This window comes from Ammospiza nelsoni, chromosome 4 (genome assembly GCF_027579445.1).
Source record: "Ammospiza nelsoni isolate bAmmNel1 chromosome 4, bAmmNel1.pri, whole genome shotgun sequence".
In the NCBI taxonomy this organism is placed as follows: domain Eukaryota; kingdom Metazoa; phylum Chordata; class Aves; order Passeriformes; family Passerellidae; genus Ammospiza; species Ammospiza nelsoni.
The window spans coordinates 25,848,442-25,986,511 of NC_080636.1; the positions used below are offsets into that span (position 1 = coordinate 25,848,442).

A 138,070-nucleotide genomic window follows, 5' to 3' on the forward strand; every position below is an offset into this window, starting at 1 on the left:
CACATGTGTGTGGATAGTATTTATTTTCTGAGGATCTTGAAAGCAATTATTTGAATTTGTATAAAAAGTATTATGATCATTATCATCCTGGAATGGGAAGCTCAGGATTTCAGGTGTCTAAATCAGGAATTATAAGGGCATAGCAAGCTCCAGTTCCAGTGCAACTCTTACCATGTTGGAGCAGTGCAGTTGTGCAGGTTTGGTTCACAATTTACCTGCATTAATTCTCCCCTATACACAGTCTGAGCACTACACTGAGCTGCACATCCTTTCCTATACATTGCAAGGTAAGGGGAAGTGTGGTAGGGGAAGATACTGTATCCATACTGCTTGCAGAGATGTTTTTGAATATTGCATGCCACTAACCACATCCTCTGGATTATGCATGTCTCCTGTTCTCCCTACCCTTTTGCACGATTGAATGTTATACACTGATTTCAGATCAGGCTCACTCTCTTTTCACTAATGTTACGTTCCCATTTCTAAGTTCTCTTAGAAAATGGGTCTTTAGCTCATTTGACTATGTGATATGCACATTTCTAAAACAAAAAATAAGGTCAATCAAGGTCACAATGACTAATGGAGCCTATTCTAAAATTATATAGCCCAGATGTGATTTCTTTTTCTTTTTTAATCAAATGTAGGACAAGAGTAAAGAGTACTTGAATTGACACATTAATATAGGAAGACTATGTGAAGAAGGAATTAGAGTTATAATCAAAGCCTGCTGCATAAGAGCAAATTGCTTCAGCTATGTTCAGAGTGGAGTATAATTTGATCTGTCTATCCATTTTGATTTCTTTATTGCTTTGTTACTGAAGACTTGTATTTCTATACACATACATTCAAGCTGTAAGCAAGAGATCATAGTTACTGTTGGCAAGGAAACAAGTTACTGGGTGCTGAAAGTCACATTTCAAATTAAAATTATATTAGTATTTGAGCCAATTCATACTTCTAATTGTTATTGAGTTTTTATTGGTATATACTGAGAGCAGGAAGTCATTAATTGACTTGAATATATTTGAAGGATATAAAATATATTTGAAATATATTTGAAGGAAAATTATTTATTCCACTAGTGTTCAGGGAGAGATACAAGAAATAAATTGCTAAAGAATGTGTGGCCATCCCTGCACAAAAATCAAATACATAAAATTGCAATAATGTGCTTCCCACAGCTCTCAGTAAGTTTCAAGGAACCAAGAAGTCAAAACCCAGCATTTTTTTGTTCGTTTCTGTTAAATGACTTCTATAGACTGCACCTGAATTATCTGCCTTCCCACAGTTGCTCTCCAGAAAGAAAACAACTGTCATTTCCCTTTCTCCTATTCATGCTCATGTTATATTCACATGCAGCCTTCCTCACACCCCTCTGTTGGAGTCCCTTCATATTTTGTGCAGCTGTTCCAAGCAATTCAGCACTTCTATTTCTCCTTACATTTTAAGACAAGCAAGAAAAAAGCCTGGAAATATTCACTGGACCAAGGTTGTACACACCTACCAGCAAAAGTGAAAGAAAATGTTTACCCTTTATGGCTCTTCTGAGGGCTTCAAAAGGAGCCAGGAAGGGATGTACTTGTGTACTATACACCACAAGGATACAGACAGCATTTTCCTGGTAGGAATTGTTTGTTACCCGAACAAAGTCCAACTACATGGCCATTAAACAAATTTCATTTTTCCTAGATGTAAAGACTTGAACCTGAATCTAAGCATAGTGCTACACCAGCTCTTTCTGAAGTAACATTTTTTTTCTTCCATATAGCAATTAAAAAGATTCAGTAGGTATTACTGAAAATGTTACCAGCTTATGCGAAAATATAAAGTGTGGCAGTTCAAGTGATAAGTGGAACAAGTCAGCATTTTAAGTTTTTCACATATAAATCAGTTTGTCACATGTACCTTATTAAGATATTATAATTGAATAATTCACTTCCCTTTCTGTTCTCATGGTAAAGCTGGTAGAGTCTGGGAATGTATCATCCCTGCTTGAATTACTTCTGGGAGTTACATGCATACTGTATAATGAGAATAAAACTTCATGTCATATTTTGAAAATGGCATTTATGGTCTATTTATGGCTTCATAGTTCAAGGTCATTTATAGGGATCATTATCTCCACTTATTCTGCCAATTCTTCCAATAGTTTGACATAGTCACTAGCAAGATTTCTGAAAGTATTAAAGCACAAGTTGCCTTAGTTTAAAATAGTTGACAACTTGGATACATTGTGAAACTTCAAATTAGAAAAAAGCACATGATATATAATTTATAGACACAGAATCACAGAATCTGCTGTGTTGGAAGGGACACACAAGGGTCATCAATTCAATCTCCTGGCCCTGCACAGAACCATCCCCAAGAGTCACACCATGTGCCTGGGAGCATTGTCCAAACATTTATTGAACTCTGTCACCCTTGGTGCTATGACCACTTTTCTGGGTGGCCACAGCACTAAGACTGACAGAGTTGGTTCCTGTACCCAACCACTGTCTGGACCTTTTCCTAACATTCAACCTAAACCTTCCTTGACTCAGCTTCATGCTATTTCCTTGAATCTTGTCACTTATCATGGGTGAAGAGAACAGTTCCTGCCCTCATCTTCTTTTCATGAGAAAGTTGCAGACTGCAATGAGATATCTCCTCCGCCTTCTCTTCTTCAGGCTGAAGAAACCAGGTGACCTCAGCTACTCTTCATAAGGCTTTCCCTCCAGACCCTCCCACCATCCTTGTTGCCCTTCTTTGGATGCTCCCGAATAGCTTAATGTCTTTCTCACACTGCGGCACCCAAAACTGCATGCAGTATTCAAGGTGAGGCTGCCCCAGTGCAGAGCACAGCAGGACAATCCCCTCCCTTGCCTGCCTGGTGATGTTGTGACTGATGCACCCAGGACACACCCATAGCCCTCCTGGCTGTCAGGGTACTGCTGGCTCATGATCACTTGTCCTTGACCAGGACCCCCAGGTCCCTTTCTGTGGCACTACTCTCAAACCTCCCATTCCCCAGTCTGTACACACAGCCAGGGTTGCTCCATCCCGGGTGCAGAATCCAGCACTTGACCTTGTTAAGCTTCACAAGGTTGGTGATTGCCCATGTCTCTAATGTGTCCAGGTTTCTCTGCAGGGCCCCTGTGCCCTTGAGAAAGTGAACAGTGCTTTCCAATTTAGTGTCATCAGCAAACTTACTTGGTATTCCTTTGAGTCCTATGTACAAGTTGTCAATGAAGATGTTGAGGAGTGTCAGGCCGAGGATGGAGCCCTGTGGAACCCCACTGGTGACCAGACACCAGCTGATGTCACCCCATTCCCTGCAACTCTCTGTACCAGACCCTTGAGCCAGTTGCTCACCCAGTGCCTAACACAGTTATTCCGCTGTGGGATGGACATTCTGTCCACAAGGACACTGTGAGACACAGAATTAACAGCTTTGCTGAAATTCAAAAAGATTCTATCTACTGGAGTTCCTAGATCAGCTAGGTGGGTTACCCTGTCATAGAAGGAAATAAGGTTGGACAAGCAGAACTTGCCCCTCATGAAGCCCTGTAGGCTGTGACAAATGACTGCTTTGTCCTAGGCATTTTTTCAATACCTCTCTGAATAATTTTTTTCATGATTTCACTGGGCTCTGAATTGAGACTGACAGGCCTGTAGTTTCTGGCCTTCTTTTCTTTCCCTTATTGAAAATCAGGATGTTAGTCAGTTATATTATTAAATACAAGAGCATATAATTAACTAAGAAATTTTAAGCAGTTTTTGGGTAAAGATTCATACATTCCTGGAATAATTATTAAATTCTGTATGGAAAATGGCTCTTCTAACTTTATGTCTTTATGCATAAAAAAATTCTTTATAATTTTAACCTCAAATACAATTTTTTTTTTTTTTTTTTGTTAAAAATAGCAGATTTTGGAAATAATGAACAAGAAAAAGATGCTTAGAAACAAGCTATTAAATCCTACTACATGTGGGAAGATGGTTCTAAATCTCTTGGACATTTTTCAGCCAGCAATATGTCACAGACTTATTTTATTAAGAGCTTTATTTCATCTGAATAGAAGGAAAATTCTTACTGATTTAACTTCATTAACTATGTATAACCATCAGCAAATTTAAATAATAGAATTATTAGAGAGTTTTCCTGTTCTCTCTAGGGAGAAATTTTCCATCTCTTTTCAGAAAGCTGTGCAGAGCTGCCCTACTACAAGCATTAACCTCTTAGAAAAATGTATCATTACTGTAGATACTTTCTCCTCTCCTAATAAAAATAATTCAGGTGTTGAGTACTTTAATTATTACTTCTTAGTACTAATGGCTCTTTATGCAAGTGGATCTAACAGCACTGAATTATCAGTACTAATATACTCCCATAACTCCAACAATGAAACTACCTGGCATCAGGTCCTGTGCAATGCTGTGAATCTTATTACTTTTAACTTCATATGTCTACAAAAAAAACCCTTATTTGCCTACAGATGATGAAAAAAAACAAGTTCTTTAGAGATATAAATTTTTTTAGTAAGCACCAGCAAGTAAGACATACAAAGCCAAAAAATATTTGTATTTGAATGTAAATACAGACACTAGCTACACCAGACTTAAACTTTGCCATGTGAGCTTAGAAAATCTCAGTTTAAGTTTTGTGTGGATCCTTACTGCAGTTGTTAAAGGTGCCTCACAACCCAATGATGATGGATTTATCATAGTCATATTCTCAAGGGACTGGAAAGCACTGAACACATCAATTTAAATAAGAAATGCTTGGTTCTTTCAGAAATACCCATAATATTTTTCTGGCTACATTTATCGCAGAGTCCCAGTGCTTTGTAAACACTACTGAACATAGCACAGCACTTTGTTAGTGCATGGAGGTGTAGACAAATGAACCAAACCCATCGCAGAGGGATTATTCTAGCCAGAAGACTGGTGTTGCTATAGGCAACACAGGAATAACTGTGTTAGGCACTGGGTGAGCAACTGGCTCAAGGGTCTGGTACAGAGAGTTGCAGGGAATGGGGTGACATCAGCTGGTGTCTGGTCACCAGTGGGGTTCCACAGGGCTCCATCCTCAGCCTGACACTCCTCAACATCTTCATTGACAACTTGTACATAGGACTCAAAGGAATACCAAGTAAGTTTGCTGATGACACTAAATTAAACAGAAAGTCTCCTTTCTGTTGGATTTCTCTTTAAGCAGGTTTCAAAAGCAGGATCCAGAGCCACATGTTCAGCACCCATATGGGAAAGTGGAGCATGTTCAACCCTAATGTGCTTGGGAGCCATGGGCAGAAGTGTGGCTGCCTGAATAAGCTAAGGAAAAGAGGCTCTCGCTGACTCTCCAGTCTTCAATGACAGTGTGGGATTTTGTGCTATTGGTGAGAAATCAAGCAGCAGGAAGCCAAAGTGCTTTCTAGAAGAGCTAAAATGTTTTCCAGCCCTGAAGGTACGCTTTGTTTTCTCCTTGCTTTGAATGCTTTTCCTGATCCTCCTGAAATTTCCCTTTCTTCTCTGGTGTTTGTCTCACACTGCTTTCACCACACTTCTCACAGTAACCAGTTGCTCTACTTGTGAAAGACAATGTCATGCTATGCTGGTACATCTAGGAGAAATGATGCTAGACAGAAAGCTATAGAAGCTGTTGCTAGGTGTGGTTTCGGGGAGACCTGTGCACTTCAGTACATGTATGTGCACAGTGTTTTCCTCTCTCCTCTCAACCAACCTCAAACCAGAAGTGAACGTTTCTGAGAAAAAAAAATCCAAAAGTCTATAAAATAATTTAAAACCAAAGCCATCTGGATGCCCAAATTATAAACAACAACACCAGCAACTACTGTTACTGACTCTGCAGTGGGTATTTCAAGGGAGTCAAGGAGAGACGGCTCTCTCTGGGCTAATAACCACTGAAGCTGAGCCACTTTTTTCTATAGCTGAAGTACTCCTAGAGAAGTTTAAAAGAGCAACACAAACTTCTGCTTTTCATCCACTTTAAAAATATCTATATTGTCACCTGTTTAGAGCCTTTCAGAGCATTTTTCTGCTTTCTAACCCAATTTTGGTCATTTGATATCATATACACAACAAGGCATATGTCATTCTTGCAACAGATCTCCTCGCCTTTCCACTCCTTTTAGGTTACGTACAAGAAAATAATCATTAAAAAAAAAGAAATCCAAATAAAATATGATATTGGGAAAAAAAAAACAAAAAGGACTTTGTTTAGAGTCAGAAACAGTTCCCAATATATGAAGAGAATTTCTGAAATCACAGTGGAAGTTCTCTCCTCCAGAGCCTAGGTGTACTTTCACACATTCCCTGAGTGATTCATGGTATAGTCACTAAGTTGATGAAATAGCTCTAAAGGATTTAAATAGATTATACCAATTAAGTTAAACATTGGCAACACATTAAATCATCAAAATTATTACACACTTCAGAAAACAAAGTTATTTAAGTAGAATATAGATTGTGGGTTCTGTTGCAATGTAGTATATTAAGAAACAGCTGATACCTTTCTTTCTTTCCAATAAGCCCTGGGTTGAAAATCTGTTCTTTGCCCATCCAGTTTGTCTGTACATTTTCTCTCAACAACAATAATCCTGCTCTCAGCAGCGTGTGTTTTCCTTAATGCAGAGTCTCATTGAGAAGCAATGCACCGATGTCTTTGGTGGAATTTGGTGCTCAGCATATGCAGCACTCAGATGTGCTATGAATAGCGTACATACAAATCACCTCTAAATTTGTTCATTCCAGTAATGTAAATTAGCAACATTCTGAACACATTTTTCAAAGCATTCATCACAGAAAAAAAAAATTTAGATCTTCTGTGAATGCTAGTTCTGCTTCAGTATCAGAGCAATACAAATCCCTGTCTTCTTAAACTTATGGGAACATGCTCTTCATCCTATCACAAACAAGACTAACCTTAAAAGTTAGCACTTTTTTTTATTATTTACTTCCCTAAAGCAGTGCTCTAACTCCACTAGTGCTCGAAGTACAGCCAGTCAGCCAGCTGTATGTCTGTTCAGCAACACAGAATCTTCTAAACCTAAACCACTAAAATCTGTTTAAAGACGTGTCGGACTATCCCGCGGTGAACAGAATTCTGAACAGGAGATGCTGTTTGCTGGTTAATGATAAACAAGAGATAGTTTCCTACCCATGAAAACAGTTAATCTTTAGGACTTGCACTGTCGTTATTAATGCCTCCTATTAATTTGCAGTGCACAGCACTGCATGAAAAAAGACTTACATAGAAAAGACATAACTGAATTCCATAGGCTTTTTTCCAGGCAAAAGCCATTACTCAATTAAAGAGTGCAGAATTTAGTGCACAGACCTTGACCATTTGTCTCACACACAACAATGTATGGTTTTCTAAAATAAGAAAATTTGACACTAATCAATTTTATTTCATCTTCCCATCTGACAGACAGCAGAAATATGAATGTTTATATCCCTTCTATAATTCCCACTTCTAGTACAACTGTAAATACTGTGAAGAGATACATAAAATTTTAAGACTTTTCAGGTTCTTGTTTGCCATCTGTCTGCAATGGTATCTTGGGGCAATACAAGATAGAGTTTAATTATGCACTGCAAAAAAAATCATAAGTGTTTTTTACTTAGCTTCATGTTGAACTGATTGAATGTTCCCTTGCTGTCAGCATCTAGGAACTGTGAACATGAAGAACTAAAAGAGACCCCAGGAAATGATCTAGATCAATCTCCTCTCAGAAGAAAATTAATTCCACTTACTGTCAGCTAGAAGGATGCTCTAGTCTATGACTAGTCAGTTGTAAGTTGTATAAGATGGACAAACATCACCTGATTCTTTTTCTCTGAAAACATATGCAAGTCTTTTCTTATATTCAGTAAGGATTAATTATTGCCTATTAAGTTTAAATTGCAAAAGGGGGCCACTACAGAAAACAGCCAATTTCACTTATCTTTACAATATCAACCATGCCATTCCATGATTTCTAAGTAGAATTTAGAGTAATTTCAGCTTCTAGATTTGTTATCTTTAAAGTAATTACTACAGTTCCTCCCAAGGGACAAATTCCTGCTATTTATTAAGACACACAGAAATTTTTGCTGTCTTTCCTACAAAAGAATGCACAATGGACATGACTGACTTCAAGAGCAGTAAGAAAAATTTCCAGAAAAATCTCTGGTGGGAAAGCAGATAAGGCAATAAGACTATGAATTTAAGCATAGCCCAAATTCAATATTCAAATGGCTTTTAGATCCAAGATAATTTGCTGGGTCAGAGCCCATTCAACTTCAGGGGAAGTGCTAAATTTTCTTGCTCATCTAACAAGATGAAAAAGCCCTGAGGTATCTGGAAAGGTTTAGCTGACTTCTCTATACATTTGTACTGAAGCAACTTCCGCAGGAGCAAATTTCACAGTATGGAGCCATTTAATAAGTCAGCACTGATACAACATACCTAGGACTTTATCCACATGATGGATAGCTTCATCACTCAGAGCATTTCCAGCCTTTCACTGCCAAATCTGATCTGCCCTCTAACTCCCTCTCTGAGCAATGTATGCAGCAGAAAAAATTGTGCACAGCAGTCCCCTCTGGCTCAATTAATTGCTGCCTAGTTTCTGATGATGTATATGCATTCTTATATTTCATTCTCAAGTTTTCCAGTGAATCTATGAATTCACTTTGTACCTTTAGCCGTAACTAAAATGTTGGATTTTACACAAGGATGAAGAGAATATAATAATCTAAATGCTTTCGTCAAAGTTTGGAAACACTGCTGTAACTTTTCCAGGAAAAGGTGTGTGCTTCATTCTTTAGTTGTCCTTTTTAGGTCAGTCTGGGGAAAGTATCTATTTTCATACAAAAGTCCTGTTTATTCAAAAAATACTTCTGCAGTGAGCATGCTCAAGTGCAATTTTCCATCAACCAGAATACCAGCACAACAGCAGAGGTTAAAATTTAAATTCCTGTTAACAGACTATAAAAGTGAACATGCTCTTTCTCATTCTACTCTCTAAACCTCTTATAGTTGAAAGGATGTGTCTCAAGAACACAGCTAATGCAGGAGAGCATAATGTAGGAACCATTTACAGTCAAGGCTAAACCAGTCCTTACCTCATTAAAGTTATGATTTGTCAGCTGTTACAGTCTATCAGGAAAGCAACCTTGCAAACTAAACAGAGTAAAATAACTCAGCACAAAAATAAGGATTGTTCGGTCCTACCTCTGCATCTTACCATTTTAATCAGACTCCTGATGCTAGTTTAGCATATTTCTTTCTCTGGATTCCCTTTTTGGTGTTTAAAAGGACAGAGATCGAATAAACATTTATAACAGATATTTTATTTAAAATTAAGTGCGCTGGTGAAAAGAACCAGGCAGACTTCTCATGAAACTCAGTACAGCAAAGCTCCAATTTTCCCCAAAGTGCAGCAGAGTTTCACAGGAGTAATCATTTTTCCTAATGTGAGGTCTCTTCATGAAAACATTCACTTTTCAGAAAGGGCTCTGCACATCTAGGAGTGCCAAAACCAAATTCATACCACTAATGTCATTGTTTCAAGACTTCAATCATACAGGCTTCTAAATCAAACATTCTGACCTTGTACTGTGATACCACAATGGTATCCTTCCCCTCAAAATCACAGCCTCTACGACTAGTTAAATTACCACCAGTAATACTGGTGTCATAAAAGATGACTATGTGTAATATCTAAAAATAAATACATAAGTAAGTAGTTAAAGCAAAATACTATTTATTACCCAAGCCACTGAAGAACCAAGTATGCTGTATGTTTCACAAAAAAGCCCTAGCTTCCCTCCTTTCTTAGGTTTCTTCCAAAATTACTGAAAAATTTCTTTTTTTGTCTCCTATTTAAGGATACACCTTTATGAAGGGTCACCAGCCCCTTGCACATTGTCTGTACACCTGACAGCTCCAGCCACACAGTGAGGCCACCAGAAGGTGGAACTTGTTGTCACAACATGTTTTAGATTTTCAGACTCAAATTAGGCAGGACTTTTGCGTTTAGTAATTAACTGCCCCTGGTCAGTGATCCAGGAACATAAATACATACATCAATAAGTTGAAGTTTATATCTTCAAGCTTTTATCTTTAGCTGTACCTAAATTAAAATATATATGAATAGGCATGAAAGGTAAAGAAGCTTATATACAATTGGCAGACTTATTTTTACAAAACACTTAATCACCCCACCCAAAGATCAGTTCCATAATTTAATAGGTCAAATATCACCTTCAACAGAAAAACAAATCATAAATTCAACATACTTCACTGAGTCTTGAAAATGATAAGAACAGACAATATTTTGCTATAATGACAAGCCCATTTCTTTCTTAAGTGTAGCAATAGCAGTAATTAATGGGAAGTCATTCTGGGATAACTTTCTATTCTGCATCAAATGACATGCACAGACACTCATGAAATGTTTCCACACATTTTTCAAGCTGTAGTATTTTACCTAGAATACTGTCACTCAGAAGCAGTTTGTCCAAAAACTAACAATAAGACTGTCTGGTTGCTCTTACTTCATGCTAGATTGAGGAAAAGAAAAACCAAGCCACTATGATTCATGTTTTCTACTCATGACTAGATCACCACTTCTACTTTTTCTTTTCTCTCAGGCAATAAATGTCTCCATGAGTCTTCCCTCAGACACTCTACAGTTAAGACTAAGCCCTTAAGATCACAGATGACTCAATACTTTTTTTTTCTAAAAAATGCAAAAAAGAAAGAAATTCTTTTACAGAAGTCACTTTGCTCTCTAAAAATAATAGCAGGAGTATTTGAAAGAATGCCCGTCCTTACAAAGTGCAATTTCAGTCTAGTTATCTATGAAGCAATCTCTTATAATGGTGAGCAGGGTAATAAAGAATAATGAAATAGGGGTAGAAAGCAGCCAGCTCATAAAAATGTAAGTGACTAAACAAAAGACAGAAAGAAAGCTCCAATTTCATGCCATGTTTACAGAGCTTAAACAAAGAGAAAGGCACTACATTACCTACATTCATCTGTCTGGCCTTCCTATCACTGCTGATCTACAGCTTACTAAACAGCTAAGTGCACACATTCTTCATTTCTTTATAACTTGCATGGAGGATACAAGTAAATCTAATGCTTCACAATGATGTATGAGAGTTTAAGACTTGGTAACCACTGTCATGGATCATTGTAATTTCCTGCAGACACACCTAGACAGAGCCCCATCAGTTGATTTATACTGAAGTTTTACACTTCTTACATGAATAAATAAACTGATTTTTTACAGACCCCTTCTGAAATACTGAATTATCCTTATATGAAGGTGCCTGCTGATTTAAAACTGGAGGTTTCTAACTTCAGCTTACAGCTCCTGGGTTTTGATGGAGATAGGAGTGGACCAGGAAAGGCTTTCTGATTTGGTGCCTCACTGGTGAAGATTGGTATCATACTCTCAGCCACTGTATGTTTTGCTTTCTTCTTGATCAGGTCACAGGTGTTATTGAATGCTGTGTTTGGGAGGGAGAGGGGTTTTTGTTTGGTGGGGTGTTTTTTTAATATCACCCAGATGTACTGTGTCAACATCCTCATTTTATTCCTCAGATATATCAAAGAATGTCAGCATGATTTTTAGCCAAAGTAGTTGTTGTCCTCTTATTGCAAAGGTTCCCATACCTTCTTGGTGATTTCTCATGGGGACCTCCTTGCAGCACTGACTTCTGCACAGCACAGCAAACAAACTCCATCTCTCTCCTCACCACCAGCTACCCCACTCTTTTGTCACATCTTCTTACTGGACACAGCTGTGGCCTGTTAAGGGCAGGCCTGTTCCTAATCTTTGGTGTTTAGTGCAGCTGCAAATCCTCAGGTGTGAGACTGCCTTCTGCACTATCTTTATTTTCTTACATTCTATTCCTCCACAAGTACTCATAGATATTTGATGATTCCTTTGCACAATTTCATCAGCCATGTCTATGATTAACACTTACAATATATTTGATTGCATTTATGCAATATAAATACTTACCTCTCCTTTAAGTAGAATGGTTTATTACTTAATGTGATGTCCCATTGTGCAACTCCTTCCAAGATTTTAAAAGTGCCTCAGAGCTGTGTTTTTCTCAGACTGCTTTGGATTAGTCTCTGTAAGGAAGCTTCATGCAGTATCATAACTTGGGTTTTCCCCATTTTTCCCAGAGACAAACCAAAAAATATACACACACAAACTCCAAAAGTGTTGGTGTCACCTGGTGTGAAGCAGAAGCAGCTTCTTCCAGCACGAGGCAACCAGAGAATTCTAAGCCCTCTTGGGTGCTTAATTTCACCTCAACACAAATGAGAGGCAGGATAAGAATAGCAACCACCTCTGTACCTCCTTCACTCAAAATTTACCAACAAAGCACAGTTCCTCTGACACACTGCTGTTCTGCTAATCCATAGAACACTCATCAAGGCAGCATGACTGTAGGAGATAAAGGAAAGGATACATACAATTAATCCTTATAATCAGAGAGGATATCAAGAACATTTGTCTTAATTTGCTCTCAGACTTCTGGGGCACTTTACAGCTCTTGTCTGGCCAACATACTTGCTTTGAAATCACTGGGACAAATCTGACTCTTGTATACTCTACCAAAGCAACTCTGTTAGCATAAATAACTGCAAGGGAAGAAAAACCTTCAAATTAACTTTAGCAGTGAATTATTTGGCCATTTAAAATTGCCATATTCAATCTCTTCTGTTACCTTACTTAGGTTTTCTAACTGCAGCAATGAAAGGAAGCATTACCAAAAATCAACTGAAATAAAAAGATTTCTGAACACCAATGCAGCTTGAAAACGCAGGCATTTTTTATTCAGCCAGATGCACAAGGGGATATCTCCTCCAAAAATCCTGCATGCTTAGTAGAGAAAAAGCTCTTATTCATGTACTGCACATTACATACATGTTCATTGATTCTCTCAGAATAAACATATAGATGACAATTATTTATCCAAAATTATTAAACAATTCCCCTTTACACATCCAGTCTTCTGTGCTGGGAGACTCTTTGGTAGTCCCTGGTGCTCAATGAGCCCAAAGTCATCCCTGACTGCCTGGTGAATTGGTGAAAGTCGGCACAACTGGGTTGGCTGCGTTCCAGTTCTTCCGACAGAATAAGCATTGTGCAGTTTCATAGGCCAGTGGTTTTTGAGGAATGAGCATTTCATTAGTCCGTGAGATGCCATAAAGAGAAGTATTACCAGGTAGAGAAACAGCTCAGTTTAAAGCACGTGACAAAATACTTCATTTTGTGGCATGTGTGCTGCAAAGACATAGCATGTGAAAACAAGATTTTTGGTGCTGTTGCCTGCCAAGATCTCATCTCAGGTAACTGCAAGTGCAGGTATCACATGTGCCTGCAGCTAATGGTTATAGCTCCCACAGAGCCCAGCACCTCTGTGTCTTCCTGCCATTGCCTTTCCCTGGCAGGCATCTGATTTTGGAGAGATGCTTACCAGGCATGTAAAGATACAGGTCTTAGCACTAAGCATTGGTGTTTGCAGAAGACAAAAAACATCCAAACTCCAACAAAAACATCCAAGCTGAGTAGAAAGCAACTTTGGGAACACTGTAAAAAAATGTGCATTTTATGAGCAACAAAATCCAGTGGGCAAGCCACTTTATTTGTAAAGTCACATTTAATAGTCCTGCTAAATTATGTCAAAGTGACATAATACTATTTAGGAAACATTTCAGAGTCTTTACATCAATTTTAAGGTACTCACAAGCAATGAAACCAGAAATTAAAAGTATATCTGTTTTTGTGATGATAAACATAATTTTACAACCCCCTCACGAATAGATTCTGTGTTGTCTGTGGACTTTGAACAGATGCATAATAACCCTAAAATAATTCAGATAGCCTCTCTGAGACATACCACCCTCTTAATCTTATGCTTTTGGTTTGCTGTAGAAGTCAAGCACACACACAGAATAAGAAAAAGCTATGAGGAAAAAGATATATAAATCAGACTTTCCTGAGGTAAATTAATTAAAATTTAATTAAATAAAATTTTGCCTTGAATTTTTATAGGTGACAGTATTTATCCCATTTTTCATATTCTGTATAGGTGATAAATAGCAATCAAGGAGTCAGTAGTAAACAAAAAATGTTTTATTTTCTTGAAGTATCAATCAACAGACTTCAATATTGATAGCAAAACTGATTATTATATATCAGTTTCATATAATTCCCATTATTTTGATCCTAATTTTGCCCTAACATTCTGTTGTGAGAAACTTTCCAGTGAATTTCATGCCCTTAACACTCAAAGAGCAATTTCTCAAGTGTTTATATTTTGATTGTTTTCTTGGTGACACAAAATACTTAAACAAGTTAAGGAAATCCATATGCAATCTCTTTTTTAGTAACAGAAGCCAAAGGGAAGCCACCCTCTCAGCTCTGAACCCAGGAACACTCAATCTAAAGGAATGCAGGTGATTCTAGGGTTTGTAAATTTTGTATTGTTTCACATCCTGTGCTTTTTTAAACTAGGTTTTTAAATAAACACAAGAGTGTATACAATGTGCCACTATGAATCATATTAAGTATGGAACAATGGGTAGAAGCTTGATTTTAACCATTCTAAAAATGGCCCCAAATCTAAAAACTCTTTGGTCAAAACACAAACAATACAACAAGAATGTGTTCTTGCTATACAGGACACGTCACTCCTGTAGGGGAAGCAGCAACTTACAGAGGTAACTTGCCAAAAATAGCAATTTTTTGTTGTTGTTGTTGCTACTACATCAAATATCCTCACTTATTTTACAACTTTACCTGGAAATATATTTACTCTAAAAAGCAAGCCTTCAAGCTTTCATACTATTGCATGCAACTTTGGCCATACACTGGTAAAATGCTGTATATAATGGTGTAATATGCTATAATTTATTGAAAGGCTGGTCTTAAAGTTACAGACTGCTCAAGAATCATCTCTGTTTTGAAAAGTAGATAGTCTGACAGATGACTTTTTCTAAAAAAATAAATCAGAAGTAAAACTGGAATTATGTACAGTGAGTGAAGGTCATCCACACATTTGGGATAAATTCACACCTAGAAATATTTTTTTTAAGATAATTTAATTGAAAAAGTCTAAGAATAATTAAAAATGCTAAATAATCAAAATGGAGTACTTCCCGTTAGATTTCAAGAATTTGTCACACAGGAAGTATTTTATTCTCTCATTTTTTTGCAAAATTCTGTTCCAAAAAATTTTAATCTATTTGCCTGCTCCTACTCTATGTTGTGGCAACTGAAGAGAGGAAAATAAAGATACTTCTTCACTCTGATAAATAGGTAAAATAGATCCCTAAAAACAATGGCATAAGAATTAACATTCAAAAGATGCCCCAAGAGCTTTCATATTCCTGAGGTGAAAGCAGTTACACCTCCACTACACTAGCAACACTGAGTATGCATTTTTATCACTTTTCCTCTGCTGCTCTCTGCACTGACTTCAGATAAAATTCAACTGGTACAAAGTAGTTCTTATCTGAAATAGCCTGTTACACAGCACTGATCACCCCCTCCATATTTCAGGGATTTATGGAAGATGAAATAACCAGTGTGTGAGTGTGAGCTACATGGAAACGGTAATGATTAATGAGGATCAAATCAAAAACCTGAACACACACACACAGAATGTCAAACACTGCTTCTCACATCTAAGGCACTTCCAATTAGTTCATAGATAAAATTTCTGGTCCAGTAGCTCTCAGAGATTCCAGTGTTGTGGATCTGTGATGCTTGTATGGTCAGGCAGTCAAGGCCATCAAAAGCAATCAGAAGTTTCTGAAAATGCAGGAGAGAACACATAGCACCAGGGCAGTACCACCCTCTGATACCTTGAAAAAATACTATATGTTTATAAGATTTGCTCAACACTTAAGACTGACAGGAAAATGCTGAGAAGTAACATCAATAACAAAAACAAAAGCCAAACTAAACAAATACATAGCACAAAATGCAGTAATTTACAAAACAGGCATCCAAACACCAATAGAAACTCTCTAGATCTGAGGAACTTGCTCCACTCTGACAAGCCATTGCAATGGATGGTTACTTTTTACTAAGAAGATTCATTTATTTAAAGTTTAAATATTTCTTCTTTCACAAGTCAGATACTGAACATCTCTTATCAAAGTTTGTTCTCACTGTTATAAATAGATTTTTCAGCACTTAAATTGCTCCTTGATAAGTTAAACAGACTGAAAATCTTTAGGAACTATTTAAAGGCCTATTTTCTACTTGCTCCCCCATCCTTTTTTTTTCTTTTCTGAATCTTCTCCAATACTTTTTTTGTTTCCATTATATTACAAAAGCTTCATATTGCTGTCTCCTTAGTGCATGAGTTTCATACCTCCTTGATGTTTCTCATAGGCATTTCCTCCAAGCAGTGACTTTCTTCTTCTCACAGCAGCCAGCTGACTCCAGTTCCCCTCAACCAACCAATCCACTCTTTTATAACACTCTTCTGATTGGCTACAGCTGCAGCCTGGTAAAGTCAGGCCTGCTCCTAATCTTTAATAATTAACCCAGCTGCAACTCCTTAAGGGGTAGGATTACTTTCTATACTACTTTTATTTACTTATATTCTATCCCCCTACACTTTTTTTGTTTGTAAATTATAGACTTCAGAACTGAATGTAGCATTCTTTCAGTAGCCTCATCAACATCAAAGGGAATACAGGTATTAGCAAGAACATATAATTCCAGCATTAAACATTATTGTCTTGATATTGTTCCTTAAGCTCATTAATAGATTCTCAGTGGAAAAATGAAAAAACCAATTTGACATTCTCCCCATGACATTTATTTTGCAAAGCCTCTCCATAGGTCTCAGTTCTCTTGGCACAACCTTCCCATTCTGTTGTTCTCCACAAAATGGATTCCAACCCTTCGAGTTGTCATTGACATCCCCTAGAGCACATTTTTTGAAAAACACATGCTCTTTTTTATTTCTTTCATTCTTTCTCCATGCTTTCCAGAAAAAGTTCAACTGTGGGAAGGAGCTTAAGTGAGAGTTTAAGTGAAAAGACTGATGAAAAAGCAGTCTTAAAGTTTTGATTTCTCTTAATTACTCTAGAGTAGATGCTCTCTCTGATTTGAATCAAATGGACCCAAGTGAAATGCTTTGTGAGTTAACTTACCTGAACAAGGAGCTATGAAACTGGGGAGGCAGATGGTAAAGGTGACACTGAGAATGGGCAGTGAGAGGCAGATCAGCAAGAGGGATTTACTCCTGCTAGGCCTGGAATGCCAGCAAGAAAGGAGAACCTTGCTCATTTCACCAGGTGTTTCCCAGGACACATCATGCCTACACAGCGTGTTGGAACAGGAGAGTGGGCCAGACCCCAGCAGTCTGGGCTGGCATGGGGAGGATGCAGTGTGAGGGCAGCCCGTGAACAAGGAGCTGAGGCATTTGGCAGAGCAGCCACAAAGCCTGGCCATCTCTGAGGGGTGCAAACTGCTCCCTCCCACCCACACCAAGGAGCACTCACACATTTGTACGAGGGAGCACTCACATTTGTACCAGGGAGCACTCACACATTTGTACCAGGGAGCACTCACACATTGCATGAGGGAGCACTCACACATTGTATGAGGGAGCACTCACACATTTGTACCAGGGAGCACTCACACATTGCATGAGGGAGCACTCACACATTGTATGAGGGAGCACTCACACATTTGTATGAGGGAGCACTCACACATTTGTATGAGGGAGCACTCACACATTTGTACCAGGGAGCACTCACACATTTGTATGAGGGAGCACTCACACATTGCATGAGGGAGCACTCACACATTTAAGGGAGCACTCACACATTGTACCAGGGAGCACTCACACATTTGTATGAGGGAGCACTCACACATTTGTACAGCAGCAGCAGTGGCTCAGAGGTTGTGCTTGTTCTGCTGGCCAGCAGGTCTGGTGCTGGGGCTCTGTGGGGTGGGGCAGACACACAGACACACAGACCCACAGACACACCATGAGCATCGGCAGCTATGTCTGGCCAAGTGCTGTCTTCAGCAGCTGGCTTGGTTCAATGGAGCAGTTATGAGTGTCCTGAGGAAAAAATCACAGCCTTTGAGGAATCAATTGTATGATCCTAAGCAGACAATATTACTCTTATCTATTAATTATATTTTACTAGAAATAAAGTTTGGGTTCTTTCTGAGAAAGATATTTTTTCCTACATGCATTCTACTTTGATAGTAAACACAACACAAAGATAATCTGTGCAATATCTAATGTTGCTTTACCCCTATGACCTCTGAAAAACTGAAAATAGCATTGAGATGCTACCTTTCCAGATGTAGACTGCAGTTGCTGAGGATCTTTTAATTATGTTTAATTACACTAATAACATTAAAAATATATATTTAAAACCTCTGTAAGAGAAAACCACACTTGGCTCAAGTACACCTCAGTGTGTTGGTTTTAGATTAATTTTTAAAGGTAGAGTTTTTCCTTTCATCTATTCCATATTATCTTTCTAATTTTAGAATTTTCATATGAATATTAAGTTAACAGCAAGCAACTCACATATAATGTCTGTATAACATCTTATTTAGTTATAACATCTTTCAAACATTTAGGCTGGTGGCACTTTACTCTTAGCAGGTGTTTGTGAGCAAAGATAGTAAGGATAATATATCTCTTGATTCCTTCTACTCAAAGGAGAAACAGCTCATAGCCATACCCTGAAACGTATGGAAAAATGACAGAAACCTCCTGCAGGCAGGATATTCCTGTGTATGAAAGTCGTATGAAAAAAAAAAGCCATATGGAAACAAAACTGAGATAAATTCAGGGAATTAAACACCAACAACCACAAAGGTGTTTGCACAAAAAGGAAAACACACAGGCAACAACAAAACAAAACAGCTCAGGCATTCTGAGTCGTTTGCCTCAGTTTTCCCACCCACTGATATGAACACCCAGTATTGAAGACCTCTGGTCCCTTGCAGTTTTCACAGCCACCCTGCATGCTATCCATGGTCAGTGAAGCTATAGAACTTGTCTTACACACCCTTACACATTGTCACACATCCTTACACATTTTTACACAACCTTACACATCTTTACACACCTTTACACATCCTTACACACCCTTACACACTCTTACACACCCTTACACAGCCCCAGTTCAGCCCCCATGTGCCGTCAGGAGGATGCTCCTGTCACGGTGTCCTGCTCTCCTCTTGGCTCTCCCCGAGTGAGCCTTCGTGGTCCTCTGCCTTTCATACAGCCCTGGAAAGGAATTGCTGTGCATCCAAACTGTCCAACAATTATTGCTTTACAAGTGTTATGATCTCTGTGTCGGTTCTTTTAACCTTCACTGTGAAATCCACTCTGGCAAAGCCCCAGAGGCCCTTCTCCCTTCTCTCTGAGGCTCTGAACCCCCACAGGCCGTGACCCGGGGCTGGGACTGGGTTATGCAGAAGCCTCGCTCACCCTGCATCAAACTGGAACCGTGTTCTGCTTGTTCAATTCCTGAGAACAATCTCACCTCGTTACCTCTGCAAGCAGAGTTTGGGAGCTGACGGCTCCCGACCTTCCGCCCTGCTATCAATAGATGGCAGCAAGCAGCTCCTGCTTCCCCGGCTCCCGGCGGGATCAGGGAGCGGCTTCCCCGCAGGCCTCGCGCGCCCGGGTTAACAGCCTGGCCTCAGAGCAGGGGAACGGAGCCGTCCCTTCAGTAAAACCTCCCGACATGTTTGCAGTGCACTTACAGCAGGTCAATAGCTGGAACTAAAATACACTTTACGCTTGAGCTTACTTGGGTCTTTACTGTGTGGGTGGAAGTCCTAAAACGGTGTATGCGAATGAGAGAAGGCAATAGTCAAACCAGGTCAGGATGCCACTTGCACCAATTTAAACCACAAGTTTTAACTCACATTGGGGTGAAACTTTGGTACAGCCCCGCTGCACAATTTGATCGGTTTGTGTGTTTAGAAGATGCAACTTGTATTACATGAAAATTTGAATGTGTATTAAAAATAACTTTTCCCTAGCAAAGATTAGTCCTTCAGGAGTGTCTCAAAGCTACTGCATCCTCCTTCTTTGCACTCAATGTGACTCTTTTTTGTCTGGACCAAATTTACAACTTCCTGTTTTGCCACTTTGTCTCTTCAAAATAATACTTTTTCTGTTCACAGAATGTCTCTCTAATCACAAATAACTTTTCCTCACACCTCACACTCTCCCCCCCACCCCCACATATTGCTTCTGAGCATCTCATCCTGTCTGTCCCTCCTTTTCACCATTTCTTGTGCTCTTAGAGTGAAAAATCTCCACATCAAACCATCTCTTTGCTGTCTGTCCCATGTGTTGTAAATTCACTGAGTTGGACACGTTATCTAAACTGGCCAAGTGATCTGGTGACCTCTGAAGGATGCATGAAATGGGAATGAATATGGCTGAGTCTTGCTGCTGCCATACAAATGGAGACACTGTGTTGGGACTGCTTGGGAGACAGATTTTACTATGATATTTGATATATCTGCTCATAAATGTAAATTTTTAAGCTACAAAACTGTTAAAGCAAATCATTAATAACTTTTTTCCACACAAAGGATGTCTCAATATAATATCCTGAACAGATAAATCCAGTAAAAAAAGGAAAATACACCTTCTTCAAAGCATTTCAATTAAGAAAATTGAATTTCATGGTTCAATTTCAGTATTAAAAGGACTCAGAACATTGACTTCAAAACCTTTAATTTCCTGCACCTTACGATATACTTCTAGGAACTACTTTGCAAAGAAAGAAAAATATTTTGCTATTCTTTTCAGTAGCCAACCTAGTATTTCTGCTTAAGGCTTCCCAAGTTCTGGAGCAATTAGCAGTTTCTTGTGCAGATTTTGACTGAGTTAAAATGCAAAGACACAGTCTCAGTGTCCTGCATGTCTACAGCAGAAAGTGATGTGAGTGTCAATGGCAGCTAAAATGACATTAAATTCTGGCTTCTTTGTCAGCAGTGTCACAGTATGCTTGATAGGTGGTATGGTTAGTTGAGCTGGAAAGAGATGGCTAGACTTGTGGAGGGATCTAACACTTTCATTTTGTAGCCAAATAGTTGGCTAAGTTGACTAGTTGGGGAATAGTTGAATAGTTGGGGAATATATGTACTGGACAAGCTGGAAGTGCCTCAGCACATCACAGACCTCTCCCAGCAAGTTTAAGAACTCTTTTCTCTTTTTTCTTTTTTTTTTTTTCTTTTTTTTTTTTTTTTTTTTTTTTTTTTTTTTTTTTTTTTTTGTTTGGTTTTGGTTTGGTTTGGTTTTTGGGCGTTTTTGTTGTTGTTGTTATTGGGTTTTTTTGGTGGTTTTTGTTTGGTTGCTTGGGTTTTTTGTTGGTTTTGGGTTTTTTACCTCTTTATCCCTTCCATCAGAAAGTCTTGTTGTTTGGAATTCACAAAGACAAACCGAGTTCACCATGGATTGAAGCCTTTATCATCCACCTGTTTTTATGGGCTCTTCTGGCTTCACTGGTCACAATCTCTCTGAGAATTCCTTTGGGGATTTTGAGCAAAATCATGTAGTTAATATCACTTTGTCTTTAAATTTTAGCTAGCTGACATCAGGCTTGTTTTCTTGAAGCTTTTTTTTGTTCCAGTTTTTTATTCAAAAGCCAAATATTCAGACTTACCACAGAAGTCTTTCCTTGTTTTTTTTTTATGCTGTCAGAATAACACTCAAGTATTTCCACAGACATCTCCAAGCATGTTTAAGCTTCAGGTTGGGGAGGACTTTCTGCCAAGATTAAAAGAGGCAAAGGAGAGTCATGAGCTTAAGTGGAAAAGATTTCCTCAGAAGGGTGAAAACCAACAGTTTTCCTGTGAAGTTCTGATAACAGGGAGATAGCCCAGGGCTGCAATCAGAGGTAAAACCCCTCGTGCTTGTTAATTTATTCTCCTTTTCTAAGCAACAGAGATCACTGCAGAAAGGTATAACTGAAGAGACGTGGATTGCTGTAGATAATTTATGGTATGCAATTCTATTTCAACTTATCAAAAATGTGCAGAGGAGGGAAGTGACACCTACACTTGCAGCCAGAGGGTGGCCATGGATTTATTTCTGCTGCACTGGAAGCTGCATCCCCCTCTTCTGTCACGATTATTTGCACATCCAGTACCCAGTCAAAGTGCAGTCACATCCTTGCTGTGTGGCAGCATCAGTCATGGGACTGTGGAGTGGGGGAGCAGGCAGAACAGCTAGCTCCTCTGTTCATCCTTGCAGGTCATGGATGTTGCAGGATGCACATCTGGCACGTGTCAAGAAGAAGCATTGCTTTTCACACAGTGGGTGTGTGATTGGTCACGGCAGGGAAACTGCTGCAGAGACCTGGAAAGCTGCCAGCAGAAAGGACCTTGGGGTGCTGGCTGACAGTCGCAAGCAGGAGCCAGCATGTCACAGTTAAGACAAGAAGGCCAATGACATCCTGGCCTGTGTCAGCAATAGTGTGGCCAACAGGACCAGGGCAGGGATTGTGCCCCTGTACCCAGCACTGGTGAGGTCACGCCTCAAATCCTGTGTTCAGTTCTGGGCCTCTCAGTACAAGAAGGAGATTGAGGTGCTGCAGAGAGTCCAGAGAAAGGCAATGGTGGTGAAGGGTCTGGAGCACAAGTCCTGTGAGGAGTGGCTGAGGAAGCTGGGGGTGTTTAGCCTGGAGAAAAGGAGGCTCAGGGATGTTATCACTCTCTACAAGTGCTTGATTGCAGGTTGTAGCCAAGTGGGAGTCAGTCTCTTCTCCCAAGTAAAAAGTGACAGAAGAGCAAGCAGCCTCAAGTTGTTCCAGGGGAGGTTTAGACTTACTGTTAGGGAAAATTCCTTCCCAAAATGTTGTCAAGCATTGGAACAGGATGGCCAGGGAAAAGGTTGAATCACTGTCCCTAGAGGTATTTAAAAGACATAGATGTGAAACTCAGGGACATAGTTTTGTGATGGACTTCACAGTGCTAGGTTTGCAGTTGGAGTAGGAGATCTTGAAGGTCTTTTCCAACCATAACAGTTCTGTAATTCTGTGAAATGAGAGCAGCTTCTGATCAACACCACATTATTTTGGCTCTGTGACCCCTTCCCAGACACAAAAATAGCAGACAGTTCTTATTATAAAGTACATCTGGCACATGGACCACATCTCAACTAATACTGCTTTGATGAGAAAAACTTATGATAATTATCTATCATTATTAACAGGTTATATCACTAAAGGAAAGCAGAGTAGTGGCAATGAATAACACAATGCACAGTCTTCACTGAAAGCTAATCCACTAAGCAACAGGCAATCTATACCCTCCGGGAAAATATTTTCTGTCATGGAGAATCTTTTCTACGAGAGTTAAGATGCTATTCTGCAAGCCAGTAAGAAGTTCTGCTCTGTACTGCGCACAATTAGGAATTGTTACACAGGTGAAACCCTGTTTTGTCATGCTTTACAAATGGACATCAGTGAACTAGTCTTTTACTGCTTAATCAAGATAAAAATTACATTTCGTTACCTAAAAAATTCCATTCATGCAGTGATCTCAAAGTAAAGGATGAATATTTTAGATGTTTTTATTAATCAGATCTTGTACCACACAGACCAATTTCAGTATGATTCCCCTGACATTGTTTCTGCAAACTGCGTGTCACCTCAGGGTATTGAAGACAACAATTGTACCAGATTCCCACTGCTTGTTTCATCTTCTTGCAGCTGTTTGCAGTATTGCAGTCATACATGACAATTTAAGGGGAGACTGCCTTAAGTGGAAGTGGACTGCCTTCCCTGTGCCATTTTTACAAGGCTTATTCCCATCTCTCCATCTCCTTTCACCAGCAGCACAGTGAACTCTGTGACCAGAAACCAGTTGGAAGGTAAGCAGCAGCACCTGCCACCTTCCCTTGCGGAACACGTTTGAGGTACCGTAGTCCCCTCACTAATTTACTGTGGGTCAGGCTGGTGATACCTTCTGGTCTCTTTCTCTAATTCTGCTACCACCAACCATCTGTCTTCTGCAGAGATTTCAAATGCTTTTCAAAGCTTTTAGAAATAAGGGATTTTATGTCTGAATAATATTCTGTGATCTTATTTTCAATATGTATTGTGCCCTGTGTTTGTTGTCTGGGAGTTTTTTACTTTTTTTATTTTTTTTTTTAATTTAGAACCATGGACATTGTTGGATCATGGCCACCTTTTCAATTCTTTAACCAGGCTTTTCAATGAGAAGGGGGTAGCTTGAATTTTTAAACTAGTTCCTCCTACTCTTTACTCTTTCTTGTTTGTTTTTTCAAAAAGGATGGGTTTAGGCATCACAGCAGGTTGTGTGATATACTTCAGTTTTCATCAGTTTCTTGTCTTGAGACAGCATGAACAGTTAATTTGCAGTTTTACATACTGGGCAGATATAAGAGCCTTTGTAAGTCATCAAGCTTCATTCAGTCCTCACTTCAGAGAGTTCCAAATAGCATTAGCATCACATCTTGTTTTCTTCATTATTACTTAAGGCTCTTTCTGCGATGTCATAATTTTTTTTCTGCAAGGGGGCCAGAAAAAGAAGGATGCTATTGGAGGCAGTAGACAGAAGCTGCCTTCTCAGAAACATGGCAGAGGTGGTAGGAGAGAATTGAGTTAGCCCTCAAAAAAATCGAGAAATGGAAATAAGTTTGTGTTACTGTACTTGGGAAAGGCAGAAACAGTGAAGCAGGATGGAGAGGAAAACACCTTTGGATCTATGAAGAAGGAATGTGTGCTTTGTAACATTCTCTGAAGTAGCATGGAAAGGATATATTTACTAGGTCCAAACAACTATGTGATACTTTTTGAAGAAAACAACTTTAGTGTGCAGAGTGAAAGATGAGAATTTAGATGTCAAGGTGGCATTTTCTTTTGTTTTATGGAGTTCTCTTGACACTGTATAGAAATCCATTAGCTACCCTGCTTACGGCTCTAATACCTAAATTTCTCCATTCCATTTAATATTAATGGTGAGACCTGCAGCATTTCTTATTCTGAAGGTCTTGAGATATTTCCAAGATGCATTATTTCATTGTTAGTTTTTGTACCCTTTAAAAAGAAGTGTGCAGTGTCAATCCTGTTACCATTATTTCATTGTGTGCACAGTCAAGGTAAATGTAGTCATTATAAACTTATTTTCCCTGTAACTTTGCTCAGAATGCTAAGAAAGTATTAGCACTTTTTCTTTATTTCTTTAACTTAGAATAAGGACAAATGTAAAACAGCACAATTGACCTATGTAAGGCTTTTGGAAGACCAAGATTACAACAATTACCCTTGCTTGTTGTGGGCCCACACAACCTGTTTTATGACCCTTCAAAAAATTTAAGGTGGGTGGGAGAGAGAAAGAGAGAAAAAAGAGATGGAAGGAAGGAAGAAGAGTGAAAGAGAGAGAGAAAGAAAGGGAAAGAAAGGGAAAGAAAGGGAAAGAAAGGAAAGAAAGAAAGGGAAAGAAAGAAAGGGAAAGAAAGAAAGGGGAAAGAAAGAAAGGGAAAGAAAGAAAGGGAAAGAAAGAAAGGGAAAGAAAGAAAGGGAAAGAAAGAAAGGGAAAGAAAGAAAGGGAAAGAAAGAAAGGGAAAGAAAGAAAGGGAAAGAAAGAAAGGGAAAGAAAGAAAGGGAAAGAAAGAAAGGGAAAGAAAGAAAGGGAAAGAAAGAAAGGGAAAGAAAGGGGAAAGAAAGAAAGGGAAAGAAAGAAAGAAAGAAAGAAAGAAAGAAGAAAGAAAGAAAGAAAGAAAGAAAGAAAGAAAGAAAGAAAAGAAAGAAAGAAAGAAAGAAAGAAAGAAAGAAAGAAAGAAAGAAAGAAAGAAAGAAAGAAAGAAGAAAGAAAGAAAGAAAGAAAGAAAGAAAGAAGAAGAAAGAAAGAAAGAAAGAAAGAAAGAAAGAAAGAAAGAAAGAAAGAAAGAAGAAAGAAAGAAAGAAAGAAAGAAAGAAAGAAAGAAAGAAAGAAAGAAAGAAAGAAAGAAAGAAAGAAAGAAAGAAAGAAAGAAAGAAAGAAAGAAAGAAAGAAAGAAAGAAAGAAAGAAAAGAAAGAAAGAAAGAAAGAAAGAAAGAAAGAAAGAAAGAAAGCTCAGTGACTTCACATTACCCCCTCCCTGTCTGGAAACCATAGAAACCAAACCGAAAGTACAGCCAAGAAGTTCGTCATTTGGCTATCTCTGGCTGATCTCCATGGAAACATTTCACTTTTTGTTGAAAGGAAAGATTTTCAAATCAGACAAATGGCCACAGTCTGACGGGTTATGACATCTTTGGGAAGAATTAAAAGAACAAAAACAGTGACAAATATTTCTGCTTTACATATTTGTATTACACTTCTATTTTTCACCATTCATGCCTATTTTATTTAATTACAATTGCAGCCTTTCTTTCAGTTTTGTTAGCAAATCAGACATTACATATGGGGAAAAAGGTAACACTCTGCCAACAAACCAGAGTCTATTCACTCTAGCGTCCAATTTAGATGCTATTTGCTGTAAACTATATAGATCACCCAATACAGTTTTTTGTGTGCTTTGCCTGGAAGACTGAATAGAGGTGTTGAATGTGTCATAACAACTAAAACTGAGACTTAAGAAAATGTTCAACACTGGCAAGTCACATGTCTCAGAGTTATTCTTTCAGGAGCCCTACAGAGCCAGGAAGGTACTTCTGCCTGTTTCCCAGCCCCTTACCTTTTGAATTTGCAATTAAAATAAGCACTGGATGATCACAGAAAAAAACTACCAGATAAAACAACTTATTATGAAAGGCACTTCCGTACAACTCAAGGCTTTTGTTGATCCTATTTAAGTCTTCTGGTGCTTAGAGTTCATGTCTGTGAGGGTGCTTTTGTTGGAGGTGGAGAGGTGGAGTGACCTGAGGATCTCACAGAAGCTTCAGAGTATGATTGGTACCCAGCTGCTCAGCCACATCAGCTGCAAGGCTGCTCAGGGCACAACAGAAAGAGAAGGTTCTGGAGGACTCCTCCTTTACAACTGTATTTTGTTGCATTTAGGTACCATCTACACTGTATGCACCACCTACACTGCTAAGATACGTCTAAGCAGTAGAGATACTCTGCTGAACTATGAATTCTGAAAATTAAAAAGTCTTGTTACAAAATGGTCTGAGGTACTAAAGCCCAATTCATTTGTCCTTAGGCAATTCCAAGTTACTACTTCAACCATTCTGCTTCTCTAAATTTTTATTTGCTTCTTTTACTGGTAGTATACATAGCATAGATGAGAAGAGGGTAAATGTTTCTGCTAACTTAAACACACAGAGAAACTCCACTGCCAGAAAGCTCTTAACCAACAAAGGAAGGAAAAATACTGATGCCATCTTACCTTAAAGAGAAAAAAGAAAATAATCCACAGTCACCCTAACACTATTAAATAATGATTCTGTTTATCACTGTATACACCTCAACAAACTACAATGCATATGGGATATGACTTACAGACTTAGAAAAGCCTCTAGATATCTCTGATTCATCAAGCAGTGAATATTATTTCCATCATTAGATTATTGCATTATGACTTAGCTAATGCCTGATGGTGGCAGTTTATTACAGTGCTCCTAGCAGTGGCCTACCTGCTAAGAAATAGTGACAACAGAAATGAATGTAACAAATATTAACAGCAATGAAGAAACATCATCTGACTTCAGCCGAAGACAAACTGTCACTGAACAAAAAGAGGGAAAATATGCTGATGCTTCCTAAAATTTGAAAGATTGTCAAAAAGACTGCAATGAATTATAGAGACAGAAGTAAACAGAGCAGGAAACTCAAGGAAGTAATGAAAGAACATTCACAAAGAGAAAGTGACAGGCAAAATATGGCTCTGCTGAATGTTTTATCAAACATTCAAAGTAAAATAATAGTCCAGAGACAAAAGCAAGAAAAAAGGTCACATCTATTAAGTTAGAAGGTACTTTACTAACATACAGATGAAGATTTGTACGAAAAAGATAACAGAGTTTAGTTCGGAATATTCAAATCTGCTTAAGAAATATTCTAAATATTTTGACCACATCTGGCTTCTCTGTGCAGTTCAACAGTTAGAAGATTAGTCAGAAGATGCCCTTTGCAATAAAACCCCTCTAAGAATATAGTAAAACAGAATGTAATAAAACAGTTGTGCAGGAGCAAACTGTACAGGATTTAAGTTAGGTTTGCTCAATGATCTTAAAGCTCTTTTCTAACCTAAATAATTTTATGCTAAAGGTGGTTAATAGTGGTATAGTTATTGCTTTCACTGCCCATAATTATGGTATGGATATGTCAGTTCTGTAGAGTACTTGATCTGTAAACATGTGGGAAGGCAGGGTGTATAATTTAACTGCACAGGTATAACAGACTGACATTTTCCAGCTTGATTCCACTGAAGTTTGGGTGACATTTTTAATCAATTCTTGAAATTCAAAATCAATCTTGAGAAATTTTTGAAATTATTTGGGTTTTTTTTTTTGGGGGGGGGGGGGGGGAAGTACTTTCTATTTGTTCTTACATGGGATGAGCTGCCCAAACACAAGAAGAAAGTCTATTGACCTAGTAATTAAGTACCCAACAATATCAGTCTAGGAGCTGTCTTTGTGTCCTGATACATATATAGAGAAAAGGGGCTGTAGGCAAGGCATCCAACTTGCTCTGTTCAGCACTACTGCTTCCCACAGAGTATCAATTTCAAGAAATCCATGGATCAGCTGGAGAGAACCTAGAGGAAGACAAGAAAAATAATCATGAGGGCTACAAAATATCCTATAGGGAATGATTGAATTAATTGCAGCTACTTAGTTTGAAGAGAAAAAAGCTAGAGGGAGACTGAGCATCCTTCTGATATGCAAAATCTTGTAAGGAGAGTAGATCAGTCTGTTTCTCTGTCCATTGAAGGAAGGTTAAGGAAAAACAGACTTATGCTGCACGTGGGGGATTTGGTCTGGAGATCAAGAGAGATGTATTTCTAGCCTTAAACATTGTGATCTTTTTCCTAAGTTAGTCATCCTAGAAATAGAGATATCTCCATCACTAGCAGTCTTTGAGATCACATCACACAAACATCTGTCAGGAACTATTTATACATTATTGGTACTTCTTGGGCCAGAAGAACTGCATAAATCAGAGTTTCCCTGCTTTACCCTGGAGGCCAGAGCCACAGGCCCCTTCCGCAGCAACTGAGACACAGGGCATACTCCATTCCCTTTTTTAACCTGGATAGCCAAAGGGGAGCTCATCATTTAGTTGTAAAGCACTGGCCAGGTTATTTCAGCTGTGCCAGACTAGACAGCCTCCCCAGGTCCTTAGACCTTGTTTCCCATAAGTTACCTTTTTGTAGGACAAAGAAAGGATATAACAGCATCTCCCCACCCCTCCTCTGCCAGGCCTTTCCCTTTTGCCTCCAGTGGGACAGAAGCCTGCACAGGTTCCCAGGACACTGCCAATCTTTGAAGGCAATAAATCTTCTTTCAGGCAGGCAGTAGTGAGATAAGGCAACTAATAATTACTGTGCAACCTGGATAAAGCACCCTTCAAATGTGCATCACCACAGCGTAGTTTTAGACTAGAATTTCCTGTGTTTCTATACTTAATAATTACATTTCTATTGTTCTTTCCTCAAGTGAAACTATTTTGTGGCTACTAAGATCACCCCATCATGAACAGCTTCTTTTCTTTCACACAAAAATATGAAATTTTCCCCTTGACTTTTCTTGCTGCAGCTTGTAATAGAACTGCATCTGGAAACACTGTACCATATTCTTATACTACTTTTACAGCAGGAACTGCTAAGTACTTTGGCTTGCTTACAAATTCCTCAATTCACTGAGATATAATTGTGCTGTGATTCATGCCTTTGCTAAATCTATGCAAGTTGTGGGCATGATTATTAACATCACATTAAACCCTAGAACTAAAGAGATTAGCAAACAGATTTTTTTCCTGGACATTGGCACTTGGGAGATAAATTACACTGTCAAAATGTTTAAGGAAAACAAAGCACAATTATGACAGAAATGGTTTTATTTTACAGATTGCTCTGTTTTGAAAGAGTTCAGCTATTGTTATATGGCAAAATATAGCATGATTTGAGCATTTGTTTATCCATAGAACAGCACAAGCACAGCATAAAACAACCTTAAGTGTTCAATTCAGGAACCCTTGGTATTATTTCTTAATTTCAATAGAATTTCACACTCAGAAGGTTATAAGTCTCTGTAGTGACATACAGTAGCATAAATAGGCCACTATATGTCACCTTGTAATTGCTGTGAAGACTTTGAACTGCAACTGTTGGGCCACAAATGGCCTCACTGATTTCATTTCAAATTTAAATTTTGCTCAGTTTCAAATTTAAACTACTGACTTTTGTAATGAGTTTTTCTGCTGACTGGTATCCCTTCCCAGCACATGTATGCATCAGCTATGATCAAATGATCATTCAAAACACTACACTAAAAATCATGGCCTCTTACTTTTCATTTCTAGACAGATTTTTTTCCACGTCCTCTAAATGTTTCACTCAGCAGATTTTTTTTTCCTAGGATATTGCTGATTATCCAAGGAGGGAAAAGGGTAAAGTAGGAAACTGTAAGCCAGGGTAGAGGGGTGAACTAAATCAGTAACACACATTGATTTTAGAAAACTCTAAAGTGTATTAAACAGGAATTATACAGTGGCTGCAGAATATTACCACTGCAGCTTCTCAGGAATTTCTCATGTAAATTTCCAGAGGAAATTTCCAGGAATTCCAATGGAGAAGGGAAGTCTGGCAAAAAATAACAGCTTTCACTTTTTTAATGCAAATTTGATGATGAAGATGTCTTGCCAGGCCAGTTGATGGTGGCAGAGATCATCTTCTTAAATAGTTTTAACATTTTTTTACATCCTTTCTCAACAAGATCAGTGCAGAGAGCTGTGCTAAAAAAATCATGGTTAGGGATGTGTTATGCTATATGCATCATCCATCACTAGGAATCTCTGTTAGTATAATGATACAAATAACCTAAGATAAACATAGAGATTCTGATGCATTTATCATCATTTATTTTGTCACATGTATAAAACAAATAGATGAATAAAAATATTTATCTCTAAATCCATTAAGGAAATTTGCCTAATTAATAGTGCCTTGAAGTTTATAATAAATGCTATGTTAGTCTTACCCCTTTTACAAGTAAACCCTATTAATTACAAAATAAATAATTGAAAGCTCATCAGCACCTCTAGTCACTTATCACTCATGTCTAAGAGCTTTCTCGTGGCAATTGATTGTCTTGGTAGAATATTTTCAGATAAAATTACTTAAATGCTTTCGGCAAAGAACAAAGGAGATGAAAATGCTTTTCTTTTGGTTTTGCCAGAAAATTGTAACATCAAGATTTTCAGTGTCTGATAATAGGAACAGATCAAGGCTCACTCCTAATAAGGTAAAATATTATATTCAGATGTTCAGCATACTGAATGCACACACATGCACGAGACAGACTTGCAGAGATTTTGGTGCTACCTTGTGCAGGAATGCAATTCACTTGGGAGAAGCTGTGAGACAAGAGGAGTAGCTCAGCACACCAAGCCAGGAATGGCAAGAGCAGTCTGCAGATGGGAGAGTGCTTTCAGAGTGCCCACCTGGGCAGCCAGGTATCATCCCCCTGCCTGAGGGATGGGAGGGGGAACCGTGCCCACAGTGTCCACGGGCTTGGGGACAGGTCCTGGGCTTGGGTCCAGGCCTGGCCAGGGCAGAGCAGGAGGCACAGGGACTGGCATTAAGCAGTTGTTGCTGTCATTGTTAAGGATGGGGGACACGGCATCACAAGTTGACTGCTGACACAGCAAACCTAAAAATCACCCCTGTGGTTTTTTCAGCTCATTGCTGGAGCATCTTTGCCTTCACAAAGCCTGAGGGAACATTCACTCAGCTCTGTAGCTCACTACTGATAATACCAACAAACCTAAGGATCAGAGCTGCATTATTCAACCTATTACTGAGATGAATTTCATAATATAGCCATGGTATAATTCAAGTACACCACCTAACAATCAAACTAAGAATTACTAGGACTCTAATTTCTTGATTAGCTTTCATAAGACTTCAAAAATACAAACGTAAGCAAAAGTTTCAACCTGGGTAGTATGCAGTTATCAAAAACCTGCTTTATTAAGAGAGGAACAGATTAAATCTGTTTTTATGGTAAAACATATGAAGTAAAGATGAAGCAATGCACAGTACTAACCTGCATAATCACTTGCTGGTCAGATTGCAACAGGAGAATCAAAAGCTACTGGACAGCAACTAAAGGCCAAAGTACTTAATAGATTAGCAGTGAAAGATTATTTTGTTTTGATCAGACACAAATAAGCATAATTAAAAACTGTGCTTTTTTTTCCCTAGTCAGTTTGCCCATCCAAAGCCTCAGCTTTGCTCATGATAATGACTGTTAAGTTTTGCAACTGTAAACATGACAGAAGATTTTCATGACTCTTTTATTCTAAAAATATTAATGTCAAAGAGTAGTTGACACAACAGATAACAAGCAATTTCTTGCTTCGTTTGTCACAATTTTCTTGTTAGCTACAGGGCTCTTTTTAATTACAGTTCAAGCATTGGTTCAGCTACTTACTTTCTTGCTTCTGACAAGTTTGTAATTGTTAGTGTCCTCCTTGATCCAATGCAATCATTAGCAAAAGAGTGCAGCACTGAATCTGATATCATCATCTAATATGTACCCAAAGAAACACCATGAAAAAGATTTATAGATATATTTTAAAAAAAATATTGTAACCCAGAGACTGACTCATTAATTTTCTGAGAGAGTCGCTCATTAAGCTGTTATTAAGAAATACACATTTCTCAGGTCCTATGATTGTTGCAGTACTAGACAATATCCATATGCTAAAGAGAGAATTAGTGATACTTTCTAGATAATCTTTTTAAGGCAATCTAAGCCCATTGCCCATTGCTTGTAGAAGGAAGTGGAATAGATAACGTGTCAAAACAAGAACTGCAAGCACCATTTAACCATTGGTTTTTGTGTCGCTGGTTATTTAGAAATTTAGTAGGGCTTTTACTTCCCTCAAGTAAATGACAGTAAAACTCTGAAGCACTAATATACTAATTTCTACTGGAAATAATCTCCACTCCTGCCATGGCTGACTGTAGGTGCCATGCTTTAAATCACATAAGAATAAGCCATTTGCTACTCCGACAAACACAAATGAAGGCCATATGAGTGCATAGGATGGTGAATGTTTAAGGGCTATGGAAGCAGAAATCCACTGTGAGAAGGTGTTTCCACCAGGTGTGGACGCAGCAGTTCTAGTCCAGTCATAAGCATCAGTTGTAGGCAAAATTTGAAGCCGTAGATGATGAGGAACAATACTGTGCTTCATCACTGCATTACTGACCACACTTACTTTAAAAGTCTAAAAGTTATGACTGTGATTATGAAGTTATGATTAGGAAGTATTATTGCCCTCTATTATCACTTTAAATGGAGGTATTACTAAGAATTTATGTGATTTAGTTAAACAGATTTAATCTGTACTATGGTGCAATTATATAAAGAAAAATCATGACCATTTTAGCAGAGTTCAGGGGAGTTAAATAGAATTGATATGCTTGTATTTCCATAGAAAAAGAGGGTCCTGAGCCAGCTGTAAACAAAGGAATGAAATAAACTTAGGATGAATGCAATTAATGCTTCTTGCATTACACCGTGACAGTGTACACAAAGGTAAGAGACCTCAGCACTCACAGGTATCCAAGGGACCTCCTGGTTTTCTTTAAGACATACATTTCCACATTAAAAGCATCAGATGATTTAAAGTAGTTGTTTATGTAAAAGTCCACTAAAACATATTTAATATTTATCTGAACAAGTTCATTGATCACTACATAAAAATTCTTAAACAAGTTGGGAAATTTTTTTTACAATTTAATAATTTAATCATCAAGTATTTCATTATGAACTATTTCATTTTAATTCTTTATTTAATTATTTAATAAAATCATTACATTTTATCATTAATCTGTAAAATTATTTCATTTTCATACACACATATATTATTTTTTGTGAACTATAACTATTTTACTACTCATTGCTGCTGTAACAGTGAAAAAGTTCACTGTTACATGTCTTAAAGCTTAGACTGATTTTGTGTTACTGATTTTGCCAGTAATCCCACCTGAAAAAACAGTATTTGGAAGCATTTTGGAATGCAGGATGTGACTTTACCAAAACCTTAGAATATTTGATGCTCAAATGTCTTTATTACCTAGTTTATAAACATCTTAAACAGAGCATGGCAGTGCTAATGTTAAGACATAATGTTCCTTTGCACTGTCATTAATCCATTACTATCCAAAAACCACAATGATTCACGTTAAGCTGTTACATAGTTTGTCCATTCTTATTTAATATTATTAAATTTGTTTTAAAATAAAAAAACCTTCTTTGTTTTCTTCTTCCCATCATGACTATTTTCTATTAGTACATCTCTTACAGCACGAGAATTTTAATGTTAATAAAGCTAATCTGGGACATACAGGAATGTTGCCTTTCATACTACATTTTATATAGATTTTTGTCATCTTCCAGTTGTTCACTCAATTCATAGTTTACTCTGTTACATGATATTTCACTATTCTTCCACTTTGTCTTCCACTTTTTTGTAAAGGTGTATTTATGACAAAGATAGGTAAAATACATATAAGTAATTTTTTTTTCACAGTATATGCAGGTAAACAGTACGTATGCTTCTACTTTGTTTAGGGCAACATTTACTGCTACTCAGTTAGCAATGGTGCATCTGTGAATTTTGCTGTATATTTTCAAGTTTTCTGTCTTTACTGTAGCCTCATGGCCTGCAGCCTCAGTAGTGTAACTACTAAAATTCAAGAGCATCTGTCAATAAACCTCTGCCACCTTTACAGTACCTCACATGAAATTTCATCATTTTATTCTCTCTTCTAAAATAGGCCCATCCCAGTTCTAAGTCTTCGTATTTTCTATTTAAAGTCAAATTTTGTTCCACTTTAGTGACTTTTCAGATGTGAATGTTTTTTGTTCTCCTAGTATATTCTGATTTCATGCTGTGCAATCCATATTTTCCAAGGGTCCCTGTGACATTGCTTCATGGGTGCTAGCAGTTGTTCACTGCTATGCCAATCCAGGCTGAACATTGCCATGACTTCAGAAAAAAAGTTATCAGAAAATTTGCTCTGGATTACAACTTGCCAAGAAGCTGCTATTTTAATACAGAAAGCTGCATATCATTTCTGAGCAGGAAAACTCATGAAATCTATTCTTCTGTGTATGGAGAAAGAAGCAGCCCATGTTTATTTGATTTCTATCCCACATTGTTCGGGGCGATAAGTGAAGAAAAGAGAAGGTAGAAGCCAGGAAGGCCCAGACTTTCTGTCAGAGGGAAAACGAAATATTTCCCCTCTCACCAGCCATCTACAAAACTAGGACCAATTTCATGTCTTTGAGATCTCTACCCTTTTATTATGTCTGGCTGAAAATGTTGGGAGTGCTGCAAAGTTATGCCAGCTTTCAGGAAGGGAGGGGAAAGAGCTGATACTGAAAACATTGTGGGAATGCACAGCTCAGCATTTGGGTGTCTGCCTTGTGAATGTGCTACCTCCCACTTGGCAAAGTGGCCAGTGTGGCAGAGGTCACTTGCAGTTGTGAAATGCAGCCCAACTGCAGCCATGGCAAACAGAGCACCCCAGTGGGGTAAAGGGACCAGAAATATCATCTGAGGCTGAAAATAACTTCCAGGGCTCTGACCAAAATTTGAGTATTTCATGGCTGCTCAATTCTCTGATCATATTGAGGCATAAGGAAGGCAAAGCAATAATAAGATGTTCTGAGTTGAGGAATAATCTCCAAAAATCCCAAACTAGCATAAAATATGCTTGACAACAGGTCTGCATAAACATTGTAAGTTGGGTAAAGAGTTATTGCCAAGATTCACCTCAAGACCCAGAAAGTTAAATACTACAGTGTAAATGGGACTCCTGAATAGTATTTTAAACACTAGATACTATTAGGTTCTTGTTCCCATCTGAGTATCATGGTTATTTCAGAGTAAGAGTTGACTCACTGCTTTTTGAAAAAATAATCAAAGAAGAGGTTGGAGGTGAAAAGACATAAAGGACTAGAGGCTGAATTGTGCTTGGCTCAAGTGAAACTAAGGACAAGTCTTCTTTACATATCTTGCTGAATAAATCATTTAAGCTAAGGGAATCTGGATCAAGGTTTCAAGTTACTACTAAAAAAAACATTAGTTTCCTATTTTCTCTTTTATTGTGCCACATATCCTTTGGAAATTGAGACAACCAGTTTGTTTTACATAAGCTACCCAGACCTAATCATAGAGTGAAGTTTATACTGAATGTTTTTAGCTCAAGAGGCTGACTGTACCAGGACCAAGGGCAAGTTCACATCTTGTACCTGTCTCAGCAAGCAGACCCTATTCTGTTTAGTCTGACAATGAGCAGAATAGTATGCAGTGCAAGCATGTAACTGGGAACCACAACTAGCAGCAACAAACAAACAAAACCAAACAAAACAACAAGGAAAGGAAAAGGAAAAGGAAAAGGAAAAGGAAAAGGAAAAGGAAAAGGAAAAGGAAAAGGAAAAGGAAAAGGAAAAGGAAAAGGAAAAGGAAAAGGAAAAGGAAAAGGAAAAGGAAAAGCTTAAACGGACTGAAACAATAAAAAGGAAATTCCAGGGACTGGAAAAACTTAACAACTGTATTTCTGAAGATAATTTGGTGTAATTAACAAGTTAGAATCATAGAATTGTAGAATCAACAAGGTTGAGAAAGAAAGATCATCAAGCCCAACCGTCAGTTTAATAACACCACCATGTTTGCCACTAATGTCCTCAAGTGCCATACCCACACATTTTTTTTAATACTTACAGGAATGGTGATTGCAGCACTTCCCTGGACAAATTATTCTAATTTTGTAGCCCTTTCCATGAAAAAAAAATTCTAATACCTAACCCAAACCACTCCTGGTCACAGCTTGAAGACATTTGCTTTCATCCTGCCACTTGCTACCTGGTAGAGGAGACCAAGCCCCACCTCACTACCTCCTCCTCTCAGGTAGTGGTGGAGAATGATAAGTCTCCTCCCTGAGCCTCCTATTCTCCAGCCTAATTCAAATCTAGTTTAAACCTCTCTCCACAAGCCCTGCTAATCCTTAAGGTAAGATTCTTTTTCCACTTTGAGACAGGGGGAACCCATATGTTGCCAGGAGGCTCAGTAGCATATAAACCAACCCATGATAAAAAAACCCAAAATTCTGCTGCTAGCACCAATCTCAAAGGATCTCTTCATCTGCATGATTTTTCTATTCCTTGCCCCATCCTTCCCTGCAAATGGCAGGAAAAGTTATATTAACACCTTTAAGTCTAATTACATTGTGGAATACAGACAATAAAACTAGGTTTGAAATTCAGCAGACTTTCATCTTTAATGGAAAAAAGGTAATGTAATTCTGCTCTAGAGATGTAACTAAATGTCAGGCTCAACTAGCTGATGCCATAACTTTGCTCCAAGTGTTCATTTTGTACATGCACATAATTATAATGAACACTACTCTGCTTCCCTGTTTCAGAGACTGAAGTTGCACAAATATAAAACAGTTTTTGACGTCAGGTGGGATATGCATAATTTAAAGTCCTGACAGAATATTGCAGAGAAAAGGTATTTCACCCTACTACTTCACAAAGTGGCAAAGACAAAAAGACATTCTAGGTGTTTACTTGTCTGTTGACTGATCTGAAAGGGGAAGAAATGAATGAGAAAATTCATGCAGTATAAAAAAGAAAATATCATTAATTTTAAAAAGTATTCCAAAAATTCAGGAATGCCTGTTCTGTGTTCTGAAATATCCCAAAAAGTATTGCTCCATTTCAAAGGTAAAAGAGAAAAAAGTGTACCTGCTAGTACATCACGATACACTTGAAAATATCACTGCATTTATAGAATGACAAAAGCTGACATCCTGTGCTTCAAATATAATAGAGAACATGAGATGGGTTTGTAGGGTTATTTTAATTTTGACAGGTTTAAAATTAACTGTATTCTAAACAACAAATTAGAACTGTGTCACAAATTCCTTTTTTCTACGTTACTGGCAGCAAGAACCTAAGGCAACACATCTCAAGAGCTTCTTTGGTTGTTTCTGACATACTCTGACAAGAAGTAATTACAGGCCACATACAGTCTTTCACAACCTTTTCTGAAGCAGCTTTTAAAGACAGATAATGCAGGGCTCCTTGGTTTTCACCTGTCAGCACCCTCCTGCTCCAAGTTGCCGCTGTTTCTTGCACACCTGGGCAAGAAGCATTTCTGGGGAAGGAGTTATGCACTGTGACCAGGAGGAGACTCTAGGAAACCAAAGCACCTTAGTCTAAACCTAACAGAGCCCTGGTGTGATGACGCAGATTTCACACATACAGGTTTTTCTCTGTGATAACTGGATCACAATGGTCTGCAAATGTCTGGATATACTGAACATTTTGGATACCTCAGAAATTTCAGCCTCCACATGCTCCCAGAGCAGTAGACATACAGGAAAAGCAAACTGAGTGTCCCAGGAGTCACTGTGGCCAGTGTTCACTGCGAGGGCCAGGCTACTCACTGCATGGCCCTGTAGCTACAAAAGTGAGTTGCAACCCATGCCCAGGAGCTGTGTCAGGAAGGTCCTGACCCTGAAGAGCCTGATTTTTCTTCAAGAAAGAAGAAAATCTCTACCTTATTGGAAACAGAAGAAATTTCAGTGGAGCTCACCCTTCAGTTAATTCTACCTTGGTATTCAGGCTAGTGGAGATATTTCACTGAGGTGAAAGGATTTTCTTCACTCTAAAAGATAAAGGCAGGCAGAAAATATGCAGGATCTTGTTTGAGAACAGTAAAAAATTAACACTTTTCACTTAACCAGTCTAAAAGTTTTTAAAAAGCTATCAGAATAGGTCTTGTGACCCATAAAAACCCCACATTTCAGTGACTGGAAGTATACTCATGATTGCAAGATTAGGATGCTGGACTTAGACTCCTCTGCTGTAAAAAGAAATTGTTTAGAATTGTATTTGATTGTCTCTGGCATTTCAGTTGCTATAGTATCCCCTCACATGAGCAAAGACTTTCTTGGTAGATTTCAAATTGAATTTGATCCCCTTAATGCTGATAGAACTATTACAGCTAAGTGGTTTCATTATCAGAAGTAAATGGAAGGACTTGCTATTTGGAAACATCATTTCTAACCAAAGAAAGATGTTCAGTTCTGCTGACTGGAAGCTCTCAGAACTTCTAGCTAAAAGTCCATAAAATACAAGATTTGGAAGTAGCTGGTAAGGCACTAAGTTTGATTCACATTTGTGCTTTAATTTTAGTACAGAGCAGGATATTTTGGCCAGATAGAGGAGGATGAATATTGTAAACCTAGCCAGGACCTCCTTCAAAGGGAGAACATTTGCCAGCAATTTGTCTTTTTCAGATTTATGCTTGATCATATAAGTGGGCTAAATGTTAGTCATTTCATTCCAAGTAGGGGAGCAGTGTCATGCATTAATGCTGTTAGCCAGGTGTGGAGTGCAGTGGAACAAGTTAATGGCATCATCAACTTGAGAGAGATCAGAAACATGCTTTGATATAGGCAGCAGGATTTCTGAGACATACTTCATTAACTCAAATTTTAAATGTTAATAGAATTTTATTAGAAAGAAGAAGCTAAAATTAATCATGTAATACCTCAGAGCATAGAAATATATACACAGATACAAGTACTCTTAAATGGTGATGTGGTTCCTGAGTCATTATGGCATTTCTTTTCTATTAGTCAGCAAGAAAAAAAATATTACAAATACCACTGATGGGCATTTATACTAATGGTTTTATCATCTGTTTATCTAATCATAAGGAAACTCAGTTTCTCTGAGTCTGTGCGTGAATATAAAAATACATATATATGTATATATGCATATTTGAAAAGCATTTATTATCTGACTCTTCAGTTGGAGGAATGGCTGTACAAACTAGTAACAATAGCTTGAAATCTTTGTTGTGACCATGTGGGTTAGTTACAATGAGGTGGGTAGAGGATCATATATGCAGCAGTTACTATAGTTACAGTGTCTCTCTCTCTGTCGCTTTAATGAGGAACTAATCACTGTTCTCTGACCAAGACATCCATATTTTGCTCATTTTTCTCTTCACCCACACCAAGCAGATTTCTTCCCCAGGAGAAGGCAGACATAGCACTATTAACCCTTAGGAGCAAAAGACTCCTTAAGTAGCTAATTCCAAGCCCTGCTGAGTCTAATAATGGGCAGGGATCTGCATGCCATGGAAGCAGAAACCACTACCCACATCCCCACAGTTAGCAGAAACCCTAAGGGGCTTCTAAGCAGTTACATATCTTACATTTCTATTTCCACCTGTCAGTAAATTGAATATCAGAGATGGGGAAAAAAGAACTCGAATTTGCAAGTATGTAATGAACAGCTTGCTACAAGGCCCCAGAACTTAGTAGCTCCTAAGATTAAAGAAATCCACGGGCTCTATATGCATACATAGTAGCTTTTCCCCCCTCTGAAATTATTTTTTATAGCAGTAGGAGACGAATTGTGACCCAAATCCAGGAAGGGATTGAAGGGCTCACATCCAACAGTTAGGATGCTCTGCTTCTCAAAATATCTGCCAGCTGCCTTCAGTACCTCCCTTCCCAGATCTATTTAGGTCTTTCCTTCAGGCAAAAAGGACAAGACTCAGGGCCATAAACATAGTTGCCAAATTCCCTTTTTAGGCACAGCTGGGTTTCTGAAACCAAGTCTTATCATGTCAAAATCTCACCTGCTGCTCTGGTAGGTAAAATATCTCAGTACCCAGAGCAAGTGCTCTTTTACACAAGGACCAGTGAAGGAAATTCAGAGTTATCAAGTTTCACAGTATATTTTACATCTCTAACGAGTGGGACACTCCCCCAGGAGGCTGAGGAACTGTTATGAAATACCCAAACTCACGGGTAAGAGTTATCTGAAGAATGATTATTGCAATAATCAGCTACTGACCATTTAATATCACTAAGTAAATGCAGTATTTTATCTTTTTTATTTCTATCCTTCTGCACTATAAATGATAAACATCACTGGCATTAGTAAGATTTGACAGCATGTTTTACTGAGCATAAGCTCAAGCTAAAAAATAACCAATAAAGAAAAATCTGTGTTAATGCCCTGAATACCAGATACATTTATTACTACTGCAAGCTACAATTTTCAGCATTTTCAGGTTAAATTATAGGCAGGCTTAATGTTGAAGATTCATCATAGATTTTCCTCAGTTTAACTGAGAAGATGAAATTGCCCCTAATTGGTCTTTGCCTCAAGGAAATGAGGTTTAAAATCACCAATGATTCACATCTCTGTGTGAATATCTGTGTTTGTCTGTATCCCTGTGAGCTCTTCCTCTTTTGCAGTTATTGCCACTTATCAGAGGAATATGACAGAGTTGAATGTGCTGTTGTAAATACCATGAAGATATTAAGAAATGTCTTTACCACCTTAAACATTTTTTATCCCTACTTTATATCCTAACATTATATTCTTAATTACACTGTCTTTTTTTTCCTAGTTTCATGAAGGTACTAAGTCCTGTTAATATAGGTGGCCAGAGAGAGAAGCAGAGATGTGTTAGTGTCAAGGAAAAGATGTATTGTGATTTCAATCCATCTGCACCAGGGAATCCAGATACAAGACATAAAAAATGGGTTTCATTGGTTTCAACAATGGGCAACATTTCATTGCCATTCTAAAAATCAAGCTAAAATAAAATAGGTTTATTATTGTATATTATAGGAAAAGTATGGTTATCAGTTTAGCAAAAGTTTCTGACTGTTCTTAACAATTCCTTTATTATTTGGAAGTATAAATTTAAATTTAGCATGCTAGTTCTTAGACATAAGAAATGACACCATAAAACCTGACAAAAATATGACTCAACTGTCATTGGAGAAAGTCACTGCAGTCCAAAGGGATTTTTACATCCTTTGGGAATAACATCACAGAACAGTTTAAGGACAGGACACATACAAAATAGCCTTTCTTTTCTATCTACTTTCAGACTCCCTGGTTTTTGTTAAAAAAAAAAAAAAACACTGGCTCACTATCATGCACAACTAGTATATATATTGATATTGTTGAAGGTAAACTTAAAATTAGTCAGCTCAGTTTGGGGGTTTGCTGCTGAGTGGTTCACCTTGGGCCAACAAGATACATACATTAAACATATATTAAATATATAATAACTGCTGATAGGAGTCAAGGAGGCCCTTTAGGGATTTTTTCTATTATTTTTTCATTTGTTAATGGTCTACTTACACATCAGTAAGAAGAAAGTAGATGATGAGAAAGAAACACTGTACAAGCAGGAGACAATTAAATTAACACTTCTTTCTTTGTAAAATTCTATTCTTCAATTATCATTTTGCCTTGTTGCTAGGACCTTTCATTTTATTAAATAAAGAAAAAAGGAAAAAAATAATTATTGAGGCAAGGATGTGATACATGCATATTAGCCAAGAAGTGATAGACAGTTACATAAGCAGAAAAAGAAAAGAACTTTTAAGAAAGTTATAGCACCATTAATTCATGAAAAGGTAATAACCTTTTTGAACATGCTCCCTGTTGTTCAAAGGTCTGCACTGATAGCTGCCATTATTTAAAACAAGAGTAATTATGTTCCATACAAATTGAAACAGATAGTGAACCTGTTGATTGAGTAGGCGGCATCATTCTATCACACATTTCAGCATTCTCTGCCTGGAAAATTAGAAATACATTTTCTTCTACAGCAAGATCAAATTTTTAGCTGCTATTATACCTGTTTCTCTGAATTTCAAGTACCTAAGAATATGAAGTCTAAATTCCAATGAACAGAGTCATTCTGGCTTGATCCTTCTTATATTCCCTGCATTGGGAAGATGACACTTATTGAATGTTACTAACAAGGCAGATAATAAGTCACCCTCTTAGCTGTAAAATGGTTTATAAGACCAGCACTTGTATATTTGCATATGAAAGACAAAAAGCAAAAATTAAAATAATCTCCAGAAGACCAATTGATTTTATCATTGCAGTTCTACATATAATTTGTCATGTCACATTAGCTTTTTCTTGTTAGAGTATTATGCAACACATAACCATTTCTTCCCAACACATTCTTATGCGAGGCAAAGGAACAAATTGTATGTTTTAAACCCTTCTGTTCTGTTTGAAATAGAAAGTGGGTCACTGGGTTTGCAGATAATTTAATTTAATTCTCTATTGTCCTTTATGTCTTGTTATCAAGATGAGCATTAGATGCTACTAAATCAAACAGAGCCAGCAAACAGGCAGCAGCATTTCATAGCAGGCAGCTGGGGACAGCAAAAACTGCTCACACCTCGATTGGCACCACGGACTGGCTGGCAGAGAAACACAAATCAGAGCCCCATGCAGACCTTTCCCCCCCTGCCCACCGTGGTGAAAGCGCTGTTAGCACAGCTGATCACCACGGCTAAGGTCACCCATTTCAAACAGCAGCAATCTTCACACTCCTCTGCTAGTGGGTGGAGGGTCTGAGTTGTTGAGAGGTGGGCTGACCTCCTCCTCTCTGCCACTCCTGCCCACTGAGACAGTGACTTCCTCAGGGGGCAGTAACAAAGGCAGGCGGCATCATAGTTACCTCACAAAAAGACCAGCAATTTTTGAAAAATTAGATCACTTTTACATCTGCAAATTCCCAGTATGGCCATTCGTGAAGTCTGAGGCAATGGTGAATAAAGCTGCAGATCTGCTTTCTCCTCACATGGTTTTTCATCAGCAAACACCTTGTGGGGAAAAATGGAAAGAGATAACACACTCAAAACCTCAAAACCTTAGAGAGCAGAAATCAACAGGAATGGGTTTTACTGCACTTAGGGTCATCCTCAGTAAAATCAGGTGAATCTTCTCAGCTAATTCCCATAACCAAGGGCCAGGAGGAAGGGGCATCCAGCTTCAGGGTGGGACAGTGTATCAGGAAATCATGATACTGATATATGAAAATCTATAATCTCAGCAATAACAATAAAGAACACAAAATTTTCTCTGCCAAAGTCCACAGAGAGCAACTTCTTGAAATTGAACACTCTATATTCAAATTGAATAAACAAACAGCTAAAATATGTAAGTAATCAAATAATAGTAACAGTGAGGTGGAGTGAAAGTGGATTTGATTAGAACATGCCCTCTGGTTATGTTCACTTCCCTTGTAAACAGAATGGTAGGGTCTCTGGGACTGTGAGGCAGGCAAATCCAGCAAGCATCTACCAAAAGTGACTGTACCACAGAGCAGCAGCTGCACAGCAAGCAGACCTCAGCACAGAAACAAGCTTCTCATGATGCTTCTCAATTTATCATCTCCTCACTAGAGATTTCAAACATGGAGAGCAGCTAGAAACTGAGACCCTGACAGTGACTTTTCCATTTGAGGTGTAGAAGGATAGAAACAGAAAAGTGTTACAGCAACTCCACTCCTCTAATGTGCTAGATAAGGTTATAAAAATGGAAATTATACTGAGTATACAGCTGAATATAGCCATTATTTGCTAAATAATTTGCTGAGATAAAGAATTTAGTTTCCTTTTCAGAACTGAAATCCTAGCTAGTACTAATATTTGCTGGAGTATCTATTTTTGCAAGAAAATGTTATACTAATATTAGCCTAATTTCATTAAATACCACAGTATTAGGTTAACTGCTCCAACCTCAGGAGAAAGAAAAAAAAAAAAGGAAAAATCCATTAGAAGGAGTTTAGATTTAAAACTTACTTTGGGGTTGTTTGGGGTTGGGGAATTATTTTTTTTTGTTTGATTTTTGGGTTTGGGTTTGGTTTTTTTGCATAGACATATACATCTTTATACAAAGCTGGTAGGAAAGGTAAAACAGAGTTTTTCAGAACTCTATTTGATTGTTCTTGATCTTATTGCCATCTGGGTGTTCTGCAAGTTCATGTTTCTGTAATGTCAACATAGTGCAAAACAGTTATAAATTGGGCAGTTATTAAGGTTTATTGTAGAATGTTACGACTTTATTTTTGGCAATCATGAATATAGCAAGAGGCTATGCACAATATTATAAAACTTAGGCAGGTGTAGTACAGAACTGCTCGTATAATAAAGATGGCTTCATAACTCTACCTTTTCAACAGCTCTGAAAGGATGAGAACAAGACTAACAAAAAAGCTGTGAAGTCCATTCATGCTTGGCTGGACTCAAAATTAGCTACTGTCATTCCCATATTGACTCAACACCTTGACACAATGCTCTTGGCTAAGCCTCAGCTTGTGAATACATAGTTGACTTCATACATATGCAGTATTTTTCTAAATGGCTTTATTTTTATGGCGGAAAAAATTTTACAGAATCTTCAAAGCTTACTTTTTCCTTTATTGGCCCTTTTCTGAAATAGCCTTTCGCTTTCATCGGAGTTTAACAGCAACTGAAGTCCTGTTTCAAATAAGTGCAAACAACTTTATCTTCTACACAGATGTCTATCAAGTCTCCAAACTGCCTTTTAATTAATTAATTTAAAGAATCCTAGCACCTATATATTAAATAAAAAGGTATTTTTTCTTTACCATTAGCAGTCTTTTGAAAGACAGTCCTGCTGTAAAGAAATTGCTTGGTGACTACAGAACTGTCAGTCTAAGTGACCATAAATATTCCCTCTTCAGATCACTTTCTAGACCTGGAGTGTTGCTTAAACCAATACAGTGTTTATACAATATCTCACTGTTCAAACACAATGTTGAAAGGGAGTTTTCTGTGGTTTATGTTAAGACAAGTAACATTTGCTCCTATATATCCCAGGAGATTTGGCTAAAGGATTTAGAGATGACCTTCTCTGCCTCAAGGAGAGTATCCGAGATGAAAATTCCATCACCTTCCAGTTGTGTGTTTTTCTTAAAATTTGGAGATTCTAGACTAGAAACTGCTTTAGGTCAGAAAATCTTTGCCTCCTCTAGAAGGCAGAAATGTTTAAATGAGAGTTGTAGTCACCTCTAGAGAGAGCAGAGGTTAAACCCTGTTCCACCTCAAATGCAGACCATGGTGAAGCTCAAATCAGTAGCATTGTTTTGTTTAAACCATGGAGCCTGTAATTTACCTATGAAGGAAAACTGAGAAAAATTTTGCGTCCTAGTTACAGCTGCTGAAGGAATTTTGTAGCCTTTCTGACTTAAGTGATTGCCAGAGCAGGGATATTCTTCATTGCTGTTTTCATGTGGCTGCCTTACTAGATCTTATCTTAATCATCCTGAAAAATCCTGACTCATTTAATCCAGATCCTCAAAAAGTCATGAGTGGTGCAATCTCAGAAAGAAAGCCAAGTGCTCAGAATTGAGATGCATCAGCAAAACTTAGAAAAGAAACACGCATAGCTGGGAATGTAGATGTGCATCTATCCATCAGGATAGTCCTGTATCCTTCCGTGCAATAAACATGACTCTGTATTTTAACCAAATGTCTTGGTTTCAGCCAGAACAGGGTTAATCTTTGCAGCATCCAGGAGGGGGCATGGCCAGGAGCCAAAGGTTGTTCTCTACCACCTCATGTCATTGCTGGGCGTGGGGGAAAGGAGTCTCTGCTGGGAAGGGGTCCCACCTGATCGAATAAACCTGGTGGGTAACGCTGGTTCTGATCAATCACATGGGAATCGTTGGCCTGTCTTGTACATTTTCTTATCAATATTGTGGCTCTTACTGTTCACTTCCTTATCTCATTGCTGCTTCCAGTAAATTGTTCTTATCTCAACCCGTGATTTTCACTTTTGTGCTTTCAATTCTCCTCTCCATCCCGATACAGGGAGAGGGGGAGAGTGAATGAGACATGCATGGGTTAAAAAGTCTCAGTGGAAGCACTAAATTGGAGAGTATCATTCCTGAGCTATGACACCAAATTAAAGACATGGCTATTAATTATATACCACCATCAAATGGTATGAAAAGAAATTGAGAGCACTGCACATTAGAAAAATACCATTTCAGAAGGAATCCTAACACTGCCCATTGCAGCTTCTTTGACTAATTTTAATTAGCCTGGAATTGCAGGAGCAATAAATCACCAATTTCATGATAGTATGATTATTTCAAGTCTGTAAAACATATTTACCAAGTATAGAAAACAGAGATTTTTATTTGTAATCTAATGTTTAGAGGAATGTTGATTTCCAAGGTATAAAATAATCAAAAGGAGATCAGAGTGTTGCTTCACTGGAACAAGAAAAGTATGAACATCTAGCTTTTGACAAGTACTCCCCTGTACCATTTACATCTGCTCGACGTGACGACAAATAAGCTTCAAACTGTAATGTAATAGTGTTTGAAATCCATTTGACTTTTTTTTAATACACATCGGAGAAAGAAACCAACTCTATGTATTTCAAGGAAAAAGTAAATAAATAATAGTATTATTTACAGACTTTGTTGTTGTTGTTGTTGAATTCAATAAGTTTAAAGAAAACAAGTCTACCTTCCAGATAAGTGATCTTAAGAAAAATAATTGAATTAGGATTATGAAAAAATGATGAGAACTTATCAAACTCAGGATAAACTCAACTAAAATAATCATCAGTCAGTCACCTTATTCTTCACCTGATATTGAATCTCCAACATATTAGATACTAATTAGATTATCAGTCAGCTGCCATCTTTCAGTCTTAATCTGATGGGGCCACACAAGCAGAGCTTCTGTGTGTAAAAGGTTACTAACCACCCTAACTACACCAGTGGTCTTACTCTTCATCAGCTGTGTTTGAAGTTCACCTTTCCTCAATTTAGATGACCAAAATCAGATGATCATTCCCCAAGAGGAAGTCTGACCATGTTCTTATACCTAAACGCATTTTAGAAAGCAATATAATTAGGAGAGCCAAGTATTTGCTTAATTTGCTTATTGAAGCTCTGAAAAGTTGTTATATCACCTGGACACCCAAATGTTGTCTCTTTACCCAGTTAATACAGTATGGCTTGGCACAGCATACTCTCACTCCAGGCTGGGCTCCACTGGTACAAATGTTTACTAGTCCTGGTTTTATTTGCAATTATCTGAACCATACCTAGGATGCCAGGTGGTAGACACTCCGCTCTTATCTATTGTCACTTTTTGAATTTTGAGGTTTGGCTCCACAAATATCTTTTTTGGAACTGAAGAAACAGGTCCCCTGCAACCTGGAAGAACTTGCAATACTTGCCAAACATCAGAGCAACATGAACAAACGAACTGAAGATCAAGAGATTATTTTAATGATTGCAGAGATACTGAGCCTTCAGAGTATGTAACTAACATAAATGAGATAAAATCTCATAGGGAATGTGTATGTCTGGAATTAAGCATGATTTTTAGGAGACGTCCCATAGTGACAGTTCAGCTGCTGAACACAGAAATTCCACTGTGAGGCTGAATTTGAATTTTTATATTCTTTAGAGAGCCTTAATGCAAATAAAAAGAATTTTAAAGTTCCTGGGATCAGAGGCTAGAATCTCTTGGTGGATGATGCTGATGCAACATAAATTGGTGGATGCCACAGCAGTAGGAGTCTATGAGCCTGTTATGAGACTTTTGTCTTGATGGTTTCTCAAGCAATTACTTAGCAGCACTGAGGATGAGAGTAAGCAAACTAAATTAGAAAAACACTCATATATTTTACTTCCATTCATCACCAATAATTGCCAGTTAAATTTAAATTGTTCACATTCTGGATGATAAAGTAAAAATGTCCTTAGTGGAAGTATTTGACTACTTATCAACTCAGGAGGAAAATTGGGCTATTTATGGAATATTAATGTGCAGACCATCTGAAAAGAAAAGCACATATTAATCCTTAACATATTAAGATTTACACTGTTTTACAAAAATGTGTTAGGATTAAAAAGAAAGAAATCTGCAAACAGGAATGACTACTAAATATGTAACATCTTTTCATGCTAAACTGATCACAAAAGAGAAAAAAGTGATATAGCATAAGAGTTAACAATAACTGAAGAGAAAAGTCTTTCAAACATAATTCCACAATAACTTTATTTTTAAAAGTTAGAGTTACACAATGAACAAAAATCAATTTGCAGTCAATACAAAACATGTGATGTGACCTGGAGATAAATAACTAAGTTATAAAGCTATAAACACTGAAAAGCTCTAAAGTGGAGCCAGGAGAAGAAAAAAGGGAAGCTCAAATTGCTTATTGTCACAGCATGGCTTTGATCATGCTGTGATCAGTCCAAACTTGGTATGATTTCTGTGACATAGATGAAGGAGAATGGCTGCAAGCCCAGAAACTGTTGGAGCTTGCTGACTGAAGTCCAAGGCCTTCTCCAGGCACCTCAAAGCTGGGTGCCCCTGTTTAGGAGGTGCCTGCTCTATCAGTGAGTGGGATGTTCTCTAGTTGCTTTGGAGCAGCAGTGGAACCAGCCTAAATAAATTCTGCCTTTCAGATTACTGATTCTAATTATCCTAGAGCCAGCACTGCATTACTTGGAGCTGCACAGCTTCATCTGAGAGCTGGCTCACATTCAACCAACTTGACATTTGAAGATACAAAGCTGGCACCTGCTTGAAAACTCTAGGCATATATACCAAGGGCCCAACTGTACTCTTCTTTTCTCTCTGGCATCCATAAAACCTTAACATTTGTACCTGCATAAGGGAACATCTTACCCAGTGCTCTGTGCACTTGAGGGCATTCCCCTGAGATAGGACAGATCTGCTGAAAGTATTTAATCTAGCCTTCCCTCATCCCAATGGTGTGACTGAACCTTTACATGCAAACCAACTTCTTTTCCCAATCCAGGCTTCTACCACATTATTGCAAGGGACCCCATCCTATCCATTAAGTGAACCCTAAAAATGCCTGGATTTTCAATTCTGGATGGTATTTGGTAGAATGCTGAAGGGGAAATTGCCCTTCAGATTGATCAGAAGCTGATTTGCCAAATCTAAGCATTGATAAACCAGGCAATACACAAGTGTAATAATCTAGATTGAGCTCCTCACTGATCTGAGCTGCCTTGAGTCAGTTTTGCAGTGCTGGGGTTGTGGCAGGAGCTCTTACAGACTTGCTTGCCACCCTTTACATATCAACTGTGTCTACCCTTGGCTGTGTGCTTTTACTAATCAGCTTTCCTCTGTAGTACAGAGCAGGTCATATTCCTTTCCAATGGGAGATACAGTAGCCTTATACAGGAGAAATGAGACCTTTAATGCCCACTGCTGGGTGTGACAATTTCATAGAAACATAGCAAGGTTTGGGTTGGAAGGGACCTGAAAGATCCCCTGGTTCCAACCCCCCTGTCATGGAAAGGGACACCTTCATCCAGAACAGGTTGCTCACAGCATCATCCAGCCTGGCTCAGATGCTTCCAGGGGTGATTCATCCACAACTCTGGGAAACCTGTTCAGTGCCTCACTACCCTCTGGGTAAAGAATTTCTTTCTAACAGTAATGTAAATATTCCCTCCTATACTTTGAAGCTATTCCCTCTAGTTCCATCACCACATCCCCTTGCAAAAAGTCCCTCTCCAGCTCTGTTGTAGCCACTGTAGGTACTGGAAGGCTGCTATGGGTCTCCCTAGAGACATCTCTTCACTATGCTAAACAAACCCCAACTCTCTCAGCCTGTTCTCATAGAGGAAGAAGTATTCCAGTCCACTGGGCATCTTCATGGCCCTCCAGTGGACTCATTCCAGTAGGTCCATGACTTTCTTCTGTTAGGTGCTCCAGAGTTGAATGTGGAACTCCAGGTGGGGTGTCGTGAGAATGGAGTGGAGGAGCAGAATGAGTTCTCTTAACCTGGTGGCCACGCTGCTTTGGCTGTAGCCCAGGATATGGTTGGACTCCTGGGATCCAAGCATGCATTGCTGGCTCATGTCAAGTCTCTTGTCCAACACCCCAAGTATATTTCTCTGTAGCACTGCTCTTGATCCATTCTCCATCCAGTCTGTACTTGTGTTGGGGACTGCCCTGACCCAGGTGCCGGGCCTCATATTTGGTCTGGAACACAGACTCACTTCTGCAAATTGTCAAGATTCCTCTGGATGGCATCCCTTGTGAAGGTGCACACCTGCTCTGTTGACTGTCAGTCTCCCCCGGATTTCAGGTACCGCACGAGTAGGCCTAGTCAAGCAAAAAGGGGCTCGGGGGCTGTCCTGAAGGCACAATGCTGTGGTGACTGAGGATGCTCTTGAACTGCTGTGTTTACCTGACAGCCATCAGACATGTCTCCACAAAAGCTATCATTGAGAGGCACAATTATCGTGCAGCAAGGCCTGGCGCAGACATGCTGCCTGGCTGATATTCCTGTAGTGCCTCCTGAGCTGTGTGAGCACCTCTGCCTGATGCTGCCATGCCACATGCCACCTCACGGTCTCCATGGTGCATTCAATGCCCCAAAGCACAGGCTGCTTTAAAATAATTTGGATTTCTTTTTTTGACATGTTTCAAATTTATATCTACACTATATTTCACCAAAAAGACACAGCCAAAATATTCTTCTACTCTGTTTCCACTCTATTAATGCTGATTTTTTTCAGGGATGGTGAAGTCCACTGGCAATTTCCCATGGTAGGACAGTTTTACACAAGAAAAACTGATAACAGAGTATGTGGAGTTTCCAAATTTAGTTTTTTAATTTAAACCAATAGGCCATGACAAGCAGTGAATTTCTTGAATGGTTATTGCAGACTGCAGGAGGCATTAAAAGGTACAAGATAGTAAGCCAAATGGTTTTTTAAGCACTCAAGCACTCAAGCTTCCAGTGAAGCTCAACTGGACATTAATTACCTGGAGTGTGTTATTGCTGCTGTAACATGAAATTCAAGCATCAAAACAAAACAAGGCAAGCTGTATTTTAAATAACAAATAATATTGGAGAAATGCAAATTAGGAGATCATAAAGGCAAACATTCTGAAGAAGGCTTATTTATAATTTCAGACAGATCATAATTTTGATACTCTGAATCTTGAGAGAGAAAACTTGTGAGACTCTTTAAAGCTACACTGTGCACCCTGGTCATGGTTTTTAATGAGCATTGAAGAATAAAAATTGTTCCTGAATATAAAATATCCAGAAGCATTTAATTTTGAGGAAAAAAAATTGAAAATAATGAGCTAGAATTTCACCCAGTCATGTATTTAGAAAATATATTGGGATTATTACTAATTATGTTCAAATTTTGCCCAAATTTCATGCATTTAATTCTGGCTACCATTACAATAAGGTAGAAGTCAGGGTAGTAACACTTCCAAAGTTTGCTGCTATACCCAAATTATTCTTTATCCAAGAGGGTTGATCTCTTTAAAGTTCTTCCTCATTTCTAAACTCAGGTTAGGAGCTGCAAAGCCCAAAAGGCAGGTAAGCCCATTTTGGATCTAGACCCAAGCAGGTACTGGTGTCCCCACTGTGAAGTTGCCCAGCCTTCACAATGATACAACTCATGCCCTGCAGCCGCCCTATTAGCACTCAAAAACTTTGCACTGTATTTTAGAAACTTACAACAGAAATATCTAAAGCTGCTCTCATGTGAGAGCTGAAAGTTAGAGTTGAAGTTAAATTCATCCACACTACTGCTGTGGATGAGTAAGAAACCTAGAAGAGGAAGGGTCTGTGGCAGTTTCTCATTGGAGAGGGCAATGGATTTGAAGAAAAAAGTCTGCATTCACCAATGGCAGCCTCCTGCCTGGATTTTAGTAGAGCATTTAATTTACAGAGCACTTAATTTAACTATGTAAACTTACACTTAAAGAAAGAGATACAGCAACTGAATGGTATGATGAGTCAGGGAGCCAATGACCATCCCCATGAGGGGAATACTGAAAAGTGGAAAAGAAACAAGGTGGGACAATGTGGGACACCTAAATGTTTCACTGAAGTACCAGAAAATTCCAGAGATGTTCTGGATATTGCAGGAATGTGTCCATTTCAGTCTTTTACATTTTTCATTGAAGAGTAAGAGAGGGATTTTCTTTCAATTTTATTTTAACAGCAGAAAAGCTGTATAAAGGTAACAAGCATTAACAGACCGGCAGAAAAGAAGCCTGAATATACTACATTCTGTTTTTTAATTCCTTCCTCCATTCCCATTTTACTGCAGCCTTTTCAAAAGAAAACATTATTCACAACATTTTCCAAATCCAAGCATGGATTTTGATGTGGAAAGCTATCCTTAACATAACAGCTTTCAATGTCTCTTTTGCTAGCTTAATTATATACTTGCCTTGGAAATCTCACTTGTTGCTCTTTTGACAGTGACTGGATGTGCCATTGACATGCTGTGAAAGTTTTACTCCTCTAGAATTGCAAGAACCTGGATATATCCATTACTTAACAAAGTGTTTGAATATCCAGGATAATGTTAAACTTAAAAATTTAAAGCTGATACAGTTTTGATGAGGTTTTTTTTTCAAAGCATGCACTGTGCAGTATTAATTGTAGTCCCCTCTTGCACACACTTTCACAGCTGAAGGAAGATTGCTGTCACTGGGAGGCATGGTTGCCTTTCTGGCCCTGTGGCACAATGAAATCTCGGGTCTGGAGGCCTCCTGCTCATTGCACCTGATAAGTAATAAAGTAATTCACAGAGTAGAGAGATGAGCTGCAAAAGACACCCTGTCTTTTGAGCACTACTTATGTGTTGCAGCACCCCATCCTACCACACTGGCCTCATGTTGGCTTTAAAGTCCCTGTGCTTCACAGCTGGCACCGGTTTGTGTAAGCCTTGAAAAGAAGGAAAGTTCATCCTCACCAGCCAAGCGGTGAAGTGGCCGCACCAGCAGAGGTCCAGCATGGGGTGTGTTGATTAATGACCCTCCTTTGCATACTCAGGAGAAAATTCATATTTGGACAGGTACAAACAATTAACACTGATTTTGGTCCCCTGCAACGTCTTATGACCTGGGATCAGATCAGGGATTTTAGTGAGAAGGCGTAATCACTGTATATTTTAATATTCCTTAAGTAATTCTCCCTCACAAAAAAAAAAATAGAAGAGCAGTTTTTACTTCTTTTGTAGGAGTAATGCTAAAAGGTGCAGAAAATAAAATGCTATTTTAGATGTACTTTTAATTATGTGAAAATAATGGTCTAGATAAAAAGGAATTGTGGATGGTATCTGCATAAAGGCTAACAACAATCTATACATTTACAGATTACACAGTTTAAACAAATCCACATGAATAAATCCTGAAATACATACGAGAATAAAATACTACTCAGATGTGCACATGCAAAAAGATAAACAAGGAAAGGGACTGACAAGGTTTAGAGATACAAGGGCAGCTGAAAATATTCAATTTTTGCTGTCTCCAGTTTAGGAGAAATAAAAATTTTTCATTTAAATTCCTACCACTCTCAGATGGGCATCAAGATTTATATGCAGTCACCACATTTGGACTCCTCACAAGATCAGATTAGAACAAAAGAAATTAAACCTACTTTTCCTTCTAGAAAGTCTATTTGCAATTTTCTAATGACAAAAAAAAGCATCAGTTTGGATAGGAAACTGAGAACTAAAATCAGAATACCTGGACTGGAAAAGGAGAATATCACTGACTGACCACATGCTCCAAAAGCAGTTCTAAGAAATCGATTGGTTTTTCAGTTGACTGTGGTGTGCAGTCATTGTTTGTAGTGTCAATATTCTCTTAGCTGAAGAGGGATCTGCAGCAAACTGACACCTAACTCTGGAGACAAATCTTTTTTCTCTTCAGCCAGTTTCTCTTTGCAATAATTAACAACTGTTACCACAGTAAATCCCTTTGGAATTCAAAATGTTCATCAAGAAAAACCCCAAAACCCTGGATACAGAAAAGACTTGACTTCTTGGAGCTCTAGCTTTCATTTTCCTCTCTTATTTGTTCCATGTGAAAACAAAGAGATCTCGGTATAGTTAGGAGAAATGTGAAACTCAGTTTGTGGGAGAACAAAACAGTGATCTCAAGATAACTAAGCAGGCACATCAGCTACAGTCTCAGTTTATTTGAGTGTGAATCATGAGCCTGATGAATGCAAACTGTTGACTCCAAGTGTTCCCTGAGCAGTTCAGAGGTCTCTTTGATCACACAAATTAATATCAAGGGGGCCACTGACTATATTGGTTATAAGTTGTGCCGAATTTTCAAAACTGGGCAAGGGAAGACCTTTAACATCAGGAAAATAAAAGACAAATAGACTCACATGAAAAACAAAAGTCTTTCTCAAAGACTTTTTCCTCTACATTTTTACAATGTATTCAACATCCATCTCTTATTAAGCTATTTGAAGAATGACAAATTTAGAATAACACAGTATGGCAGAAGTGGGCCACCGCTTAATTAAAGATGCATGACCAGTGGGAACCATTTCTGTGTGAAAAGTCATTTTATTTCCAGGGTTCTGGATAAAGACAATTTTAATGAACATTTGGTTCACAAGCAGCTTAACTGATAGGTGGGCTGTGTCCAAAGACAGTAGATCTGTTAACTGAGACAGTAACAACCAATTTACTGCAAGTGATATTGTGAATACAGGCTAAAAAAACAGATTCTGAAGGACCTAATGGTCCTCATCATGTCAACCAAGAGCATTTGCTTAAGCTGTGCATGAAAAGGTGTCAGTGCCCCAAACTGGACTTGGACCTAACAAGACCTACCAAGAGGTTGCTCTGATACAGGAGTCTCAGTCTCTCTTCCTGCATCAATTTTCCTCTGCTTGGCACACTAGTACCAAGTGGAATTATATGTCAAATTATAGCCACCAGATTTAGCACAGCAATCCATATTTGCTCCCTCTTTTTGGCCCACTTCATGGAAAGCAAACAGTCACAACCTCCTCACCCCAGAATAACCTGGAGCAATGTCTTCCTGCACACAAGAAATTGCTGGATCCAGACAGCAGTGATAAGAATTTTTTTTATTACTGTCACAATTAAAAAGAAAAGGAAAAAATGGTAAACATCTTTGAAGTCTTTTTCTGTCTTTTCTCTCAGAGTTCACAGTATCTCACTACTCAGCAGCTAATTAGCATCATGTTGAAAAACAGTGCTGTGAGTCAGTGCCAAGTGACAGGGGAGGGGAGAGGGCTGGAGGCTGGTTCAAGCACACACACTCCTTCCTCTGCAGCCTGACCACAGGCACGGGGAAGGGAGGAAACTGACTAAGAGAAAGCATTGTGATTTCTGATTTACTGGCAAGCCACAGACGTGATAATGGCTCTCTCAGTGCTTCTCTCACATCTTTTGCAATACTTTTCAAGCAGGAATTTGGAACTGAAATAATTAAACAACATAATTAGACATTTATTTTAACTCTGTGGGCCAACGTGTTGGCTGAGGCTTTGCAAATGACGAAAACCACAGCTGCCATGTTCAGCTTTGGGAGCAGCTCAGCTGCACTATGTGTCATCAGTTCCCATCCTGCTCTCTTGTTTTAATTAGACTCTCTTGCAGGCAACAAATCAGACTGATATTCTTCCTAAATGCTGCAAGTGCCCAGAGCAAACTGTGAATACTAAGGGAAAAACAAAGAGACAAACTAGATGTTTGTGTTCTCATATATGAGATACAAGAACTTTACCAATACAGCCAAATCTATCAAAAGAGCCACGTTCAAAAGTGGCAAGCTTCTGTTGCAGTAGTGTTACCTCAAAGTTGGTAGGCAGAAATTCTTCTGGCAAAGAGGCTTTCCATGTGCTCAGGCTTGGATTATGTAAGGCCTCTGGCCCAGGTCCTACCTCCACTGTTCCTCCTCCAACATCTCTTCCCACCAAGGGGATAATGCCAGACTATTGCCTGTGGTAGTAGCTAGGAAAGAATAGATGTGGCAATAGGGATGTGTTGTCCATGCCTCTTTCCAGTCTGCTCAGTAAATGCCACAACCCCTTTAATTTTAAAATCCTCCGTTGTCTCACTTTGTACCAAAACAAGGGATCAGATTGACTCCATTTAGTTAAAGTCAACATGAGAAAATAATTTGCCCTTCTTTAGGTAGGAGCACAGGGCACTCCAGACTCTAGAACAGAAACATTCCCCTTTGCTTTATTCATCCCTCTTTCCCCCCTCAAAAAAAAAAATTCTCCCCTGAAGTTAGGGAGATGGGAAATCACCAACCGTATGAAGTTTAACAAAGACAGGTGCTGGATCCTTTGCCTGGGATGGGGCAAGCCTGGATGTATGGATAGAGTGGGGAATGAGATTCTGGAGAGCAGGACCACTTACAGGGGGTCCTCATCAATGAGAAGATGAGTCAGCAGTGCCCTGGCAGCCAGGAGGGCCAAGCCTGTCCTGGGGGGCATCAGGCACAGCATCACCAGCCAGGCAAGGGAGGGGATTGCCCTGCTCTGCTCTGAGCTGGGGCAGCCTCACCTCAGTCCTGTATGCAGTTTTGGGCACGACCATTTGAGAAAGACAGAAAGATTAGATAGAAAGGGAGTGTCCAAAGAAGGGCTACAAATATGGTGAAGGGTCTGAAGAGAAAGCCTTATGAGGAGGTCACTTGGCTTGTTCAGCCTGGAGAAGAGAAGACTGAGGGGGCACCTCTTTGTGCTCTTCAACACCCTCACAAAGGCAAGTGGAGGGGCAGGCACCAATCTCTTTTCTCTAATGACCAGTGACAGCACCCGAGGGAATGGACTGAAGCTGTGTCAGGGGGGTTTACACTGGATTCTAGGAAAAGGTTTTTCATCCAAAGGCTTGTTGGAAGAAGCTTTTGGACAATGTTGTTGAGCACATAGTGTGATTCTTGAAGCTGTCCTGCGCAGGGCCAGGAGTTGGACTCAGTGATATTTGTGGGTCCCTTCCAATTCAGGATATTCTATGATTCTGATTCTTATAAAATTAAAACACTGAATCTTTCTTCTTCAATATTTTCCTCTTCTTGAAGAGGAGTTTTTTGAATCTGTGACCTGTTTCCCATCACCTGTGCTTCCTCATATTGGCCAGTAATTGTATTGCCTGTACTGTAAGTCAAAGGACTTTGTGAATTGCTCACATTTTCCCCTCTCATGATCTGCATCTGCCCACACAGTTCCCAGGAGCACACACACAGCAAAGCATGTTGTGCAAAAGGGACCAAGTGGAGGAAACAGCTGTAACAAATAGAAAAGAGAACTTACTGTGGAAGAAAAAGATGAAGCATGTCAGGGCCTTGGCACTGCATCTTGAGATGAATCTTAGCTCCCACAATTTCTCATCAGCTGCAGATGAGATATTCCTATAACAGGAGGGAAAGGGAGGGGAAACTCACAGTGTCCCAAAGCCCCCCAAAACTTAAGAAACCTATGCTAGTATTATAATAATTGGTTAAATAGTAATGAAATGTTAGTACAGATGTTAGATGTAAATTTCAATATAGATGTTATGTATAGTTATATAGATCTATATATATATTTAGTAATCTATATATGCAATATAAATGTTGTCAAAGATTCAAACTACAACCCCCATGACTAACAGACAACTGAAAGGAATAAATCCAGATCTCAAACATGCAATTATTCCATGCCAGACAGCAGTATATATTTGTTATCACACTATCAAAGTATTCTGAGTGCTGTAGCAGCCACTTTTCTTCAGAAAAAAGAGTTCCAGACATGATGTGAGAAAAAAATCCATTTTAGCAGGTTTCATTCTTTGAAAGAGTTGGGGGACTCTAATCTCTAATGTTTCTAAATTGGCTGAGACATAAAAAGCAGCTTCCACTTTTTTAATTATTTAAATTTAAAAAAAATTTATTCCCAAAGAAAATTATTTTAAGCCATTCTCAAATCAGCAGACCATTCTACATAAAATCTGAGCTACTGGTACACTGCATGAGCCATACAGTAACAAGTTAATTACTGAACAAACTACACTTTTGAAGGATGATTACAACTGAGGCCCTGAGCATGCACAGAGAAAGATCCTATAATCTGAAATTATCTTGATTGGGAAAAACAGCGGAGAAGTTGCTTTTTTCCTAATGTTGTGGAGGTAAACTGTTTTACTGAGGCAGGAATACACTGTGACAGGGAAATTGGAAAAAAAAATCTAGTGAAGACTCCCTCTGGAATGTCAATATCTGGGTTTTGAAAATATGGCACTCACATTCATAGTCATTATCATATAAGTAATACAAATTTCATGATCCTAGTTCTGAGATATATGTATTCTAATATAATTCTAAAAGAATGTAAAAGGTTGAAAACAAAATCATCAGAGCTGTGACTGCGTGAATCCACAGATGACAAATTCACAATTCTGGGCATCATCTGATTTTCTTAAGTGAGGGCATGTGAAAAAAATAGCCAATTGTTGGGCTGGGTTGAGGGAACTGAGGGAATAAACACTGCTGGAATAATTGCCTGTTGACATATTGAAAGGCATGTACATGTTTGCCAAGGCAGGCAGCTCCTAGGGATTATGCTTTTCTCTGAAAAGCTATCAGCCTGCAGCATGTATCTGAGTTTACTAAAAGAGGTTTAAGAAAATATGTTGAATTGCAAACAAAAATAGTACCAAGTGCAGGCACAGCTCAAACAGCTGCATTGCAGTAGATGTTTGCTTTGAACATCGTGACAGAACGGCATTCAACAAAACTGTCCAGTGCGTGCGCTCAGAAAGGATGCCAGGATGTTGCCAGCTCTTGTACTCCCACTTACTGCGATGACAAAGCCATGAAGCACAATTGTCAGGCAAAAAGAAGAAATGAAGAACTGTGCCGAAGTGCCTGGAACAAAGGAACATAAAGATTTCTGTGATCATCTTACGTGTCAGCAGACTATAAGGGGAGAAGAGGCACAGGGAAGAGTGAATGAACAGACTGATGAGAGCACTAAACACACACTGAAAGATAAAGGATTGGCACTGCAGAGAGGAAAATCTCTGCACAGCACTGAAAAGAAAGGCTGAGCAATAGATTATAAAAGAATGTAGAAAAACTAAATAATATTTAAAAATAAACTTTGAAAAGCTTGAAAGGTCTTTGGGTCAAAGTCTATATCCTCCTGTGTACCTTACCAAATATGACCGAGGCAGGGTCCCTGGCGCTGCAGCTACATGGCAGACATGGGTGTTAAAGCAATTGTGTTCCTCAGGGCCCCAGGATCTGTCAAATCTCTTGCCAGATATCCCTCTCTAATGAAGCAAAGTGCGCTGAAAAAGATTACAATGAATCCATTTGGTTGGCTGCTTTTAAGTGAATGATAGGAGCTCAGGTTAACAGCTCTTTACATGTTAAAAATTATCTGAGCTAATGGCTACATGCTAAATAGAAGAGGTAGGCAGGGTCCACAGCAGGACTTATCCAACCCAGTTTTTTCCCCAGAAAATTGCATTCAGGAGCCATCAAACTGTGAAAGTACTCAAACCCCTTTGAAAACACCCAAAATCCTCACTGACAGCCTTCTACCCTTCTGCATGTCTGCTTCAGCCTGCCTAATTCAGCATCTAGCTCCCACCCAAGTCTCAAGAGGATGCCAAATTACTCATTCATCCACCAAAGTCTTAAACAGAGACTGTTTGAACAGGTTTCATAATGCCCATAATTCACTCAGGACAAGACACGCTGTGAATACTACTTGCATTGAACTAGTGCAATTACACAGCTTCTCATTCAGAATTGGTGAATATACAAACAAAAATACCTGTACATTCAAGTCTAAGTCTAAGTCTGTATGTCTCTATCATTTATTGAATACAGCCTTTAAGCTAATTTAAAAATGAAAAATATCATGTTCCCATTTGTTGATTTTTTAAAATCTTATGTGATTTGTTTATGTTTATTTTTTTAAAATACTACATGATTTTTTTTTCTTGGAAGGATAGTAATGAAAAAAGCTGATTTTAATTGAGAGCTGGGTTGTTTTGGAGTTCAACATCCTTATTTTCTTTTTTAGAGATTCTGAATTCTCATCTATTTTTTATGGACCCATTAGCTTCTTAAAGCTTAATGGACCTATTTTCTCATTTTCTTACCTTCTTACTCTTGTCCACTTAGTTAATCTAACACCTGATTAGTGTCAACCAAAACAATTCATTATTCTTCTTATAATTTATATGTTGATTTTAATGGTTTCCTCAATACTCTTGCAAATGTCTCCTTTATTTTTTACCTGCCTCTAGTTTTGCATGGAGCTACTTTGCTTGCTTCTTTTTCCACTAAGCTGTCACATCATCCTTAATCATGCTTTCTCCATTATCATCACCCACAAGTTTTGACTCAGAAATCAAAGATCTTCTGTTAAATAGACTGCTATTTCAATCCCTGATGGGTAGATACTTCATTCTCATGACTTTACTCATGCATTTGTATAACCCTCTATTATTATTGTTATATTGTTTCTGTGTAATATTTCTCCATCCTAATACTATTTTTATATAATAAATGCCATTATCTCCTCTTTATTTACTGAGCAAAGGGCCCTTTGTTTTAACTCTGTGTTTGAGGTTGACTGTAATTTTCTTTACCCTACTCATTTTCTGATCCCTAAGGCATTTAACTCGAATCTTGTCTTTCTTTGACTGCTTGAAGGCGATCTAATTCTTCCCAAAACCTGAGAAGTTTACTAATTTAGAAAGATACAGAGTTATTTTGTACAATATTTGAATCACAAATTTCCTGATCTTTTCTTTCTTTCCTTAAGTAAATTCCATACACCTCATTCAAATCAGTTTCTGAGCTTCTTATTTCCATTTGTCTTCAGCTCAGTTTCCTTCATTCATTGTATCTCATAGTTTAGTCTGAGAATTGGACATCTTAATTATAGACCTACTTTTGTTTTCACAAAATTCAAAGAGAACTGACACATGTCAGTTTCATCTCAGGATGTTTTGTATTATCAGAACTTTTTTCACATTTCCAGTGTTTACCACACTATCTCTTGATACAAATTTATGTTCAACCATATGTTCAACAGTGAATTATAATATTAGAAAACAGAGGGAAGCCTGAACAGAAGAACATGTGACTACAGACAACCATCTATGTAGTAAACTCCACCTTCATTGGCAATAAAGATCTAACACCTAATCCTAAATATTTGCACCAATAAATATATTTCCAAGAGTATATGATACTAATGCACCCAATCTCTTCTTGTCCCTTATCCCACTGCACAGTGATACCAGTAGTGATGACAGCAGTAGTAATCAACAGTAATAACAGCTGTGACTCCAGTCCTTCACAGCTACCTTTCTTTAAGCCAACAGGGTACAGGTTTGCTCCTCATTCTGAAGCATTCATTTTACTGATATTCCACTTTTTACCGTCACACATGGCTTCAATTAATTCACCTGCAGCTTTTGCTTCTTTGACATCACATCTGCTTCATACCACAGCCCATTCCATCATTGCGCTGCTGAAATATTTATTCAGAAAGTTGTGCAGGTGGAGGGCTGGCAAAAAGAGAAGAACAGGACCTTTTAGCTGCACCATCAGAAAATAAGGTAGGACATAACTGGAATTGCCTAGGTGAAACACAGTTTGGATCTCACCACTTGCCTCTACATTCTACATATTAAGACATACTAATTCAACATGGTAAAGCTGAGCTGCGGCACAGTCAAAAACTAAAAGCAATTTTGAGAACATCATAGTCTAAGAGAAGCTTTTGTGAAAGCTATATTTTTATTTTTAAAAAATTAGTATTTTGGTCATTTTATGTACAAATGTAGCCTCTTTATTTTTACCCAAGAAAAATGAATATATGGACCAAGAGTCTGAATGGAATTAGAAAAAAAAACTATGCAGACAAACTGTCAGTCACCAAATTACTCTATGTGACAAAGACTGTTGCAGAAAACCTTTTAACAAAGATGTAAACTCTTAAGAAACACAAGGAGTTATATTCACAAAAATATGAATCAAAATAATAATTTTTAAAACCCACACTTGATTATTTTATTTTTTTTACTGAATGAAGGAAATGCAGCTTATTTTTCTTGAAATATGGACCATAAGAGATCAGCTAATCTAGACACATAGTCAAGGCAGGACTGAAACACTTCTGATACAGGATTTTAAAAAAGAAAAAGCAATAAGAAAAAAACCCATAGACACTCCTGTGCTTGAATACAATAGCAGCCTTTACCCACGTCAAAGATTTTTCCCAATGCCAAAGGTATCTCTCCTTGCCTGAGTGCCAACCCATAAGTTTGAGCTGCTGGACAAACTGCAGAAGACTAAAGGGTAATCTTCTACGGACAGATAATTAAGAGAGCACATAAAGTCAGCAACATGAAAACATAATTAAAATCACTGAAACACAGAGTGGAGTTGAATAAGTGCAGTGGGACACAGTATTGTCTCACATGAATGTCTCTGTTTTGCCCCAGACACAGAGACACTGACCATCTTCTCAGTTTCAAGGCCTGACATAAAAAAATTTCTAGCAAAAACCACTCACTGGTGGACATGGGTCACAAGCACTGGGCTGTTTGATACCACCAGCAGAGAGCCAGGAATCCCATAAAAGCTGATAAATCTAAAGGGGTACAGGAATTTAGGTCAGAGCAAGAATCAATTTTCAGTTCTGCCCTGCAAGTAAATTGTTTACTACCCCATACATCTCCAGTGATGCTACTACCTTCACATTTCAAGTTTTCATCAGGTGTATTACTTCACTTAATTGTTCTTAGCTGTTTAAAGGCCTCCAATAGGGATGTTTCACAAGGATTGTCTATACCAGCAATTGCCATTCCTGATATGAAGAAAGGTATAAAGCTTCTTTTCCTGTACTAGCTTGAAGTCAAGAGCATTTAGGGTTTGCTTTTTTTATCCCATACAATTTCCTGTTTGAGGATCATAGAAACTATTAACTTTATGTAATTGTTTCCTTAAATTGCTGTTTTCAATTTGCATAATGTATCATTTAAGTAAAGGTAAAGAAGCATTTCATCTTGATAATTTCTGCCACAGCTGAGATTGCAAAATTGCTTCTTGTTAGAAGGAAATTTTTAAAAAGTGCAATCACTGCAACTTTCCAGATGGCATCTAACATATTTTTCAGTCTGCTGCAATAGTATGTTATAGATATGCTTGCTATTCAGCTCAAGCTAGGAAACATTTTCTCTAGCTGAGGTAGGTCTTTTTGCCCCACGTTTTCATATTCTGTCACATTCCTTGATAATTTCCTGATTTATTAGTTCCATAGCTCTAAACATTTTCTTGTCTACAAAAAATTCTCTTCAAGCTGGACTTACCAAGACACTCTATTTCTCCACTACTAATTTCTTTGCTATTAAATCTGATTAATTCTTTTCTACAGCCTTATCTGAGAATACCATAATTTAGTCAAAATGCCATTCTACATTTATCAGTAACTTCTCCTAACTTCAATTCTCTTCTATTATTAATTGCAAGAACTGATACATGCTGTACCCTATACCTCAGATATACCCATAAGTCGAAATCCTCAAAACATAAAACTTCCCCATGCCTGACACTTCTCTGGAATTAGCCTTTAAATATAGTGTTTCTGGAAATATCAAAGTCATTGTATTGAATAGTTCTGTGAAGGTCAAAATCTGTCAATTGATCTATAAATATGTATTGTTTGTACACATTTACCCACATTCACCTGAGCTTTTGACTCAGCCAAGCATATGAGTCTTATACTTCTGTAAAGTCACTACTTACATGCCTAAACTTTGGCTCAGTGTGGCAATACCAGCACAGACATTCGACTATTTAAATAAATTTAAATTTTAAAAAAATCATTCCTTTATAGGTGATAAAGAACATATAGATCATGGTGACTTAAACAATCCTATTGCTTAAGACTGCAAATCAGACTCAGTGCCTGCCAGAGAGAGAAAAAAAAAAACAGAGTTAGCCTCAAGCTCTTCACCTGGGTCAGGAATCATTCCTGTGCACCTGAACTCTCCCATTCTCCCTTTGCACTTCAAGGCAAGCAGGGTACAGATCCTTGTTGTATCTGCAGTACAGGGTCACAGGCCTGTGCAGATAGGCAGCAAAATAAAACAAGATTTGTCCTTGATTCAATCATCTTCCTTTTCTTACATTTCGAATGCTGTATTTCTCTATCTCTCTACCACTTGCAAGTCTGCAAGCTGATGCAACCCCTCACTTGAAATTCTTTCATTAGATCAAGAGCATTAAAATGGGGCATGCATATCCCTACTTGGTTGCTATATTAATCTGTCTTTTTCCATCAGAACTGGACAAAATTTCCAAGTTTTTCATTAAAAAATTGAAAATCTTTGTTTGGTTGACTTGAAAACTTAGATGTTTTAAGGATTTCTTTTTCAATCACTCTTGTTTTCAGGCTTAATTTTAACACCAAAGAAAACAAAAATCTATGGTAATGTCATCTTTCATGACATCTTTCTTGGTCAAAGTAAGCTCTATGACACATTTCAGCTTCAAAGAACTCCAGTGTTTCCTTTATGTTTAATGATTATGACATGGACTCAAGTGATCTGCAAGATCTGCAAGAAGGCAGCAAAATCAGCCACCAGCACACAAGAGTCAGAACAGATTATTGTCAGACCTGAAAGATTACAAAGAGTGCAGAGTTTATCTAGATTGTGTGCACATCAGGCACGTGGTTAATGATTCACGAGGCTATCAGCATTTCTTAGTCTGGGTGGAAAATGCTGTGGGATGTCTCAAGTGAATTGTTGGTGTAGCACTGCTTGGATGCAGTCAGAGACTGTGGAGTTCACATGTGGCAGCACCAGCAAGATCATCTGAGATGTCTGAAATATTAAATAGCTTCATCTCAAACTGAAGGACTGTGTTAGGCTTATTTCCTTGACAATGAAAAGCGTTTGTAAAGAACCAAATTGTAATAATACATGCAATTTTATTTTGAAAGATAGGGACTAATGACGCACAATGCCAGTAATGGTAGCTTAATTTGGCTTCCAGCAAAGATTATGATAACCCTGTGAGGTATTTCTCTGCAAGTGCTTTTAAAAATTTTACTTCCAACAAAAAAGTTTGCTGCATCCCTCCATAGTCCTTTAAGGAGCACAAGAAGTCTTTTCTACCCTGCTGCAGCCTGGTGCACCTATACTATGAGGTTAAACCAGGACTGTGCCTCCTGCTTAGGCCAGCTGGCACTGTGTGATGAGTGATCTCATTTTCTCCTCTTGCCCTCCAGTGAGGACAACTGTGTATTGAGAAAACTCCCATCAGGAACTCCCACTTGTGTCCAGAAACCACTTGATTAGCTGATGCAAACCAAAACCACCCCAAAGGCTAGCTAGGTGCTTACCTTCTAGCATGGAGATAGTCAAGAAGAAACAAAATGAAAAATTAAATAAAATTATGTCTTTCACACAATTGACAAGGTTGGAAGACACCTTCAAGATATTCTAGTCCAACTCTCATCCCAGCACCACCATAATCACCACTAAACCACAATCCAGGTGTCACATTCAGATGCCTCTGGAGCCGCTCCAGTTACAGTGACTCCACCACCTACCTGGGGAGCTTACTTCAATGTTCAGCCACTCTTTTAATGAAAAAAATGTTTTAATATCTAATCTGAACCTCCCCTAGAGCAACTTAGCCTCATTTCCTCCTGTATTTTCATTTGAGACAGGGCAAAAAAGACCAATCCCCACCTCACTACAACCTCCTGTCAGGTAGCTCCCTCAGCCACTCCTCACAGAATTGTGCTCCAGACCCTGCACCAGCTCCATTGCCCATCTTCAGACTCACTCCAGCACCTCAATGTCTTTTCTGAAGGGAAGACCCCAGAACTGAACACAGAACTTGAGGTGTGGCCTCGCCAGAGCCATTTACACAGGAGCAACCTCTTCTGTGGCCAAACTACTTCTAATACAGGCCAGGGTGCCATTGGCCTTCTTGGGCACCTCGGCACATCTGGCTCATGTTCAGCCACTGTCAACCAGCATCTCCTGGTCGTTCTCACTTGGGCAGCTTTCCTGACACTCTTCCCCCAGCCTGTAGCACTGCCTGGGGTTGGTGTGACCCAGCTGCTGGATCCAGCACTTGGCCAACCTCATGCAATTGGCCTTGGCCCATGGATCCAGCCTTTCCAGACCCTCTGCAGAGCCTTCATGCCCTCCAGCAGATCAACGCCCCCACCCAACTTGGTGTTGTTTGTGAACTTACTGAGAATGTTCTCAATCCCCTCATCCAAATCATCACTAAAGATACCCAACAGAACCAGCCAAAACACTGATCCCTGAGGAGCACTGCTAGCAACCAGCTGCTGGCTGGATGTAACATCATTCACCACCATCTCTGGGCCCAGCAATCCAGTCAGCTTTTCACACAGTGAGGAGTTTCACTGTCCAAGCTCAGGACTGCAGAGTCTAGCTACTGCACTGGGGGATGCTGTTGGAGAATTTTGCTCAGAAATGGCTTATAGAGTTTTGTTCAGACGTGCCATAATCATATACAGCTGATGGAAAAGTAAGAGGCAGCTGTGAGGAGCAAATTCTCACAGCCTGTTTCTGTAAACAGCTAAGTTCTCAGGCAGTCTTCTCATAACAGGTAAACATTCTATCCTTGGCTGTTTTGGGAACAGACATGAAGGTTTTGAGAACCTTTCATATCAGGGTGAGAACAAAAATCTTGGTTTCAATAACAAACCACAGGTACTGAAAACAAAAGGAGGGGTTGGTGTGTAATCTGTGACCTATCATGAGCTTGGATTTTGCAATATGTATGAGCTTAATTAACACTGTTATAAAATATGCCTGGTGAATCAATAAATGGGAGTTCGATGCTCATCAATCAGATGGTTGTCTCCCTTCGCTATCAACAGGATGCCAGCAAAGGCTTCCAAATTAATATATAAGTGAGGTTTTTTCTCTTCTACAGCAGGTATCTGAGAGGTTTGTCTAGTTGTCTAAACAATTTATTAATAAAGTGCTTTGTGACAAAATTAACATAAACAAATTGTTCTTGCATTTATTCATAACTCAGAAAACTCCTCATAAATGTTATTTACTTCACAGACAATTTCACTCTGATTAACTAAAGCATCCTTCTTCAGGAGAGCACTTGAGCATGTCCTCAAGTTCCACTGAATCCAATTATTAGGTTAGTTGAGGGAATCAGTTACAAAGAGAGATTGGGGTGGAGCACTGGACAAAGAAAAGCAGGAACTAAATAGCCAAGAAGGACAGAAACAGAATATGGGACAAAGCCTAAACAAAAACCAAACAAAGCAAAACCAAACAAAGAAAAGGGCCAAAAACCCAGGACTTGAGATTAAATCTGGTGGCCTTGTGCCACTGTACTTCAGCTGTTGTTGGAATCTGTACCTCACTCTCCAGCAGTTTCAGCACACACAGTAGAAAATGTCTTCTTTACTTCTCTTGTGAGTTTCTTCATGACTCCTGCTAAATTCTTTATTTTATACAACTTTCCCTACAAAATTCTTTAAATAAACATGTTAGTAGCATAGCACAAAGACATTTGTAATCTGAATTAAGTACTTGTGATTTCATCCAAGTTTAAAGACATTCATGTAATATGTATTTACGAATTAGTGAAAAAACCTAAATAATGGTTACAGGCAAATGAAACAGCAATGCATTTGCAAGGACATAATGAATATTCATGGGGGAAAATCCATGACAATGAATTAAGCACATGATTAGTTAATGATTTGGCTGATTTGCTCCATTTAGCATACCCTGCTACTATGATAACAGAAGTAAGAGATGCTATATAATTTACTCAATTAATTTGTCTTTCATGTGAATAAAGAAACAATAAATCAAGGGCTGTGACACAAAAAAATGCTCAGGCTCATTCCCTCTGCTCTCACTTTAAGCCCCTGTAACCTGTCCCTGCCACAGGTCATTTCTTCCCATGATTGAACAACCAGACCAGAGCATGTGCAGGGAGAGAGGCTAGATAATTAACCAAAGACCTATTTTGGAGTTCAGCACATGTTCCTACATGACCAAACTTAAACGTTTTTTCAAGACTTGCATGGCATACTTGTTTAAGAAAAAGACATAAAAATAATGACCCCATTGAGAACAAATTTTTATATTGTTCAAATTATGCCAATATTACCTGAGAATAGAGTTATCTTTTCCTCCCATCCGTTGTCCAGCTTTACTTCCCTGTTACCTGCCTTTCTCTCCTCCTCCTCCCCATTCCTAGGAAAAAAATGGAGGAAGAAAGGCCTTTGCTATGGTATCAGTATGACATGGCATCTGCTTGGGTTTAAGTTTAGACTTTTACTATAGGTGTGGATGCTGGATTTTAGTGGGAGGAACCAGCACATAAAGTGTTGTGCTGGTTTTATTCCAGGGTTTGCAAGGTTCAAAGGAGAAGCTGTTGGTTTTCCTCCTCTGGGATCCCTGACTCCTTATGTTTATTTGAGAGTTAGGATGTCTCAGAAAGGGATTTCAAAGACTAGGATGCTAAAGAGGGACTGTCTGGAGGTGGCTCAAAGGAAAACTGAGAACACAGTATATCCTAATCTTTCTTCAACCACTTCTTTGGGCTTCACGCAGGTTTACAGTGAGATGTGTTTTCTCCAGGTTAAAAACTCTGGGTGGGTTGCTGCTAACAGCATTTTTTTTTCCCCAGGAAACTCTGCAGGTCTCATGTTTCTAGCACACCTTCTCAATTTTTCTCTCTGATGAGAGCATACTTCTTCCTTTCTGGTAGCATTTATATGCACTGGTTTTGCATTCCAGCAGAGAGAGCACTCAATGCCTAAGCACTTAAAAGGCACATCCAGCACAGGAACAAAAATTTTCATATGTAAGTTTTGATGTGCCTACTTACCCAGTTTTGCCCACAGACACTTCAGAGAGAGAACTGAGCAATCCATTAGAGATCAGCTCTTTCCAGACCTTTCTCAGCATGTAGACACATGCATTTTTAACAAATTTCAGAATATACTAGAACAACTTCCCTGTTCATCACCTTTGTAGTATCAAAGTGGTGGCCATTTATTTTCATGTGATTCTATTCACATCCCAGAGAAGACTAATGGCTTGTATTTTAGAATGCATCTTATTGACAACAATGTTTGGAAATAAGGGAAAGATAAAACATGCATCATGTTTTGATTGAAAAAGACCTGACAAGTGGCATGATATGTAGGTGGCCACATGTTTGATAACTAAATATCTTCAGAAGCAACAATATTGGTATCTTAGCTAAAATTATTAAAGCCCAAGATATTGTTAGGATCCTAGGCTCTTAAAATTACAGGAAAGATGCTTCCAGTTAGAAAAATTAAGCAGATTGAACAATTACCCTCCTTGTGTTGTTACATTCATAAACAGTTACAATGTTTTCTTGAATTCAGGGATAGAATTCACCACATTTGCTCTCCAAAGTGGCATTTTTTGTAATCTTATATGATAAGTTTAAAACACAGTAAAAGGGCCTTAAAATAATGCCAGCTGTGCCAGTTCTCAGGCACAGCTTGGAGCCACGCAGAGAGAATGGAAACACATCTCAAATGCCTCTGTGTATAAACACCTCTGGGACCCCAGGGAATCTGGCAGGGCTCTGCTTCTGCATTCCTAAGGCATCCCAGTTTCTCGACCTTCAGCTGTCCATGTACAAAGCACAGCTCACACACACACTGTCACCAAAGCACTGCTGTGCTTTATAGCTCACAATGAATCACATAGCACAGATGCAGTGCTGTTAGAGGAGCTGGAGGTTTAGAAAAAACACAAGCACAACTTCCAGCCTGAACTGACAGACGTAATCCATTTCCATAAAAGCAAAGACTGTTATTAAGGAGGATAAATAGAGGAATCAAAGTCAAATGCATGGTAAAAAAAGAGGCTGGTATATTGCAGTAGCAAAAACAATTCAGACAGGCCCAGACTTGTGCAAATAATCAGGCCTGTTTAACTTCCAGCTAGACACCTCTACCCTTACAAATTATCTCTTTGAGCCCCATATCAACACCACTATAACACCTAGTCACGCCTAGTCACACCTAGTCATAAAGCTGCTGTGGAATTCCAAGGATGGTTGTGTCCCTGGGAAAAAATAGCCTTCCTATTGCCGGAATTGTGTCCATACAACCCACAGAGCATTTGGGCCTCTTCAGCTGAGTCCAGTTCCCTTCAGGGCCAAATCAGAAGGCATTCTAAAACATCCATTCCATCTCTATGTACATGACCTAGTGCTAAGGCTTCCTGGAGGTATAGGTTCCCTAAACAAGGGGTCCAGCAACACTCTGAAAAACGTGCAGGAAGTTATCATCTCCTGAAGCAGCAATGGAATCATACATCTCTTTTATCTTCAGATCCTGGACAGACTCCTGAAGCAAAATACCTTCTATTATGCTTCAAGGGATCCCACAGGTCCTTTCCTTTGCTATAATGGCCCACTGGCTGTGGTTACACACAGGTTACACACAGAGGTTTTTTATGGCAGCTGGGAGCTGACACCTATATACATGTTGTAAAACAGGCAGAAGACATTCAATGTCGTTTATGGGCAAGTGCTCTAATCATTAGCCTTGTAAAGGAAGGATGGAACAACACCTCCATCTGCAATCATTAAAAGAAAAAATCAACAAAACAAAACAAAACAAAAAACCAAACGAAAACCACCAAACACCAAAAAAAAAAAAAAAAACCCCAGTAGATAAAACACCAGGGAGCTCCAAGTTTTTTGTGTCATTTTGGCAGGCTCTCCCATGCTGTGAACCACACTTCAGAGTAGCTTTTTATTCAGCTTCTTGTTATCTGAAAAAGAAAACACTTCAATGCATTTTTTAATGAATTTCCTGTAGTTTGAAATGAAATTTTCTCAGTTGAGAAAGCAAAAATCTCCACAGAACAAACAGAAAATGTCATTTAAGAAAAATAGCCAAAATTGCAATAATACAGTGAGTACATCTGGACACACTGCCCATCCTAGAATGCCTTTGGCAATTTGTCCCAATAGCTTCACACCTCCTAGGTCTCCAGCAAGTTTCCGTTCACACTATCCATCAGAGCTGACACATAAATTCCATCCAAAGGCTTTCATCAGCATTAAAGCACTTCAGCAATACAGGTAAGTTCTCTATTCCTCTTAGAGACCCTCCAGCACATCTGAAAAACAAGCCTTTGATCTATAATTTCTCTAAATTTTGCTGGCTTAATCACATCAACTCACACCTTCATCTTCCCTCCCCTAACAGCATGAGGGTGCTACCAGCTCCTTCCTGCACTCAGACTGGGATTACCCTCCACCTTGTATTTGGAATTTTTCTTCCAGGCTCACTTGGCTGTGCTGAAGTTGACGCAACTTCTGTCTCTCTGTGCCTGCACTGGCTGCCCTCCTGACATGAAAATTGCTAGCATAAGCTATGAAATGTCACATGAGCTACAGCCAGCCTTTTCCCAGATGCTTCTTCACTTTTATCTGGAGCTGTCATCTTGCTGGATTCCTAGAAAAATTTAGTGCTACCATTTCAGACCACTGGACAGGCTGAGCAGGTTTTACCTTTATATACATACCAGGTCAGAGGCTGTTCAGTAGATGAACACTGATATTCCGCATTTGAGAGCAAATGCTGAATTTGGTCCATTTCATTTTGGTCCAAATTCAGCATTTAAGACCATAGTTGATTGTGTCTTCTCCAGGGCCATTCCAAAAGAGCATCCAAATATAAATTTGAGAATACAAACTTGAGACTCAACCCTGCAGAAAGGAAGAAGGGAAAAGGGCAGAAGGCAGTGGTAGGCAAAAAGCCAGAACCTGACTTCCACAACCAAGTCCTCCTCAGCTGTGCTGTTCTCCTAAGAGAAGTACTAAGTACTACATATAAAAGTAAATACATTTAATGGGAATTGAGAGCTCCTATTCCCAGCTCAATATCAAATATTTCATGGGCCCACAGTAAGACCACTCAGACAGAAAACACAGGCTCAATTCCCTTAAACTCAGACTGAAAATATATAAAACAGAAGTCTCATGCTCCTACAACCAGAAATGGATCTAATGCTCTTAAGAAGCACTAATCACACCCAGTACACAAAGAGGTATTAAAAATTAATTTAGGAAGTGTTTTTCACCCTCTCAAGTGAAGTTCCTGATGATTTTCAGCCTTCAGGTTGAATCCATCTTATACTACCAGTAGCCATAGTTCTAAATTACATAAAACCTGACCCCAGCATCCACTGAAACTCTCCTCAGATGCCAAACAGGCCTTGCCATAACCTAACAGCAGAAATCCCTATCTAATCAATGCAAGTGACGTGAGTAAAATGTGAGAGGTGGGGTAGGTAGTATCATGCCATGTAGCATTAAGTGGCAGCAGCAGCATGTATGACTAATTTGTGCTACAGGCTTAGAAATGACAGCCACAGAAGCTAGGAGAAAGGGCTGTAGTCTCCCAAATCTATGATCTAGCTGTGGTTGTCAAACATAGCAGATTTCTTGGCATCAACATCTGTCCCTGAAGCAAGCAGCAATTACAGCACTTTGCAGCACTGCAAGCCATTCTGACAGCTTTCAGCTCAGCCTGCAAAGAGATTTGATGGTCCTGGCCACACTTAGCAAAATAAACTAGGATTCCCCACTCCCTGCTTTGCATGGGCCACTACTCAGACCAAAATGATTTCTCCATACATGCCTCTATACACATATTTGTTGCAAGCTTAGTTAATTTTTGCTGAAACACCAATTTTAAAAGTCTGTGGCTTCTAATGTACAGAAACTTTGCCAGGCCCAAGTAAAGAATAATAGAAATTCACTTTAGGTCATGTTAAGAAATAGAGCAGCTGATGAATGTTCTGTTGTCAGGTAAGGCAAGAAGGAAGTGCTCTCTTGGATTATCTCACAGGAATAAAAAATAAATAAATTAGATAATAAAGTGAGCATTGCTAATCTGTGTATTATTTGTTTCTGCTGCTGTGAGAGAGGCAAGGTAATTCATGTTGCTTTTAGCTTGTTGACATAATGAGATACATCATGGCAATGATACATCAGTAACTGGTCTGCCATCTTAATAAATAATAAAGCAGATTAACATTCATCATATTGCTTATTGCTCATGAAACCCACTTTATCTATTCATATCTAAAACATCAGGTTGATGGAACCATTTAGCTAGCATCAATGTTGCAGCAATCATTTCAGGAGAATCCATATTAAAGAGGTTTACTGTATTCCTTTCTCTTTCTACTTCAGGCCACAATTAGAAAGACAACTGTTTAAGAACTCTCACAATTGTATTTTATTTGACATCAGCAATACACTGGAGTATAATAGGAACAATTTTTTTTGCACAATCTTTCTTGCAAGATGGATTTATTTTCCAAATACATAGATGTTCATAATACAGGAAGGTAACAGTTAAGCTGCACAATAGCAAAACAAGTTGACAGCTATCAAACCACCTTTTAAGTTTGTTAGTATAGTCAGGTGACCAGCATTGAACATATCATTCAAATAATTTAGTTAACCTCTGATTCTTCAAATCTTCCCAGCCACATTGTTCCATGCAACTAAAATGTGCACCAAGAACAGTGTAAAAGAATTCAACAAAAGGCTTCCCTTGCTTTGATTTCCTTTCAGTTTTTCCCCATGTATGAGCCAATACAAAGGGATAAACATCAGAATTTGGAATGGCACAGGAACTCTTGCAACATGCATCCAGGTCAGCCACATGTTGCAGAAGTAGTAAGTTATTGACAGAGAAGATAGAACTTTCCTACAGGGGGTGTTTAAAAAGCATTTTTACTGTGTTTGCTTTAAGTGTATTTTCTGCATGCCACTACTTTTACAGAAAAAAAAATATAAAAGTACTTCCAAAAGCTTCATATATTTCACTGGGAGTCTTCCTTGCAATGTCTAAGCCTAAACCCAGATGTTTTGGTTGCAATGGACAGGGCTTCTCAGGAAAAGAAAAGCTTACAGTAAAACAAAATATCAGTAAATATCACATTTTTTATTTAACTTCTTTTTATTTTCAGCTTAAAATGACACAATATATATGACATATAGCAGCAGCTACACATCACATATAAATTTTTTTTTTGGGGGGGAGGGGTTCCTGATACACAGGTCTTAAACTTCGAATTAGCACAGAAGTTGGTATCTCCCAGTCTGCCCCTCAGCTGTGAATTTGTGAGTAGAAAGAGTGAGAGAAAGGATCTCCATCATTTGGATTTTAACAGCTCATTCAAGTGCCCCAGCAGTTTGGAATATCAGGACTGGCAGAGTGCAAGGGTGGTAGATAAAGGTGAGAAAAAGGTACCCAGGGCAACTTCTAGGTGCCTTATTTACTTACTACCAGCAAGTCAACACTGTGTTTGCATATGGACTTTTAACACACTGTCTCTGCTCTGGATGCCTGCTAGTGATGCAGCACAGAGCACAAGTTAGTCATCCAGAAAATCAGAAACCTGAAAACTTTTGTCTGTTCTACAACTGACCCGTATCTCAAGCAGCCAAACTTGGTTTATGCCACTGCACTAGCACTGGATCTTGAAACCCACCCCTAAATCCTTACTCACCATTCCTTAGGACTCCAGCCCTACTAACACTGTGCCTTCTGCTTGACTGCCAGGGTTTATCTGCCCCTGGCATGGATGCACACCCTCTCCCTGCCCAGATTCTGCTGTCCACCTGGGGTGGAGATGTGATGCATAGAGAGCCTGTGGCCAAAGGGAAGGCGTGGGAATCCCACACCATCCCAGAAACTGCTGCTCCTCACCTCAGCCACTCAGCCACATAGCAAGGGAGCAAAGTCAGGGACAGAACTTGAGCAAACCAAAACAGTGCAAAAGTAGCAGAACACGCCAAAGATTGGTTTAGATTGTTCATTTTGGAAGTTTAGAACAGCTAATGAGAAGCCCTTAAACTCAATTCAACTCTAACATCTTACCTCAGGAAAATGCCTCAGCTGTTCTTATCCAGAACTGGGATACCTTGTCCTGCTGAACAGATTGCTCCACCACTTACAAAAACATGCTCCAAACTCAGCAAGGCCAGCACTGAGTGCTCTCTTAAATGGATTGATATATTGAACCTAAAAATTCCTAGGTCTTCCACAGTTCACCCATGGCATAGCAGAGAGAAATCATGGAAGTGTACAGGGAAGCTGGTTAATTGCATATTTAGTAAGATCAACTTAGAATGTGAAGATCAAAGACAGCCTTTTTTTCACTCACATATCTTTTCTTATCTGATTTCACTATATTTATGTATATGATAGCCAGAGAAGAAGCGAGAAGTAGCATTTTAAAACCTCTCCACAGAATCTTCCCACCTTTTGTTTATATATTGTCTCCACATTGTCCAAAGAGAAAAAATATAATCCATGTATTTATTAAATGGCTACTGAATATCCCACAGCTAAACTTAACAGAAAATCCACATGCATTTCACCTTACTTTCCTAAGTGAAATGTCTACAAATAAAATTCACATTTTCGGTACAGAGAAAATATTTTTGTATATAAAATGTTTAAAGATTTAACTAAATATCCTCCAAATTAGAGATTTTCTTTGAAAACAAAAGCTATCTTTGTGAGATAATCATAGACAGAAGTTTGCATAGAAGTGTTTCCTACCTTCCTGAAGTTTGCAATGGAGCTTTTGATTTCCATGTCTGCAGGTGAGGAAGCCTCTTTTAAAAAAAAAGTTTAAAAATGAGAAGAATTCAGCTTGATTTTGTTCTTAATAATTATGCAACAAAATGGAAAAACGTGCATAATTATGCAACAAAATAGAGCATCAAAGAGAACCCCCTTTTCCCAGTGTTTAAGTTACAGGAGAGATGGTGGGGGCATAATAAGTAGACCGACAAAAAGTCAGCACTGCAGTTCTGTCTCTGGGAAGGCCCACAAGCTGCTGACTGTGGGTACTTACCTGGCAGCAGCACTAAGCATCTTCTGTTTCATTACCAGACCTGTATTTGTCACTCCCACCACTCTTCACTTCAGAGCATTTAGCAGATAGGCAAGGAGCAGACAAGGAGCAGAACACCTTGGTGCTCCTCTGGGACCTTCTGTGCTGTTGCTGAGCAGTGCTGACCTGAAGGAAGTTTTCACTCTGCCCTATTTTGTACTCCAAAAAAGCATTTTCCATCTCCCTCCCACTGCTCCAAAGACCCTGTTGCACTACAGGACAGCTTGGATGCACAGCAACATGAGGGCATCCCAGCTGGCAGCAGAAGCTGCCTCACATCTTTTCAGCCTTCTAGCCACAGCACCAGAACCCTTAGGGAAGATTAACTGTGCTGATCCTCGGGCAGGATTTGCAGTTGGAGCTGAATTCCACATTGCACTCAGCTTGCTCCTACGCTGCCTATTTGGAAAAGGGGTTTAGGGGGCATTTTCTTAAGTGGCTTAATCCAATATAAGCTCTGCTCAGCCTCTGAGAGAGGCAGCCACACTCTCCTTACCCTCTGTTTCTGACCACAGACTCCCATCTTCTCCCACACGAGCAGCACAACAGCTCTCATGCACCCACTGTGGGTACACACACACACACACACACACACCTTTGCCTTTTGTGGATCCAAGCTCTGCAAGTGCCAGCTTGTGAATGTACATTTTCAGACATGGCAACTCTAAATGCAGGTGCAGCCCACACGCTGTAGCACTGACTGGATTATCAGAAATGCTCAGTACCAAACAGCTCCCGTGAATTCAGGTACAAGAATGAAGTCTTCAGATTTAGTAGGAAAGCATAATACTTTTAAAAAAACCTGGTTTTTACTGTAATGAAAGCTGTTTTTTTCACCCACATCCCCTCTAATAACTGAATTAAATCAGAGACAGCATGCTCTCTATTTAGTGTCTTAAACATAAAGCAAGTTAATTCTAAACATTCCAAAGTGCTTCATTACTGAAAATTAAATGTATAGAGCACCAGAAAGATTATTTTTTTTAATGTTACTGTTTACATTTTTGGTTGAGAAATGTTCTAAAACAAAGGGAAGCAGTAAAACTTAATAAAACTCATTCTTTTCCCTTTCCTATTCTGTCTCCTAATTCTTCCTGGCTGACAAAGAAAATACCATTTTTGCAAACAGCTTCAATGGAACACAAATGTTTATAATAGGACATTAGACACTTTTCTTTAATACTTTCTCATTATACTTATAATGAAGGAATAATTATTTCTAGGCTGTTTCCTGCCAGATGCAGTTCTAGTACCTCTAATAGGACATATCTTAAAATAACTGCTTGGTAGCAAGAATTAATTTTTTCATCCATACTCATGTTTTCCCTTCTCTCCTTTTCTCTCTCTTCAAATAACTTCATTGATTTGTGTCTTTCAAAAATTCTGGCCTCTTTTTTTGTTGTTTTTTTTTAGTCCATGACTTGTCATTGATATAATACACAAAATCACCTCTGTGGAGGAAAAATGACCACAGGGGCACAGGAGGTTTGAGACAGCCTGAGAGAGCCTCTGTTTTAATGACAGTGGAGGGAAGGGCAGAATCCTCAGGCTGTGGTTTCACACCATCATTAACCCAGCTCAAAGCATCAATCCAGGCTCTCCACACCCTCCTTTGTACCAGCACTGAGATGGGAGCCAGATCAGACAGACCCCACTACTACCAACCAGCTAAAAGGAAACAAGACAAAATTGGGGGTTTAGCTGGACAAGTTATTTCAGCCTGCTTCCCCACAAACACTGAAATTCTTCCCCACACACAAAGCAAGGCAATAAAGAAGAAGGTGAGAGTGCTACACTCAGTAGTAATGTACACTTATGGTGTAGTCTCAAAAAAAGCTTGCAAAAAGCTCATGGATTCTGCTTGTAGCCTCTCTGGTGCAGACTGCTCCAGAAGATGGCAGAACATAAGCCAGCTCCAATTCAGAAGCCTCTAAGAATAAACATGCCCTGAGTCCTGCCTTGCCCAATGTGCTTCATCAGCCCTTCAAACGTGGGTTAAGTATTCAAGACCAGAATTTTTCACAGGTGGATTATTTTTTACCAGAAAAGCACTGCTGGTATTGATTTGCAAAGGCATGTATCTATGAAACAAATATTTTAAAGTGATTGCTCAAGAGCTCTGGTTATCTGAAACACCTCAAATCTCCACCACTCCTCTGGTGATAGAGAATGTTGCCACAAAATAACAAAAAAAATGAAATACATGTACATACAGAATCATCTACTTATGAAAGGTTCATTTGACAACCTGGCACATCCTAACAGAAAAGGAGACTTTCAAGCTTGCAAATATAAAGCATACTGTGACATTACTCTTAGTAATAAGGTTAGATATCTCATATTTCAAAATAACTTTGAAGAAATACTTGTAGACATTCTTTACTTCTGAGACCTCCATCCTCATAGCAATTTTACTTACCATGGAGATGAGCCACCAGCACAAGATGATGATGCAAGACAAAGCAGTACTCAACTAATTTTTTCAATGTATTGAGTTCAGAAGTAGAGCTGAGTGTTTCATACTGTCATCTGCTTCTTCTACCAAACTCCAGTTAAGTCTTTTCCAAGGATGAAAACATATTCACAATCAATGGTTTCCTTTAGTGTTTCTTTATGTCATCAGATCATCCACAGACTGCTGTCAGTTAACAGCAACCTGGATACTGCATTCACAAAAACACTAAGCAAATGTTTTTGTGAATGCAGCAGCAAGATGACCAGCAAGATGACCAGCAGGAAATAACCCAGATTTCATGCTACTTGAAGATTAATTCAGTAATGTCACACTCTTTCTCCAGATCTTTTTCTTGAAAACAGGTATATGAAGACAGTGATAAAAAAAATACCTACCTCACATGGTATTTTCCATCCAGAAAGGTACTCTTTCAATATAGAACTATTAGCAAGTGCATCTTGACTCTGCTTCCTTAAAATTCAGGGAAATTATATTATTTCAAGGAATATATATATGTATATACACACACACACATATATATATACATATATACATATATATATATATATATGTATATGTACTCAGGCTGCAACAGCATTAGTATTTTTAAATGCTAGAACTACACTATTTTTTTTAAAACCATTAAAAAATTGATGGGAGTTTGGAGGGTTTTCTAAAAAAGGGAATCACCAAGGCTTTTGTTTTGCCAGTGTTATTTTTATTTTGAAAAAGCCATCATGCTCTCCATTCCTCTTGCACAAGAAAATGAAACTAGAATTATGACCAAAAATATAGTGAACTGCAATGGATACTAACTGGCTTTCTCTGAAATCCTTTCCAGCGGAATAATACAAAAAGCATGAGGAAGTCTAAGAGATACTTTTAGATGCAATAAGTTATGGACTAGAAGACAAAGCTATTTAATTCTGAAATAAATACCTACCAATTTCTAACTCATGTGAAAGCAAATTATATTTTGCAAATTCTATCAATTTTACAATAATTGCATTTTTCATTCCCTCCAGTTAACACAGAATATAACATTAGCAAAGAGAGATCTTTACAGGGTGCTCTGTACTTCGCACTACTCTCACTTGCCTGGGATGTGGCAAAAATTTACTTTCAGTCTGATTTACTCAGAACACACTGAAACTCTCCCCACATTCACATTCTCCAAAATAGCCACATCTTGACTCTGAGAAGAGGCCTACAAATGAGGACGGTACAAATTAACGCATATCAGACGCTTTCAAAATGGCACATTTTTCCTTCCAGTAAACTTCCCTTTTAAAGTAAACTGAAGAAAATTAAAAACACATACTGGTGCCAGTGGATAAAAGTAGAGATTCTTAAAAAAATGTAAACTCACCTTGGAAGCCCACAGTGAAAGAAATGCAGGATCTTGAAAAAAAAAAACTAAATAATTTTAAAAGATGCTACTGTCATTTAACTTAATTTTTTTCTTGGATTTTTCCCCATTTTTTGGGGGGTTGGTGTCTGGTGGTTAATACTGATCCCCATAATGCTATTTGCCTCTCAGATTTTCATTGAGTATGAAATTTGTTCATGCAGTCTTGTTCTACCACATATAAATAGAGCAGCAATAAAGCTTATGCTTTATTGCTTTACTCCTGTCAGAGTATGAAGGGAAGCGTCTCCTTTTCTCCCCACTTAGCACTGACCTGCTGCAAACTTACTGCTGTATAGCCCTGAAGTTCTGTAAGATTCTACAACTCTGATCATCCTTGGCTTGATCAATATCATCAGCAGATGTTATACTAAACCTAGGCTTCTCAACACTACAGCTGCTTTTTTCCTAATCTATTTTTCAATATTAGGATTAAATAAAAACAAAGGTGGGTTTTTGTCAGCCATCTGTATTGCAATTCATAACCAGCGCTAGCCACACAGACCCCTTCTATTTTAGTGAGGTCAAGCCCTTATTGGCAAGTCCCAGGAAGGCAAGGAACTCACTAAAATTTCTTTCCTCCTTCCAAGTTAAGCAAAAGTTATAAGAAGTGTGCAAAGTCCATGATCTATTCTGCTACTCAAGCAGAGCTCTGGCAATTCTTGGGATTTGTATGTGTAGTGTGCTGCTATAGCACACTGAAAAAGGGTCTCCTAAGGCATCTGTAGGATCTATGGAAAAATGTCCTGGATGGCCAATGTGTGTCCCTTACAAAGCCTGTGTGTCATTTCTCCCATTCTGGCCTTCCCTACACTTCTAACAGCATGAGGAATATGGAAAGTCAGGCTTTGGATAAATTGGATAAATAGATACCGCATACCCTGACAGTCTCACATGGCACACAGACAATGAGCTACAGCATTAAGGGACACAGAGGCCAAATGACACACAGGAGGTGCACAGTACAGTGGAAGAAGATGGAATTCTGGGCATATAAAAAAGCTGAGTTCATTCAATTTTTGGTAGAAATACTGGTAAATCCTATTAAATACATTTACTTGGTTCCCCCATTTCTGGGTAAGGTCCATTCTGAATGTTGAAGATGATGAGATGCCAAAGGCTACACTTGAACACCCTGTAATCAATAACTCTCAGGTCCTGTTAACAGAAGAGCTCTAATCACATTCCCTATTAAACTATTTACCTCTTTCATTCAATTATCATCCAGTTTACTTGCCTGATGAAAGGGTAATATAGAGTGGATAACTAAGCAGTTTAAAGTCTTTTTTGCCCTTCAAAGACACATGGGAGAAGAAATGCACTACCAACATCCATTTGATAGACACAAGTCCCTTTTAATAGGCGGAAAAACAGATTCCAGTACTGCTGGTGAGCTCCAAGAGTTCAGGTCACCTTGAAGGGCTGGAGGCTAAGCTGGCAACCTTTCTCATCTTCATTATTTTCAGTTGCAGTGAAACCTGTTAACAGTGGGCTCACAATTGACTACAAACCACACGTCAGTTCCTGTAAAGGCAATCTTCCTGAACTAAGTTTTTAACTGTTTTTCTCAAGTGGCTGCATTAGTGGTCAGGGCTGCATCACTGCAATCTGTGGGAGTATTGCTGCTGGTAACAATGTCTCTGAGGAAATATCAGCGGACAACTACCTCTATTTCCTTGTAAAGATTTTTGTCTTTCTCTCCAGTTTCCTTTCCTCGTTGATAGATGTGAACTTATCTGAAGTGTTTAGTTAGTTTTAAACCAGCATGATACTGTCAAAAAAAAATTGTTCAACAAAGCCAATAGAAAAAAAAGAACAAAAACCTAAAAATATAGCTCCTGTAGAGTTCATCTCACTGAACCTCATCTCTAATAAGCTGTTCGGTCACTGAAATGACACCTGCAATGTTCTCCCTTAGGATTTTAGTTAGCAGATTTGGGCTGCTATATTAAGCACATAGCTCCTTTTGTGCTTTCAAGTTATGGTATCACTGGTATATTGCAGTGCTCTTTTTTGTTTTACTGTCTCTGATCATCCAGGGAGATTAAAAATAATTAGGAACAACTGTTAACAATAAATTCCTATTTACATTGTCCACATGTAATTTGGAAAGGTAATTATGGCAATTTCTTCATATGATGCAACATAAAAATGTAGTAAAGTTCAATAAATTAGTCCTAGACTCATCATGATTTTTTTTAATGTACTTCATTTTGAATTTAGGCATGGAAGTTTTGGAACTTTTGGTACTTCAGAAATACACTGGATATTTAAAGTAGGTAACTTTTTCTGTGGTATCATTAAAAATTTCTCCCAAAATGGAAGCATAGAAATAAATACTTGTAGTTTATTATTTTTGCAGTTCTTTTTCCTCCTTTTAAGTCTTTAAACAGAAACTACGAGTGAATTGAAGCAGCAAATTTAGATCAATCTTAGCTTGAACTAGTGTTGATCCCACGGAATGATGCACTAGAAAAAGCTGATTATAAAATCACTATACAGGGATGGGTGGAAAGAACAGACAACTGTTTCTAATGAATTGTTTAAAGTTCTGCCTGTGAGAGAACATCCTTGGTTTTCATCACAGAAAAAAAGCAAAGAGTAATTCATTAACTTCTGGTGCAAATATTAAGTTCTCCACACAGCAGGTCACCATTTTTCATGCTAGACGTATTTTATCACCTGCGCAATTATAAACAATAATTGCCAGAGGTTTCACTTTGTTTATTCTGGTTTAACCAAATAAATAATCCCTTGCATACCATCTTCTATTCCAACAATTTGTAACAATGTGACCTAATTAGAGAGGAAACAGCTACAGCAAATAGCAGTGCATCCAAAGATACAAACTACTGCAGTTGGACATCATGCACGGGTGCTCCATTTCCAGTTCTCCATTATGCCACACAATTTTTTCCTAATGAGTGCTGTAGTCTCAACCATCTTCCAGATGTAGAAGATGAAAAAGGAAAGAACCATACCTGGCCCTTTGAGAGCACCCCTTATGGAAAAGAAAGACTTAGGCAACTGATTATATCACTCCATTATAATAAAAGTTACATAAGGCATTTCCACTGCATTCTATCATCTACAGTTCATTATTACACATGAAAGAACCATCTGGGATCCATACTGCACACTGCAGTATCTCTTGCCAGCTATCTCCCAGGTCCCACAAGTTAAAGGTCAGATTCTCAGCCATGAGCTGGCTAAAAGGCTTGGAGAGACAGAGGCACAGTCATAGTTTTACCATTATGGGGCTTTTTACCCTGACTCTTGTCCCAGCATAGTCTAGGGCAGTCTTATGGCTCCCTTTTGTTGCCAGCAGCTTGTGGTCTCCAGAAGTCCCTTGGTCATTCTCTGGGCACAGAACCACTGAACACTCACCTGATCTGCCCTGCAGCACAAGACTTTGACAATAGGCCACCAATCTCCTATCCAGTCAGCTGAAGCTCAGGATTACTCCAGACCCTTTAAAGGCACAGCCAGAGCATAGCTGAGAATTTGGCCCTTGATTCTCACTTGTCACCTGCACAGAAACACTAACCATTTGCCAAGCCAGACAGTTCTCTACAAACATTTCTTTTATTTATTGGCAATTCGTTTTCTATCTGTTCTAGTGAAAATAATGTTTATGATTAGGATTTCTATCAGGTTTAACTATTCAACTCTTTAATAATGTTGCCTGCTTGCATACTGCAATTTGGTAAGAAAAGCACCTATCTATGCCACAGTTTAAAGTGAAAAAATGGATTGTAAATTAACATTTTTAGCCTGGGATCCACCTAGAAAGTTTACTTTCTTATACCACAGCAGTCCTTCTCAAAAAGAGTGTCTTTCATTCACTCAGTGACATGCCACACTCATCCATGCACAGGAAATGGGGCTTTTTTTGCTTAATTTTCAAGCCACTTTTAAAACTGTGTTGAAAATTTAACTTGACACAAACATTACATAAGGAGGTGGAGGGGGGAATGGAATATGTGTTTAAAGGAAATCAGGAGTGTAACTGAAAAGTATGGGGGGAAAAAACAAAAAACAAACCAAAACCCAAATCATCCAAAGAAAAAGCAAAGAATTTAAATGAAAAGTTGAACATTGTGGTCTGGTCCTCATCTACTACAACTGATGTAATTTAGGAATAAATCCACTCAAGCTGGTCAGCAAGGTCAAAGAAGAATCACCCACTTAAGATCACCTTACCAAACAAGAAAATCCAATTTTGAGAATTACATCAGATTTCAGATTTTACAAGGTTCACTCATTCTTAGTTTGGTGTGAGAATTTCCCAGGTTACAATGCAAAATAATGCTTAGTAAAAATATACGGAGCTCTACAACTCCTTTGCATAACTTTCCTGGAGTTGCACTCTCCCAGGCTGGACTCTCTTCCCTTTTGCTGCTATTGATTTTCTTCCCCCCATTCTGTCGATTTTAATCTAGCAGGGAAAGTCCTTTTCTAGCAAGCACTGTCAAAATATACAGACCTCACAACTCAGAGAATGCAATGCTGTGTCCAGACAGCAGTGCTGGGTGCCTCAGGCATTTGTGATAGCCAACATGCATATTCCTAGCAGTCAGATGTGTTCCACTGCACAGCCGTGCACCTCTGCCTCTGATTTCTTTCAGGTGCATGTTCCTTCCAATTGCAAGTTCTGTGCAGCCAGAGTAGCTTAAATCAAGCAAGTGTTGGTTCATTGCTGGCTGAAGGGAGGAAGACCCATTACTGTTACCCATTACTCTGTTAAGAGTTAACAAATTATCCCCAGTAACTCCAGCCTTTAGAACGGGAAAGTACCACACAGCTTTTATAAATAAGAATTACTGACCTTTTTAAATAGTTTCAAAAGAAGAAACTCTGCATCAAATGTGAGTATAATTTAGGAACTACTACATAGCAGCAAAACTACATTAGACTTTCTGATTTTTCCATGGTATCCTTGGATAGATACACCACCCAGTAGACCATGTTAAATGCTCCAAAGGTAACAGGAAATAAAATGCGTGCATATTTGTCTATCTTACTCGTGCCAGAGTGGGAGGTGGGGGGAGGAGGTGGTGTGACAGCAGATGGCTTTGCAGATGCTCCTAATGTATTAGGTGTGGTGGTCTGAATCTGCTCCAGTCTAGATCCAAGCAAGTGCTGAATGGAAGGGGATCCAGCTGTGGCATGCTGGGATACAAATCCAGTTAAAATTGGGGTAGAAGGAGGAGCTGGAGGGGTAGCTCTTGCAGAGGATAATGTCTCCGATGCGTTGATTCGTGTGAAAGGGTTGGGACTTGATGCAGAAAGGGAGTGGGGGGTAATGTCAGAAGACCCCTGAGCTACAGAGGGAGGCTGGACAGAGCTGTGCCTTGTGTCAATTCGGCTCCCACCATCAGCTTCAGACTGTACTGTGGCATTTGTTCTTTTCCTCACATTTGAATTGGCATCTGTACTCTGCAAAGTTACAAAAAAATACTTGTCATTCTTTAAATAAACACTCAAACAAAAGCAATGGAAACTATAATCAAGCACTATCCAAGTAATACTCACAAATATAACCATAGCTGATCCTGAAGAACAAAGATACCAAAAAAATTATGAAAATGGATTTAATACCATATAAAGTGACAAACAAGAATTCCTTTTACCTGTGGCTGGAATACCAGAGTGAAGACATCACACTCCATGTGGTGCAGTACCTATATAAACTGAATACCATGAAGCTAAGGATTCTCAGGCTAGAGTCACACCTTTTTCCAGGCTCAAGCTCAAAACAAGATTCCCCAATGTCACCTCTTTCTCTGATGACATAAAAACATTCTAGATGCAACTTTCCAGCCATGAAGGTTTGTTTATTCTATATATCTCCAGAAAAATAACCACCATATACTAGGAACCCTACTCCTCTACAGAAGAGGCTGTTAAAATGCAAGTATTCAGCAAACCAAGTTGCCACATTGCTATTCCTTCAGAAATAAAGCCAGTGCTTTTTCACATCAACCATAGGCAATAAATTAACCAAGCACAACTGAACCAGGGAATAAATTAGTCTCTCATCAATTACTCCTCTCCGTTCATTAGGTAAGAGAAGTGGTGAATTCTCCATCACTTGGTGTCTTCAGGCAAGTCTGGATGTCTTTCTGAAAGATATTCTTCAACCAAATAGCACTTATTAGGCTGCATGAGAAACCAAAATACAGATAAGGAAGTACAGGAATAGAAAATCCATCAGAATTTAACATTCTGACTTTTGGGAGTAGGACTTGGCTTCTGCCTTTATTCTCTGCACTTAACAGGAAGACTAACATGTCCTGAACTTCCTTCTGGAAAGGTATTTAAAGACTTCTGACCTTCAGCAATGCACCTAAATATGATGTAAAACATATAATACTTTAGATATAATATGTGAATATCTTCTAATTAAGAAACTAACTGATTTCCAGAAGACAAAGACTTGAGGACAGATAGGGTACATAGGTCTAAATACAGACAGGATGAAACAACCACTAGTTATATATAAAAAGTCCTATGTTTTATGCCTCTCTGATGATTCCCAAGCATTGCCCTGCACCATACCAACTGTGCCTTTGGCTCCCCTTCCCTCCAGCCTTCCCAGAGAACCCTGCCAAAGCTCACAGCAGAACTCAAAGGGAGAGAAAGCAGGCAGCAATGTCTTTCCTCCTTCGTCCAACAGCAGCTCTCTCCAGCCAAGTGACAGAGCAGTAACAGAGACTAGGTTAGGTGTTATTCAAGTACTAGCAGTACCTTGAGTAGTGACAAGAGTGACACTGTGTCTGTCTGCTACACCAATTGTGCTTTCACTGTTCTGCTCAAGGAAACCAAGAAATTGAAGCTAAAAAGAAATCTAAAAAAAAAAACCTTAAAAAAAAAAATCAAATTACTTGATAGTATTCCCATCATGACCAGAATGCTGGTCCCTAATCCTGTTAATTGCAGTACAAATCTGTCACTGGCAATACTGTTGGCCTGAATTTATCTGAAACTGTCACAGCTTTATACCTGTTCATGTCTGATGTATTTGCCAGCTCACAGTTGATATATCAAATAATCCGTCTTAAATTTCAGTTTTCCTTCCTGCATAGAAGCATGTCAATCCCTTTTATTTATTATTCTGCATCTGCAATCCAAAGAAGCAGAGGACTAGAAGAAACTGGTTTTTCCTAAAGAAACACTAATTTACTGTTTGATAGAGAAGCCCAAGTCACACTTTGGGAAGTGCAGAAGTACACACAGATGTGAAATTTGGATACTTTCATACTAGGGTTGTCAATGACCCAGGAACAGTAAAGCCATTTTCAAGACTGCTAAATTGAAATGATAAAGTACAATCAGGACAGGGGTACATTTACTAGAGACTTAGTAATACCTGGCAGAGTGCTGCATGTCACTTGAAGGCTTGCAAAACTAAGCAGATGGAAGTCATCAATGCTCACTGCCCAAAACAACATCTCTGTGCCATGGAGAAGCTGGCACTAGTCAATGAGAGGAGGTGAGTTTTATCTTTTACATGCAGATCCTTGGACAACCTGGCTTGCTCAAGTGTCACCCACTGTAAAGCTCTCAAGTAGTGCCTAGGAAGCAAAAATTCACAGGCTGGGGCAGGGGTTGCAAAGTAGATCTGCACTGGAACCAAGACATGTCTCAGCTCCTTCCTGTTCTCTACCTACATTAGACAAGTAGCTTAGAAGTGCTGCTGCTGCTGGAGAATGGAATTACCACACCTTCAGTCACTCCACATGCAACCAAAATGAATAGTTCAAAGAGCAATACAATAAATTAGGTGCCATTAATTTACAGAGACACCATTTTATGTTCTTACTCACTTGTACTGTCACCTCTTTCCAATGACCATCTCAGTGTATTTCCCTTTTGTGCACCATCATCTACAGACACAGGTAAGACAGACAGGCAACAGTCAGGCTCCTCACATTCCAGTCATCTCCATTTCTTTTGTACGAACTTGTTTCCATCAATATATCTGCATAATACCTCATCTTCCTCCCCAGTCCAACTGTCATCTAAATGACCAAATCAGACCTGTTGCTATTGTATTCACTACTTATCTTCCATTACGGTCTCTATTCTAGAATAAAATTACCTATACTATTTCAAATGGTCAAAATGTGTGTCTGTGTAAAACCCTAGTGGGCATTTGTTTTCTTGTTACTGACACAGGAAACTTCCAACACTTCAGAAACCCTAATTTTAGAGAGAAACACAATTTTCTCATAACATACACAAAAATGTACACATAAAGGCTGAATACAAAACATTATAAGATCTAAAAATAACACAGCATAACAAGCACCAAAAATGTGGGATCATTTTTTTAATTCCCTGGAAACCACCTTCCAATCTCTCAGAGCATGGAAATCAGAAATGGCATTTCTAACATGCTCCACAGACAGTGTATCACAGACACCCGGTTGTTGTTGCACAATGTCATTGTAATAGTTTGTATTTGTGTTCTTGAGCAGAATCTTGCTCTTGAAAGGTACTGAAACACACATGCTTCCTGGAGCACCACAGCCATGCCTTGTCAAAGCTCAGCAGAATGCGCTCTCCTTGTCAGGGTGGCTTCAACAGCACACTGACCATCATTTATCCTTCCCTTGCACTTGTTTTACTCAAGATAATATCATGACAATAGTTCCTTCTCCTCATTTAAAGCACTCAGGTATCCCTCCTTGTTGAGTTGTTTGCTTAAAAAATATCTTGCAAAAATTCTTATTACTGGTTTTATACATAGGGCTCTTCTATATTTCTCTATTCAACATTGCAAAGATAACTCAGTTCTTCCTACTAAAATAACATTTCTCCTCTGTACAGAAGCTATCTCACAACTCTACATCATCTGAAGATTAGCGACAAAGTCACTAATAAAAATATCAAGAAAGCCTGATTCTAGCAAGCCTCAATGACTCAAATTCTGTTGTAAAACATAGTAAAATACAATGCTCAGTTTGTGTTAGAAAAACATTCCACAGTCATTTCAGTTATGGTATATACCCCTAGTAAAAGGATAATGTGATAATGACAATCTGACCAACAAAATTATAAACGTATGCAAACACTTGCTACCTCCCAAAATCATTTCACTTTATCCTTTTTAAAACAACAGCACAAAACACAAAACTGCCTTTTAGTTTGGAAGCACTGACTAGGTTTGGATGGCAAGGTTTGCATGACATAGGGGCCACAGGGGTGCATTCTGTGAGAAGCTGCCAGAAACTTCCCCTGTGTCTGACAAACATGCACCTGCAGCCCATGGAAGTCCCCATGCCAGAGTGTGGAGCAGCCTGGTTTTGAAGGACTGCACTCCATGGAAGGGACCTACACTGCAGCAGCTCATGAAAACTGCAGAGCCTGGGAAGGACTCACACTGGAAAAGTTCATGGAGGACTGTCTGCCCCAGGAGGGTCCTCACACTAGAGGCAAGACAAGAATGTGAAGATTCTTACCCCAGAGGAAGAAGGAGTGGCAGAGATAACTTGTAATGAACTGACTGTAACTAAATCCCATCCCCCTGAACCACTCTAGTGCAGGAGATAAATTCAGGAGTAAAATTAAGCACAGGAAGAAGGCTTCAGAGAAGATATTTTAAAATTTAGTTTTTGTTTTCTCATTACCCTACTCTGCTTTGAGTAGTAATGAATTAAACTAATTTTCCCCAAGTTGAGTCTTTTTTGCCCATGATGGTAATTGATGAGGGATCTCTCCTTGTCCTTATCTTGACCTATGAGCTTTTTGTTGTATTTTCTCTACCCTGCTCAGTTTAGGAGAGGAGTGATAGAGCATCTCTGGTGGGCACCTGGTGTTCAGCCAGGGTCAACCCATCACAGGCACAAAAACAAGAAACATAACATGAAAATCAAATAGGAGCCAAATGAAAATTCAAGCCAAGAAAGGAAGGGCTTATCCAAAAGTAAGGATTCTTTTACGAGGGCAAGTCAGGAAAGCACTCAATTGTCCAGAGCCAACAGGACTGCTGTGCTAGTCCAGACGGGGCTCCACAGGAAACACCGAGGGCACATTTTTCACATTCTCACTCTGGATTAATACAGGTTCTGATTTTCTGGAGGTATTTCAGTAAGACTTTTGGGAGACATTTAAAATTGTGTATCTCAGGGATGCAAAATGGGAGCCTGGAAACTACCATAACATCCAGTCTATTCCACTGTGCAGTGCCAGGCTTAATAGATCTGAGAAAGATTGCCTGTCTATAAAACAACAAATTCTGCTTAGGTAAATGCTGCTTCACCTTTTCTTTGAAACAGTCTATCCATCTGATAGGTCCAATCAATTGGTACAACCAATTCCACACACACCAGAAACTCTGATCACCACCAAATCAGAAGTTGTAAGTGATTTGCTCTGATAAATCCCCCTTCAAGAGGAAACTTTCTTGCTATAGATCCTGTCAGGAGAATTCAGCCTCTGAACCTTTACTGGCAGAAACAGTATGGATGAATTTCAAAATTTTCAGTGATTTGAGTGCACAATTTCTGTCTGTGCATAATCAAAGTTCTCAAGAGCTCTGAGAATACATATATTGTCCTAATTGCAAGACATCTTCATTGGCTAAAGCTCTGTGGTTGGCTGGGATACATTAATGTGCACTAATGTATACCTATTTTATTTTTAACAGCCAATATCACAAACAGTGAAAACTAAATTCCAGCCTTCACGGAACTTCAAACATTTATCACCAAAACTTTGATTGTGCCAGAGGTAGATAGGTGAGTGTAGTAAAGCCAAGGAATTGACCAAATATGGGAAAATGTGGAGTAAAGTCTTTTTCAGAAGAGACTCATAATCACTCCTCCTTCCTACCCAAATGAATATTTCCTTAGCGAATACAACTAAAAACTAAAAACCAAAACAAAAAACTTGCTCAGTAAAACAGGTTTAGAAAACTCCCATCCTATGCATAAGCATACTTCACTGAGGAGGAAGGAGGCTGTAAGATAGGACAGGAGGTTCAAATTCAGTCAGACAAATTTTATCACATAGCATGCAATATGCAAAAAGATTTTTTAAGTATTGACTGCTTTAAAAGGCATTCAGATTTTGCTTTAGTTTTAAGTATCACATACTATTTCCCATGCATTTTAACCTTAAAAGAACTAAATTAGTGAAATAATCATTGAATACAAATTCTTCCTATGTGTAATGTCCTGATGCAAGATGCCCTTTTGCTAGTACTAGAACAGAAAGTCCATTTAGCATGAAGGTAAGACATCTATACCAACCTCCTTACAAATATAAGTAAAATGTGGTAATTAATATTGTATCCTTCCCTTTACCAGTGGATTCAGATGCAATTAACCATGAATAATATAATGAAAGAAGCTTTCAGCATAGCTCAGGATAAATCTATGCAATTTATTGCTTAATACTGTGGCAGATTTGTGGAGTAAGTCTGATGGTCAATTTCTATGACAGAATGTATAGAACAAACAAAAAAAAACCCCTTCAACAAATCTATTACCAAAAATCAACTCACACATCATTTGCTTTTCCATTTAAGCTGAACTTTGATGGATACTGCTGTTTACTACAGCACTAAAATGATGCACAAATATGAGCTGATCTAAATTCTTCAATATTTAACATGGTTTGTACACCATAAACAGCTGCTCACATAATGTGGAAATTCTGAAACTATTTCTAAGCCTATGTAAGCCTCAACTTGAGCCAAAAAAAATAAAGTACCGGATTGTTTTTTATGTATTACCAGTTTTTGACAAGCGAGGCAATTTTGCACTTCAATGAAGTCAAGATTGCAAATTTAGCATGAAGTGAAGTAGCGTGCAGCAGCTGAGCTGAGGTTCAAGGGAAGGGGATCATCAGCACAGCAATATGCAGTACTGAACTGACAAACTTAGTCATCTTGTTACAGAACAAAGAGAGCTGGTAATAACCACACTGCATATTTCCTATGATAAGGCCAACCTAGAATCCATAAAACAAACAAGAACATAATTTAAAAGTCACAAGTCGTGTCCTGGGGAGAATGCAGCAATGATAAAAGTGATTACCAGAACACCAGGGAAGTTAGTCCTTAGGACTGTATTTAAAAACAAAAGCAGTGAGAACACTGCAAGCTGTGAGAAACTCTTGTGTTGGTGCAACATTGTACAGTCAGCTGTTTCATGCAACTCAAGAGCATCTTTCTGTAGACCGTTAGTGCTCTAGATAGCAACTTTAAATCAGTCTCTGTAATTTTAAATTTCTTCACAGTTTTTATGATGGGCACATCTTTTTGAGATGTGAATCCAAAATAAGCAGCTCTTACTGCCTGAGCTAGCAGAGTATCAGTAGTACTCAGCATGGAAAATCCCCTTCTTAGGCTCTCTGATCACCAGGAAGCACAGCCATCATCAACTCTTGAAAAACAGGTGCACATTAAAACTAGAGCCATGTATTGGCAATATAATTCAGATGCATTCCTCTAATCTTCCTCAGGACTCCTTGGAAAACAGCTCAGAAGTTGTGGGGTTGGATATACAGACACTTCTGAAGACCTGTGTCAGGCTCACCCCGTGACAGAGCTTCACAGCATCACTGTGCAAGATCCCAGGGCTGCTTTTGCACTGCTTGTTTACTCAAGTGGAGAGCTCACTGCCACAGGTCAATACATTTTCTAGTTCACAACAGATCTTTGCCACAGGACATCACCAAAATGGTATCTCTTTCTGGGACTGAGGTAGTACAATACTTAAAGGAGTAAATTCTCTTTTCCCAGGGATAAATGCACAGCAGACTTTACAAGTCACACCACCACCATCTGGTACCAGTTCTAGTGGGAGAGAGAGCTAACACTTCGACATCCAGCAAGCAGCTGTCAAAGCTGGAGAGAAATGCCCTGGGTGGGATCACAGCCTAAATTACATGCCTTTGCAGAAGGAGCCACCCAACTGTATCCAGTGCTTCCAGCTCTGAACTCTTTCCTGAGGCAAGACAGCTAAGACACACTGTAAAAAGACACTCAGGAAAAGACTCTGTCCTCCTCTGCTGTAACCCAGCAACCAGGAGGGGAGCATGGGTTTGATGATCGGAGACCACTTCTCAAATCTGTCTTGACTGTCACAGGGATATCAACACAGCCTTTTCACATCTCAAGTGTTTCCCCACCAGGCCACTGGATATTCTAGCACAAGTGATCATCCTTCCTTCCTGGAGATGTTGCTTTCTCCACACTTCAATCTTGCCCTTCCATTGCAGAGCACGCACAGACAAGCCAGCTCCAGAATCAATTCCTTTCCTTCTCCATGGCCCCACACAAATTATTTAACATAATGAGAGCAGCTTCCATAGAACTTAGTATGCCAAGGACTACTTAGCAGTCTGGCTACTAATCTAATTCTCTAGTATTGAAAAGGCAGGACTCAAGTCTGCTCAGACTCCCACATGGATTTGTCGGAGGCTGTATCTAAGAGGCATACTGGCCACTGAGTTGAAACAGGGTAGGCATCCACCTAAGATGCATGTCAAACATTTAACAAGCAGCAAGTCAGTTTTTTACATGCCTCCCAGGGAAATTTAGTAATTAAGCCTTTCAGGTGACTAATCACCATTTTGCATACTTCATCTCCCTAAGTAAAAAACAAAACCCAAACACAAAATTAACCAGTCAAAAAAAAAATTCTGAAAATGGAAGCACAATCAAAGCAGTTTTAAAATTGATAACAATTTTAATAGTTTATTCAAATAATCAGGTATGTAACAATGAGGTGTTAGTAGAATGGAATCAAAACTTAACAGCCAATAAACACCTTTATGCTTTTCTGTCAATTTTCCAAGGATACAATTAGTGTCTTTCATGACAGCACAACTAAAACTTCAATGAGAAACAGGTAAATGAATATATAGGAGTGTCAGCAATGTATTATATGAGAGCATGGGCTTCCCAAACTAGGAGAACTCAATTAATCCAAGCAAAACTTCATTCAAAAATTTGAAAGCTTAGAGCAACCAAAGTCTGACATCACTTACTGTTTAGCTGCAACAACAAAATTGTTTGTATGATAATTTAGTAATATTTTACTATTAAAATCTACCATAGTGGTTTTTATCCTTACCAATCCTTCCTGAGAAAACAGTCTGTTCTTCTGGGAGGACATTGTATAGCCTGCCAAATTCACACTATTTGACATTTATCAGGGAAGCAGCATGTTGTCATCAGTGTAAATAATGCTGCTTGTCCCAAATCCCACTGAGTCACCATATTGACCTGCTGCGAGCAAAAGCAAAACTTGGAGGAGAAATCTACCCTGGTTTACTACTATGTTGCAGAGCCAGTCAATCAGAATTTTACTGGAATAATACTAGAGACTTTGGGTTGCTTTACAGAGCCCTGGAATATAGCCAAGTAAAACTCCACCTGCCACAAAATACAATTAATTCTAGTCCCTAGATCTAGCAGTGCAGAGAGCAGTGCAAATTATTTAGAAAGAAAAAACAAAGGGGAGATATAAGAGCCAGTTCAATATCCACTCTGTGCATTTTCCAATCTGAATCATGTGATGGGAAGGGAAAAAAAGAAAGAAGAGCACTCCATTCTATGTTCTACCACTAGACAGGCATAAAAGTGCACAAAAAATAAATTACAAAAACCATGGCAAATTTATGCCAAATAAATCCATCCACTTGTGTGCTGCCTAAAAGCCTTACACATGCAAACATGTGTGCACTGGTGCACACAATTCTTAAAGATTTTATTTATCTTATGACAAAATGAAAGGAACTGAAAACGTAACAATGGTGGGGAACAAACCTATTAGCCTAAGTCATGTCCTAATGAACTGGTGATTTGTGTGACATCTCTGAAAGGAAGAAGAATGGCTGATTAGGAACCAAGGACCTTAGTTATTTTCTGTATCTTTCAAATTTCATCGACCTTAAAGCCATAGTTAAATTTGCTTTAGTAGTTTGCTGAAAGTGCTTTGAACACTCATTTCATTGTAGATTTTCCCAAGCTTCTCAATACTTATTTCTTCTGATTCCAATTTTCCCAGTGTAAAAAATGAAGTCAGACAGAAATCTTACAGACAACTGGAAAATTCAAATGTATTATGGTGTTGTTGGATGCACCAGTATTTAAAACTTTTGTGGAGGGGAAACAAAACTAATACATAAATATAAATACATGAAAAGGTTTCAGCAGAAAATATGAAGAGTCTTGTGTTCAGAGACATCATTTCATACTAACCATTACAGGGAAAACTATAAACTCCCCAACAATTTTCAGTGTAAGGGTTGATGCTGGACAATCTGAAAATTTTATCCCTGTCACCATAAAGAATTGACCTTGACTTGATGTTTCTGAAATCCTACAAGATATTTTTTTGACTATGTAACATTTCCCTCTACAAAAAAAGAATTTTAAAAGGGAGTAAATTGACATTATATCAATAGAAGACCTATCTGAATGCTTGCAACTCGTACTGTCAGAAAAATAACTTATTATTAAACAGAAACATACATTGTATATTCTAATGGAAAAAAATTAAGGAATATGGTTTTTTGGAGCAAGACAATCTTTTTGTTTTTCCAGTAAATCATCACAATGACAGAGAAAGACATTCATGCACATTTTTGGAATTTAAAACAACAGGATATACTATTTTTTAAAATAACTGCATTATGCTTTGGTTTCCAAAAAGAAGCCTTATCCTAATACTGCTTAAATAAAGTCTTCCACAATTTAGAATAAACACTGTTAAGTATTTTAGCATCAGATGAGTAACAGCCAAGTATTATTATTACTCTGTATTTCCTTGTCTACTTTGTGACATTTCATTCTAATACTTACAGGAAATTGAAGAGTGATCAATTATAGTATTTCCTAATAAGGCTTGGAGAAGACAGCACTACAGAAGGATTTTTTGTTATCTACCAGGTGCTGCAACTAAACTCCTGCTTCTTTTTGTGCATATTGACAAAAAAAAAGTCATAACAAACCCAACCTTCCCCCCAAAAAAACATTTCCACTACAATAAGGAACAACTTCATTGTCCGCCTTTACATCCCAACAATTTTGGTCAAGCACCCTGCCCTTTTCTATCTTCACTATAACTGAATTCTGGAATTCAGTGGGGTTTACAATCAAGTTGGGTCAGAATCTAGGCACAAATCCTATACTACATTGCCTACTTCCATTAATTACTCTGCTCACTGTGCAGTAGAGAAATGTCTCTACTTACAGTATAAATTCATTCCACAACCCAAGCATATTAAAGGTAGAGTAATATGAGGTTGTTGAAGAAAGACAAAAATTTTTAATATAGCACTTTAATTTGTGCTATTTAAAAAGAAATATTATGTGACATATTAAACAAAATTTTTACATTTTATGTCTCTTATTTATGCCCAAGTCATATTGTTTGAGCCCATTTTTAGCTTTATATATTATGAATAGTGCCAGTTGATCTGTACAACTGTCTAAGTCTAGTGAACCAAGTAAAAAAAATAAAAACAAACAAAACCCCAAACAAACAAAAACCCAAACAAACAAAAAAATCCCAAAAATAACGAAAGAAACCAAACAAAAAACCCAAACAAACCAAACCAAAAAACCATACAACCAAAACCAATAGCAAAAAAGCCCCAAATTAACACACAACACCCCCCGCCCTCCCCCCCCCCCAAAAAACCCCCATGCAAAAACTGCACCAAAAAATAAAGCAGAAAAACAACAGAAGGCAAATAAAATCAAGGAAGCATAAAAAGCCCCATAAAACATTGGACCTGACCATCACAACTAACAAAATATTTCATTAACCATTTTGGATCTACCTTCAGGTATCCAAAAATTGAAACTTCCCACTAAGTCACTGCAACCTTCTCCCAGGTGATTAATCTCTCCTATCTTTCAAGCAGCATTCAGTACAAAATGTGCCAGTTGTGTATGACCTGCACCCACTCTTACCCTATTTAAACCTGATTCTAGCATATCTTGACTGTAAATCATTAACAACAAAAATGTTGACTAATGAAATTAGAGCAGCAGAAAACTGTTGACATGTCAAAGAAATTGTTCAATGGCACAGCAGCTTCCATTTGTATGGTCCTGTACTTATTTAGATGGAACTCTATGCATTTCTCGAGCCTGACTTCCTTCATTAGGATCTGAGTTTTAAATGCCACTGCCCTAAAAAACCCAAACCGTAACACCCTAGGCAGTGGAGAAGTAGTGAAGCAGAAAAAAATGGTCATTATATTTAAAAACTGAAATGATGTCCTAACTGCAGGACTGTTTAAGTCACACAAAGGAGATAGGCTGTGCATGCACATAAGGAGTCCAGAACCAGACCTGTGGTCCAAGTGTTGCCATCAAGACCAAGCTGCTCTTCAAATACTTCAATTCATATATGAGGCAGGAGGGTTTAGCTCCACTTCACTATTGCTGGGACAAAGGAAGCCATTATCCCACTACTCCAAAGAAGGAGCAAAGTAAGTGGTACTACTCTAGGTCTGGTATGTTTTTGGTACCTCTCCAGTACATCTGTGTATTCAAATAGAAGTTTTGTTCCAGAGGCTAAAATTTTCAGTTTCACTTAAAGTGAAACTTTAGACACAAGAGTGTATCTGCTGACATCTCACCATTAATCAACATCAGGGATTAACAACAACAACAACAACAATTGGCACACTAAAAAATGAAGTATCCTACCTATAGCTTCAAGATTGTATGCAGCCCATCAGAACAATTTATCAAGCCCAATCTGTGTTCTGTAAGTCAGGAGTTTGGGGAACAGAGCTGGCCATCAGCCAGATTAATTGCTCTAGATGTCTGGGGGCTGACAAAGGATTTCCACTTTTCTCCCACCCCACCATGTAACTTGAGCTGTGTCCATAAATGACTAAAAGATAAGTATTTCATACCAGAGAAAATATATCTGAATCACACAAAAGCAGCATGCAGGTTGTCCACATGACAACATTTCTCGTAAACTTGCAAGGTGGATTTGAGTCACAAAGCACCCAAGCAAGGAGAGGAGTGTGTGCCTACATGGCAGTGAACAGCTGCACCCCCGAGTTCCCCCATTAGAAGCTACAGGACTTGCTAAGGACAAGATGATATTTAACTGTCTTCAGAATAAAACAAGAAAAATTGATAGTTACAACCTACTTGTGGCTGAGTTTGAAGAAATAATTCCATTCAAAAGGGGTTTTTTTGAGTCTGACCTGATTTTTTCTGAGTTTCACACTCTTTTAACAAACAGCTGAGGTTGAAGCTCCTGTTACCACTGTTTAGGAGTCTATTTTTTGAAGACTACTTTTCAGTAGCATTCTTCATCTCTCCAAAACTGGGTAGGTCTTTAAAAATAAACTTCATAGGCATACAGTGAAAAGGAAATAGTACAGAAGCATAAAAATAGACTCAGGAATCCAATAACAAACTATAAATCATTCATTTCCATCACACATTGACTTGCAGCAATATTTCTGCTTATACTAACAAAAGCAGTTCAGAACATTTAGGGATAGATTCATTCCTTCTAAACAGAAAGCATTTTAACTTGCTCCCAAAACAAAGAAACCACAGGTAACCAAGGTTTGAGTTACCTCTCTTGGGTTGAGCACATATTTAAGTGCTGTCCTGCTGTGCCTGACAGAAAGTCTGTCCAAGTCCCTCGTGAGCTCCAGGCAGACCTCAAAAAAGCTTGGGTCTTACTCCTGGGATGTCTTCTGCAGAACTGCACTCCTCATTGAAACACATTAAATTTGTATCAAGTTAAAGACAAGAAGAAAGAGTTGAAATAGGGTAGGCAGGGGAAGGAGTATAAAAAATACTGAAGATTACCATGGCTAAAGTCAAATCAAGTGATAAAGAAACACAAACTACATCTGCAGCTATTGCAGGCTTGCTCCTGCTACCCTCAGCTCAGTAAATTAGCTTGATGCCAGGATTTTTTTCTTGGAATTAACACAGTTCAGACTACTTAGCTAGACTCTGAACTGCATTTAGTGCTTACTTTAATCAATGTATTAATCAGAAATACCCATCATGTGGCTCCAAAAAAGTAAATATAATTACATAAGAGAATAACTTAGAAAACCAGATAGCCCACATTTTCTACAGTAAATCTTTAGTTCTAGTGAAGAAATATATCCAAATCATTTTATCATAATGATAAATGATAGGGGTTGCCTTTGATCCAAGACAACTATAAAAGTTGTTTTGACCAAAAAGAGAAAAATAACCCACCATTGAAAAATTCTAATTAGCATGAGTAATATATGAACTTATTCAATACAGAAAACTCACTTTAATTCTCTGGTCAGAAATTGGTCAGATTTACTTGTCATAAAAGGACTTCTAATAATGTGCAATTAATCTTTACCAAAGTTTACTATTAATATGCCTAATTTATAATATCATCAGATAGGAAAATCTTCATATTCTATAGCTAATCCAGTTTCATAACCCAACTTGCTCCCTCATAGAATCCTTCAAGGACAATCCCATCATGTTACTTTAGGGAAAAAAAAAAGATCAAATGAGTGAAACCATACAGTCCATAATATAGAATTAACAGCTCATAAAACAAAACCCTTATTTCAAACTATAATGTCACCATGTTTGTTTTCCTTAAGAACCTCAACAATTTTTCAGGGGACCTACAACAGACAGCATCCCAGTTGCAAAAAAAGTGGGCAGAGACACCTGTATGCCATTTCAAGGTAGGCTAAAATATAGGCTCAAGGCAGGAATCTCCCCTCCCAGTTAGTAGAAGAGCCAAAGCCCTTTGCAAATGGCGAGATATTCAACAGAAAGAACTGCAAGGATTAGGTATTCAGGCATCTTCTTTCCTAATAATCATACACATCCTTTCTGGGCTAAGTGAAAATTTTTAATTTTGCGAGACTGGAAAATTTAGTATTATAGGCAAAGTCTGTTTGAAAAAAAGTTCAGGTTCAATATGCAACTTTTCCTCTAACTCTGGTAATTGTACTGCTACCAACAGAATTTCTACCACAACAGTGCCAGCACAGGAGAGATTTTTTTTAAATACTACTAAATACTATCATTTATCTATTGAGAAAAAATGTGCAGATTCACATTAAGAAACACTGCTTACAAATTACATGCTACAGTCCGGATATTGTCCTGGATTCTTTGTGCACCACAAACTCACCACCAATCTCAGTACCAAGGAAACTGAGATTTCATTATCAGCACTGACTAGACAGTATTTGTGCAGAACAAAAAAAAGCCAGATTCATTATAAGGAATAAATAAATAATTCAATAATAATAATAGTATAATGATTAAAGATAAAATAATACAATAAATAATAATGAGGAATTTTTAAAAATTATAGATTAGTCCTTAGAAGCAAAATATAGCAAGGAGTACTTTACATGTCAGGTTGGAAAGCAGGGTGTAACATCCATGTAAGGTTCTAGAGAATTAGATCCTAGCTTCTGTTCTGCACAGTGGGAGACCAGAAGTAATCCTCCAGTCATAGAAAGGATTGCACAGTAGTTAAGCCTTTATTAACAGTAGCTGTGGGCTCACCTTGCACACCTGTCTTAAAAGAGCAAAGTCTTAAACCTTAGTATAGGCAGAATAAAGGAGAAACTCTTGAAAAAAAATAACAGTTCAAGGTACAATCAACACTATCACTCATTTACATACTCATAACATTAATGTGTAACCCCTTGAGTAGATTGCTCCCTTGAGTGCTTTCAAAATCTCCCAATCTGTGAGAATGATACCACATTTATCCCAGCAGTATTAATTAAGCAGTGGAATAGAACTCTTCACATCTCATTTTATCTACCTTTCAAGTTGAAAAAAGATGTGTGTTCTGTTGTTGCTGTTTAAAAAAAAAATAATAGCAACAGTAAGAAGAAGAACAATAGGGAAAAAAAAAGGAGAGAAAGAGGAACTTCTCCAAAATGTGTATAAATGGCTAAGCATTACACACTACTAATTTAAAGTAATTCCGTCCATGAATCAAAAGAGTTCTTTGAAGCCTCCATGAGAATAAGTTTTATTAAGCTACCTGAGTAAATGACTGTTTTCCTATTGTTTAAAATAAAATCTAATAAATAAAACTAGGATTAAAATGTTCTTAAGTAATTTATTTTCCTAGGTATCCAAATAAAACCTACCACCAAAAGCAGTATTTACTTTCACTCCTCAGGAGCAGCCAAGATACTCTACTAAACCTCTTGCTGCACAGTCAAGAAGCTTAGCATAAGCTCATAGCACTAATGCCTCTGTGTACAAGGTGAACTTCGTGCTACTATAAACATGTTTCTTGGTTCCTGTCTCTTACCAGCAGGAGTGACAAATAACAAACTCTCCAGGAGCATATCTATCCTTCTAAGCAGAAATGGGAGCTAACATAACAACACAGCCAGGAGATTGAAAACAGTATCTACTGTAGGAGAGCAAAGAAGAGGAAGAAAAATGGAAGTGGGTGGACAGCAGCTGCGCAGCGATAGAAAATGGAAGGGGTGGGAAGGCAAAAATGAGAGGATGAATAGGGAAGGAGACAAATGAGATGTGAAAAGAGACAGAAGACAAAATTAACAAGAGTTAGTCTAAAACAGCACTTCTTAAATCCTGGCTCAGCCAAAGGAAATTACAAAGTCAGGCTGACAGGAAGAGTAAGTAAATCACAATGCTGCTGTCAGCGTCTCACTTCTTGAGTGGCGTTGCCAAGAGCCAGTCACGGCTGGGAAGAAATGGCCCCTGCACGGCTGGGACAGGTCCTGCAGTGGCTTTGTTAGCTACATGCCTCATCAACAGCTGCTTCAGACAGTAAGCACCATTTATTGGGAATGGGAGAACAGAAGAATGGGTAATCACAAGTGAGCCCAACTGGAAATGAGATTGAGCCCTTATTAGCTAGTCCACACACTAAAACAACTCCCCCACAAGTCACACCAAATCCAAAGCATTAGGAAAGCAGACAAGCGTTTTGCTAAAGAGAGCCACAAAAACTTATCAGCAATTGAGGTGAACTACTGTGCAAATTAAAATAACATCTATGGTAGACAAAAAGTTTCCATCCAACATTCTTCAAAAATTCCTGAAATTGTAACAGATAAAGAAAGAAATTTCTTGGCAGGCAACACATGCAATCCAAGATCTGTGATGTTTAGAGAAGTGCTCCAAGGTACAGCTGGAGCACTGTATGCTTCAACGTATTTTAATTCATTAAAGACACTAGCCACATAGGATAACCTGATGCCCTTATAATCTGCAATATCTTGGCCTGTATAATCAGTCTATACAGAATCAATGTGGAAAAGGAAAAGGAAACTAAGTTTCCTCAAGATTCCCATCCTAACTGACCTTCATCAAAACACAAACATAGAAGAGACTTCACATATGGATGGACATAATTGCCACCTCACCCCTGAGTTTATTCAATAACCAAATAAGAATTAAATCATGTTTTACAGGTCTTTGTAATTGAATATAGTATAGTATATTAGCCATTAATCTAATGTACAATCTTCATTAGCTCAAAGGGAGCCTAGGAGGAAGATAAAGGCCAATTTATACTGAGAAACACTACCAAAAATGCAGAAAATGTTTGCATAAGCTGGAAACATACCGTGAATGTCTCTTCTGTACTTCTTTTCCTTTGTACTGGAGCAACTGGGAATTCAAGAAGGGACTTGACCGTCTTCCTTTTGGCTCTTTCCATTTGAATGTTAGTGAAATAGTTGACAGCAGCAAACTCAATCAGAGCAGAGAACACAAAGGCAAAGCAAACTGCTATGAACCAGTCCATGGCAGTAGCATAGGATACTTTTGGCAGTGAATGTCTTGCACTGATGCTCAGCGTCGTCATTGTCAACACTGTGGTTATTCCTTTTAAAAAACAAAGCAAAAGAACTGTTGAATCAAAGTAAAACAAGGCAAGAACAGGTAAGGACCTTCAAACAAAGAATTTCAAATCACATATGAGCCGTTCTCTGCTGCTTGTGAGTACGGCATTAAAGTCATGGCAAGCATCACATATCCATGAGCAGCTAAGTCCTAAAACAGCTTACCACTTTTTAAAGGAGCCACAGAAAGCCATGACTTCAGCAGATCATCTACAGCTCACATGAAAAAAAAACACAGAAGCCTTCATTTTATATGTTTTTCACATCAAGTTCAGTTGAATTTTTTACAAGTTATTTTCTAAACATGTGAATAAGATATAAGTTGTTAAATTGGGGAGTACTCCTCAGACTGCAACAAAAACATGACTTCTCCTGTAAACGGCTCTGGATGCCCCCTATTACTCTGCATCTGTGTCTCTGATCACATTTGTAACCCAGGAAACATTTTGGTGCCAAGGAAGAATATTATGCTAAAAACTCTGTTAGTTAAGAAATCATCAGGTTTTTTTACAGCCTTCTGCTACTAGTCAGCCAATGAAATTTAATTAATTTTCATCTTCTGAAATAACAACTTTAATTAAAATGTGTGAAGCATGAACACTAAAGATGGCCATCAAAAGATGGCCACTTCATGGTAGTACTTCGAATGCAAACACATGCCGCATAAAAAACAAATGAATGGAGTCTTTTTTTCTTTTTTCATCCAGAATATCCCATATCATAGAAATGTAAAATCCCAAGTATGCATTGAACACTGCATAAGTCCTACTATGATAACCTCAGTGATGAGTGACTACAAATAGAGATGCCCTTACTCTTATGAAAAGAACACTGTATCCATTCTAATTCAAGATGCAATTTCTATGCTTAGAAGAATTTAAATTCATTATGTTTTTCAATAGATTTCTCACATCCCCATTTGCTAAATGATGGTATTCCATCAAGGTAATATAATAAAAAAGGCTTCACCTACACACTGCCATACAGAGAAATGCTCACAAGTAAATCAGTCCTTCCTTCCAAAGAAGAAAAACAAGAGTAGCAGCCAGGTCATGACAGCTCAAAGGATTTCTCAGAGTTTTCAGGAGGATAAAAAATACAGATGCAAGCTCACAAAACCTTCTTCAGTGGGAAGGTGTTGAAAACCACACCACTGAAAATGTTTAAGTCTGAGAAAAAAAAAAAAAAACAAACCCAGGGAAAGTTGGTTATTTGGGTTTTGTTTCCTTCCCTGGATGAGGCCCATCTCTGTTTAGCCCCATCCTTTCTAAGGACCTGAGTAGACCTTTGTCCACTTCAAGCAAAAACTTTGTCTGAATTGTTTCTAAAAACATTTTCTTAATAGATGTAAAAATAGGGTAAAGTAAAATAAATGACCAAACATTAACCAAAAACAAGGAGGTAACCTGACAATATCAGTTTACTGACAGTCTTTGTCAGATTTTTCTTTATTAAATCATTCTTCTGCAAGACTTGGAGCTGCCAGTACAACTGTCCCTATTACTCCTGCCAGCATCTAGCAGTCTATAGAGAGGCTTTTAGTAGAGCATTCTCTTCCTGCTTTAGGCAGCTTTTTAAATGCTTTTATCCTATTTCTTTGTTAGGAAACATATTTCCCCTTAGATTCTTGCACTTTGTCTTCCACTGAAGATTTTCTGTTATTTTCACTGTGCCACCTCATTCAAGCTGTATTTTGAAAAGATCGATTTTAATATCTTGTGATCAGTTTGCTTTTTTAATTCATTTTCATGATGGCAGTGGCAGAAAGGAAAGAAAAGCACTAAATATGAAATTACAGTAACAGAATCTAAGCCTTATTCATAGCGAGCTTCCACTAATGACACAGATACCTCCCAACAAGACATTGGAACATCTCACACACTCCAAAACAATTTTTTGTACAAGTATTCTATAAACCTTGAGTTCAAGTACTTTCACTACTATCCACTGGAGGATAAACCTGATCTGGATGTAGACTAAGGACTTGAGTGTATTAGTCAGAGCCAGGTCTTTCCAGTTTTGTTCCCTCAAGCAGGTAGAATCCCTAGAGCTGCGGAGCCATTTGCTACACGTTACCATGCCACCCTTCTGGCTATATATTCCAAGTTTCTCCTCAGAGTCCAAAGATTCACTTAACAACATTCTTCATACATCAACAGCAAGATTCCCCCTGACTTTAAATTATCCCCTTGTTTCTGCAATAGCATGGAATATACTCTGAATTTAAACTATCCCCTTGTTTCTGCAATAGCATGGAGTATACCCTAAGGCACTGAAAAGGCCTATTCTAGTGAGAGTTATAAAAGAGCAAGTACAAGAAAAAGTTAAAAAAAAGGAAATAATTACCAAAAACAGTTCTAGCAGGTACTGATTCCTTATTTATCCAAAATGAAACTTGAGAGAGGATCACGGTCATAATGCATGGGATGTAGGTCTGAATCATAAAATAACCCATTTTCCGTCTCAGATGGAAATAAACTGTCATAACAATATATTCACCTAAAAAAAAAACAAAAGAAAATATTTTTCTGTGTATAAAATTTGTTTCAGACTCTCAAGTAGGATTGTTTAAGGTGATGCTATTTATGTATCTTTACATTCACAGACAGATATCTTCTTAGAACAAGAATGAATGAAGGTTTGTTTAAAAATCCCAGAAAGAGTAGGTCCTTAGACAGAAGTTGATATCAAAAATGCTATAATACAACTAATACTGAATTACATTTTACAGTATAAGCAGGATTTTAAAAATCCTTTTGACAGCTGTTGAAGATGACAATCCAACAACACAATTTATCTACCTACCACAATATCTGTAACATTGTGGTACCTACCTGCTGAATAAAAAATTAAGAACAATGATACACATCAAATGTTATTCAAGCATCTCAACTTTTTGCTAGATTTATAAGTCAGTCCCACTATGATAATGAAACAAATCATTGAGAAGAATTAAAAATACTCTAAATTTATCTAGAATGTTGTAATTCATATTAAGCAAACAGACCAAAAAAGCAGTTTTACCATAAACACAACAAACTGTCTACAATAAAGCACTACAGAATGAGCCTTTTGGGACGCCAAGGAATTCTTTTTTATTAACTCATAATAATCTATATGCTGAGAAGTAAATTTCTAGTGAATTGCAAAATGCCATTTTATCTTTGAGTAAACCATCCATAGAGCAATACATCAAGTATGCTTGCTTTACTGGTTTCATTTTGACTATCTCACAACACCCAAACCTGCTGATGCTTAGAAAACGATTCCAAATTTTAAAAATATTTTGGGAATATGCTTGTTTATCACCACACTGCTCATCAGTGATACTTCAGTCATTTTGGATGCCTGTAGTTGCCATTTGCCTTATTTCTTACAGCACAAATCAGCAGAAGTATCTATTGTGACTAATGTATTTGTGCCTACCCTTATCTGGCTAGAGGGTTTTTATGGTTTTAATAACCCATTCTGTATGCTGTACTTCTATCCCGAGCTGTTTGCACCACCAAACAAAGGAAGTCTTTTGCACATAATGTGGATACAGTGCTGAGAAATTACTTCCTCACCCAGGCATCCTCTTGACTCTTCAAACTGCATTTTAAGCAGTGATTAAATGCTCATTTTGTCCCTTGGAGTAATGATCTCATTCTAGCTTTCTGAAAGACTGTCGCAATCTACTGTAATGAATCTGCAAATGTAAATCTCAAGGACAGAAACCTAATTCAGATTTACACCCTCAGCCCTTAATACATACCCTATGACATTCAGTAGAATAAAACGTACAGGAAGAAAAAGAAAAAAGGCTTTGGGCAATGTTACAGGTTAGTTTTACCTCAAGTTGACTTTTACTGATGAGATTCCTACCTGTAATAGATTTTATAGTTTCAGAAGATACCGTATGCCCAAGCAGGTCATACTGAACTAAACTGGAAGACTCCTCAGGAACTTCCACTGACTTCTCAGGTCCTTTTGTCCAGGTATAAATCATTTCACTCTTTGGATAAGCATCTACAACACAGCATCAGTTTGTATAAATAGGAAACTTTTTCTCATGCCTTACTAAGAACCAAAGCCAAAGCTACTGAAATCAAACAGTAAAACATACATGAACAACTTCAGAAGATACCTTTCATGTTAAGTTACCCCCCAAAAAGCCACCCTTGGAGTAGAATAAATAAGAGCTGAGGTAATATGTCAAGTGTCACAGATAAATTCACTTCAAATATGAATGTGAAGACTAAACATAAATTCCTTATGGATCAGCCCTTACTGGGCATGTAAAGTTTATCTTTATTTCAGCAATTTCTAACTATAATTTTACCATTACAATATACTAATATAAAAAAGAAAAGAGTATGTACAAAGAAGATATATTTTGAAGGTTGGGTGCACATTACTTTACAAAAAAAAAAGATGATTATACTAAAAATGGCAACATTTTAAACTTCTGTTTAAAATATTTGCCAGAAACCGTAGGTCAGCAAAGAATTCACAATGGCCCCAAAATAAGCACACACAAAGAAACATTTTACATTTAATTCAAAAGACATGTCTTAGGGCTAGCATTCAATCCCTACACAGTCCAAACTCCTGTTAAAATTGAATCAAATCAGTCTTACATTTGAAATGGTTACACGTTATTTCAAGTTTCACTGTGGGAAACATCAGACTAGTGTTCAGCAATTCCTGCTGAGTGGTGATTCTCTCTGAAGAGCTGTTACTGTGAATGAGCCCCCACTATCAAATCCCCCCTATCATACAGCTGATATCAAAGGCAAATCTTGCAGCACATGGCTTCCACTGATGAAAAACCGTATCAGAGCTGTGTCTTTCATACCTCTGTTCAGGCTGACTATCCAGCTGTATAAGCTAAATTTATGCAATGCAAAATCTCTGAAGGCTCTGCAGCAATTCCTGACTTCAGAGCTCTGGGGTCAAGGAGAACAGATTAATGTCCAGCCATTGGAGGGTCTAAAGCAGAGATGTCAGTGACCAAGAAGGCTTAAAAGAATAACAAGATAGTTAATGGAGTGCACCAACCATTTCCAGGGGGTCTCAGAGGTCTCTGCTTTGGATTCACATCAGGGAACCACGGCTACCCTCTCTAGATTTTATGCAGCAATCTCAAACTGTTCCTCTATCCAAAATTTGGATATTTTTCAAAAACCTACATCTGACTTCAAAGCAGAAAAGTCATCTGCACTAAGATTTTTCGCACCAGTTAAAAAGTTATTTATTTTGTCTAAACTTGCCATGCAAACTCCTCTTACAGGCCAGCAGATAGACAATTACAAATAGACATCAAATCTCTACACATAACCTACACCTCTTTCTTAAGATGCCAGTGTGCTTCCACTATCTGTAGAGAAAGTCAGCTAACCTGCTTCCCTAGGTGTCTTTTACCCGGCTGTTTAAGGTAAGTTTCTCTTCTCCAGACAACCTCTCACTTCACTGAGTATCCAATTCCTCCCCAGGAACCAAGAAAAACAACAAATTTCAAGCAACAGCGTGTCCAGAGTAGTGGGGTTTAACATAATAGCTGAATCACCACCTGCTTTTTAGTTCTCTGGGTTTAATTTTTGAGGTACTAAATTGAAGTATTGAGGAAATTAACAGGAGTTTTTTCTGCATAGAGATTGCATATCAAGACATAACTCTCTAAATTCATAAAGTCTAGTAACTGCTTAAAATTTAATTCTACTATTTAAATTCTGTAGTCACAAGAAATTTGATAATTGCAACTTACAACTCCCAAATTTGAGAGGACAAGCATGACCATCCATGGGAAAATCCACTAATCTCATGGGACACTCTGCACTTATTGTAAGCCTATAATGGAACAAATTAAATAGTCTCTGGTTGCCATTTTGTCTAGGCAGTACAACTTTTGCATACAGTAATTGTAAGAAGTCAAACAAATACATTAGATACCTCATTGTGTACAGGATGGTGCCATTTCTCATTATTCTGAAGAGTTTATTTGGGGCTGTCATATTATGTGCAACAGACTTTTTCCCATTCCTGAAGAAAGTATCAGGAGTCCATACCTTCGAAACCATCAAGTTGTTAAGTCTTAAAATTTCAATAGGGCCATCATATTTTAATCTTTTATCTACCCATGTCTGACGAAAGAAGACATCCATTGTATATTCCTGTATTAAATTGCAGAAAAACAAAGATCACATTTGCATGTGTGTTTCCTGTAAAAGAAGAAATCCCTCAGGAGAAAAGAAATCATTAGAGAAGAAAATCCTAAGTCCACTACAAAAACATCTTTCCACCAATTAAAGTGTCTTGTGTATTTCTTAATAGCTTAATTTCTTACATTAGTCATATCAATAAACTGCTACACATTTAATCATTAAGGAATAATTAACCTAATTAAGTTTCAGGAAGCAGACAACTGAGTTGGAAGTCAAGCATATAACTGGAAACAAAATTATCTCTGACAAGAATTGTCAACAGATTTTTAAAGAAAATATATCCATTGATCAGCTGCTGCTGGCTAAATTGAAAATACCAGGACAAATGATTAGTTCCACTTTAAAGTTAGGAAAGAAAACCCAGCTTCATCTCATGGAAAGTAAGCTTTTGACTGAAGAAAGCTAAGTAAATCTTTTGCCATGCCCACAAAACAGGGATAATAAATTATATAGAGATTTGCATATATATCTACATTTTTTAAAAGTATGTAACTATCCCATTAACTTTCTCAGAAAAGCCACTCAGATGCTCCAAAGAAAACACGCAAACAACTGCAGAACGGCAGACAGAGGCACATCATGAGAAATCAAATGTGAATGAATGGATGAAAGAGTGCATTTCTCATCCCAGGAAGCTAAAGCATTTCACAAAAAAGCTGCCATGTGGCAATGAAAAAGGTCACGTTTAAGTCCTTTCGAGCTTACAGTTTTGATTTTGTTGTTAAGCCAAACAATGTTTTCTGACTAGATTTCAAATTTTTCTGCATAATGTCTCCATTGAAATTACTTGTAAAACCGTAACTATTTGCATTGGCAGGAGGCATGACTACTAGTAATGCATCTTAGGATTGCATATCTTCTTTTCCACAACTGTATCCTCCACTGTGATTTATAGTCAATCCATGAAAAGTGTCTCCTCTAGTGTCATTTCTTGCTGGCAAATTCATAACTCATAAGTAGCAGTTTCTGTTATTAGCTTCTACCTGACAGATTTTGTAATATAAGATCCCAACCATTTTCATTAAATGAAAGCCATTCATAAAATGAAAATGGGTACAAAAGCAACTAAAAAGACGTTCTGACCTCCCCTGTACTGAGACCATAGCACGCGTCACTGTTGCAGCAAGTTTTATGAGTGCAGCCACATTCAGATTACATTGGGTCACTAATGGATATATTAACTGAAGAGTATTCCAGAAACAATTCTTGCATCCCTAAATAGCCTCCTAAATCATCCTTAATGAAGAAAGGGGAAATAAACTTTCCTTTTTCAAGTTCCTTACCCATCTTCAGTCCATGTTGTCACTTCTGCCTAGATATATGCTCCAGTACAACTAATAACTTCCCCTGAAAATGAAACCTGAGAGATGACATGCAGCCCTCACTGCAGATTTGAGGCACTTATTACTAGATTTCCTTGGGACCACATTCTTGTACCCCTTGTCACTCTGAAAAGCATCACCCTGCACGTGATAATCAACAAAGGGGTAAGATGCATTTCAACATGAGAGTGCTGTCACAACTGTAACTCTGGAAAAAAATACCTTACTATCACATACCTTTCCATATAATGAAATTAAATCAAGTGCAACACAAAGTGAACAACAGCACTATATGGGAAGAAAATTACTACCCTGAAACTGCTTTTTCCATGAAGAAGTTCAGTTCAACACATATGGCTGCATTGTTTCCATGGGATTTCTTGATTATGTTATAAAAAGATCAACTGCTGCATGATTTAAGGGTGCATCACTGTATTTGAGAAGTTGATGAGAGTTTTGCTGGATTTGACCTTGAAATCAAAAGCCATTCAGCCACAAATAACAGAACATGCAAATGTAATATTTCTCCTCTGTTACTGTTTCATGCATGTGACTTGGACATTTAATTTCTGAATATACTTGTGAAAACTCTTTTCAGACAAACATTTGCTGAGAGTGATGCTTAAAGGAGCACAAAGATCAGCAAAGGGCATTCATCTGAAATGGAAACGTCAACAAGTATTTTTGAAGTGATGTCATTACTATTCACCTGAGCATACCACAAGTTTCAGAAATGAAAAGCAATTTCAAAGATATTACACATTTTCCCCACAGTAGACTTACTTAGACACTCCCTGCAAGGCTGGATTCTGCCTCTGTGCCGTGAAAATCTGTTTTAAATCCCATGAAGTGAATTTCTTAAGCCAGCCAAAACCCACTGAAAGTGTGACCAGAATCAGGCCTTATGTATCTAATTATAACCTGTAAATTAAGCTGTTACTAATCTTGCCTAATTTGCATGATTGACAGAACAGTACAGATGAAGCATCCACTCCTACTGCAGCTAATGGTTTCTCAGAACCAGGAAATGGCATTTTAATCCCAGAAATACATACCATTTCTACATCAGAAACAGGTCCAAAACTGGTGACATATATATCTGTTTTGACTTCAGTAACAGGACCTAATGTATGAAAAGGAAGTGAGCAAGAAAATTTGAATTTTGCAGGTCAACAATTCCCATAAATGATCCTGGTGTGTGAACAGTTACCGCTTTCAGGGTTCTGTGGACGAGCAAGAGCAAAATGCAAACAGAGGTCAATTCAGATAAGTCTCAAATAAGAAGCACTTCTCAATTACCACATAAGTAAATCAAAAGCAGCATTGCCATGCAAATCCCCATTCAGAAAACCAAAGTTGACTCAAGCACTAAGAAAACTGATGCCAAAAAATTAAAAGGCTCACTGAAAACACCATTCTACCTTACAACAAGCACTGAATCCCAGAAATCCACTTTCCTCAAAGCATTTATTACTAATATTTGGACATACAGGCAATAACTGGGCAACAGACATTAGCATGCTATGCACCGAGTAATTTAGTATTGCAGGATCAAGAACTGCATCCACTTCCTGAGATGTACTTAAGTGCTGTAATACTAATATCCAAAACAAAAGTTGGAGGTCTAAGTACCTTTGAGGGTTTGAACCAAGATGCACATTCTGCTACAATGTCTGTCGTGAAAGAACCAAAGATACTTAGGACACTGCCAAAAACAGTGCACTGAACAGAGGTTTTGCACTCTCACAACTGCCTATGGCAAATCAACCACCAGAGAAAGCAGTTTCATTTTAATGTATTATTTCTTTTACTACCTTGAAGTCTTAAATGGGCATTTGCTCTTCCGTACACTCTACATTTCCCCTTAAACCACAGAAAACATGTACTAATTTCACTGGGATTTAGGTCTCTTCCTAATGTAATAATCTAGAAGGCTGTTAATCATGATCCGCTGTTATGACGATTTTGTGATCAAAGCATTAGCAAACAGTTTAATTCAGGTAATTAACTCACATCATAAGTTTGATAAAGAAATCTACCAAAGGTCTTACCAAACGATATCTGTTTGAAAACAAAATGCATCATCTACAAATTCACAACCAGATTCTAAACCCCTACAACTCAAATTACTATAAAGGATAAGTGGCTCAAGTCTGATAAATCAGGTTTTATCATAATATTTGCAATCTAAAAATGAAAGAAGGAAAGATTCAACAGAGTTAGCAGCAGAAGAATGTCCCACTTGAAAAGAAAAAAAATTCTAAAAAATCAGTCTTCACAGATGTCACTTTGAATCAAATGGTAAAAGATAAAAAAAGAAGTAAGCAATGGGAAAATAGGGAAATTGAAGTTCTTGCACCTAGAATAAGTCTCAAGCTGTGAACAAAAAGTAAAAGAGAACCATGCAAAATTTTTTTACTATAGAATTTGCCTATTATTTAGAGATGAAAAGCTAAGAATTTTTCATCTAAATGTCAAAAAGATTACTTTGCTGGAAGCTAAGTTTCTCAGAAGGGCATTTTTTCAAAATAAAAGTAGAAATTCCACTGTACAACAGTTGGTAGCTCAGAGATCCCTGGAAAGTTGTATAGTTTGGCATGTCTGTCTCAAAGAGGCTTTTAAGAAGCAACCACCAAGTTCCAGATTACACACTTTCATACCAGGCCATTTGTTTTGCAATGGGTTACTGCCTGAACATGGAAGCTGCTCCCCTTTCTCCAAATAATAAAGCGTTCATCAGTCAGGGAAATCCACGATCACTCATTTTACTAACCACATGGTCCAATGACATTTCCTGAATATATTGATTTCTGGAGAGCAGAAGAGCTCCAAGAGATTAGAAGTGAAGACATTTATCTACAGTGCTAGAAAATAGCAGAGAAAAGCCCAGTCATACTTGCATGTAGGAATAGACGAGATTCAATTACCAGTGATCTCCCATAAGTACACTTTTAAAATTTATCCAGGGTTGATTTAAATAGATAGATATTTATTTCATTTGATCTTGAAATAGTTCTGCAATCAGTTCTACAGAAGTGAAAAATTCATTTTCCCACATAGCTTTAATAAGAAAATACAGGAATTGGTCTTTGTTACTCAATAATAAGAGAATACTGAATACTGCACTCAGTTCCTGAAGGATTCCCTTTTAGGAACTGAGTTCAATATTCAGTACTCCCTTTTTACTGAGTAACAGAGACAAGTGCCTGAATTCCTTTCAGGAACTGCTTTACTTGTTAGTTCTAAGAAACTAAATAGGAATAGTCCTTAAATAAATCCCAGACCTTTAAGTGCTTTTCCTCTGATGGTATAGTCTTTTCTTTAGCTCACAGAACACTGTAATTTTACAATCATACCAAATTGAGCAAAGGGACAGATTTTCCTACAGGCATGAGCTGCTTCTCCTCAGACATTGATTTCTTTTGTTTTATTAAATGATTACAGCTTCATGGACGATAGGCATTGCAACTGGTTTTTGAAGTTTCTCAGAAAGGGGGAAGCTAATATCAAGAAGCTAATCTCCAAATCACCAAGCCTACAAGTTAATGCTATTTAGAAACACTGCAGCAGCAGCACAAGACTAAAACCATGTTTGAATTGTTTGAATTCACTCTCCAGTAACTGCTATTCTGCCCTCAAATATTTATTAGTATGACCCATGAGAAAGAAGGAAGCAGGAACTCTCAGACAATTATGAGGCCACAAATATATTTCAGTTGCTTGTCCAACATGATGGCAGAAGAGTAACAAAACAGATGTGAAAATCACACCTTATTCCACTAGAAAATGGCAGATGAATGTGTATCTAGAGATACTTTAAACATCATAACAGTTATCCAGCTAGTACAGACATACAAATCCTTGATTTGCAGCCTTTGGCCTTGGCCAAACAGTTCAGTGTCTGGTAGGAGCAAAGACAGTGAAGCTGATTATCTCCTTAATGCTTTCTCTCCAATTGCAGCCCTTTCATGCTCCACGTCTTCCACCTACACTGGCCTTAACAGTTGTGAAGTGACAAATCTTGGATTTTCCAGCACATCCCAGTACTTAATGCCAACCCAGGAGTATCTATGGCGACACCAATACCTACCTCTTATTCTTCTTGTTCTAGAAGAAAACATAGTTGGTAACAATAGCGGGGGTATAAATAGTGAGTCATGCTGCTGCCTCTTTTTTAAACTATTATTAATCGTGGGAATTCCTGTCAACGAGGAGGTGATCTGTAGTCACCTAACCTACTTTTACTGGTGATTTAAGCAGCCCTCCAAAACGAATGTGTTGCACCACTTAATCAACTCAGGCTCTGCAAGCAGAAGATCCTATTAGAATCCTTAACGCTCTATTACTGGCAATAAAATGCAGTGATTTGTAAGAAGGCCAATTAACTTTAAATATGACCATTTGGGCTTACCCCTCAATGGATCTTCACAAAGTATCTATCCACCATAAATCTTCAGGAATGCTGAAGAACTATTTATATCATACTGGTGTGTATTTTTGTGTCAATGAAATAGGAGGAGAGTCCTACACACTGCAGTGGGAACAGTTACGTCTGAATCACTGCTTGCAAGATAATATACTTTAAAGAAGCTCAGGCAGGATTAAAAGCAACCCCTGCAAAAAGCCAGAATAGTTCAGTGTTATAGATGTTACATGTGGGCTGAAGAAGTGATGCCAGGCCCTAACCCTGGGAAGAGGAGTGCAAGAGAGCTCTCCCATGCATTTTATGTCAACATATGGGATGAACTGCAGCACCGCTCCCAGTGAAAGACTTCGGGTTCCATTATCCCTGCGTCTCCATAGGCAACTGTCACTGCAGAGATCCCTGCTGTATGTAAACACTCAAATCCTGAACAAGCTTTCTGTATATTGCAAATTTTGCCATCAAGGGTCCTGCAACTAATCGGAAACATTAACAAACAAGCCTGTAAAAAGGTTTCAACATACAAAGTGCAGTTACGCTGTGCAGTTATTGGTGCTATTATGAGATCAATCCCAGGATATATAAACCACATAAAATCATATTACATCAGTTCCTACGGCTACATTAAAAAAAAAAAAAAAAAAAAAGTAGTTGCTACAGATTTTTTTTTAAATATAACTACGTGTGAAAGATTTGGTGTTTTCTCTTTCCAAGTTCTTGCTGCCTGAATAGGGTTGACATTTTTTAAGTGAGGAAAAAAAGAAAAAAGAACCCCATCATATGAAATATGTTCTCTTGTTTCATTCCATCAGAAAGAACAGCTAAGGTCACCTGCTATATGTAAGAATTCTGCTCAGAAGCCAGAAGTAGATAGGGCATTTTTAAAAAATTAATGCAGAACTCAAACACATGGGCTACATTCTCTACCAAAAGACAATACAACAAACACAGCAGCACGCAATAACCTTTGTCTCTATGTATGTTCATCCATCAGCATGTCTGAACCTGAAAAGGGAAAAGTACACCTCCAGAAATTAGGAGACTACTATTTCTTTGCCTATTTATCAGCAAAACATCTCTGCTGAGCCAGCCAATAAGCCTGCTACTGGTGCCAGTTTTCATGATGTGGACACCTGTCTACTAAGAACTGGACTAAGAATATCAGCTAATTTTACACAGATCACTGAACAACAGACAGATGGTAATGACTTCAAGCATTACTAACGGAGGCCAAATTCAAATCTGTCACCTACAGGTATCTAACACCATATCCTGTTAAGCTTTGAGTCATCAACTTTCACCAGCTGAGAAAGAATGGACAACTGCTGGGAAAAAAAAATGACCCACTTCCCTTTTCAATGCTCACTTCAAGTCCATTTGCAATCTAAATAGTAAAAATAAATTATATTATCTATTATGCTGAGCAATGGAACCTTTAAGGTACGCCTGAGTTCCTAGTAAGAGCAAATAATCATGCAGATATTTTTATTTTCTCTAAAAGGAGAAAATTGCCGTTGCACTTCAAATGTATTCTGTGTTTATTTTCTGACTAAAGTCCTGCATAGACAGGAAATGAAACTCTTCAGAAATGCTGTTCATCAGCTGAAGAACACACAGACTAAAGGGGCACAGAATCCTTCTCCTACCCTTCCTAGGGGAGACAATGGCCAATATATTTAATTCTACCAAGTACTCAGCTGTACTACTGAGTTGCACTCAATCACAAGATCATGTGAAAGAACACAAAGGGAGGACAAAAAGAAAAAGGGAAATGGATGAACACAGTCCTATGCCTTCTATTCAGGAGTCAGCAGCGGATGTGGCAATTTCCAAAGAGAAAGCCACAGAGCTAACACCAGTAGTCAATAGTGAGACTCAAAACTTGTGCCAGGTTCTACCTCACACAAATTAACAGAACTCAGGAAGGGAGAGGGCTCCATCTTTCACCAGCTGATGGGCACCCACACCTCAACACATCAGCAGCAGGTTGTGGGTGATGCCACAGCTTGTGGTCAGTGGGTTCCACAGCCAACCTGAGAGCCTGGGGCAGGAGGCAAGTCACACACCACTTATTTTCTTTGGTTGGCCATACAACTGGCCATTAAAAGCAAGATACCAGAGATCAGATGTTGTCTGAAAGGCACAATTCATTAAAATTAGCAGATACACAGCAGCACACAGTCTTGTCACTCTCATCAGCTTCAGTCTCCTTATTCCTTCCTATATCTCTAAGTCCAGGTTTAAGTGTGATTAGGTACTGTATCATGCCAATTTCAAAGACATCAGCATATTTTTCAAAGTTACTATCCAATACAGGTTTGAATCAGCTCTTGCAGGCCCTTACTAATGTCAAGAGTCACTCAGGTAAAGTCTGAAGCCATGCAAGGGTTTAAAATGGCAAATCAGACCCAGGCTTTTTACTTCAAGTGAATAAGGCTCCTTTCAAAGACTTTGGACTTCTACTGTCAGTTTGAAACTAACGACCAGAAAACAAGGTGATTTTCAGAGAAAATACAGCTTCTGAAATTTAATGTAATATAAAAAATTTTAAAAGCAGATGAAAACTGTAGACAGGGTTTACCTAGAAATGCTTCTACTTCAAACTTTTACAGCTGAATCAAAACAGTACTCTGGTAGTACGCTCAAAGTTTTCCAGCAGATGATTTTAATTAATGTCACTACAAGCAGTTTCTGTAAAAACACTGTTTTTATAGAGTGGTTTTGACCACAAAACCTACTTGGATTATAAATTGCATGCAGAAATTCAGGATAAGGGTATAACAAAACATACAGTGTAGGAAATGAACTAACTTCACTTCCATCACACTATTTTGAAACATCATACAGCATTACTTTACTCATTAGTCTCTAAATACCTTCCATCTACCCAAATTCAAAACTCTTATGCATTTAAAGTCTTCCTGACAGCAGTTGCAGGGCTTTTTTCTTTTCCTACATGAAACTGCCCATTCTGCTTTATTTCATTCAATTGCTAGGTGACATTTCTTTGCTACTAAAGAGTAGCAAATCTAGAGAGTTAGATTCTCCCCCTCCCTCAGCTTAATTGAACTTTCACCTAAATGGTCTTTTAGTAACCTTTTTAATAAACACATCTGGTTTTGTTTCTCACACTACCAAACATCGCAGTGCATCTTAAGGTGACAGCAACTTTTTAAGTTTATTGAATTCATTTAATTAAGTGAACTTATGGTTCAAGGTGTCAATGCATATCTACCACCAACAGAAGCTTCCACATATTCCACTGGTGTTCACAACTCTCGTGGGAGACCACGTCGACATTTGTAAGCATGCTGAGGCAATCTGACTTCTCCTCCAAAACTACCAAAAATTGTGCAAATTAATGATAGTATGGAGAATATTGATCCAGTTGTAGGCAATTTCCAAAATCAAACATTTTCTACTTTGCTCCGCGTGTGAATTATCTTCATGTATTTTTATTTGTGGTAATGCTGTAACATGCCAGCAAAATTCAGAATTTGGCTACCTCCCCGAGTCTGATTTTAAACATAATTTGTGCCAGAATTAGAAATATTTTCATCAATATCAGTTAGTTCTCTGTGAGGCCTTTTGTTCTTAAAATAAAACCTTCCTTTCATTTCAGGCCCTGTGAAAACTAGATGGTGAATCAGCTTCAAGAAGAAAACAAAAATAAGTATTCTGCTGTTCATCAGAATGTGATGTAGCTTTAACATTCCCAAAACACACTACACTTTCCATCTCTGAATATTCCCATCCCCTCTGACATTTTGTTTGCAATGCTATAAACTAGTGAGTGACCCACTTTCAAGCTACAAATCCCACTTCCGATAAAGATTTATCAGGAAAAAGCCCCAAAATAAAGGTAAAAGTTGATTTTTGTATTCTCTATTTGAATAAATAGTCTGTAGTTATTACTCTGAGCAATGTCAAAAAGTGAAATCTGATCAGTTACAGAAATTTCTTTCTTTGGTTAGTTTTGCTTTTGGTTTTTTTTAATCCAAAGTTGTTCTTCTCAAATCGGGTGTAGATAATTTTCACTGTAAGGAGCTAGGGAGGCAAGCATCATTTTTAAAACCAAAGCATTTTCCTCCATGTTTTACTTAAAAGTTCAAAACTCAAAGATGAGTGGTTAAATCTTAGCCATAGAGATTGTTATGAGGAAGGAAGAAGCAAAATAATATCCATTTTGTGAAATATTGGCCCAGAGATATTTTCCCCAGGCTGAAATCTGAGTTTTTGCTTCCCTCTCTCATTTACTTCAATATTCCCAATGTGAAAGTTCAAGAAGATACAATGAACTTTTTCTCCTTGATTGCATTTTCTGAAAGTCTTCCACACTTACAGGGGAAAAATACCTACTCTTGCAAAACATCTGGCAAAGGACAACTGCATTAAAATAAAAATCACCATATATTACATATTTAGTGGTTGTTTAATTTTGGAAATCTGATAATGCTCATAAAGCATCTTTTCTAGATGACTAATTACTTGGCATTCAACCTAAAATGATGCCAAACTTAGCACATCTCTTGTACGCGTGCAGAAGTGTCTGTAACCTCTCCACAAAGACTAAATTGCAAAAGACTATCAGTTCCCAATGACTCCTCCGGGTGTTAATAAATTTAGCTTCCTTCTCACTTGATGTGTAAGCTAACTTAAGAAGGCCTCATTTATTCCACACACTCAAAATAATGAGAGTGGTCCATGGGTGCCAGGTGCTGTCCTTTGACAATCACAATCATGCATGTGAGAGCACTGCATATGGCATGTGGGGAATGTGCTGGCATACATGTCAGTGTGGATGGATCACATGTATGGAGAAGGTACTTTCAGAGGAGGAAGAAAGTATTTTGCAACATAAACCTACGCAAGGATCTCATTCAATCCTGTATTGGAAGCAGCCTATAAAAACCTCATTACAGCTCTGAGCATCATGAAAAGGTCTGTAGCATTTTTTAATAAATATTTTAATATTACTTTTAGTTTCAAATTTGCGTTTTTAATACCTTCTTTCCAGATTACAAAATAAACTTTTATTTTGCCTGGATCTTAATGATTTTTGGTTCCAAGACCCTGCACAAAAACATCAAAATCATAAAGAACAGCAAGTCTGGCTGCTTCTTCAGCACCACAAAACTGCATCTTAACAGCCTGGGGAAAGGAAGAGGCCCAAAACCCCCACACGCAGAGCACAGGTGAAGGCAAATTTAAAACCCCGCCACGTCTAATTCCTATACAGCCATCAAGTCTACGACTTCTAAATCAAACCTGGAATTTCAGCAACTGTGGTAAAGAACTGGCACCTGAGCTCTGATTTTCCCTAACTAGGGGAACAGAATCCATCAGACCTAACCTCCTAGGCTGCCAAAAGTACACTTGGTTCTTTTAGGACCCGATCGTGGCATTTACGGGTCAAAACCCGCCAAGACCGAGAGGAATATGGGTGTTAGACAGGTCACTCCGTCCCCACCAAACCAACGCGCACCAGCCTCAGCGCTTATTTTTTCCTCCAGCGCAGCAGCAGCCGCCCGATGCCGGGATGTGGGCAGAGCAGCAAAGCGGGGGCTGAGGCCGGGACCGCCCCAGCGGGGCCCCCGCGGCCGGGACTGCGCAGCACCCCCCGGGCTTTCGGGCCAGCCTCTGCCTCGCCGCCGGCCCCTCCCGGAGGGTTCGGACCCCGCAGCACGGATGGGGACACACCCCCACGTTTTCGGTCAGCAGCGGGTCGGTCCGAGCGGTGAGCGCCGCGTCCCCCGCCCCAGCCCAGCGACCCCCCGCCCGCCGCCGGCACCGCGCCGCCACCGTACCCCCGAATCCCGGTCGCAGCCGGTTGTCATAGCCATCCAGGAGGCTGTTCAGGATGTTGGTAAAATTCTCCGGCCACAATTTCTCCTCTTTTTTGGTCTGCCCTGGCGGCCCGGTGAGACTGCGAGGCAAAGAGGGAGCGGGTGAGCGGAGCCGCCGGAGCCCGAGGGAGCGGCGGCACCGGACCGGCCGCCCGGGTCCCCCGCCGCCGCCGGGCTACTCACCAGGTCGCCAGGCACAGGCAGTGCAGGAGGGCGATGGAGAGACCCGAGGACATGGCGATGGCTGGCTCCTTGGCAGAAACCATCTTTGCATGCCATACTTCACGCCTGGGCACGTTAAACGCCTTGTCCGGGGCGGGGAGGGGGACGCGGGGCCCGGCGGGGGGGCGGCGGCCCCCGGCGGTCCCACATGCGCGGCGCCCCGGTTGCCAAGCGCCCGGCACGGGCGGAGGAGCGGCGAGCGAGTTTCCCCGCACCGTTAACTCTCTCGGGGCAACAGGCGCCGGGGCCCGCCGCTCCCCCCGCGCCCGCCCCCGCCCCGCCCCGCCCGCGGCCCCGCGCTCCGCCCCGCGCTCCCCTCACGGCCCGGCCGGCGGCCGCCGCTGCCTCGGGCGGCGGTGCGGGGGTGCGTGACAGCGCGGGAACGGCGGCCGGGGGCGTCGCGGGGGTGCCCGCGCTGGCGGAGCCCCCGCTCGTCCCGATCGCCCCTGCTCCCCGCGAGGGGAACAAACCCGAGAGCGGGGGCGGGCGGGGCAGAATGATTCCCCAGCGAGGAGGGCTTGGGGGCAGGAGGGTCTCTCCGCTCCGGCAGGAGAGGAGCTGGCAGGAGAGAGGTAGGAAGAGGAGGTGAAGGAAAGCTTTGACTTCAAGGTTAAAACAGAGCGCGCCCAAAACAGATGGAAGCGAGTGGGTTATCCCAGGTTTCTAAAAGCAAAAAAAGCCAGAATAAGGGAATCGTTTCACGTTATATCTGATGGGTTTTTTCTTTTTTCTTTTCTTATCATTCCTATAATTAGGAAACATGATTTGGTGACCCAAAAAAATTCCATTATGCAAGGTCCAAGGGATTCTGAAGAATTACAGTAAAATCCACTCAGAGGTGTTGTTAGTCTGTCACAAGCTATTGGGATGATTGGGTGGAGGGGGAAGACTGGGGGAAAGGAAGAGAATGGGGTGTGTTCCACACGCAGTAAGTATTGGCAATAAACAACTTGTTCTTCTGATCAAGTGTGCTGCGGAGACAATCTTTGAGGTTTGAAAATCAGTGTGCATGTCAATTTTAATGAGGGTGGTGAAATTCATCGTGCACATAGGGCAGGTATTGTAATTGACTCAATGACTACATGTCTTTTACTCTCAATGCCGACCGTGAAATGTCTTTCTTCATTACTTACTACAGTATCTTTTAGCACTGAAATGCCTGATCATCTGCAAAACCACTGTACATTTCAAATCTTCCTGATTGTACTTCAGAGCTTGCTCCAGCTAGGGTGCCCTTTGCTGATTCGCTTGAAAAACAATTAAAGCTGTGCTTGAAATCCATTTAGCGTGCTGACGCTGTTTATCTTTCAAAAACTCTGTCTAGGCAGTCAGTTCTGCTTCCAATTTTAAAAGCCCTATTCAGGCCTCTGCAGATTACTAGTCTGCTTCCTGAGATTTTGACAAGGATCCTCATCTCCTGACTGCTTTACAGGATTCTGATCTGACTGCCTTAGTGGAATGACAAATGTGCTGCCAAAACGTCACCGAGGGGGCCGCCTGCCTATGGATGGCGTACACGCCCTGTGCAGTATTTACAAACCTGGACAGCACAGACGGTGCGATGTCACACCAAGGTCACTTCAGCTCTTGTGATGAGGCTCTGTTTAACTCCACACACAGGTGAAAACCAGCACAACAGAGAGAGTCCACTGCTCTGTCTCCGTTATCAATCTGATCAGGAGCAACAGAAGGATGGATGAACAGCTCTTCAGAAGTCTGATTTCACCAGAGTCAGATAAATTTCTCTGGGTTAATCAGCCACTTGGGATCTTCTGTAAAGTGTTGTGATTTGTTTCTCTGGATCAACCTTCTGCACTAGCATGGTCTATGCCAGGGGGATACTGAGAACTCACCTCCAGTAAAGAGAGTGTCAAGTTTTTCTCCCTTGAAATAAAAAGTAGACACTTATTGCAGAATATTGAAAATATTTCCTACTGAGATTATCTTATATAGGGATACATCAGTTAAATTTTGCTGACAGAAGTGAAACTCAAAAAATGAAAGTCAGAACATAGAGGGTAATTGAGAACTGGGCAGAATCCTGCTGGTTAGTCACAAACTTGGAGCAAAATGTGGCTCTACGGGACTGTCACTTACTGCAGCTGCTGAGGAAGACAACGAACACCCAGGCAGAGCTGGGACACCCTTGTGTTTAGATTGTTTTAATACCTTCTGTATATGTGTAGACACCTGGGTGAGCTGAAATAGAAAATCTAGTGGTATTCACCAGTAATGATCTCACCACATGAACGTTGTGAGAAATGCTATCACAGAACCCTCTAAAGCCATGCCTGGAGTCAGTAGTTCTGCTACAGCTAGAAATCAAAGAAATTCTCCCTTTCATCAATTCTAGGAACTGAGCTGGTCTTTGAATGATTTCCAAGTTCTTCAGAACAAAGAACAACATTATTGATACTTTTTGTCTCTTCAGTACAGGTACTTCAGTGAGGTAACTGAAGTAACATTCAGTAAAAGTAACATCAGGTTACAAGATTTGTGGACATACCATGCAAGGGCAAGAAATACTCATGGCTTCTAAAAGGACGCTCATGTTGTTTTTTCCAAGAAAATGTAGACATAGTGCCCTCCTGTCATACCAAGCCTGCCTTGGGTTGTATTGATGCAGTATCTGAGTGCCACAGGACTGCATTTACTCCCAACAGGTGCTAAAATTAATGAAAATTCACTTTGTATAAATTCACTTTGTATAAATTTAGAAAATTAATTCTAAAACATCTCAAATTCATGAGTTGTTATAATCTCCCTTAAATCCAGCAATGATTATCAAGAAATCCATCAGATTAATACCAAAACCAGAATGTTGTCCTTGATATCTGAAAAACTGAATCATTTGTAGATTAATGAAGCATTTACAAAACTAGACTTGAAGGAAAAAGGAACTTAAAGCAGTTCAAAATAACAGTAAACATTTCTGTAAGCCACATATAGCTCCTCTGAGTGTTTATTACTTCTGATGTATGCATTGCCCTGGTAAATTTCAATGTTTTCTCAATTACAACTTAAGAGCTATTCTGGGTTTTTTTTTTTTTTTTGGTAATGTATTTGTAGCATAAACACACAGCAACTCCAGAGGTTCTTCTTTGTCACCAGCAGATGTATGCTGTTTTGAAAAGTACTGCTTCAAATGGTCTTTGATCTCTTCACAGAATATCTGGGTTATATCATCTCTCTAAAATAACTTGATGACTCCAAGAAGGATTTAGTGGTCACAGGCTGGATTGATGGTCCCCAAAAATGTTTGCTGAATTCAGCATTTTCCCAGCTTCTCCAGCTTTTACCATCAATTCTTCCAAGATTTCTCTGAAGAAATCTCACCCATCGGGGACTATTGTAAGAAGGGGACTATTTTTGCCAGGCTCCATATGCTCAGAAAGCACTTGAATTTTTTAAATAGAATTTTTTTTTCTGTCCCTCTACTGATGTATCCTACTAATGATTTTTGATGAAGCAGACATTCTGGCCAAGCCTCAAAAGAAGGTTTATCCAGAGCTATGGATCTTAAGTACAGCTTAATAATTTTTTATTTGTTACAACACAGAGAAGCAGGTTTTCTTATCACCCTTCCCATTTCTACTGTGCCATCAGATTAAGTGGAAATAAAAAGGAAGTCAGTTATTTTCTTGTGTTAATCATTATCTAACCTTTACAGGGTTTGTACTTTTTGGTTTTGCTGCTTTTTCCCCCCTTTGTAAACCATAGGCTCTATCAACACTACAGATTATATAGGCAAATCACAGGTTCCATTCTTTCCCCCAGCAGATTTAATTATTCAGCTGATTTTTTACCTGATTCAGTTTTGGCATCAAATCCATGAAGACAGACAAGCTAGGATTAAAAAGGCCGTGAAAATCTTTAATGCCCAGCTATATGTTGCATAGTTAAAAACCTGTAACTCTTAGAAAAGAGAAGATAAAACTGGGATCACTGCCAAGTATTTCAATGTTTCTTTATCTAAATAGGTAAGTCATTGATTTCTTGGATTTTTTAGTTTCTATCCATATCAGTAGAGTTTCTTACAATCTTGAACCAACAACTTGTCTTCACATACATCCTTTTTAAAAAATCAGGGGTTGAGGATGCATTCTTTGGAAAATGCATACCCTCAATCCCTTTTTTGGCAAATGACCAAGAAAATATACGGATACATTTACTGTACAAACTAAAGGGTCTTTCATTCCCTTCTTCTCCAACATCCACATTGATTGCAGAGATCATGGAAACCTGCATGCCTTAGCTTTATCAAAACTTTGATCTGGAGTTCAGGGAAAGTCTGTACTACCTGTTCAGGGAAGAGTTTTCAATCAGGGAGGATACCAGGATATTGTGGGCCTTGACCACACCTCTAGTGATGTGCTTATGGTTAAGGAATATAGATTTTGGGTCTATTGATTGAAACCTAAGTTCTGCTCTGGGAACACTAAGATAATAAGCTCTTTCTGGGTCTTCTTCCCGTTCCAGCTTCCCCATAGTTCCCTTTCCTGATGTAGTTCTCGAAATTTTCTTTCCAGGTTCCTATTTCAGTATCTGATCACAAAGTTTTTACCTACGCACTTGCCTCTCAAAAGAACTTACAGTCTAGATAAACAAGACTAAGTAAGGACTAGATACAAGAAAGTTCTGTTATTTCTGTTTCTCTGGGAATAGAGACACAAAAAGTGGCAATGCAACACAATGCATGAAATGTAACAGCTTCCAATATAAGAAATTTGCAGCAGAACATGAGCTTAATTCCAGTTTGCTGTGTCCCAGGTCATTTTTCTAGTCACATCCTCACCTGTCTTTTCAGAGCACAGCATAAGCTCTGTGTAAAATTGAACCTCCAGCTGGCCCAGCTTTGCTTCACTTCCATGGCCAGAACTCCTACGAAACTGCAGGAGCTGATGCCGACATGCATTTAGCTGTGTATTTTTTCCTCTGACATATGGTATTTACAAGACTGCTCTACAGTACCATGGTTATTTTAACACATATGTCCTTGGTTGCTTGGAATAAGACTAGAAAATCCTTTGAGTACCAAATATAAATATATATATATACACACGCACATGTATATATTGCTATTACTGATTGCAATAAGATTTATATGGATTATAGTGATTGACACATGGATGTTTAAGGAGGTAAACTGTGAGCTTTATATTTAAGGGGACCTCTCAGTGTTTGTGGAAGCATTCACTGCAGGAACTGCAATCTGGGGCAAAAAAGTGTTGTCACCAAGAAAGCACTAGAGGATTCATGTGCCTTCATGTCTTCTTTCTCATCTGACCCCAATACTTTCCTGGCACACACACTCATATAATTTGACACATCACTGACCCATGTCACATCTGCAGCCAGGGCCATCAGGACAAGTTGTAGTCATGTCCTCATTGGCAAAGTGGGAAATCGAAGAGATCTCCTGATTTCTCTCTCTAAAATGGGCATCTCCAGAAAAAGAAGATAAGAAAACCCTCTTCATGCAGGGGGAAATGCAGATGTTCCTAAAAGCAATACAAATGTGTCTCTCTTTCAATGAAGTGAAGGACATGACAGCCAAGGTTGTGGGGAGGAACCTGAGAAGACACTGCCCTGTATCTTGCCTTTCCCTGTCAGGGCTCCCACATTTAATACAAAATGTGTCAAAAATTTTTGGTTGCCACGAGCAACAGTTGCACACTTCCTGCAGCACTCAGAAGCAACAGGCAGGGCAGAGAGGGGCAGGGGGCCGAGGAGGGGAAGTTTGTGGGGGCTGCCGTAGCTCAGATGGAGAGGGGAGGAAGGCTGGATGCTCCCAATTGCAGTCTCCTTCAGATTCCTGCTTTCAGGCTGAGCCTGCTGCTCTGCCTATTGGTTTTAAGACAGCTACATCTTGCTGCTGGCAACTGCTCCCAGAAGGAACAAGAGAGAAGATGCACCAACGAACTGCCTTCTTGGAAGGCTTCATTGTTCCCAGTCATTACATGTCTACTAATCCCAGAAGTTTATGAGTCATGGGCAGATACCTGGGGAGTGACTTAAATATTCCATGGAAGCCACAGTGAAGCCATTGGCAACAGCTCTAGTGATTTTCTCCCTGCCTTCCTGGTGCCTGGCTTGCACCAGAGGAGGAGGAGCCTCATTTTTCTTTAAAAGGAGGAAAGGAAAGGTTGCAAAGTCTCTGGATTGTATAGTGCCAGGAAAAACCTGAAAATTTTACCTAGATGGTTTACAAGTACTGCATAAAGAACCCAAAATCCTGCAGGCAGGTAAGTAAAAATGACTCTTCTCATGAGCCCTGTGGGGCTGACTTCTGGTTCTCTAAGGTCTGGGGCTAGCAGTGCTTAAGAGGCCCTGTTGATGCTGCTCTTCCCTCATGTTGCCATGCTGGGGGGTTGGTGAGCTGTGCTCAACACCACCTCTTCACTGACAATGGTGTTCAGCTAAGAACTTCGCTGTGGTTTGGTTCATTTCTCAACACTGCTCCCTTTGCTGATATCAAGCACGCACACTTACAGACTTTCCTTTCTACCTTGAAAGAGGCACACCCTTCATAACATTTGGAGAAATATAATGGCAGCAGAAGACACAAGGAATACACTCACTTAAAGGTGTCCTGCATCTACTTTCTCATAAGAGATAGCTCATATAGTGATACACCAAATATAGTCAAACCTTCCTTATAATAAGAACATTTTTGTACTAAATAATAATATCAGCATTTGTGCATTAGGTAGAGAATATTCCCTTTCACATATTTTAGTATAAAAGCAAACAGAATGATTGGGGGGGGATAATACAAATAGAACTGCCAAGCAGACTGGCCCAGAGGTAAGTAGCTGAACAAATTGGTGTTTAGACCTGTAAGTTCTGCTAGTAAATGCAAAATTTGCCACTGTGGCAAAACACTAAAGCTACAAAAGACACTCAACTAGTCTGCTCTTCATTACCATCTGGTGGTTGTTGCATGGAGTGGCATTACTCCCATCTCAACGTTACTGAGGAAAAATTTCATATCCTCAGAAAGAAAAGGAAAGTAGCAGCAGTGGGCAGCACAAGGCAGGTGGTTTTGTTTTATAGGCATCAATAAAAAGGCATCAGGCAAAGAAAACAGTGAAATGATGAGCAGGTAGAAAAGAGAAAAAATTAAGTACTTCTTTCAAGTATTTTGAGGTATACCTTAGTATCATTTGCAAGGAGCTGAGAACTGCTTGGGATGCACAGTGTGCTGTTCCCTCCTGCTGACAGCAGTGGCTGCTAAGACCATTTGACAAGATAAGATATTTGTTAGCTGCTTTCCATAACTAGTTCCCAGATCTTCACTACTCTCCCAGAGAGGCATTTTACAGTGGTAGCCTAGCAGGAGGCCATGTCCTCAGTGGCAAGCAAGAGGGATCTAATCCCATTCTAAAGCAACATGGGGAGCTAGCTCACCTCTTGCACAGTGAATAGTCTCTGTATAGTCTCTGTATATCCACTGTATAGTCTCTACCCCTTCCCCTTCCTACACAAAGGGAAATTGCAGTGTAATTCAGCTTGGAAGTGACTTTTAGAAGTCATTGGTCCAAACTTCTCAAAGCACAGCCAGCCTTGTAGTAAGCCCAAGTAGGTCCAGGGCCTCTGAGGAGTTCCTCACCCTTTTCAATCTTCCTGGATTATTTCTTATCCTTGGAGTATTTCTTATGAAGGGAGGGTACTTCTTTCACTCCTATACAGAGTGAAAGAAGTACAATAATTGACAAAGTGCAACACCCTTTTGCTTTTACCCAAGAGTATGAATCAACAGGTAATTGATATGCAGTGACAAGTCCTCTCTAAATAGTTTACAACAGTACCAATATGAACTCCGGGACACAGTCACAGAGTGTGCTAGTTTGTGCACACCATGGGGTGGATCCAGTCCAGCTGCAGTATTTCATGTCTTAAGTACTAGATTGAACTTTTCAAGAATGGCATGAAAACAATCATTATTGTAATTATAAAATTCACAGGGCACAATGCACTTAAAAACAGAAATATTATGATACCTTGGATCTTTTCTCAGCTCTGCCATTGAATTCTGTAGCCTTGGATAAGTCATTTAGGCCAAATCTTCTAACAAGGGTAGTTCAGTCTGCATGCATCAATTTATACATAAGACTGACACAGACCTTGTGGAGGTGAATACCCAAATCTGCATTTAAAATTTTCATCCCCACACCTCCATGTCTGAATTTCCTGTTCTTCAAAATTTAGAAAAGCCTTCTATATTTGTAGGGATATTTGAAGGCATTAATTAGTTCAAATGCACACAGGGATTTTAAAATGTTTAGAAATACTAAGTATTATTACCAAATAGGTCAGTATTTAACCAATGCCCGTGTCCTTAGTAGTTTAGACATTTTGTCAACTTCGAGTCTTATTTCAGATGTTTAATACCTAATCAGCTTTCTAAATATTTCTCTGCTGGACACAGATATGAGAGTACATGAGATTAACACTCTGAGAAAAACCCTGTCTTTGTGAACAGGCCTTCACCATCACCTCTTAGCCCACTCAGACATGACAAATGAAGACTTCCACTTCTAACGGTGAAAATGATTGGGTGGAAAATCCAAGGGACAAAAAGGAAGCTGAATATTTAACAGAGAAAAATACACAATTCCAGGAGGCAGAATTCACAGGATGAATGGTTTTTAGAGGATGGATAAGGTGTTCTTGCTGCCTTATTAACCCAAAGCTATATGTGATCTTTTCTTTACCCAAGAAGTAAAAACCTTCCTTGACTTATGTATGGTTTATATACTAGGGTCGTTTAGGACCTGCTCCAAAACTCACTGAAGTAAACAAAAACCCTGCCACCTATGTGGGTGATTCTGGATCAGAACAAGATACCATTTTTCATTCTGAGATCCTTATTTATTATAGTATTGGAATTTTCTCTATATTTAAAATACTTTGTTTTCTTATAGCTTCATAATTTCAGTTTAATCCCCTTATACAAATTTTCTAATTCTTCAGTTTCCTTTCTGACTACAGGCAGGCAACATTTTGCTTTCTCAAAGGGTGGTGAAAAGGAATTTGACTTGTCTGCCACTCACATGGCCTAGCACCTCTCACTAAAACACATTTTGCACATTTTCTGAAATTAAAACCTTGATAATGTCCTGAGCTGAAGTAAAAATTAAGCTTTAATATACCAGGTGAAGGGAGAGAAACACTCTGAATCAAAGAACAAGCCACGTAAGGAGACACTGAGACAATGGAAGACACAACAAAGAAGTTGAGAATAAGAGAAGTCAAATCATGCGAAAGATTGCTAAACCAAACCTTACAGTAGGAAAAGATGAGAGAAAAAGGTTTCCAAATCATTAATATATTAATATTTGTTCTTTTGGCCTCTTCTGCACACAAAACTAAATCTTCTTTCAACCTCTATTCAATCCTGTCCCAAAATGGTACTGAAAACTGTCTGAAGCTAATACTGACATCACACAAATGCTTGATGCTGCTCAAGAGAAGCTCAAGGGAACAAGGGGATGCTCCTGCATCCCTTATCTCACCTTTTACTGCTTCCTGAGCTTTAACATGCTGCTCATTGCTCCAAAAGAGAAGACACGATGGTTTCACCCTCTGAGCTGAGGGTTTGAAGGCAGCCATTAAAAGTTCAGTCTTTTCCAAAATGTATGAGCAGTGAATAAAGCAACACTCCATGCTGTTGAACCATTCCTCCTGAACATCTCTTCTAAGAGAAGTTATCCATGGGAGCATCCTTGTGCCCCTGTGCCTGCCACTGCAGTGGGAAGAGATACAAATGGGGGTTGGAAACCACTAAAGCATCCCAGTTCTGTGATCTGGCTGAGGAACATCTTTGCCAATTCTCTGCTTCTGTGTCCAATTTCTTTTTTTCTTTGAATTCTTAACTTTGCACTTATTTTAGCCTTTATTTTAAGGTTCTTTTTCAACTAGCTAAAAGCAGCTAAATGAAGGGCACAATCCATTTCTCAGTACATGGACCGCTTCCAGTGACTGCTGCCAGCCCACACAACATACATAAATCATGGATTTTAGACCTGAACCCCTACATCACTTAAAGAGAGAAGTAAAATTACTTGTTGTCTTACACTTCCCTGATGACAAAGTGACTCCCAGCAGAAGAGATTCACACGTGCTCTTTATTTCAGCAAGCCAGAAGCATCTGTCTCACTCTTCAAATGTGTTCCTAAGACAAGAAAGGAGTGTGCAAGCAGCTGGTGTGTAGGACTATTGCATTTGTTAGAGTCATGCCCACTTTGTTTTCTCCTAGCATAGGTATGACTGTGCATGGTGGTACCTAATGCTGTCATTTTCATGGCTGTAAGTTGACAACAGAATTCCAAGGGAATTTGCCATCATCGAAGAAAGCAGCTTGCAAGTTTTCAGTCTGGCAGGTTTTATTGTTATATTTTGCTTTTTCCATAAAACTCACTCTTAAATGTGAGAGGTGTCATATTTGTAAACATATTCTTGAAATACAATGCAAATTTGTCTTATTGTCACCTCCATCTTTGGAAGCAGCAGACAACCTTGATCATGAGTGGAAATATAAAATGCCTACCTTTCATGAGGCAGATGCAACAGCAAGATAAAGAACTGCTTCTATTTCTGATGCCCATTCTTGGCTCTGTTCAAGCTTTTCCTTTTTAGGGTTTTAACATACATTTATTAAATATATATAATTCACAACCTACATATTGTTAAAAAACAGGTACTATAAAATCTCAATCAAAATGTCTGTTTCCTTTCTTACTGAATTTGGCTCTTTGAGGAGTATGTGATTTGGAGTCTGGGTCTTCAGTGCAGTAAGATTAATTTTGGGTAGATTTGATTTTAAAACTGGAAGTGGTGGCCAATAGAAAAGACCTGTGTTCAGCACCAGCTTTCATCACAAATCAGATTTAAGTCAAACCCCAAAATTTCTTATGTAAAACTAGCTTGAGGAACAACTAGCCAGGATCTTCAACCTTCTCAGCAATATAATACACCAAATAAGGAGAGGCTACGGGAGATTGAAAAGGAACTGGAATTACCATTTCTATGGAAGAATTATAAACCAGAAGTAGAGGCAGAAAGCAATGTTACCACCCTTTAAGTCCACAAAATACTTGGAACTAGAAGGGGAAGCTGAGTAGCCTACCTCCTGCTCAACTGCAGAGCCAAGCTCACTTTCTTCTCTGAGATGCATTAACCTCAAAGATAGACCAGGTTGCTTAGGAGTATTTTTTAATTCAAAACTTCTTGAGAGTATATAATGCAAAAATGTATATTTTCTCAAAGAAAATTTCATTTTGATCCAGTTTTTACTTGGTTCTTCCTGACAAAGGAACTCTCTGAGCTACACAGTTATGGAACATATCTCCAGAGAAATTGCATATGTGACTAAATTCAGCCATTCTATCCCCCTATTGCTAGAAGAAAACAAGCTAGGCTCTTATTTACGACTCACATTCACAAGTGTTTGTAGTGAGTGCATCACATCACTGAAATGGGAGAAAGAGACACATTGCATTCTTGTGGCTCTGTGTGGTAAAATGCTTGTGAGTATGAGAATACTATTCATAACCTGATAATTTTAATAAGGATTTGCAGTGAGCTGCTTCAGGAAACAATGGAAAGGCAAATCTGGGTTAAATTAATCCATTTATCAGAAAAATAATTTTTGAGCCATTCAGCTAACAGTGCTTTTATTCTTATGCCAAAAAAAAAAAAAAGGCAAAAAATAGCCTTTACAAATGAAGACAGGAGCTGGCCTAAAAAATATAGAAGCAAAGTTCTCAATCCTGCAAATGTAAAAGCACCTTGCCACAGTATGCATCAGCCTCTTAAAACCAAGGTAGCTGCTTGTAATCAAAATGTGTACATATGCTCAGTTTCTCCAGTTTAAAACATGAGCTGTTTACTCTTTCTGTCCTGCTTCTGACATATTCCACTACTGTAAAAACTCAAATTTAGGAGCTGTATAAAAGGAAGTATCTGAAGTACCTTTAAAGAAAAATCAAAATAGTCTTTCATATTTCTCTGTTTTTTAAATACCTCCTTAAAACCAGCTTCTGCAGTGCTGCCGTCAACTGCCTTCCTTTTTCCAACAACACTTCAGATGACCAGCTCCTTGTAGTTAATATGTCCATACAAACTATACAAATGCATGCAGACTAACTGCTGCCTTCACCTTCTTCATGTCTGTCTGAACACTTGTGTCTTGTCTAGCCTTATTTACCCTGAATGATTTGTTCTCTGAAACTAAAATTGTCTTTTTGTATAATCTCTATAGCAACTGGCACAAAGACCTTACTCTTTAGCCCCTACTACTTCTCTTGAGCCAGAATCAGAGGCTGAAGGAGCTTCTGAATCTTTCACAGCTGGGATGAAGGACTTTGAAGCAAGGTTGTTTCCCATAGGTGGTGAGGAGGGAGGGCAAAGAAAATGTGCTGCTCTACGGTTTTCTGTCATTAGGGGTGCAGTACTGGGCATGCACATCTTGAGAGGAAACAAATTCTCTAAGGTAAGAATGGATGTTGAACGGTGGTCTAGACAAAAAGCTGGGAAATCTAAAAAGGGATTTCAAATGAGTAGTACATATGTTTAGCTGACATGATTAAAAGACTCACTAAATTATCCTGGCTATAATTATTACAGGACAAAATCCTATAACTCATATACTCTCATTTTGAATATTAAAAGTGAGTAACTGATTCACACTTTTGATATTTACTACTAATTCCTTAAAATAACTCTCCTAAGCATTTTACAATCCTTTAAAACAAAGTAGAATATGCACTGTAGAAAGACCTTAATTGCTCTTTACAGGGTATAAAGAGAGGGATGAAAATAGAGCACAAAGAGGAACCTTTTTCTTTCCTGAGATAAGAGTGAGGGCTTGCTGAGAGACCCAAAGGAAAGGGAGACAGGTGTGAGGGTGAGGTGATCTCCTCAGTGTGCAGCAGTCCCACACTGCCTACAGATCCCAGGATAGAGCACGAGTTCAGCATGGCAGTCCTCAGCTCTTGTCGATCACTTGCACAGCTTTGCTGCTGCACTGAAATCCCCAAGGCACACTAAAAGTACTTCCAGCTTGCAGTTTTCTGTCATTTGAGAAGATGGCTCACAAGCTCTACTTGACTCGAGGGATTGCTGTAGTTACAAAACAACAATAGCACTATCACTAAGCAGATGAAATAAGTGACCTATTTCATTACCTGCCTCTTTATGTATAAATATGAACAAGATTTGTTTTTTACCTGCCCAGGTAGTCATTTCACAATTTCAAGGTTTCACTTCATAGTTTTCAAACCCAACCATTCATCTTAATGGTTAAAAAAATTGATCTAAAATTTTGAATTTATATAATTTATATAATTACTGCAAAATGTCGCCTGCTCTGTGCCAATTAAAAAAAAATGTGTACCCATCCTAATTCTCATTTTTCTTTCAACTGTGTATGTAGTATGAAAAATCCACACAGCAGTTCCAATTGGGCACATCTAGGAGTATCCAGTGTCTGCAAGTCCCTATTTGCACTTTCTCAAAACCTGTCAATATCACAATTACCACCTCCACATACAAAGATTACACTATGAGGGGCACAGCTCCCCATTTGTTTTGAGCAGAAGCACAGAGACACCTTCTTTCATTCTACTTTTAAGAAGGCACAAAATATCAGTAGAGAGAGATTGAATAGTCATAATGTTTACATTTTCTCCCTTTATTTCTTTGAAACTTGTGGTCTAAACCCAGACACCTGCCTACGAGCTTATCTAGTGGGACACAGAAAGAATTTGCAAATTTCCCTCTTTTTGAGTAATCTTGCTTTTTTTTTTTTTTTTTTTTGAATTAGCCAACACTATCTGAGCAGGACATTATCTTCATATGATGTGCACTTTCTGGTGCCAAATTAAAATGAGCAGTGCAAAAAAGGTATTTAGTAAAGTGGAAACATCAATTTCTGTAAGAAAAAAAGATGCCATCCTGAAAGATTAAACATAATGAAGGTAAAAAATGAACATGCATTTCATTATAGATTCTGCATCATGCTTTATGATTATATTATTTGTCTTGCTTCTAGTAAGTACTTGACATGCCTTAGAATATGAAAAAAAGGTCATGGTTAATATGATAAAACTAGTGGATTTCAATTGGTTTAGTTTATTATTGCTTACATATGTTGAACAAATATGAAATTATTCCCTGACCAAAAGGTCTGCCTTGTCTAACAAAGACCAGAAAATATATTTTTAAAATCTTATGTACAAGTTGTATTTCTATCTCATGGACCCTGTACATACCAATCCCAGACTAGTAATGATTGGGAAAGAAACTTGGCACTATCATTAGCAAGAATTTCAAGGTTTTGAACAACAGTATGAGGAAATAAGCAATTAATAAAAGATCATAGGAGCAGAAATTGAAGCCACCACAGGTATTTGAAAACCAAACTGGGCTTGGTACAATGGGGTTACAGCTCTCATAGGCTGTGAGCTGACCACATGCCACCTCAGCACGCTGCTGGGGTCACTAAGCAGCACACATGGGTCAGGGTGGTAGCTCTGCCATGGGAGCTCAATTCACTGAGAGAGTGGACAGGAAAGGTAATAGCAATAGAAATACTTAATTATTTCTGTAAAGGTAGAAATTTCCATGCAGAGGACATGCACTTTTCTTGGTATAGCACCTGTGTTATATCCAGTCTTATTTAAAAACCACAGATTTATAACTCATATTTCAGAGGTGAGAGAACTAAAAATATTGAAAACTAGTGTCAAAACTCTGCAGATTAAACTCCTAGAATTTTGGACACTGAGCAGCCTGGTTTCCAAAAGTGCAAATTAGCCATCTACTTAGTTGCCTATATTCTGGGGTGCTCAGCAAATTCCAAGATGCCCAAAAGCCATGTGTAGTACCCACCAGGTTTCACTCAGCCTCGCTGTTTGAGCAAACCCCGTTGGAGTGGATGGAAAGACACACTGCCGCATTTTGAAACGAATTTATTGACTGCAGAAGCAGCTGTCATTTGAAGCACATGACAAAAACAGATCACCAGATGTCTCATCACCTGTATAAGCTTTTAGAAAACATTTGTAAGCAATAGGCATAATATTTGAGTGTTAGCCCCTTCCCCATAGTCATTCATTTTGTATGTCTTTGCTCTTTGCACAAAGGTGTTGTTAGCAAGAATTATGTCACATTATCAAAATTACATCAAAATTTTTCCACATCGGTGGCCTGGAAAAGCATACTATATTCTCCTAGAAACAGATGATCTGCAAAGAGAGCAGAACTTCCAAATTCTTAAATAATTGACTACTTCAGCTAGCAACACGTGTGAGAGTGGAAGTCCTGCTGATAATAATGTACCTTTTTAGTCCTGAAAACAATGGAAAACAGGTCTCACACATGTTTCCATCATCCTCCCCATAGGGAAAGAGAAATCCTTCTCACCCCCTCTGCTCTGGCAGCGTAATGCCCTGCAGCTCCTTCTTTGTATGGTTTTTTTAAAAAAACATATAAAGCTCCTTGTTCCCAAGCCCCCAGTAGTGAGGGATTTGTTCAGTATTGTCTCTACACTGCAGGATATTTGTAGTTGTTTCAAAAACCAAGTTTAGAGCCCTCATGTTCCCAGTAAACAAGCTGTACAAAATGGAGTTGAATTTCAACAGTTTGGGTCTTATTTTTGGGATGTTCAGTGGAGGAAGCTCAAGGCTGGTGTCCAGAAGCCAGGACAGCTTGGTTGGGAGAGCTCTCAGAGGAACCAGCTTGCCCATAGAACATCCTCATCCTCCTGGAAGTACATTTGCTGGGCTGAGGCATCCCTGATTGCAGGAGACCTGCATGACAGGCTTTGCTCATGCTTTCTCAGACCAGACCAGAAATTCACCTAAAACAGTTCAACCATTATTGGGCATTCAGTCCAGGGCCCAGACTACAGCTCATCTGAACTAAAGCTGCCCTGAAATGTGCAGTAGATTAAGAATTCTAATAGAAAAAAACCCTGCACTTATGCCTCAAGACAGATTTTGGCAAGCCATGGAGAGCAGTGGTCTCCATTAAATACAGGCATAATTGAGTTTCACATGGCTTATGACAAAGCTAAATGTAATGCTGTATACCATCAAGAAGTAAAATATATAGCTGTATGGTAAATCCTAATTCAGAAGAACCAGGTAACTTTATGATGGCTGTGTGGGATACAATTCTAATTAAAGATACTATTTGGCTATTTAGCAGACAGCTATAGGTAGGATTTCTTTTTTTTAAAGCACCCTACACAAGCCACACCAATTATAATTGTACAAAACTCTTTCAAACAGCAATCCTGAAGTACTCTCAAGTTGAGCTGGAGGTCACATTTTTCAGCAGCTAATTACTGAACTAGGAGGAAAAGAAAGAAATATAAAACTCCTAAAAGAAAATCGAAAATATTTATTATATAC

At 38.7% G+C, this 138,070-nt stretch overlaps 1 protein-coding gene across 1 annotated transcript; it reads right to left on the reverse strand.

Annotated features, from left to right (window-relative positions):
* Nucleotides 1–79,662: 79,662 nt before the first annotated feature.
* GABRA4 (gamma-aminobutyric acid type A receptor subunit alpha4) lies at nucleotides 79,663–121,693 on the reverse strand. The gene is made up of 9 exons (XM_059470333.1): nucleotides 121,611–121,693; nucleotides 121,389–121,507; nucleotides 112,214–112,281; nucleotides 109,565–109,785; nucleotides 109,380–109,462; nucleotides 107,498–107,641; nucleotides 105,980–106,132; nucleotides 103,357–103,616; nucleotides 79,663–86,203 (listed from the first exon to the last, which is right to left on the reverse strand). Exons 1-9 carry the CDS (start codon nucleotides 121,691–121,693, stop codon nucleotides 85,670–85,672), a joined length of 1,665 nt encoding a protein of 554 aa, XP_059326316.1. The 3' UTR covers nucleotides 79,663–85,669.
* Between the last annotated feature and the right edge of the window lie 16,377 nt (nucleotides 121,694–138,070).

Bases quoted from the DNA above. Each gene is read 5' to 3' on its own strand.
- GABRA4 (XM_059470333.1), bottom strand. From the start codon at position 121,693: ATGGTTTCTGCCAAGGAGCCAGCCATCGCCATGTCCTCGGGTCTCTCC. The intron at 112,282-121,388 runs GTACGGTGGCGG...TTCATACATTAG, and splicing joins GCTGCGACCGGGATTCGGGG to GTCCTGTTACTGAAGTCAAA. The intron at 109,463-109,564 runs GTATCTAATGTA...GTTCCATTATAG, and splicing joins ACCATCCTGTACACAATGAG to GCTTACAATAAGTGCAGAGT.